The 132,546-nt window shown below is 46.9% G+C and overlaps 3 protein-coding genes across 4 annotated transcripts; 1 reads left to right on the top strand and 2 right to left on the bottom strand.

The window, feature by feature from the left end:
• Window positions 1–28,180: 28,180 nt before the first annotated feature.
• DNAAF6 (dynein axonemal assembly factor 6) lies at window positions 28,181–35,107 on the bottom strand. The gene is made up of 6 exons (XM_077307879.1): window positions 34,905–35,107; window positions 34,664–34,733; window positions 30,512–30,617; window positions 29,591–29,687; window positions 29,224–29,309; window positions 28,181–28,732 (listed from the first exon to the last, which is right to left on the bottom strand). The coding sequence occupies exons 1-6, from the start codon at window positions 35,001–35,003 to the stop codon at window positions 28,603–28,605; spliced, it is 588 nt and encodes a 195-aa protein (XP_077163994.1). The 5' UTR covers window positions 35,004–35,107; the 3' UTR covers window positions 28,181–28,602.
• A 29-nt stretch (window positions 35,108–35,136) lies between these two features.
• NUP62CL (nucleoporin 62 C-terminal like) lies at window positions 35,137–44,766 on the top strand. Its single transcript, XM_077307878.1, has 12 exons — window positions 35,137–35,541; window positions 35,969–36,363; window positions 36,974–37,075; window positions 37,758–37,889; window positions 38,089–38,187; window positions 39,739–39,841; window positions 39,980–40,124; window positions 40,418–40,467; window positions 41,351–41,485; window positions 42,228–42,339; window positions 43,377–43,443; window positions 44,541–44,766. Exons 1-12 carry the CDS (start codon window positions 35,237–35,239, stop codon window positions 44,630–44,632), a joined length of 1,737 nt encoding a protein of 578 aa, XP_077163993.1. The 5' UTR covers window positions 35,137–35,236; the 3' UTR covers window positions 44,633–44,766.
• A 19,751-nt stretch (window positions 44,767–64,517) lies between these two features.
• On the bottom strand, window positions 64,518–131,693 carry LOC143822545 (gamma-aminobutyric acid receptor subunit beta-4). Of its 2 annotated transcripts, XM_077307827.1 has the most exons (9): window positions 130,806–131,693; window positions 126,993–127,081; window positions 108,487–108,554; window positions 82,477–82,697; window positions 71,504–71,586; window positions 70,412–70,549; window positions 67,635–67,787; window positions 66,334–66,578; window positions 64,518–64,983 (listed from the first exon to the last, which is right to left on the bottom strand). In XM_077307827.1, exons 1-9 carry the CDS (start codon window positions 130,898–130,900, stop codon window positions 64,606–64,608), a joined length of 1,470 nt encoding a protein of 489 aa, XP_077163942.1. In that variant the 5' UTR covers window positions 130,901–131,693; the 3' UTR covers window positions 64,518–64,605. The 2 variants fall into 2 exon arrangements, with proteins under 2 accessions (XP_077163942.1, XP_077163943.1); XM_077307828.1 differs by lacking the exons at window positions 108,487–108,554; window positions 126,993–127,081; window positions 130,806–131,693 and adding an exon at window positions 84,549–84,680.
• Window positions 131,694–132,546: the final 853 nt, after the last annotated feature.

Below are 132,546 nucleotides of genomic sequence, written 5' to 3'. Positions count from 1 at the left end.
TAGCACCTTTAAGACCAACAATGAATGTTGTTGGTCTTAAAGGTGCTATTGGACTCAATTTTTGTTGTGCTACTTCAGACCAACAGGGCTACCCACTTGGATCTTTCATTAAGCCAAGGCCCTGTAAAATTAGCCTGGAACAGTGATGGTGGGGGTGGGGGCACATGCAAGAGGGAAGTGGAGGGAGCCAGAGCAGTGTGTTGGAATTTGACATCTCAGATAAGCCCTATTAACAGCTACACTTTGTGCATCTAAGGATGAATTCTAACTCATGGCATCAAATGATGGAACATGACTACCTATCTGGAAGGTGGGATATGAACGGCTCAAGACGCTCCATTTCCTGCCTCTCCCATGGAAGAAGAAGGCAGGCAGGGCGGTGCTGAAGTCCCTGAGCTCTGACCGTGTGCAGGTGAGGAGTGGAGCTACAGTTGCAGAATCCCATGCAGAGGGGCTGCTACAGCCCTTTCACTTGGTTGCGCTCCCCAGTTGGCCAGAAGGATAGGTGGGGAATGGAGTACCTTTCTTAAACAGCACAGTTTGTGCTGGGTCAAGGGGAATTTCCTCAGGGAGCTCCCAGTCTTATTTGAGCTGATTACATCTTGACTCACAAGTGCAAAGGCTACTGGACAGAGCTTCTCCACCAAGGGCTGACAGAACCACAATATAACTTTTCCATCCACCAGAGATTGCCTGTCATTGCCACCTCTGCCAGAAACCCATCCAGTATAACACCTTATCTCCAGCAATCAGCCAGAGCATTCTGCATCAGGGGTAGTCAACCTGTGGTCCTCCAGATGTCCACGGACTACAATTCCCATGAGCCCCTGGCAGCATTTGCTGGCAGGGGCTCATGGGAATTGTAGTCCATGGACATCTGTAGTCCACAGGTTGACTACCAACACCAAGAATGTACCACAGATTTGCTTCTGCTCCTCAGTGACAGGCTTACATCTAAAATGATTTGCATCAAGTATTCTCACTGCTACGGGCCTCACCCACTGAAACAGAAGCAGAAGACTGACACCTCAGGGCACCCTGCCCAAATGGGCTCTAGTGCACAGAAACCAAGCTCAGCCTTTTTCTGCCTTTTGACCATGACGATACCACTGAAATGTTTTTCAGGCTTCAAGGTTTCATGATATCAGCTAGTCAATCCTCTCTTAAAGTGACAGGAACCTCAGGCAGCAAAGGCTTAAATGGCTTGGATGCCCCCCCCCTCCCAACCCCTCCAGGCCCATGATTGGCCGCTTTGGGAGAGGGCAGATCAACTGGCTCAAATCAGCGTAGATTTTTTTAAAAAATTAAAAATTCTTTTCCTTCCTCTTCGCTCAGAGCCAGAAACGGCAGGGATAGGGTAGGAGGGCTCTCCCCATTTTGAAAACCCCATGCCACAGTGCCATTGAGGGGGATTTGCAGCACCATCTGGTACCACAGCACTGTGGTTAGGAAACCCTTCCCTAGTTACATGGTCTCTGTGATGACACAATCGGTCTGTCCCCTTATTTATTTTTTCATTCATTCATTAGTTTTATGCCACCTCTCCAGGGAACTTGCCCAAGGCAGCTTACAAAATGAAATGTAATAAACACATAAAACATTAAAAGCTTTTAATTAAAACCCAGTATTAAAAACCCAGCTAGAGCATAAAAAACATAAATCACTTGGCAGCTTAACGTGAATTTAACAGTTTTCAGGCTAAAAACACACCATCCAAATGGTGTTAAAAGATCAACCCCTTAACATCCCATATGGTTTTATTTATTTAGGCCTTTCTTTGATTTGCAAAGAATAACGAGGACTTTCCAGGCTGGGAAAGCAATAATTAATAAAAAGAACTGCAGAAGGAAACTGCTGCATGAGAAATAGGTGAAGAAATGACTGGAGAGAGGGAGAAAACTGCGCTCAGATGGTCAGTACAATGGGGGGGAAAGCTGCAAAGACACACCAGGGAAGAAATTTCTGTACCTTACAGAGCATATGGGCACACCCCCCCTCACCCCACTCCCTTTCATAAGATGCAGGTGGGCAGTTGGGCATTTGTTAGTTTTTATAAAGGGTTTCTTAGTAATCCCCTCCCCACACACACACACAAATAAGGACCTGGAATGCCTGGTAATGTTTTATTAGCTGAGTTGCTGGGAGATTATATTACAAAATTTCTAACCAGTGTAGCAGCCTGTTCTCAGCCTTCTTCTTTGGCTTCACTTCCAACAAAGTATAGCACCTGATTTACCTCCATCCATTTGGGCATAGGCCTTGCTGCTCACCAGAACCAAAACATTTAGTAGTTCTGTCTTGCTCGGTCACGTCAAGATGTTTGCGGCCAGATATTCTGTTTTGAACCGAGGCGTCCCTTCACTTGGGAAAATGCACCTTCTTACCTTTGGGTGGAGAAACATTTGAGAAGCAATGCAAAATAAAAAAATAAATACATGCCTGGAAATGAGGATTCCTTTGCTGTATGCTTTGTGCCAATCCCTTGTGACTGGACACACAAGGGGAAACTTACACTCAGGGCTCAGTGTCCTTGACATGGACGGCCCAGGCTAGGGATCCCTAAGGAAGTGGACCAGCTGGCCACAACATAGAGCCACTGCCTGCATCTTCCATCTAGTCATGCTTTTGGAGCATCCTTCAGGGAATGGTCAAGGGACTGTAGACTGCATCACCTTCCCTCCTCCCTGTTGTCCTTCTTCCAAATAGCAAAAGGCCCCTATGCCCTCCATTTTATCCTCACAACATCCTTGCATGGTAAACTTGGCCAAGAAAAGATATGGCTGGACCCTGAGGTTACCAACTTCCAGGTGGGGACTGGAGCCCTTGTATTATTCCATTTCAGGGTTAGAGAGTTTTCCTGGAGGAAATGGCAGTTTGGGATGGTGGATTTAGCATCACATCCCTTCTGAGCCCTCTCCCGAGGCACAGGATGTCTCCCAAGGATGTCTGAAACTGGAGTTGACAATCCTAACAGGCCCCCATGAGTCTATGGCTGAATCTCCCCAATCCACATCCAATTTCTGACCTTGCCTTTGGCAACAAAGGAAAGAGGAACAGGGCTGACTAAGCATCTGCCTTCCCTGCCTCATTTCCTGTGCCTTGGAGAAATATTTTTGACCATTCCTTCTGGGCACTTGCTCCCCTGGAAAATCTGCTCAGCTGTTCAGCTTATATGGGCTGGCAGATCACAGTCTCTGAGCAGCAGCTGGTCCCTTTGGCTCCTCAACTTCCCACCTGCTGACCTAGTGAACAAAAACTAGAGATGTGCAAGGGAACTGCCAGATTTCTGCAAGATTTTAACATTTGGTGCCAGTGGCTGCACCCAAGTAATCTCCAGAGCTGGTCTGGCCATGCTGATAATGCAATAGAAGGAAATGACTTTTTCCTTTTCTGTGGCATGCATTTGTCCAGAGACCGTTTCCCTTTTTGCTTGGCACCAGCAAACCTGAGGCTGCAACAAAGCAACTACAGCATGCTTCCAACAAACCTATTGAGCGTAGCTATCACGATGACTGTCCTGCTGTAATAATAATGACTAATCACAGTACTTCCCTATCTGTAGGTGCACTGATGGAAGAAGTCAGAGGGGTAGCTGAGGTTGGCATTTCCAGAAGCCTCCTCTGCCTCTCTGTTCTGCATCTTTCACTTCAAAACAAGGCGCTCATCATTCATAATCCATTGCCAATTTTTAGGCTCGCTCTCCGAATGCTTCATTAGCATGAATGAATTAAGCCAAGTGTGAGAGCGGCCTTTGATCACTTCGCCTTGTGTGGTAGAGGAAACAAAGCGCCAAAGGTGGCAATCCTGGCCAAGGTCATCCCGCTAATGAATAATACAGCTGAAGACCAAATTGGGGATTCTCCCACACTGGTACTTTCATCCATGCAGCCAAAGCTTAATGCCTCCAGGAAGAGAAACCAGGTATGGAATCTCATCATGTTCCATTCACAAAGGCATTCTTGCTCTCTTGAACACCCACTCTTTAAGCTAATGCCATGAAATGCCTTCTGTTGCTGTGGAGCTGCCTACCACAGACTTTGAGAAAAGGATATGGAATTAAGTCTGTTTGCGTAGAGTAAATAGAGTTTTCACAATGGAAGGAAGGAAGCGGCAACGTCCCTCAAGGAACTCCATGGTGCTATTTAACTTTCTTCACAAATGACTTGGGGTGTGCAGTAAAGTAGCCTAGCTTGCAGGTGACAATCTAATGTTACGAATGGCAAAATCCAAAGCGCATTTGTCAAACTGGGTGACTGGGAAACAAGGTAAAAAGTAGACAAGTTCAAGACAGGGCTGGCTTATTTACTGCAGCTTTAGAGACAAGGACTAGGAGCAATGGGAAATATTTCTAAATATTGCCAAAGCATTTTTTGGATGGTGAGAGCTGCTTATAGGTTGAATATGCTGCCTCGGAGGGTGGTGGAGGCTCCTTCACTGGACGTTTTTAGGATGAGCACCTATCAGAAGTGTGTAATTTTCAAGTCCCCAAGAAGTGTGTGTGCGTGTGTGCGTGTGCGTGGAGGGGGTTGGACTGTAAGGCCCTTTGTGGTCTCTTCCAGCTCTGTGTGATTCTGATTCTGAAAGTGGAAAAATGAGATTTGAGTATGAAAAAGTGAAGTGATTCACAATGAGGGCAACACTTCTGTGGCCATTCAGAACAGAGCCGTGGCAAGCAAGACTAGTTCCGTGTGACAGATCATTAGGAAAAGGAGTGGGAGAAAAGTGCCCTTTTGCAGCACACAGTTCCCATTGCCTAGCATCTCTGGGGAAAGTGAGCACTGAAGCAGTGTCTGCCTTAGGAGACTAGAGTGGCTTTGGGCCAAGAGGCCTGCAGTTACTTATCCTGTACAGATTGAGCCAATTGGTAGCAGTGATCCAGACAGGGCGTTCATTCAGTAGGAGCACCTGGGTGAAGCCAATTGCCTTCTTGGTTTTGGGCTCATCTTCCATGCTGGAGTAGCAAGTAGCACAGGGATGCTGCCTTGCACAACACATTTTAGGCTTTCCATGCAATCCCTGCCTTGTCTGTAATGAGGCCCAGGTGGGAGAGGGAGCTTGCTGCTTCCCATCAGAGCACGCTGCCACCTATGGACAACCCAGCTCCAGGTGGCCGTTTGGCTGTTCTTGAGAAGCCCTCGGACAAACCCAGAGCCTGAGACAGCTGCACGGGCAGCGTTAAATCAAAATGAAATGCATGCCTTGGAAGGGGAAATATTGAGTGGATGGCAACCAAGCGCAGCGAAAACACCCAGATCTCCATTTCCTTTCTGCATGGCTCGCTCTCAGCAGCTCCCAGGGCAAAGCGGAGCCATGCTGAGTGGAGACGGATGATCTCAAGGTGGGGTGTCAGGGAAGTAATAACAGCTGTTGGCAGGGAGGGGAGACAGGGCAGGAGCGGGTGCACTGCGGGGTGGTGTAAAATTAATCAGAGAGCAGGCAGGCGCCTGGCTAAGGAGGAGCAAGAGAGGCTATTAGACAGATGCTCCGTTTGGCAGGCGAGTGGAGAGAAATGGCCTCCTCAGACATGTCAGCAGGCAAGGTTTGGGCCAGACTGGAGCCAAGCAAGCTGCCCCTTTTGCAAGGCTCCTGGGCTGCCAAAAGGACAGAGGCATCTGCCAGGGTGGCTTCGCAAGAACAGGGCTCTTCCTTCCAACCCTATCTCAAAGCCTGTCTTAATTGTGACAGCGAGGCTCCTGCATGTAGTCACTCAAGGGCCTTGGATCCCAGGAAGGCTGGGACCTCTGCTGCTCAGCATGGCAGGCTGGGAGCTCAGAGTCCAGGGCAAAGAGGCCCAGTGTTCAGAGGCAAATGCATGGGATGAGACACTCATGTGAAACATGAATCTTCCCATGGAGGATATGGAGTGATCTTTGTGTCTTGTTGCCTGGACAACAGGAGGTTGATGCAAAAGAATCATCGTCTCTCACCCAACAGCAGCTGGAAGGAAAACATTTGGATGGGAGGAGGAGGAGGAGAAGAGTTGGTTTTTATAGCCCGCTTTCTCCATCAGGAGGCTCAAAGGGGCTTCCAATCACCTTCCCTTCCTCTCCCCATAACAGGCACCTTGTGAGGTAGGTGGGGTTGAGAGAGGTCTGACATTACTGCTCTGGGAGAATAGCTCAATCAGGACTGGCACTAGAAGAAGAGTTGGTTCTTATATTGTTTTAGGGGCTTGGTTTTTATGTGACCCGCCTCGAGCCTCCGGGGGGAGGCGGGATATAAATTCAATAATAATAATAATATATGCCACTTTTCTCTACCCGAAGGAGGCTCAAAGCAGCTTCCAACCGCCTTCCCTTTCCTCTCCCCACAACAGACACTCTGTGAGGTGGGTGAGGCTGAGAGATCCCTGATATCACTGCTCGGTCAGAACAGCTTTTATCAGCACTGTGGCGAGCCCAAGGTCAACCAGCTGGCTGCATGGGGAGGAGCAGGGAACAGAACCAGGCTTGGAAGATTAGAAGCTGCCGCTCTTAACCACTAAACCATGCTGAGAGTAGCAACATGGTAGAGGGGCAGACTTCCCAGGTGCCTCCAATTTGCCCTCCACCTTTAGAAGAGATTCTCACCAATGCAACAGTCACTGGAAAGTTTCGGAAAGGAAAGGCAACACAAAGAGGGAGATCATCCCATTGCTTTTCCAGCAGGGAAACTGGTGTTTCTAAGGCACCGGTTCCAACATAGCATCTGCAGCACCAGAGGGCAACTAGCAGTTTTTTGTATTGAGGAAGAGGAGCAGTTGGAGCCCAGTGGGAGATCCGAAGGTCCCAGATCCAGTCCACTTAAAGGAGCCCAAAGGACCCTTCTCTCTGAAACTTCAGAGAGCTGCTGCCAGTTATGTCATTTGGCTAGGTGGTAGTGGCTGATTTGGGGAGTCCATAGCTGACTGCATGCTTTACCTACAAAAGACCCCAGGTTCAATCACTGACATCGCCAGTGAAGGATTATTGGAAGCAAGTTTTGAGAAAGACTTGTTTGTGCCCAAGATCCTGGACAGTTGTTGTCAGTTATAGTAAAGAAGGCTTCATGATGACCAACCTCGGAGAGCAGCTTTTGATTTTTGGTGGGTTCTCCCATGAGTTTGGTGCCTGCCCTGGGTCTTATTTGTTTGGGGGAAAGGCAAGTTTATAAATATTTTAAACAAATATGCTTCTGTGCATAAATTTTATTGCCATTGGCCAAAACCTCCTGGCAAGGGAAGGAACTGAGGTTGAATCTGTCAGGAGCTCGACAAGTTTGCAGGTATGCTCTTTCTCTCTTTGTTTGACTCTTGGAGACCTTTCTGATTTTAATCTAAGGACTATAGACTAGAGTATAAATTGCACTCCCAGTGAGTTCTCTCAGTTTGGTGAGGTGTTTAGGAGTGGCAGCCTGTAATCTGGAGAACTGTGTTTAATTCCCTATTCTTCTACGTGCAGCCAGCTGGGTGACCTTCGGATAGTCACCGTTCTCTCAGAGCTCTCCCAGCATCACCTACCACACAGGGAGTGTCTGTTGGGAGTGGGGAAGAGATCGTAAGCCGCTTTGAGATTCCTTTAGGTAGTAAAAAGTGGGGTACAAAAAACGCAATTCTTCTTCTCAGGCTATGAATATTTTAAATCTGCAAAATCACATTGCACTCAGTGTTACAACTGCCTGCACACTTTTGGATAAAGGAGAGTTGGAGGTAGCCATTCATTCTAGGACTGCATTATTAGTTCTCACAATCCATCTTCAGATTTTTATCCTGCCCTTTGTCTAGAGAATTCTGGCTGGCATATATGTGATTCTGTTCTCACACATTTTATCCTCACAACAGCTTTTCAAGGGCTGGGATAAGGTGACTAGAACAGCAATTGCCTAGTGAACTTGATGGTCTTGTGGGGAGTCTTCCAGACCCTCGTCCATCACTCTGGCTACTAGACCACATTGACTGGCTGGAATGGGGCTTTTCTCAGCCAGGGTTTACTGAAACCTTGGGGTTTCTTGATGGCTCTAGAAGGGTTTCTTCACTGGGTAAGTTAATTTTTTTATTTTAAAATGTTAAACAGTTATCAGGTGACATGGCCATATCTGGTCATGTTGTCCCACCCACCTCCTCCCAAAATGACCAATGATGTGCCTGTAGAGGGTGGAAAGGGGAGGGGCCCAGGTGGGCATGCAAATAGGTATGCTTCCCAACTATATTCAGCATGATGGTGCCACCTCTGGGGTTTCTTGAAGCCTGAAGAATGTTTCCGGGGTTTGTCAATGGTAAAAAAAAAAAGTCGAGAAAGGCTGGAATGGAGTGACTGGGTCAAAATGACCTGGTGAATTTCATGGCATAGCAGAGAGTTGAAACTGGGTCTCCATAACCCTAACCGGGCACTCTAAACTCTTCTCAGTTGCAAGGCCCCAGTCTTCAGCAGGCATTAAGAAGAGGAAAGGAATTGTCCCATATCTCATCTGTCCTGTGATACTGACATCTCCTCTTTCCCCATCTTTGCCCAGAATGAAAGGTTAAGCGCAGCTCTTTTGCTTCCGTTTGTGGCTATTGCTGCAGTGTTCTTCGGCATTATTGATTCTTAGGGAGATGTTACCGAGTCCTCCTGCTGTGCCATTTCAACTGCAGGTGGGTTTAATTAATCATCCTGCCCCTAAAGAGCAAAGCACTGAAGAGCTGGCTCTATTATGGATGCACCGATCTCATAATTAACATTTCATTGACGAATGGCCCCTGTTTGGTCATGTCTTGGTGAGAGCCCTGGGGCCCAAGGCAGCTGTACTTTCCCAGCCCTGTGGAGAGGGATCTCCCACGCTGCAGTTCTGGATGAAGCTGTTGGCCTGTGGAATAAAATCCTCCCTCCCAAGAGAAAAATCCATGTTGTTAGATCCATGGTGGATCCTGAGGGTCAATGACTCACGGATGTTATAATTGTTGTAGCTCTTTATTGGTGTCAGGACATGATACAAGCGGTACCAAGACTGCACTGAGAAAGCCCTCCAGAACCCCCACCATATATACAGACAAGGAACAAAGGGATCTCTGGTGGCCGTGTGCAATTGGCAAGATCCCGGATGATTGATTTAAAAGCATTGGATCTCACAGCGGGGATCCTTGCAGCCCATTGGCTGGGTACTATGCTAGCGTTGATCCTACTTTGGGTCTCAAGTTCAGTCCTTCCTAGGATCGCTAGTATGGCTGCATATACAACACATGTAATATCTTTAATTAAGACCAACCAAAATAATACAGAACAGGGTGCGTTTTCTTCATCAGACTATATGGAACTCTTCATCAGGCTAGAAAAATGAACATCAGAAAAATGAACAAAATGGAAAGGGAGAGGGGAAGTAGGGATCTCAGGCTATCTTGAAACCTGGCCTCCTGTGCTTAATGACAAACAGGCATGCAAATTTTAAATAGTGTTGATACTGAAGATACAAAAGCCAGAAATAATTCACATATTTTTCTAATACCAGACAGAATACCCAGATCCCTTAAAGGCTGAGATCTATTGGTGGTCCCTCTACTGCAGCTACAGAGTTTTTGAGGCTTGTTCACAAACTACAACCCAAGCACCTTGCCTTTTTTTGGAAAACCACAGGGCCATGTGACCCTTCTTGGGTCAAAATACCTTGGGAGTGTGTAATAATATTTTTAAAAAATGATTTATTGATTTCATTGAGAGCCTGGCTTTCTCATTGAGACTGAAGGCAGATTTTTTTAAAAAACTAGATTATCAGATAACATAAAACCTCAGATAAACGATGCAGGACTAGGATTACAAAACTGGAAAAACAATGCAAGCAAAAAAGAAACTGGTCCAAGGCACGACACACTATACCATTATGCAGAGTTGACATGTGGAACAAAAGTTAAAATATGGCTGTAAACAGAAGAACATGCTTTTGGGTGGTAGACTGAACAAATCCTCAGTGTTGGTTATTGTCTGTAGGCAACACCTTCATTTGGCCTGACTTCTGTTTAAAATGCAGAATTCAAGCATTTTCAGCCACACAGAACACTTCCTCTTATTAAGAAATCCCTGCAGGAATGCTGGGACATTAAAATATGCACATATAAATACATTATTACTGGTAAGTGAACAAACAGTTGCAGGGGACACACAACACAGACACTTTAAGATCCAGCTCAGAGGCAACCTTTCTTTGCACCAACACTTGCACAAACTCTGACTGTGACAAAAGCAGGCAAGAAAGCACATGAAACCACACCTAAGCCGAACCACAGCTCAGTACTAAACAGTTTTGGGGGAGACACATACATGGAGGCAGCTATCCAGCCCTTCCCTCCAGAGGAAGCATGCAGTCTCTTGAGGAACTGCAGTACTGTTGCCAATAAATGGGCTTATTTGCCAAGAACAATCTCTGCAAATTCAGGATCCAGAACAATGCAGTGAAATTCTCAGGGTTGCCATAGCAGCACACAACTGCTTCTCTCCTGCCTTTTCACGGATCTTCGCTTGGTTGCAGGGACTGCTTTTAGCACTCTGACCATAGCTTCAAAAATAGGTGCTGCTGCCAGTCTCCGGATGGTTTCCTTGCCGCAAACCCATACCTCTGCAACCACGCAAAACAGCTGGCAGAATATGATGGTATCCGGAATGCAGGGAGGTTAAATCTAGGGTTGCCAACCTCCAGCTGATGCTGGAGATCCCCTGACCTCCAGGTAACGATCAGTTCACATGAGGGAAAGGGCCACCTTGGAAAGTGGACTCTCTGGCATTACCCATTGCAGTCTCTCCCCAAGACCCACCTTCTTCAGGATCCACCCCCAGAATTGCCAGGTATTTTCCAACACAGAGCTGGTAACCTTAGTTAAGTTGCAACGTCATTCTGCCAAAAGAAGTCAGACCTGTGTCCTAAGCTTAAAGAGAGGCATGTCCAGTTGGGGGATGATGCTGAGCAGAATGAATACACATCATATCCTTTCCCAAACTTAGCTGACCTCCTGCCCTTGGTTACCAGCTTCTCCATGGGTTATAAAGGAGACAGACAAAGGCTAAAGGATTGGTTGAGACTGTTTTTTTCAGCAGAGTGGAATCTGTTGAGCCTTCAGGCCATGCACCTTCTCTGATTCTGGTTCCTTCTATAGCAACAACAAGCCTTTCTTGGTTTTTCCCTCTTGCTCATTCCTCAAAACTGCTTCCTGCCTCAGTTTCTTCTAGCTGCAGTGAGTCACCAGGAACGGTCCTAATTAGAAAACAGGATTTCCTTTCCAGAGCCCTCTAAATAATTACCAAAGAAGAGGATCAAGAGGAGTAAAGAGCTTCCATTAAAAAAAAACACACACTAATGAATTAAAATATCTGTTCAAAGAGATGCCTCCAGCCCACTCACCAAAAGGGCCGACTGAAATCCTGGGCCCTTTTCCCTGGCCTGCAAAGAGTTGCTAATGCCCCCCTCGCATGCAATGCAACATAGTGGGAGAATCTTAAATGCTCCCCCTCTGGCCTGCAGGGACCCTGCTGACTGTTCCACATTGCTGCTTGGGATTCTGTGTGCAGCAAATGCTCTCTAGAGTGGGTAAGACACTGCAGGGTACCACTATGACTCCCCCAAAAGCACAGTGCTGGTAGCTAGTCCTTTGGGGAGGGGGGGCTGTTTTGAAAGGGAAAAAGTACAAATGAGTGGGGATGAAAATAGAGCACTTCCCCAGAGGCAGGGATATGAATGGCAGGTCTAGCAACCAGCTGCTTCTAGCATCTTTTGCTGGGGTTAGATCAGGTCTTCATTAAGGAAGCTTGTGTACACTTCTGCAGATCGCAGCACTAGCATTATACACCTTGTTCCAAGTTCCTAATCCCTGAGCATCTTTAAATTCAGGCTGTGTAAACCTAGCAGCCCAATTTGTCCAGCTTGGGCCCAAGTCTGTCAGGGTTTGGGAGCTGAGCAAGGCTGGCCACAGTCTGTGGATCGGAGGCTCTCAAGGAAGACAGGCGCTATTGCATGAAGAAAGGCAATGGCAAACTGTGCCCATCTCATGCCTGGAATGGCCTGGGGAGGGAGCTGCCATGAGTCAGTTGCCACGCGGCAGCAGGTTCTCCCCCTATGAATTTGTGAGCCTGAGCTGTGGTCAAGCTGTGGCTGCTTTGATCTTGGTGTTGCCTGCTTTGGCTGGCAGCAGCTTTCAATCAGCAAGAGGGCATTCCATGCATGCACTCTCCGCCATCCTTTAACTGGAGATGCTTCAGAGTGATGCCGGGAAGCTTCTGTGTACAAAGCGTGTGGTGCTCAGCCATGACCCCTTTCACAAGAACAAATGGCTAGGTGCTACGGGACCGTGCTTTGGATTAAATAGCTGTTTCCTCCCCAAGATAACAGTGACAGCCACAGACACAAAACCTCTTGCCATTCTGTGAAGGGTAAGGAAGCTTACATGCTGGCATTTGGGGTTATTCCCTACCCCAAGCCAAATTCCAGTGCATCTGGGGGTAGTCAAATGTCTCTCGCAGCAGTTAAGAAAAGCTTTTGAAGGCAGAAGTTCATATCGCACAACTCCCAGCCCGCTTTAAATGTTAAAAGCCTAGACACACATCTACATATGATGCAGAACGTTCCTTTTGTTTAAATTGCCCTTGTTGTGGGTCCATATTTAATAACTCACACCTGTTCTGTGGAATGTTGCCACATGGCTGTTCTGGGAGAGAGAAAAGGAGCAGCATTTCCCAGAATGCTTGATAATGCTTCCCTGAATCAGTGATTTTTGAAGGGTGGTCGGAGGGAAGAACCTCATGAAGTATTTTTTTAAAATCCTTATCTGGAGTAACAACAACACCTACACTTGTACAATCAGGTTTGGGGGGGGGGGTAGGTGGCTTTTTTTACCATAGGTGCTTGTTGGTTTACAAAAAGAAAAGATTAAGTGACTTAGCTGTTGTGAGACTGTTTGCTCATGAGCAGATGACAATGCTCCCAAAGGGAAACATTGCAGAGCCCCTTCTGTATGCATTCTGCCCAACAGAATGTGCCTCTGGGTGGAATTTCACCCCCTCAAACTACATTGGAGTGTGTATGTGTGTGTGTAGATAGATAGACAGACAGATGATAGACAGATAGACAGATGACAGAGAGAGAGAGAAATACATTCTTTTTGTGCCATCAATGAAAGCCTGCTTGGAAATGACACAGGCTGACCTTTCAGTCTAGCTTTTGGGGCATTTCCCTCCCCCCCCCACACACACACACAAGCAGTGCTAAAAATTTTATTTGAATGGCTTCAAATTTTCTATCAAATGAAGCAGTTCATATTTCAATTGCAAACCAATTTAAGCCACCTGTGTGAAAGTGCTCCCCGGAGTGACTCCCCGGAGCCTTGGGACGGAAGTGCCCTCAGGGCAGAAGCATGGGGCGCTAGTGGCATGTGGGGACAATGTGATGAGCTGGGAAGGAGCCAGAGAATCCCATTGCACCTGGGCAGCTGATGCATTCATTGTGCAATGTGGGGCGTTTTGCTTCTGTCTGCTTGGAACATGTTTGCACGGCTCTGTGCCTGACCACCCTCACTGCCTCTCGGCACCTGTCTCAGTCTGATTAATGCAGCTACCAGCTCCAGTCCAGACTGTGTGTCTGCATGTGCGGGGCGTATATGTATTTATAGCCTGGACTCTCCAGGTCTGGCTGTCTAAACAACCCCAAGTTCCTGCCCACGGATGCCATGTTGGGACACAATTGCCGAGCAAAGCTCGGCATTTTGACAACTGCCGGCGAACACACAGCCTCAGCTCTGAACAGGAGAAAAGAGGAAGCTAACTTCACCAGCTGCTCATTTTGTTCTCTGAAGCTATGAATTAAACATATTTTAATATCAAAAAATGAAAGATCAAAGGGCAGAAGCAATAAATCCCTTTGTCTCATTTTCCATATTAAGCTGGCGCGTACCCCGGGCAAGAGCAATCATCAGAGCTCAAGCTGAACGGTGATTTATTTGCAGTAGGAAAGAGCTGGCCTCTCACGCTCTCCCTTCCACTCTGCTTTCCTGGCTAACAAGCCGAGGAGCAAGGAAGGGGCTTGACAACAGCTGTGTGCCCCAGTAAGGTGAAATGTGTGCACTGAGACAAGCAGGGAGATGCCAACCACCACCCTAGTGCTGTTAGCCTAGCCAAGGCCAGCCCTCCCTAGATTGCCAGCCTGGAGCCGTTTGCCAAGGATGCACCATGGCTTAAGAAGAACAGGAAGAGCTGGCGGGGTTTTTGTACCTTGCTTTTCAGTATCTGAAGGAGTCCCAAAGTGGCTTACAAACACCTTTCCCTTCCTTTCCACACAACAGACCCACAGTGAGGTAGGTGAGGCTGAGAGAGCTTGAAGAGAACTGCTCTATGAGAACAGCTCTGATAGAAGTGGGACTCGCCCAAGGTCACCTAGCTGGCTGAATGTGGAGGAGGAGTGGGGGATGAAACCTGGTCCTCCAGATCAGAGTCTGCCACTTTTTAACCCAGGGGTAGTCAAACTGCGGCCTGCCAGATGTCCATGGACTACAGTTCCCATGAGCCCCCTGCCAGCGAACACTGGCAGATGCTCATGGGAATTGTAGTCCGTGGACATGTGGAGGGCTGCAGTTTGACTACCCCTGCTTTAACCAATACTACACACTTTTAAAGGGGGCAAACTGGTAGTTAGGAGTCTGCCCATTCCCCTGCTTTTATTCCTTTCCCTTCATGCTGAGGTTCGGTGGTCACTTCCTGATTTTTTATACCAGGCAGGTCTGGCTCCAGAGAGCGTTGCTTTGCAAGGGGTGAAGGACGCCATTCACTCTGACTGAACAGAGAAAATCAGAAAGAGGGTTTCGCCTCTGGGCTGGTCAGCTCATCTGATTCTGGAGAGGGGAGCCAATAAAATGGACTGGCCCATTTCAGCCTGCAAACGAAGGGGTTACATGTTTCAAAAGTTCCTCTCGGTTAATAATTCCATTTTAGTGGAAAACTAGCACAGTGTGCCAAAGGCTAGGGCAGAAACCTTCCTCCTGCCTGTGACACCCCTCCCCATGTGCCACCACTCCTCAGTCTGAAGTGATACAGCTCATTCTGCCACTTAGAGTTATCTCCTCATTCTGCTGTGGGCACAGATTAGGCCTAAGACGCACACACACGGCAGAAATGTCCCATGACCTCCCAAATCAGAAGATCCATCATCATTCAAGGAAGAGAGGTGACCAGGATTCCACCCGTGCACAGCACAGACTCCCCTATAGGCCTCAGGGCTGGTAAAGGCCGGGACAAGTCAACACTTCCCCAGGAGAACTCTAAGCAGCTTGCCCAGAAAGCAGCCTCAGGGAACCCTCCTGGGAATCCAGGAAGGCCTGTTGCTGCATAGCGGGGATCACCCCTAACTCAGGAGCCCCTGAAATCATGCTAGCATGTGCAAGATGGAGACAACCTGTCGGCAGAAGCCTATACCAGAAGGCTAAGGCCTGTAAGTGCTCAGCTGGATAGTGTCCACTGTCCTGCCTTGAGCCTGCCACCTCTTCCCAATTGCCCTGTTCCCTTAGCAGCTCTCCCCTGAACATTGCTTCTTGCCCTGCCTGGTGAGACAGACTTGGAGCCATTGACTCCAATTTCAGTGGAAATCAGGACAGGGAGGAGGGAGAGGGCATTCTCCCCACCACCAGCCTGTTCATGGGACCCTTTGGGCTTCCACAGGCTGCAGCCAACTTTCCATCTTGCAAGAGCTGTTCTCGCTCCGCACCCACAGAGGGTACCTCCTCTCCTGCAGTTCCACCTGGGCTCTTAGCTGTGCCTTCTCCCCAGGCCTGCCTTTAGGGCACGGCCTGCGCCTCAAGATGTGTGGGCTGGCTCGGCCACCTGCTGTCTGTCAGGGAAGTGGAATGTGCAGCGTTCCAAAGATCCCCTGAGAAAGGGACTCTGCTGGCTACCTTCCAGTGCTATAATTGCATTCAGCCCACCTGAACGATTTGACTGCTGTGCCCCCCCCTCCCCGAGATCCACAGTGGGAGGGCACTTTGGAGGAACACTTTTGCTTTTTAATTAATGTTATCAATTCCCCGTATGGGTGCATTCGACAGCAGCATCCTTCTCCATCTTAAGTGGTTGCAGCAGCTTGCTTATGTGGCAGCCCAGCTGCAGGAGACGGGTGTATTTCAATGGCAGGTGGGTGCCCCCATCTCTCTATCACACACATTTGTAAGGTTTCTTCAGTGGAAGTTCTGTGTTGTGTCAATCTCAGCCCAGGAACTGATTCTCTCATTACCAGAACTGCTTCTAAATGCTGCAGAGCCCCACAGAATCAGCGTGGAGCATTGCCAAACATGCTAGAGCAGGGGTAGTCAAACTGCGGCCCTCCAGATGTCCGTGGACTACAATTCCCAGGAGCCCCTGCCAGCGAATGCTGGCAGGGGCTCCTGGGAATTGTAGTCCACGGACATCTGGAGGGCCGCAGTTTGACTACCCCTGTGCAGCTAGAGCAACACAACCACCAGCAGAAGAGAGCAATTACTTGGACTGTGCTTTGGATTCTTTGAAGAGCCACTGGCCAGGAAGACATCCTCCCCTTCCCACAAAGTTAGGGGCCCACCCGTTCACCACAACAAGTCAGGGGGTGTCTTCAGTTGTTCAATGAAACCTGTGCTTGTGTTGGGATAAGTACTGAGGTCTGTGTTCAATCGTGTGTGGTCATTTTATAATGTAAAATTTAAATCCAAAAAGAGATCAGAATCAGTTTGAAGCACGGGGTTTCTGAATGCGACCTCTGCAGAAAGGAGGGATGCAATGCCTGTTTCGTCACCCTGGCAGACAGGAGATCAGATCCTGCTTGGTGCTGCATGACCCAGCACTTGCTAAACCTAACATGATGAGAGTGGTTCCCCATCAGGATACCATGGGCCATGCAACGACAAGCTCAGCTCCAGTGCCGTGCCCCCGAAACTGTCATCCTCTAGTAGAGTTACGTTTCCTCTCAAGCTAGCTCTGTGTGCCGCGGCTCACAACCCACAAATAAAATGCACAGAGGACCCTCTGCAGAATCTTGGCTTTGTGTCTCAAACGGAGAACACCAGAGGCTGCCTCCCAAGGGCTCCAGCTGCCGTTGCGGGCATAATTTGCTTCTGGTTGCAGTGCCACCTGCTGGCCCCTGCTGTACATCTGCATTTCAGTGTGGATTCCCAGGAGGGTCCCTGTTTTGCACCGTGAATGTAAAATGTCCATTAGCCAGAATGCCTATTTGCGTTACAAATGGCTCTTCTTTGACTTTATCTTTTGGATGCAAAATAATTAGATGTCAAAATGGGAGGGGGGGGGAGAGAAGCTGAAAGGGTGTTTCTCAGTCTCAGTGGGAGAATACACCTTTATTCTGGCTTTTGGTGCTCATGCAGTAGGCTCAATTGGTCTGGTCACCACAATGTGCAGTTGGAAGCTTTCTCTTCTATTTTTTGTTCTGCATTACTGTGAGACAGGCTCAAATATGTAGGAAAATACCTAGGTCTGCCTCTCTTTGCAGGAAAGGCAAAGAGGTAGCAGCATTTTGCTGCTGTTGTGGCTTCTCCTCTGGCTCCCTTCAAGCCATCTCCTACTGCCACCCTGCCCCTTCACAGAGATCTAGTTCCCGGAACAAGCAAAGCTTCGGGTGCTGACATTCCCCTGTGTCCCTCTTAAGAAATCAGGAATTCAGCCAATAACAATCATCTTGATTGTCCTTAAAATGAGCAGAATTGCAAAACAAAACCTGACCCAGAGGGCCTAAAATAATCTTGTTGTTCTTTCATTTGTTGCTTTGTTTTGGTCTCTGACACCAGTGTCTTCCTTTCCCCCTTAGGATGGAGGGATGCTCTGGGTAGGGTGAATCAGAGTTTTGAGGAAGATGGATGTTCAGGGAAAGGCCTGTGTGAGTGCTGAGCTTGTTAGCTGGTGCTGACAAGCTGACAGTTCTGAAAGTGAATGGATCCCTTGTGTGTCTGTTACTTGAGAGGGAGCGAGAGAGACCCATGTTAAGAGACAACGTAGATGCTTTCTCAGGTCACATCGATTGCTGCCTTGTTCCTTTTGCTCCCTCAAGAGTATCTTGTTGGACTTATCGGGCAGGATGTCATCTTATCCAAGAGAGCTTTATAAAGAAGAGAATTTGGGAGCACTTTCTTTTCCTCTTTTACGCAGATCGTTCTGCTGCAATTGGATTCACTGTCCAACCAGAAATTTAAAGAGAGATGATTAAAGAGCAAAGAGATGATAAACGAATAAATCCTAATTAGCGTGAGCTGTAAGCCCAGTAGTGCTTAGGCTCCCTGCAGATGAATTCATTCCACTTGATTCACAACGACTGTAAAAGGCAACGTAAATTGGGGTGGGGAGTGGGGTTGTACAATTCCAGCTGTAAAGGTATCTCCTGTGCAAGCACCGGGTCATGTCTGACCCTTGTGGTGACGCCCTCTAGCGTTTTCATGGCAGACTCAATATGGGGTGGCTTGCCAGTGCCTTCCCCAATTCCAGCTGTAGACTCTAGGAAAAACCTGACTCTGGCCTTTGAGGTCAGCCATGCCTGAACCACACCTTGGCCGGTTCTGTTCTTTTGCTGCATTTTTATCCCACCCTTCCTCCGAGAAGCTCAGGATAACATTGCTCTTCCTCATTTTACCTTCACAACAACCTTGTGATGGGAACTGTAGTCCATGGACATCTGGAGGGCCGCAGTTTGACTACCCCTGCAAACTGCTCCACAACACTCTCATCAAGAAGAGAAACGGAGGCATTGGCCCTCCCAAGATGAAGCACCCTCATTTCCAGACTTCAGTGCCGTCTATTTTTATTATTCCTGGATCATCCAGTGCTTTGCATTACATGTAGCTAATTAATATCTATAATCTAGAGAAAATACAAGGGAAGCTAAATGAAAGTGATATTCTTGCCACAGAGCCCAATATTTTGTTTTTTAAAAAAATGCACTAAATCAAGAGAGTCATAGTATTGTCCTAAGCAAGCGAAATCCACTGTGGTTAATAAATAAAGTCAAGGAAGCCATAAAAATAAAGTGCAAATATTGTTCAAATGGGGAAAACAAGAAGGCACACAGGGTATTGTAAAATGAGAATTGAGGACAAGGAAAGCAAAAAGAGAATTTGAGGAGCATATTGTAAAAAATATTCATGGAATTAAGATTTCTTTAAATCCAGTAGACCAGCCAGAAAGGCAGTTGGACTAAAAGACTGCCAAAGGAGGACGGAGAGATTGCAGCGTAGCTGAATGAATTTCTGCCTGTCTTCACTATGGAAAATGCCAAAATGCTTCCTGAGCCTGAACCAATTATTCTTCAGGGAGGGTATCTGAAGTATCGTCAGATAGTGGCAGCGATAGGAGGGGAAGTTACAGGGCTAACAAACAGATAAAGTGCTAATCAGATAAAAATGTGCAACTATATTAGTCTTTATACTGGAGTGTTCAAAAGAGGCAACTATTACAATTAGTTATGCTTCAACATTTGCAAAGTTCTGCTCACCTCCCGCTCATGAGTTGCAGGCAGGGAGCAGATCATTCAGTGAGCTGTTTGGGTGTATCTAAATGAATCTGGGTGCATCTTTTTCCATAACTGCACTGCTTTCTTGCATGATTAGATAGCTTTCTCACAACAGCTGCCCCCCAACGCTCATCTGCTGCCACTGCCCTCAAAAAGGCACACAGTAAAAAGGAGGGGAAAGTTAAATTTTGCTGCTGAAATTTACTGCTTAGTGTCTATATATGTCTTCACTGTAGATGCATGTCACCCTTACACACACACACACACACACACACAGACACACAAATAAAGCCAAGCTTGCAATCTATATCTGTGAACACATCTTGCTAAGGTGCCACTGACTGCATGGACCCAAAATGCAGGTAATGCCATTTAGCTGGCGTTCCTCAATTAAAGGGTCCATTGGATAGCACAGGTGCAAAGAGGAGACAAACAGCAAGCAGTTCCATACTTTATACAAGTCAATCGATTTAATGACCTGAACAACCATGACCCTGGGGAGATACTGCCTCTTCTCCAGTAAATTAGATGATTTAATTCTCAGACTGGGCAAAAGCAGCTGCAGGCTGCAATGGCCAAGCAACTGCTGGGCAGCATAACTGAGGGAGTCTGAACAAGGAATGTACACCTGGCAAGTATGCTTACTGCACAGTTCTGTGCATGCCTAATTCCTGAAAGCCCTGTTTATGTCGGGCAACCATGGGGAAGGACGGTTACTCCCATGGCCTTCTTGAAGGCTCACTAAAAGCCTCTGGCTGGCCGCCGTTGGGATGCAAGGTGAAACAGTCCTTTTTTTCGTCTGATCCAGAAGAGAGGCATTTAACACAACACAATACTGGTCCAGCTATAGGTCCAGCTACCTAAAAATTACCCAGCTACCCTGCAGCTTCCATATCTGCCCTAGACAGAGGTCATAGTGACCTGTCAGGCTGAACTTACACTGCTTTTCTTCTCAAAATCTCTGATTTGTAGAACGAAGTTTGAGTCCAGGGACACCTTTAAGACCAGCACATTTTTACTCAAGGTGCAAGCTTTCGTGTAACCACAAGCTTCCTCAGGTGCAATGAAACGGGATTTTTACCAGTCCACATGTATAGGCAGAGAGTGAGCAATAAATTAGTACATAGCATAATGATGTTTGATAGATTCCAGGTTGATACAGGAATAACAAGCTAAGTTTATAAGGGTATAATTTGTTTGGGTTCAATTCTGGCAGGGGGTGGGAAACAAAGTGAAGGAAATAAATATGTCAAGAATGGAGACTAATGAGCAGATGCATCCCCAGTGATGGAACATCAGGAGCAATTAACTAAGACCAAAGTCCTTAATCTTCTGCTAATCCTGACTCCAGGTTTTGGGGGGCCCTGGACAGAGAATGTTCCTTGCCTGGCCCCCCAGGCCCCCCACTTTTGCCAATGTGTGCACTTTGCACTCCCACTCCCCCTTGCTAGCCATGTCACTTATTTTTCATTTATTTATGATTCAACTTGTATCCCACCACTCCTGCTAAACCAGCTTGTGGCGGCTAACAATGTATAAACCCCACCATAAAACCCTTTACATCTAAAACAGGGGTAGTCAACCTGTGGTCCTCCAGATGTCCATGAACTACACTTCCCATGAGCCCCTGCCAGCGAACGCTGGCAGCGAACGCTGGCAGGGGCTCATGGGAATTGTAGTTCATAGACATCTGGAGGACCACAGGTTGACTACCCCTGAATATAACCAATTCCAGATAGTGGTGGCCGACCCTCCCTCCCTCAGCTGAAAGACGGATGACACTTCCCAAGCTCATTTACCCTATGTGCCTCGTCTCCAAACGTGCTGGACAGTTTGGGTGTCTGAGAGTGTCACAGAGGGCTAATTTTAGTCTGAATGACCGGAAAATAAAGATTGATTGATTGGCACACAGAGCTGCCCGCCTCCAGGTGAAGAACTCCTGCTATTGCAATTTGTCTCCAGGTATAAATTCACCTTGGGAAACGGCACTTCGGAAATTGGACTCTACGGTGCCTCAAACGCCACCCTCAAAATCTCCAGATGTTTCCCTACCGAGAGCCGGAAACCGTGGTATCACAACAGCCGGTGGTGGGCAGCATGTGCAGTCAGATACGCTGGTGGCAAGGCACTCACAAGCAAGCTGGCTAGGGGAGGGCAGGTTGTAGGTCAGCAGCAGTGAGCCCCACCTGGAGCCCTGGCAATTCCCCACCTTGAGGGATGATGATGCCAGCTCTCTCTTGGCGCACAGCTGCTTGACAGGCAATCCATCAGATGAAGGCCCTGAGCATTTTCCACTGTGCCTTGAGCAGAGGTTTTGCGCTCGTGTGGTGCTGGCAGAACCTTCTGTACAATCCAATATGAGGACGTCACGAATATGCCTGCCTCTAATTAGAATTAACTATCTCCCATACTTTTGTTAATATCTTATTGTTTTGTGCTGTCTTCTCTTTTATACTAATCTCTGTCTTCAATTTGCCTGCCTAAGCTTGTCCTCTTGAGCTTCTCTAATTAAACAAAAATCTATTTTTTAAAATAGAAGCAACAAAGACGAGGCTTTCATTTTTTTTTTACTCTAGCGTAGAGGCTGCAGAAATGGATCTCTTGGGCATGCCAGAGCCTTTCCTTTGCAAAGGAGCCTGGGAGTTTTGAGGTCATATCTACCCCAAGAGCAGCCTGATGTGTTCTCAGTCTTCACAGTTGTCACCTTTTGTTCAGCCAGTGTCAAAAAACCTATGGTGCATTAAGGGCTCCTAGCCTGCACACAGCCATGGGTGCTGCTGGGATGCTCAAAGGACAGAGGCCCACATCATGACACCTTCACATCTCACAAGAAACTGGTGCAACTCTGAACTGTCATAGGTTTCAGCTGTTCAGGTCGCACAATTCCAGTGTGCAGATTTCCTCTACTGAGTTGACCAGTTGAAACAGATTCATTAAAATGCACACAGCAGTTCAGATTACACTAACTGATGCCACTGAAACATTCCTATACAAGAGTAATCTTGTCAAATATGAATGTAGCTGCAATGTAAGAAAATATTATTTTCATTTCATTAAAAAGCATAAGTTATTTGCTCTAAGTCGTGAGATTTGAGAAGTGGTTTCTTTTCCACTTGTCTTCTGCTTTTGAGGCTTGTGTGCATCAAGGATACACAACTTTTTAGTGGCATGAGGATGAGGTGGTGGTCTAATGCAGGGGTAGTCAACCTGTGGTCCTCCAGATGTTCATGAACTACAATTCCCATGAGCCCCTGCCAGCATTTGTTGGGAATGTAGTTCATGAACATCTGGAGGACCACAGGTTGACTAGAGTTTAAAGAATGTCGGAACAGGCAGCCAAAGTCCTTCTCACTTGGGAGGCTTTGAAACCGGCAAAGTAACAAACTGGCCAGAGAACAGGCATTGCACATGTTCAGGGTAGTGTCTTCACCGCTTTCTCTGTCCTTTCCTCCTTGCTTTCTCCCACCCATCCCCTTCTCCTTATTCAGCATTAATGTCATCCTCAAAGGCCTGACATCTCAAATTAGCCGTTATTAAAGCCATCCATTTGAGTGGGGCTGCAGCTCAAATGAATTGTATTATTACTCTAGCTCCAGCAATGGATGGCCCAGCATCAAAGCCATTTTAAATTTGCAGCAAGAAGGCGATCAATTATTTTGTTCCGCTACCAGGCTGGTTGGCTGGCTAGCTGGGGGAGCTACTGCTAGGCCCTGCATTGCTCTGCAAGCACAGAGAATTCCTTGAGAGCTCTGGCAGTCCCTAATTCATCCAGCCCAACTTATTGAGGGATTCTTACTGTTCAGCGCACACACTCTGCTCCAGATGCCTGTCCTCAGGGATGACTGCCACATATTGGCAAATCAGTGATGCAGTATACAAAATTGTACCCCAATGTACTCTGTGATAAGGCAAGAGACCCTTGGGTGCACCTCTCATATTAATACAAAAAGCTGAGTCAGATCCATGCCCTAACGCAGTACCAGCAGCAAATCCCAAGGTCCCCAGTTCTGCCATATAAATAATTGGAGATTGAATTTGGGACCTGGTGCATGTAATGTAGGCCCTCTGACACTGAGCTATAGCTTTTCCTTTTTCAGAATACAGAAAGCAACTCTTTTGAGTGGCAAAACATCTGGGGCTGATCCTGTTTTTTTTTAAACACAGAGCCTTTTTTTGTTCCCTGGGATTAATGGGAGAGAAATAGCATTCAATGTTCTTTCCAGAATGTGTCTTGCTGGTCCTTAAAGGTAGGGAGACGAATGGAAAGGGCTGCAGAGGAAGGCCCATCTGATTTTCCATCTCCATCCCTGATACAATGTAAAACTGCGCCTTCTGGCACCATCCACCAAGTCTCCTACTGCAGGGGTAGTCAACCTGCCAGCAAATGCTGGCAGGGGCTCATGGGAATTGTAGTCCATGAACATCTGGAGGACCACAGGTTGACTACCCCTGTCCTACTGGGAAATCAGGGGAGATGCTCAGTTTTGTGATTCCCCCCTTTCCAGGGTACATAGCTACATCTGCGCCAAGCTAGGCATATAGGTACCCTACCTATCCCCAGAACACTTGGCCAAAGTGATCCATACAATGGCCACTTCCAAATTAAACTTCTTTAACTCACTCTACGCAGACCTTCCCTTGTCTCTGACCCAGAAATTGCAGTTGGTGCAGAACGCAGCTGCAAGGGTCCTCACGAGATCATCTTGGAGGGCCCATGCCCAGCCCATGCTGAGGCAGCTGCACTGGTTACCAATTAGCTTCTGGATAAGGTTCAAGGTTTTAGTACTTAACTTTAAGGCCATCTGTGGCCTGGGCCCTGCATATGTGACGCACCGCTTGTCTCCTTATGCCCCCCACAGGGCTCTTCACTCTGCAGGTATGAATCTGCTGGTTATCCCCAGCCCCTGGGAGACACAGCTGGCCTCAACAAGGACCAGGACCAGGGCTTTTTCAGTCCTGATCCCAACCTGGTGGAACGAGCTCCCAGAAGAGCTGAAGGCCCTGACGGAGCTGTCAACATCCCACAGGGAAGACTGGGTCCTTCCTGTAGAGCCCTGTAGAGACATAGCCTCTGGTCAGCTGGGCAGGAGCACCTCTCCCGAGGATGATGGAGGATATTGGGGGCCAGTGTGCCCTGGTGTTACGGGCTGCAGTTAGGGTAGGGTGTGTGTGTTATAGATTATTTTACCCAACATTTAACACTTTTGTTGTTTCTGTTATATGTGGTTTTATTCTTCTATTCTAAACTGCCATGGCTTTGGGAGTGGTGGTGGATAAATCCAATAAATAATAATGATAAAAATAATTATGACTCTTGATGTCAAATTTGTGTTTTATCCTTTGAGGTAGGTTTGACCTGTTTGCCCTATGCAGAGAACAGAAGGCCGATGTTGACATGTGATGGCATATACAATGTTGACATACACCTAGGTATAGATGGCCATGACAACAACATGATTGTGGTGTTTCATGCTTCCATGTTAAGGCTTAATTCTCCTTCATCAGACCCTCCTTCTCCGCTCCATGTTTAAAACACTTTCTTTTGCCTCCAGGGTGAGGATGAAAGCCTTCCCTCCCTTCTGAACACTTATTTGCAGCCTAATCTTCCTCTTAGTCAGCGTTATCGTCTTTTGAAATGGGCTGTGATATTGAAATGATGCAAAGTGAAGAGATTTAGCGGAAGGTGGGAAACCTCTCAGATGAGACTGAAAAGAACCCGCAGAGATGAGAGCAAAGTGAAGGAGCCAGGCCCAGATACAGGAGAAAAAGAGCAAGTGGGTAACTAGGGGCAAGACTCATAGCTTGCTCAGGACTTTGTTTTCATTCAGTAAAACAAAAGCTCAATGTGCTGTTATGCTGATCTCTAAGTCAGGGGTAGTCAACCTGTGGTCCTCCAGATGCCCATGGACTACAATTCCCATGAGCCCCTGGCAGCAAACACTGGCAGGGGCTCATGGGAATTGTAGTCCATGGATATCTGGAGGACCACAGGTTGACTACCCCTGCTCTAAGTGACCTTGCCCTGGTCACTCTCTGAGTCTAACTCCCTTCAAAGGTTGCCCTGAGTACATTGGAGATTGTAGTTGTACAAATGTCCTGAGTACTGATTGGACAGCACTAGTAGCATCACTGATGATGAATGGCATGCCTCCGTTCTGGCGGAAGAGCTTGAAAAGAGCAAACCTTCCCACCCAGCTAGGACCTAATTCAGGTCATGGAGCATAGAGAAGTGAGTTGTGGGAGGAGGCAGAGGCTCGGAGGCAAAGCTGTAAGATGCTGAGATACCACTAGTGACAGAAATCCAATTCCCTGTTAAAGTGGGGAAAGGCAGAGAAGATAGTGCTGATAGCAGAAAAGGTACTGCAGCAGAGAAGTATTAAATTGATGGAGGGATCTGACACAGCATGCTGTCATGGGCCAACTGTGCCCCAAGAGAAGCCAGAGGTTGGCTTGAAATAACCTGAGGCCCAACTTTCCTCCATTGGGATGGGATCCAGGATGGATGCTCTTTTTAAACTTGATTCTTTTTTTGTGGCCTCTCAGACTGTGCTATTTTGAGGGCAGCAGGAGGGGGGAGAAGGACTGGCGACTGAGAGAGGGTGGGGGATGATGCTTCAAAAGGACTAAATATGACCCAGCTGCAGTGAGTGACTTTCCATCCATTAGGCAGCCATGTTATTTCTGCACAAATGCTTGCTGTGCCTGGTGAAGGGATGCTGATTCCAGCTGCTGTTGCTGAGCTTCCTCCTCCTTGGGGCTTTGGAGGAACACACTGAAGTCCTCCCGGATGGCACAGAGTCTCTATAAAGTCCTTTTTGGAGCCTGATGGAAGCCACTTCACCCCTGGAGGCCTGACACTGCTTTGCAAAGGAACCCCAGAGAGAGGGAGTGCTCCCAATAGCATAATTAAACTGAAATGACTGAATTAATATTTTAATTAGTTTGGGAATGTTAAAATTTAATGGGGTGATATTGGTTTGAGCCTGGCAACATGGATTAGCAGCACAGCTTTCCCTCTGTCAATTGGAGACTGATTAAGCTAATAAATAGTGGAGGATCAATCCCAGATTGGTGCATGAAGTACTTCATTCCTTTCTGCCTTCAATGGGATTTTCCCTGTAACTAGACCTGAGAAGGAGGACAGAACAGGCCAGAACAATCACCCAGAGGTGCCTTCACTTGCCCTTCACCTCATAGTGGCTGCTGGAACTGCATGTGTATACCCTTCCCGCTTCCTTATGCCCTGGCCGTCAATTTGCTGCTCGCCCACTCCTTCACTTGTTCAACCCACCCTTTTAAGAGGAAAGTTTCACACTGGTATGGATACAGATGGGGCCTGGCAGTAAATAGTAGGTTGTGAGCCGTGGATTACTGGTTTTGACAGTTTTATTTCTAATACGTCCTTGTGAACTACAAATGGTTTTGAGGGGTTTGATTGGCTGGTTTGGCAGAGTTATCATATGGCTGTGTTTGGATGCTGTGACACAGTTTACTAATGTAACAAGTTTAACTTTTGCTTATATATTCCTACTTTTATGATGCAGTTCTTAGTCTGACTAAGGGTGCTTGCACTCGAAAGCTCACGTCTTGAATAAATCTTTGTTGGTCTTAAAGGTGCTACCGGACTCTGATTTTATTGTGCTACTTCAGACCAACACGGCTACTCATTTGAATCTATCCTTATGGCAAAGTACAGCTAGAGTGCCTCATGAGCTGCCTTTACAGAGGTTATTGAAGAATTCAGGGCCAAGGGCTTCCTTGGCCAAGCTGATGGGCATGGAGAATGCCCCTCTTTTGTGCCAACTATGTCTACGCTGAGCTAAGTGAATATTGGGGCACAGACCCTTTCTGTCATCTCCTCTGCCAGGCTCAGGAGTGACTTGCACAGCTCATTACTCGCTAACAAAGGCACTTAAATAGGCACTCTAAGCTCCATTTTTCCATCAACCTGCTCCAACCTTTACCCCTCATGCTGTGACTCTGGCTACAGCTATCCGCCTTCTCTCCTCCCACGTATTCTGCACGAAGCCTGCCAGTCTCTGCTCATCACCTTCTCTGGTATGCTGCTGAGCCTCCATGATTCAATCAGGATTTTTAAATAGAAAAGATACAAAGTTAGTCAGCCAATTAGCTCCTAAATGGTGCTTCTATCCTGACCTTGAAGGTCCCATGGTGAGTGAATTTCCATCACTTCTTTTGACCAGCATTAATTTTTACGTGCAAAAGCCGCCTACACACATCAGATAAAATGGCCAAAGAAGATATTTAAGGAGTCAGCTTTGTTTCCTAAGCTAGGCTGATTTTGTTCTGAAAAGGGTTTAATGGAAGTGTGGCCTCCAGTCATTTCTCTAGGCAAAACGAACACCTGTGATTCAATTAGCATCCTTTATTCTCCCTGGAGACTGCTCTGGCAATCAGCCTGGACATGGATCTATTTTCTGTGAATCCCTAATGAAGCTCCTGGAGGGCACGAAGGTGCACAGATACTTCTAAACAACTTGCCTAACAGTTAAATGATCTCATTTCAGCACTTCTACACATTCCACCACTGGAGATTTCTCAAAATAATGCTAACACAATTCAGTTATAATAACTAGCAGTTATTTCCCTACATGTAGATGTAGGCACCTACATCTAAACCTGGATTTCTTGCTCCTTGGTTGCTTTTATCACCTACTGCTCATGTTTCAAGGTAGTGTCAAAGGCTGAAATTCAGCAAAAAGATATTGGCTCAAACACATCAAATGCGAAAAACAGTTTAATTATCCATAAAACAGGCACCTAATAATAAGAAATAGAAAAAGTCACTTATTTACCAAGTACACAGATCAGTACTGGGATCCGCATCCAACTGATCCCCCATCCTGCCCAGTGGCACATGCTTCTACCTGCCCCTCCCAGTGAAACTATAGGTCTGAAACCTTACTGAAAGCAGCAACACTCCCCGAAAGATAATGTAAAGCTCACAGAAGGATTTGAAGTCCACAGGCCAGGTTGTTCACAGGAGAAGAAGACAGACACCTGCTTGACTCCCAGAATAAGGCCAGATGGTTTACTGGGCATAGCAGCAGCAAATTCAGGAGGGGGAAAGATTTCTCCTGTTTGATTGCTTTTACAGTCTCTCAATCAATACCCCTTTTATGGTGCTTTCACCCATTCTCCTTAAGCAAAGTTGATGAAATCCAATTCTCGCTTCATGCGCAAGGTGATTTCCAGAGTGCCCTTTTCAGGAAGGAAACGGGCCTTTCCACTGTTGGGGTCCACAGGGTGTGGCAGGTGCAAGAGGAGCTTCCTGGAAAATGTGCAATTGGAAAGTAAGACTCTGAAAGGAGCCTGAGAAAGGCACACAGCCAAGGTTTGGCTGGCTCTCAACCCAAGGGCCCCTTCACTGCTCACAATGATGGAACAGTAAACCTGAGTGGTAGGAAACAAAGCTGGTGATCTTTCATGGACAATGCAAGAGCAAAACACAACAATGGTGAAAGGGGGGAGGATTGAGAGGCGTGGGGAGAAACTCAACTGAGATAAGAAACTGGCCCCCACCACACAATTTCCTTATGTTTGACTCATGGGCAGCTGCTGTTTCCTATTGGCACAGTCGTTACATATAAACATCAGAGCTACAAACCCTTTCATTTAAATCTGAGACTGCCCACAGAATGTTGGGGTGGGAAAACTTTTCCATCTGCAGGAGTTTCTAAACTAACAAGGAACTATTAAATTGGGGTAACTTGCTTAAGAAAATATGCCAGCCCCACCCCTTCCCCAACCCCCTCTACATACTTCTTGGAACTACGAAGATCAAGAACCTTTTCCTTGATATCAAGAGTGATGTCTGAAATCTTTGTATCTGGCAGTTGGATTTTAACCTAAAATGAAACACAAGACATGGGGAAGGGGGAGGGGGGAATGGATGAGTAGGCTTCTCAGTAGAGACAAGAGTCCTTTATGAATCTATTTAGTAAGTACGAGGAAATAAAACTACATGTTGTCTGCTTAGGAAGAGACAGTAGCCAGTACACTTGAAGTTTGTCACCACTGCAAACTGTCCTTTCTTAACTCTGAAGCCTTCTTCAAAAGAGTGTAAGGAGAAAGGCAAGCAACGACACTGGAAACGAAGAAGAAACAAGAGATACATGATCCAGCTTACCAGCATGGCCTCACAACAGGCTGTGGAAGGGTCCTTTCGGCTCATCCCCAGGAAAAGGTCCTCAGTCCCCACCTGCTGTTTGAACAAAATTTCATACCTGAGAAAAGACAACATTAATTCGATTTCAGACAGGTAGCTGAGAGTGAGAGAAAGTGGGTCGGATTAGGACATTTTCGGTCAGGAAATTACAAAACGGCAGATTTGGAGCCATGTTCCCACAGGGAACTCACAGGCAGACTGCCAAGCAATTCTCTGGAAAACCATTACTAGCTGTGTTCCTTTCCACCATTTATAAGACCTTTCAGAAGATGGGTCACAGCACAGCTATTTTTTCTTAACCAATTGTAATTATTTTCTATTTGTCAACCATTGATTTTGCTCCACTTTCAAATCAATTTGTCTAATTCAGAATGCAGCTAATTCAGGAACTGCATGTTCTCTTTCTGATTTTTGAAAAATGAGAAAACATGACTGAAGAGTATACTTTGATGTAATGTGCTTAGTAAAATCCACCGATTCAAACTGACCAAACATCAATGAGTTATTCCCCCAGTGCAGTGTAGAAAGCACAACTTTTGCCTACAGATCTGGTAACTGTGCCTGTTACAGAACTAAACCCCAGACTCTTTGAATATATGAAATCTGCTTCATACCTGTCCTAGAGTTACCTTTGCTGCCATCTATTTTCCTTTGGGGACTCTGAGGTTTGCCCAGAAAGTACCTCTCCTGGCAAATCAAGGTCTTAGAAAATAATGACCATTGATCTAACATGGGTAACATGTTAGAACATTGATCTAACACAGTGTCTGATGATAATGAGCAAATTCACATCTTGGGCTTTAGTTAGTCATCTGGAAAAGGAAGAAAAGCTTTGGGGGAAGGAAAGGGCATTTAGAGCTTATATAGCGTCAATGCACTTACTCAGGTTGTTCTCTGCTATCCCAAGAATCATCATACTCTGATCCCTCTGGCACCTCTTCTGCACTCCAGATCTCTTTGCTATTCCCAGATTTCACATGAGTGGTGGCTGAAACAAGGCAGACAAAACAACCTAGGTGAGCTCCTGATGCCAAGCACAGTTATCTGATCTGAGACTGCCACCGGACAATTACTGTATATTTTTACAGAAAAATGGTCCACAAAGAAGTGATAACAGAATAAGACCTTTGTAGAGCTCTAAACAGCTGACTTCACAACCAAAAAGTATCTGTTTTCAAATGGAGTGTACTGATGTATGGTGAATTTCCCTTTTGCCTTCAATTAGTCCCCAGATTCAACTCAAATTGCTGATTTTAATCTTTAAAGCCCTTAATGGTCTGGTACCCTCATACCTACACCTCCCCCATTACAATCCCCTGTGTTTCCTTTGGTCCACGCCTAAAGATTTCTTGCAGGAAACTTGTCTCAGGATGGCTCAGTTAGTTGTCACTAAAACAAGGGCCTTCTCAATTGTGGCACCTACCCTGTGGAATGCACCCTCAGATGACACCTGTGCCCTGCTGGACTTGTAGATTCAAGGGGAAATATATTGGCCACATCATAATGAGGCTTGAAGAGAGTCCCTTGAGAGGCAAACTATGAAAAGGAATGTTAATGAAATTGTTTATCCTAACAAAAAAGTCCTAACAGAAAATCTGCAGGGATGTTCAGATTAATTAATCCTTCCGAAATAATGCTTTGAATAGCTATCAGAGCTATTTTCAGGAAATTATTCCTTTCTTCAGAAATATTTCAGCTGTGTGAATAAAAAGTAAAAAGTAAGATCTGAACAACATTTAAGTATTTAAAAGAAGAGTTGATTGTTACAAGTTAATTAGATTGTTAACATTTAGGCTGTTTTTTAAAGAAGGGGGAAGGTACACAAAAACTCCATTCGCCCCACGTTCCACTTTTGTTCCCAACTTGGAGAATCCAGCTTTGTTGTTGTTGTTAGGTGTAAAGTCGTATCTGACCCATCGTGACCCCATCCATGGTTCCTCTGTATATTTGTGAAAGCCTGGGGGGTGGAATGTGTCTGGCTGTCCAAGCTGGAATAAAAGCAACCAGGGTGCAGCCAGCAAAGCTGACTGCACCCTGATTGGCCCTGCCCCTGCAGCTCCCGCCCTCTGTCCCTGGACTCTAGCCTCTTTGCTCTCAGACGCACCTCACTGCCTGGAGCCAGCTGCAGGTAAGGGGAGAGGGCCCTGGGCAAAGGGTCATAGTGGAGGGCCTGCTAACAAGGGCCTCCCGGCCTGCTGACTAAGGAGCTTTGTCCCAGGCCTGCTAACAAGCTGGCCAGCCCCAACCGACCCCACTTGATCCCGCTGTGAGCTGCAGCTCAAAGCCACCTTAAGCTGCCTGGCCAGGGGCCAGGGGAGGGGACCCTTTCAAGGAATGGGCTTTGAAGCTAGTACAATTAATATGGTATTTCTCAGGCATTAGAAATAAGACATAATAAAAATTTTGCCAGTCTTTCCAATGATGTTTTCAAAGTGCCTAACAATTTAAAGGAGCAAAAAGATCTCATTATCAAGTAGGCTGACAAAGGGGGAGGGATTGTAATCATGGACCGAACATGGTATGATTTAGATGTCCAGAAACAGTTCAATGATGATAAAGTTTATAGACATATTTTTGGGGGATCCCACATCACATATCCTCCATTATAAAAACTATTGCTCAGGAATTGCTCCCCTTGTTGACCACTGTCTCAGAGAATTATTCAGTTGAAAAATCCAGGTTTATTGTATTAGAAGTTTTTAAATCTAAACTATATGAAAGATAATGACAGACTTTTACTTCAGAAAGAAACAAAATACATTCATAATTTCCAAACCTATCCTCGCCGGTCTAAATAATGAAATTGAACTTTCTTGTTATCTATAAAGCGATTAAAGATTAGGGATTGTTTCAAGTAGGAAGCCCAGCAGTACTGCTTATGCCCTTCACAAGTGTTTTCATCTGTGTATTAGCATTTAACAGGGCAGCACAGCAGGGAGTTAACATCCAGAGGGAGGAGAGGTACTGACCCTGATTCACCTCTTCCGGGAGTTGAATCCCTGGTAAGATTTCCTTTGTGCTTGAATTGCATACTGACGTAGACCTATCGTATTTGTTCAGATTTTACTTTTTATTCACACAGATGAAAGATTTCTGAAGAAAGGAATAATTTCTTGAAAACAGCTCTAACTTTTAGTTTCAACAGGGCATGCAAGGCCGAATTGTTTAGGTTGGCTTTTGGATAAGGTGACCAGATTTTAACATTGGTAAAGTGGGACACCATTGACCAGGGGGGGGGGTGTTTCTTGATTAAAAATTTGGTCTATATGGAGCAACAAAAAGTTTCATAGAACTCAAAAATAGTATTGTAATATATATATTTTAATTTCAACATACGTACAATTTGCCAGGTGCCCCCAGATGTCTCTCCAAAAGTGGGACAATCTGGTCACCTTACTTTTGGAGGATAATCCACATATTTGGGCTGGTTTTATTAGTGGTATAGCTGTAGCTATAGATTTTAATATTTTATAATATTAATATTTTATACTTCTTATTTGTTTTTATGTTGCTTTGACCTTATTTATATGGTCTTAATAAGTCATTGTAAGACCCTTTGGGGGAACAGTGACTAAAAATCTAGTAAATAAAAATAATCATGAACATTAATTAATAATTTTAAATAATTTGGTGCCCTATATCACACATCCAGAAAACTGCAACTTTACACTTGAAAATAATGGGATGAATGTAGGTAATGGAAGTTATTTAAAGATTTGCTAAAAGGAATTTTAAAAAATATGTATTTACTTTTACATTTATACCCTCTCCTTCCCTAGAGGCTCAGCATGGCTTACAAAGTTTTAAATATACAACATTAATAAACAGAGTTTGCAACTCTAAAATTCATAATCAAACCCATCTATTCCACCTTCAGTCTACCTCCTATTTATGGGTTTTAGATGGTCACACAATTGAGGGGAGCATGTAAGTTCTTAAGAGTACTTGTTTGGGGTGGATTTTCAAGCAGGGAGGAACAGTGTGTGGAACAGATTTATTTATTTATTTAATTTATATACCGCCCTCCCTGCTCAGGCTCAGGGCGGTTCCCTAGAGCTAGAGTCAAGGCTGAGGTCTTGGCTCTGGTTGAGGCCAATTTCACCTCTTCGGGGCTGGAGACCTAGAGCAAATTTAGACTGCTAACTCTTAATGCTATTTGATGACTGAGTATAATTTAGCATTTGAATTTTACAATAAGTGCTTTGCAGAGCTTCTGTCAGGAATCCTGCTCTGAAGAAGGAAACAATTATTAACATGCCATGGTAGACACATTAGGCTATGGGTCTCCTATTTGCCTTCAAGCATGCTTAATTCCCAGCATTTGCTTAAGAATCTCTGCTTGACCTCTGTGTTCTGTTCCTTCTCTTTCTGGTTATCTTTCAGCTTCTGAAACAAACGCTCTGTGCCCACCCTCCACCCCCACACTAGATTGCTGGCTTCTCTCTCCACCTGTTCCACTTTGGTTGGGGGTCTATCCAACTTCCGGTGTGGTGCAATGGTACAAATATCAGACTAGGATCTCGGAGATCCATGACTGAATTCCCATTCTGACAAATGCTGTCTGAAGCAGTCTGCCCATGAGGCTGGGAGTTCCATCCCAGCAGCCGGCTCAAGGTTGACTCAGCCTTCCATCCTTCCGAGGTCGGTAAAATGAGTACCCAGCTTGCTGGGGGGTAAAACGGTAATGACTGGGGAAGGCAGTGGTAAACCACCCCGTATTGAGTCTGCCATGAAAATGCTGGAGGGCGTCACCCCAAGGGTCAGACATGACCCGGTGCTTGCACAGGGAATACCTTTACCTTTATACAAAGACAGCTTTATATACCAGCACTTCCAGGGACCATTTCCGTCTCTAGTTCTCTCAAGCAATGTGCAAAAGAGGATCTGATCTCTTGCTGCAGATTGTGCTGATGAATCTCTGGGCCCATCCCGGGAGGCTGGGAGGCTGGGCAACTGGATCCTCTCCCCCCCCCCCCCCGTTATGACTTGGCAACATCCTCCTCCTTCGGAGTCGTCTTCTCCCGGCCGCCTTACCTGCGGGCTCCACGCTCTTCGGAGCTGTTATGTGCCCCGGCCCCAGGGCGCTCGCCGCCGAAGACGGGCCCTGCAAGAGAAGCGCCTGCCGTTCGAACAACCCTTGGTTTTCGGAGCGGCCGTCCTAGCGGGGCTCTGGAGCTGCTTCCAAAGGACCCCGTCGCTTGCAGGCTGCCCCGGGCAAAGCGGGTCCAGCCGCCCGCCCGTCCTCCCTCCCGGAGGGGCCGCCCGCCCCCCTCACCTGTCCCAGGTGGTCGTCGTCGTCGTCGTCCTCATCGCGGGGCCCGGAGAGGAGTTCTGCCAGCGCCAGCAGGGGCGGCAGCGCAGCGTTCCCGGCCATCGCCTCAGGGCCGCGGTCTCCAGCCGCGTCCCCACCGTTGCCCCGGCAACCCTGCGGGGCTCTCTGGCCAATCGCCTTCGAGAGGGCGGTCCCGTGGCGCCTGGGGCCGGGAGGACGGGCTCTCCCCTCCGACGCTTCCGGCGCGCTGATTACGTCACGGAGCGCGCCGCGACGGCTGAAGACTGAGCTGCGTTCGGCCTGAGGGAAAACATTTTTTAATCGGCTCCGGTGCCATGAGCCAATTCAACTTTGGCGGATCCGGCCCGCCCGGCGGTGGGTTCAGCTTCGGGACGCCGAAGACGGCCGCCGCCACCGCCACCGCCCCTGCGGGCTTCTCCTTCACCTCTTCTGCCCCGTCATCGACCAACTCTGCGGGCGGCTTCACCTTCGGGACGCCGGCCGCGGCCCCCGCCAGCACTCAGGCGCCGCCGCCCCTCTTCTCCTTCACCACGCCCACCACCTCGGCGCAGGGCTCCGGGTTCAGCTTCGGCGCGGCCACTCCGGCAACCCCCGCAACCGGCAGCGTCTTTGGGCTCGGGTGAGAAGGGCGCCGCGGGGCCAAGTCATTAGTTCCTCCCTCCCTTCTGCCCTTCCTTCCTTCCTTCCCTCCCTCTCTCAAGGCTCGGAACAATACATCAAACTCAGTAATTATCACGAATGAAAGGCAGCAGTAATAATAACAATAAACCAAGACGAATGTGAGAGTGATGGCAGGCTCTTCCAGTCCTAGGCACTCATGGAAGTCGAGCCTAGCCTTCGGGCGGCCTATAGCTATGCTAGTGGATGAGAAAGCCCCTCAAGAAGAAAGCAATAGAAAGGGAGTGGGGTAGAATCTTGCATGTAGCATGCCTGAGTGAAAGTAGTAAAAAAAAGCAGTGCAGTGAATTCTGCACATTGGAGGTGTGTGTGTTGATGGCTTTATTTCCCCCTTTAATTAAAGCTTCTTGTTCTTGCCCTTTATTTAGGGGAAATGCACCCAAGTTGAATCTGGGCAGCACTGGAACAGGACAACCTACTGGTATTGCAGGAGGCTTTGCACTGGGCAATAGCAGTGGGCTGGGTGGCACAGTAACGACTAGTGTACCAGCTAGCCAGCCAGCAGCTCCTTCAGGCTTTGTGTTTGGCTCCACCGCTGCTGCTACACAGCCCGGCACAGCTGGAGGTTTCAGCTTTGGCAGTGGACCAACAGCCACGTCTGGGACCCCCAATTTCAGCTTCGGTTCAGTTGGGAACTCGACACAGCCAGCAGCATCCACAGGGTTGACCTTTGGAGTTACCCCAGCCACAGTCAGCACTGCTACGACCACAGCAGCTGCATCACAACCTGCTACAGCTTTTAGCCTTGGAGCACTATCTGCAGGTAGGAGACTGTTCCTTGTACAGAATCCCTTTCAGTGGTCATTGGAGAGCAATAACTGCTTAGGATTTTTGTTTTAGGTAACCTAAATTGTGACTGTCTATGTGATATTGTTTACAGTTTATGGAATTCTCTGCCCATGGACATGGTGATGGGCAGTGTTGAAAATAGCTTAAAGGGGGAATTTGCTAAATCCTTCCATGTTTACTAGCCTTGATAACAAAAGGGAACTTCCACATCCAAAGGCAGCAGACCTTTGAATACTAATTCTGGTACACAGCATTGGGGCAAGAGTTGGCCTCTGTGTTTCTTTGTTTACAGTGTGTCTGGATGCTGAATTGGATGTACCACTGGTCTGATCCAGCAAGGCTCTTCTACTTACCTTTGCTTGCTGATGTAGTGACCCTTTTCATGTTATGGGTTTCTACAGGTCTATAATACAGTAACACAGCTGTGTTTATGGCGGCTGCAGCAGATGTTGTCAAATGCTGTCATGCAGAATTCTCTATTACACACATATATCCCATAAAGCCACAACAGCATGTGGATAGGGATTATGAGCCTAAAAATTCCATGAATAATCACCTTTTCTTTAACTTTCTTTTTGTTTCAGGTTCAGGCTTTGGGATATTAGGTGCTGCAGCAGCACCCACCTCAGCCTCCACAGGAGCACCAAGCCAGGGTCCCACCTTATCATTTGGAGCCAAACTTGGAGGTAGAGGGGGAGTGACGTGTATAGGTTGTTGAGAGGTTGTCCATGTGGTCTCCCATCATTCTCAGCTCTGAAATTCCTTCAAAACCCTTTGAATAAACTTATTTTTCTCTTGTTATCCTTGTCTACATTGACGTCAGACCCTTTTTAAAGTTATTACTCTTTGCTCTTTTTCTAGTTTTTCAGTTTTTTCAGTGCAAATAAACCTATTGTGGTTGCTCTTTACACCTTTTTCATGTGCTAGTTCTTTCCTGTTTTTAATTTGCCCCTTCTTGTTACCATTTGTTCTGGAAAGTCCTTTCCTAAACTTTAGTGGCTTCTCTTTTTGCATTTTTACTAATATTTATTCTTCCCCTGTTCCATTACAATTGCTTTATCTAGTATCCCTTTTCTACACCTTTGTGCTTTTCTGTCTGAGGTTTCTGCAAGAACTCTTGCTTCTGTACTCTATACAGAACTTAGTATATAGCAGCCAAAGTAGTGGCAGAAATAGTTATTAGCCTTCAGAAAGAGCTGCTACAGGAATTTTATGCCTTGTTTGAAAGAGCCTGCAAACATGCAGATAACTCAAAAATAGGACTGATTACTAAGGAAGTACATAGAGGTAAAACTTGAAGTGAAAATGCATGCATGTCCAGTTTACTCTAGAGTGGAATGTGAGTTTTGAAATATCTTCTTTCCTCAGGTACAGCTGCAACATCGACAGCAGCTTCCACCACCACAACACCTTCCCTTCTTGGGCTATGTGGACCGACACTCTTTGCATCCATAGCAAACTCCTCAGCCCCAGCTCCGTCTGCTGTTAACAGTCTCTCGCGTAAGTGTGGGTTACATGTAGTGGAAAGAGCCCCATGATGTTCTCCTGGATGCTGGGGCTGACAGATGGGCTGGGAGCTTGGACTGCCTTGACCTCAGAAATATTTGACTGTAAAAATAAATCTGGGTTTGAGAAAATTGAGCAGGAGGCGGAAAAGCTGTGTTATTCAGAAGGTTTGTTACTTGCTTCTTTTTTGCAGTTGGTGCTTCTTCAGCTGGGACAGCCACTGCTGGGACTGTGGGATTTGGCACTAAAATGCCTGGCACAACAGCGGCAGTAGCAGCCACTACAACAGCCAGTAGGTATCACAAAGTGAAATAGGGTTGATAGAAGCGGTTCTGGGGCCAGATAGGATGCTAGTAGCTTTTGCTGGTGGAGATGATAAAATGCCAGTTGAGCTACCTTAGTGATCTGCGCCTTATGATCTAGGACTGATTGATTTCCTCCCTCTCCCGCTTTGAATAAGAGAATGAGAGTTATTTTCCTCCATTGTCTTTTTAAGAGGGGGGGGGGAGTGATCCCTGGGCAGATAATAATATTGAGGGCCATTTCGCACGGCTTCAAAATAGCACAATGGTTGCTAATTGGAAACGCTACTAATTTGCCATAACCCACGACGTCGTAGACAATCTGCAACAATCCTGAAACCAATCAGCAAAAAGCGCTTCGTTGTGGCGCTTTCAGGGGAATCCAGAAAAGTGGATTCACCCTCCGGATAGCGATACACTCCTGCAACCAATCTGCAACAATAGCGATAAAGACCTGTGCGCTACCATTGTTGTGGGTTCTTCAAAGTCCCTCCCCCTGGCTCTCTCCTCCAAACTTCCGGCGAAGCGATCGCCATTTTTTTTTCCCCGAGCGAGTGGAGATCAATGCACCGGCGAGCCTCGGTTTAGCCAGTGAGGCTTCCCAGGCTGCAGTCCCTCCTCAGAGCAGTTTAGTCACTAAGCACAAGAAGCCCGCAGAAGCCCGTTTGCTGATGTATTTTCCCTTTATTTTTCACACTGTTTCGGCTGAAAATCGCGCCCGTGGGGGGGGGGGGGGATTTTTTTTTTCCACTCCATGGCCACGATCAAATGACAGCTCAAACAGAGGCTTCCCCGGCTTCAGTCCCTCCCCTTCAGTCACTAAGTGACCTTCAGTTTCACACATTCCATTCAGCCGAAAATCGGGCCGTGAGAGGGGGGGGGATTTTTTTTTTTTCACTCGGAGCCAGCGTGTTAACGATCCAACAATCAAACGGAGCCAGCGTCTTAACGATCAAACAATCAAACTACAGCTCAAACACCCCAGGCAGCTGGATGGGTCTCTCCATTGCAACGAATCTACTCAGATTCGTTACAATGGGTGTGTTTTTTTTTTTAAAAAAACCTTTCTTAAAGGGAAAGGGGCTGTTTGGGAGCATGCTAATGGCTGCCCATTGGCTGCTTGACGGCCAGGGGCGGGACGAGCTTGGCAATAGCGCTTCCTTTCTAGCGATTTCTGCCGAGACCGGAAGCCTGTGGGAAACGCTAAAAAACGCAACTGATTCCACTACAAAGCCAGGTATGCAAAACGACGAATTCCACTATTTTAAATGGCGATTTTTCATTCAGTGACCAATTTGCAACAAAGATCCCCGTGCGAAATGGCCCTGAGTATTACAAGTATACTGTATTATGGCAGAACGTGGGAGAGTAAGGTTCAGGTCTGCTCATAGCCACGAAGGCTTTACAAATTGTGTTGTTCCCCCCCTCCCCCCAATAACTTCCTTTTCAGTCATAGCAGAGCTTAAAATTAGAGGTAGCCCTCTTTGAGGCCAATTCCCAGGTCACTGTTGCAATTTGATTTCAAGGAACTTTCCTTATAGGTACAACATCTGCCCCCAGTGCTGGATTCACATTAAATCTGAAGCCATCAGCCACAATAGCTACTGTGGCATCCACAGCTGCTGTTGCCACCACAACAGTCACGTAAGTTCACAGTGTTTTTAACATTGCAGGCACACCATGGGTTTTCATTGGTTAGAATATTCTCTCATTCGGGTTCAGTTGAGAGTTGCTTTCGATTTCCCCCCCTCTCCAAGTGCCTTCTTTCCAACTTCCTTGTAGAGCTCCTCCAGTGATGACGTATGCCCAGCTGGAGAGCTTGATTAACAAGTGGAGCCTGGAACTGGAGGACCAGGAGAAACATTTCCTTCAGCAAGCCACGCAGGTCAATGCTTGGGACAGAACCCTGATTGAGAATGGAGAGAAGGTAAGGAGCCATTTTGCTTACAAGCTCCTTCATAAGTGGAATAACGGAATTTTTATCCCTTAACAATAAAGTAAATTTAATTGCATGCTGTCAGAAACTTGTGACACAGCAACACAACCAGCCCATTGTGTCAACTCCCTTTGTTGATGTTTTCTTCAAACAACCTTATTTAATCTCCCTGACACTAAAGCAAATATTGCCATTGCTAGAATGGCTTTTCTCTTTGGCGGTCTCATGCTGCATGTGAGAAATTTCTCTCAACTTGGTCTGTGAATCCTATGTCTCTTTTACAGATCACATCTTTGCACAGAGAAGTGGAGAAGGTGAAGCTGGATCAGAAGAGGTGAGGCTTTAAAATGCTTGTAATGAGCATGTGCTAATTGGTGGTTGAGATCTTGCCAGCCTACCCCTTTTCTGCTTCTTTTGTTTAGTTTCTGAGTAAAAGGAAGTGGTATTTGTAGGAGTAGGGCTATCCATAAAAGAAGTGGTTTTCACTAGACCTGCCTATTTAGAGTGGTCTTCCTGTTATATTAAAAAAGATCGGTTTTCTGTATTTAGCAGTAATTAGCATGGAGCTTAATAGGATGTGGTTCCAGAGCTCTCTGGGTGAAATTATATTCCTCAACAGCAGCTGTACTGAGCAATCCAGTCTTGGCCTGTTTGTAGAGTTGTCATCTTGCTGCTGTGTCAAAGCCACCCTCTCTCAGTGAAATCACTATGGGGAGCAAGAGTTAGGTGTCTCAGTGTTCTGATGGAGCCCAATTCCTCATGGCTCCACTCAAGCACTGCTTTCGATCCCTTGGCAGCTTGTATTCAGTGCGTATGTGTGTGAAAGAGAATAGAAATTTCAGTCAACCAGGCATGTTATGTTTGATTCCAACTGCAACTAGATGCATGCCAATTTCTGCTCTGGAGTTCCCCTCAGGTATACCAGATAATGTTGCAATGGTTTGTGTGTTCCTTTCATAGGTCTTTTTTCTCTGTAGATCTCTCTGGTTCTGTCTCTCACACACACTCAGACCTCCCCCCTCCCCAAATCTGTGGGATTGGTTACAGTACTTTCTGCACTTTTTCCTGAGGCAAATTGCTAAGCAGTCCTAGGCAGCCTTCTACAAAAGCCCCCTCTCCACTCTCTACCAGCACTTCCTAATTGCTAGGTGGAGATGTGGGCATGTCAGTGTTTTTTCCAAGTTTTCCAGATAAGGCATTTTTTTCTTTTTCTACAGGTTGGACCAAGAACTAGACTTTATTTTGTCCCAGCAAAAAGAGCTGGAAGATTTGTTAATTCCCCTTGAAGAATCTGTGAAAGAACAGAGTGGGACCATTTACCTGCAGCATGCAGATGAGGAGCGAGAGAAGACGTAAGCTAATGCCTGATTCAGATGGGTGAAGAGTAGTGATAGGTTGAATTCTTGAAATAAAAATGGCCACGCAATAAGGATCAGGTTGAAAAATGTATCCTGGCAATTACTCTGAGAACATATCTTGTGCTCTTCGGGAATTTCAGTTAGCAAGGCTTCTACAAATCATTCTGGGAGGAGGGCACGCTCATTGGGTGTATCTCTATGCAGAAGTGACCCAAGTTCTATACCAAGCATCTCCAGTACGTGTTGTGAACAACCTGTCTTTGCTTGAGAGCTGTTGCCAATCACACTGCACAATCTCAAACTAAATAAGCTGGTGATCTGACGGAACAGTGACATGTATGTTCATAGAGGCTTTTTGGAATGGTGATAGGGGCTTGACTTTTTTAGAGGTGCCTTTGGACTTTAAAATTCCTTTTGGTTTAACTCTTGGTATTAGAGCTGCTTGATGCATATGTAAAAATTACAGGGGTATTTCAACCACTTTTCATGCCTGTAATTTAAACTAGTACAGGTTGAAAACATGAATGTGAACCTTAATATCTAGAAAGGGCTTTCTTCCAATGCTATCAGCAGTCCCCATGTACTTGCTAGTTCTACCTGGGAGGTTTAAAGATGCTTACATGGTCACCAGTGAAAATACCCTTGATCATGTCACAGTGTCTACCATTGACTTTTAATGCTAGGATCTAGTATTAGCAGGCGTTTTACAATTATGCACCTCTCTCCCATTCTGTAGTTATAAACTGGCTGAGAATATTGATGCTCAGCTGAAGCGCATGGCACAAGATCTGAAGGACATCATTGAGCACTTGAATACCTCTGGGGGCCCTGCTGATACCAGTGACCCAGTAAGTACAAATATCACTAAATTCTGATTTGAGGCTACTAGAGATTACTCCTCTTGCTATCTTAAGTTGATCTGCTCAGAATCCTGCTTTGGTCTTTTCACTGAGTTGTACTCTCAGGAATGTATTTTTTGTTCCAGTTTGAAAGGGTGTGAAAGGTATTAAATTAAGGAATGTATGGTACAAACAGTTTGATAGGCAGGGGTTTGGTGTCTGCATGCACAAATAAGCTGGGAATCTACTTCTTATTATAATTGATTCATGTACAAGACCACCCCCCTCTATGCAGCATCACTGCTTCCTTTGGGCTTACAATAGCATGGCTTGAGGAAGAGTTGATTTGGATTTGGACTTGTGGCAAGAACTTACAGTATTCCCCCATCTCCTGCTCAAAGTCAAACACGCTTGACTGTGTTGACCTCCAGTTGTTTGTGTGTCAAAATTAAGGTGTGTCTTTTGCATCTGCTGGACTCACAGTCCAGGATCTGTGGTTCTCACATTATTGTATGCATTCTTGTTCTGTTTGCCCCAGGCAGTGTGGGTCCTGCAAAGGGCTTATCTGTGGCTGTCTGATGTTTTATTCATACCATGTTTCTTTCATCCAGTTGTTAACCTTGTAACTCTGTAGTGCCTGTTGAACAACCCAGTAAGATGCAGCTTTTGCCAAGCCTTTCCCAGTTTTCTCCTAAAATTAGGAAAGGATCTGCAATAATTGCAAGGGCTACTCCTATTATCTGATTCCCCAAGGTTCTGTGTAAAGCTAGAGTCTATCCACAGGTGGACAGAGGCTTCCTTTTAGGTTGCTGTAGCTTTGTAATTTTCATTCTTGGTTGTATTTTTCATAGGATGAACCTGTCTAGAGCATTCAAACCAACAGTACTTTGGGGAGAAACTGTTAAATGGGCTGTTAGCTTGGGCTATACAGGATGTCAAAGTAACCATGCTAGGTTCCTGCTAGTAGTTGTCCAAGTGATGAACACTTCCATAATAACTGGAACCATGTTACCAGGTCACCTCTAACCTCTCTTTTCACTCTGTAGCTTCAGCAGATCTGTAAAATCCTCAATGCACACATGGACTCCCTCCAATGGATCGATCAGAATTCAGGTATCTCACACTGTTTATAACTTCTAGAAAACTGTGAGTGTGGGATTGGGGTGGATATGTGGGCTTTTAAGCATAACCTTGTGGAGCAGGCTAGGATGGGAGAGAACAACTCTTTGAAGATCATTTCAGGGTCATGCAGAAATTAGGATGCAGTACTAGTAATTTATTGCAGGCTTATTCTTGGACCTTACAGAGGTGAAGATGTAACTTAGATATGAACTCATAAAATAATAACAGTTATAGCAAGTAGGGTGTTTGGAAGCAGTGCCATGTAGCTGTCTATCAGACACTGTACCTGCAGGCACTGAACCTGCAGACACTCCATAAACTTTTTGTTCTTAGCAATTTATTAGGCTTCTGGATGGACTTTGAGTGTTCAGTGCATCCTTCATCTGGCCAGGTTTGCATGCTTTACACAAAGGGGACTGTATTCCTAAACATTCAGCCAGTCTGTCTGGCCCCAAGTGCTGTATATCTCAGTTCCCTGATGTGACGTTAAAATGGGCCCTGAGGTTTAGTGCCAAACCAGACATGATTTTGTAAACAAGTGAACTTGCTTTCCCCACGGCAATGTAGGGACTGCAAGGAAGTCCTTCTTAAAGGCCAGTGCTCAGTTCATCCCAGGCCCATGGCATGGGGAAGAGGCTTCTGCATTTCTCTATGCTGTTTTCTAAAGCCAAAAGCCCCCCCCCCCCTTTCCAGACCATTATTTGGCCCACATTCTGTGTGTGCAGTGTCAGAAATGGACCAGTGGCCCCCTTTGGGGCTATTCCTGCTTGGGAAAATGCTGTAGTGGTGGGGACAGAAGCCCATCCTTCCTTGATGCCACGTATCTGAGCTGAGAATCAGGGTTCCTGCAGTGTTATGAACATAGGCCCCTTCATCTGCTGTGTATGGCTGCAGCTAGGCCTGGGGAGCTTGGATCTGATTCATTAGAAATTATATGTCTGCTTTGGCTGTCAGTTGGATTGCAAGGACAGGTGTGTTTTGGCTCCTGTTAGGATTTTTTCCTTCAAGCTTTTCCTCTCTAGGGTTGCACTTTTGCGTATACTATATGCATTCCCCCATTGATTCTAGTATTTGTATTCTGCATTCAGCCTTGTTGCAGAGGAAGGTTGAGGAAGTTACCAAGGTTTGTGAGAGCCGGCGCAAAGAACAAGAACGCAGTTTTCGGATTACATTTGAATGAAGCTGATTGCATGGCATTCCAGTTGTGCTCCTTGGAATATACATCAGATATAATGTTGAACAAGTTATATATGTGCTTGAATTATGGTGTCCCATTTTGTAAGGTATAATAAAGGTTTTTTTAAAAATCTAAAACTTCTTGAGTTTCTGGTTTTTAGGAATGTTGCAGTGGGGGGGGGAGAGTTCTTGCCCAGTGGCAGCCCTGCTTTCAGTGGGTCACTGACTCAGTTCCCAGCTTCTCCAGTTAAAAAGATCAGGTGGTAGGTTAGGCCTGACTGTATAAAACAGATTTGTATCTGAGTGTGGTTCTGCATCTTACTGAGGCTGTAGAAGCTGAACTGCTTCCTGCACTAAGTCTTTTGGGGCCACTCATTCAGCAGCTCATAGAAAAAGACGTTTCTTGGTCACAGAATAGCAAATAGGCATCTTGGTTTTCTCAAGCATAACATGAACTAAAATGGAATTAAGTTACAAGCTGAAGGATGTACTGGTGCATATCAGCCTCTGTGTTAAGTGATGTGAAACTGGTTCCATGATTTTAAAAAGTGTTCATGGTTGCATTAGAATCATACACTGGAAATGGATGTTTCTAATTAGGAGAAGTTATTTGTATTTAACAGATGTCTTCTGCAGTATTGGACTGTTCTGTTACGAATGACCCTTTCAGCTGAGCCAGGTAGATAAATATTCCTCATTATTTGTTGCAGTGTTCTACCTAAAAGATTAGAAGTACCCTCCACTACCATTTGTTGCATTGTATGGACTAATATCTCACATATGACTGAAAAACGCATACAGGGAGCAGAACATAACCCACGGGGACTCAAAAATCCCCATCATTCCTGCATCTCCAAGTAAAGGTAACCAATGTTAGAAAATATCCTCTGGCTAAGAATTCAGAGAGACACATGCCTGCCCGATGAGAGCTCTTCAGCCTTTAATGCCTGACCCAGTCATGGTCTGACTACAGCCTTGATGGTGTCTTGTGGCCAAGCCATAAGCAACCCTCAAAAGCCTCAGAACTGGGAAGAGGTTTTCAGCACTGCTCCCTTCCACCACTGACAGCCTGGTGCCACCCACACTGGCCACCTCCCATCTTTAAAAACAGCCTGATATGCCTTGCATTCACTCTACTGTTGTGATGACTGTTCTTTAAAGAGTCACGCCTCTGGGATGGACTCCCTGAACAGGTAGCAGCCTTCTTCCTGCCCTGGAGCAGCAGCTCCTTGTTGGATCCAAAATCTTCCTTGCCCACTCTGGATATTGGGAAGTTGGTCGTTTCAATACCTTGCCTTGGCAAGCCTAATTCATTCTCATTCATTTGTAAAATAAGCACAATACTGGGCTTCCTTCTAGGGTGATAGTAAGGCTTAATGTGTTTAGGTGAACAATGTTTCAGGGGTTTCTCAACAGTAGAAAAGTTGAGAGGCTGATTCTGTGAAGGTTCAAGGGGGTGGCAGATTACAGTGGATGAGCGATCGGGTTGTGAGTGTCCTGCATAGTGCAGGGGGTTGGACTAGATGACCCAGGAGATCCCTTCCAACGCTATGATTCTATAATTCTACTAGTAAAAAAGCCCATTGTATCCGAAATACAATGGGCGCTAGCAGGCTGGGGCAGAGTAAAAGGTGGCTTACCAGTGAGCGGGCGGGCTCCCTCGCGGCATCTTCTGGCTGGCGGCCATTTTCTTGATGGAGGCGGCGTGTAGTCCGATGCTGGGGGCTCCCTTGTGCTGCGGCTTGATGCAGCGAGAGGCGCTTCGCATCAAGCCACTGGGCAGGGAGCCCCCGGCAGCCGCGCAGGGCCCTTAGCTCTTCCGGGAGCTCATTCCACCAGGTTGCAGCCAGGACCGAAAAGGCCCTTGCCCAGGTTGAGGCCAGGCGAGCATCCCGAGAGCCCTGGACTACCAGTAAGTTCATATCCACAGAGCGATGAGCACTGCGGGGGGCATAAGCAATCAGTTGGTCCCACAGGTAAACAGGACCCAGACTGCGTCTGGCCTTAAAGGTCAAGACTAAAACCTTGAACTTGATCCGGAAGCAGACTGGTAATCAGTACAGATGTCGAAGCGCTGGCTGAATATGGGCCCTCCATGATGTACCAGTGAGGACCCTAGCAGCCACATTTTGTACCAGCTGCAACTTCCGGGTCAAGGACCAGGGCAGGCCTGCATAGAGCAAGTTACAGTAGTCTAGTCTGGAAGTGACTGTTGCATGGATCTCTGTGGCCAAGTTGTCTGAGGACAGGTAGGGCATTTCCTAGCTTGGCGAAGATGGGAAAATGCCGTCCAGGCAACTGTAGTGACCTGAGCCTCCATAGAAAGAGAGGCATCAAAGGTCAGTCCCAAATTCCTGGCAACTGGTGCAGATTTTTCATTTGTTTGTAGGGTGGTACCTGCAGAAGGTCTTGCTCGGGCTATTCAAACTGCAGGCATGTTTTTTGTTCCAGTTTGTGCTGCTGGATATACTGTGAAAAGAATGTAAACAACCTGCAGATTTTTATACTTTTGTCTGTCAGCACTTCCCAGCAACCTCTGGCAGCAACAAACGAAACAAAACCACCTTCCCTGAATTTTCCACTGAACAAATCTATTTGAATTCCATATAGCTAATTTGAACCAAATCAAATGTAAAGTTCTCAGACCAGTTTAAAATGTTTCTGTTTTCTCTATTTTCTTCCTTTGTCATGCAAATACCTTTCAGAACAGCTCCCTGTAAGTGCTTATCTGAATAGCTGGGCTGATGACAGATTAAAGGGATAGAAAGTATAATGCTAATAAAATGGTCATGCCCATGCCAGATAGCAGAGATGCAAAGGAAAAAAAATAAAAAGGGCTAGTTGTAAGGGGTGTCTTACACTTGCCACAGGAACATAGCTGTGAAATTGCTTCCCATGGCAAAGTGCTTTGCTCTAGGCATAATACATTGTATTCCTAAGTTCAAATATATTCAGAACAGCTATTAATTTTTCAAAAAACTTATTAATATATCTAATTCAGAACAATGGCTCCAGAATGTGGATCAAGAAATAAATTCCTACCAAAATTTCACAATACTATGCTGAGAGCTATCAATGGTAATGTTGGGAGATTGCTTAAGAGGCATATTACAGAAGCAATATTATAGAGGCTTCTATGCTTTGATTATCTTAAGTCAAAGGTGGTGGCAATGGGATTAAAAAATAAAAAAATATTACAGGGAAGGAACCATGAAAAGAGGAGATAGAACTGAAGGGGAGAGAATAGAGAAAGTTATCTGGGTAGAAGAAAGGCAAGGATCCATTGGGGAAAGCAGAAAATTGGGGGAAGCAGATATAGGTAGATTAGTGCAGTGGTCCCCAACCTTTATTTGGCTGGGGACCGGCAGGGCATCGGGCATCACCCGCGGGGACCGCACCCGCGTGGGCCACGCCCACGCTTCGGGCCGCGCCCTCGGGCCGCGCCCGCGCATCGAGCCGCGCCCGGCCGCGCCCGCAAGCCGCGCCCGCGGATCGGGCCGCGCCCGGCCGCGCCCGCAAGCCGCGCCCGCGGATCGGGCCGCGCCCGGCCGCGCCCGCAAGCCGCGCCCGCGGATCAGGCCGCGCCCGCGGATCAGGCCGCAGCCGCAGATCGGGCCGGGCGGGCGGGCGCGGCCTGCACGGGCGCAGCCCGGCCCTGATTCCCTCTCCCCTCCTCCCGCAGTAATACATTGTCGGAAAAAGCTCTCGGAAAAAGCTTCCCACTCTCGGAAAATACACTCTCGGAAAAAGCTTCCCACTCTCGGAAAATACACTCTCGGAAAAAGCTCCCCAAGCACCGGGGAAGGCGATCTGCGGCTCTGTGAGCCGCGGATCGCCTTCCCCGGTGCCTGGGGAGCTTTTTTCCTCCCCCCCCCCCCCCCCGATCTGAGGAAAAGCTCACCAGGCCCCAGGGAAGGCGATCGGGCGGCCTGACGCGTCGGAGGTGCTAGGAACAACTGCGAGCCGCGCTGCACACGGCTCGCAGTTGCATGGGGCTGGGAATCGGAGGGACCAATCGGCAGGCGCTTCGCGCCTGCCGATTGGTCCCTCCGATTGTCTGTGCAGAGGAAGGGTCCAATCTGGACCCTTCCTCATCCCGGACACATCCAGCCTCAGAACGTCTTAGAGCTTTATTTAGTCCGTGGCGCCCGTGGCGCCACGGGCGGTGTTAAGATAGGCTGCTTTAGAGCTTCACTAGATTTGACTCAAGAGACTGTTTAGAAATTGGAGTGGGGAGGCAGATCAGTTTTGGTAACGGCCCTTCCTTTTCACAAGAGGCTGTGCGAGGGATCCAGGCGCCCCCATATAAGCATTGTAGCCGGGGAATATGCACAATCTTGTTCAAAAATTCACTGTAGCCAGACTATGAATAAAAGCTACAATTAACAGGCAGGAGCTGCCACCAAGTGGTCACTCTCCAGTAATGCTACCGGCCTGTTTCCTTTTGTAGCCTAGTTTCCAGAACCCAGCCTCATTCCTCAGGGCACATTAGTGGGGAGTGAGGTCTTCCTGTCAGTTTAGGAAGTGATTAAGAGCTGACCTGTGAACACTCTGTCTTCTTTCTGTAGAGAATGAATGAAAAAGTCAAGGTTGCGGGAGTTTGGTCTGTTTAGCCTGGAGAGAAGACATCTAGGAGTTACTATCCAGTTGTCTTGCTGCCTAACTCTTGTGGAGCAATAGCTGCAGATCTCAAAATAAAACAGCCATTCTCATCCACACTTCCCCAGATCAGTCATGTTCTGGAACATCTTAGCAGATAGGATTTTAAATAAGCAGATGGTACAGGGACTTCAGCAGTAAATAAGGGATGCTATGTCTACCAGTCCTACTGTATTAGACCTATTACTCTCAAATTATTATTTTTATTACTAGGGACAAAGCCTATTGCATGCAGAAAGCCCATTGCACTAGATTGCGGAGGGAGGGGGGAGAAGAACTTTGCGGACGGCCTCCCCCTCCCCCAGGACCTGGAAAGGCTGCAGGCAGCTGTTAGGGAACTCACTGGCAGGGGCAGCTCTCATGTGGCAGGGATCTGCAGCCTCCAAACCTCAGAGGGAAATGGAAGGAGGAGGGGGTGGTCAAGGGTGGGGGATGAAAGGTGATTGGTTGGCTGCTGGACAGACAGGCAAGCTGGTTGGAGGAGGAGGCATTCAGGGGTGGGACAGCTGCCCTGAGTGGGTGTTAAGCGCTGAGTGGCACTTAAGCCATGAGACCAGCTCCTCCTCCTAGCTCTTTCCAGTAATATTAAGTGGAACAGATAGTATCAGATGCCAATGCTGTTCATGATCCCTGTTTCTTTCATGGCAGCAAGTTAATACTCAGATATTCAATTAGGAAGTCAATACACACAGGGTTAGAGGTGGAGGTGGCTTAGAGGTGGAGTATCTGCTTGGCATGCAGGTAAAGGATCCTGGAGCAGGTGATAGATCTCATTCTAACTCATTTACAAAGTCAGCTCTCAGAGTCACTAAAAATCAACATCACACCAACAAATCATTTTTTCCCCTGGGATGATTTCATGTCCATAACCCTTGTTTCAAAAGGTGTTATTTTGCACCAGAATTCCTGGCCAATGAGGCTGGGGGAGGGCTTGTTTCACTTGTGAATTTCAGGCTGTCCTTTGGAGACATTTCCTTTGAAGCTGCCCCTTCCCATTATGTTGTTAATTATTCAAGACAGATTTGGGCAAGGAAAGCACTAATTTTGCTCTCAAGACAAAGCTTGCACACGGTCATTGTGCTCCTGTGGGATGTTCAGCTCAGCCGGTGTGCCGCGTTGCAACAGTGACAAGGACAGATCAATTAAAAGAAAATAAAAGACCCTGTTGCAGAAAATTTTAAAATAGCTGTGAAAATTGGGAGACAGCAGGGAGCCAGCCTGGCTGTCCCTCCTGCCAAGTGCATCAATAGAGCTGTGACTGTCCACACGAGATAAAGTAGTGCAGCAGTTTCATTCAACTGTATTATAAGAATTTGTCATAAAATTGGGGGGGGGGGTTTAAACAAAAAGACAAGAAGGCCATCAAGGAAGAAACTGGACAGCAATAAGCTGCCTGTTTCATAATCTGGACATATAACACACACAAAGCCCTGGTGCATGATTACAGAATTAAACATTCAGAAGAAGACATTCATGAAAGTGTTTTCCATTTTGGGAAATATTGAGATGAGAAAGACAGTCTATGAATTTAGGGCTGGGAACTCAAAAACTCTTCAAGACACTAAGCTAGTTTAGCTACGAGACATATTGTCGAAATAGATGGTCAGTTACCTGCACATGGAGCTTTATTAGGGTTGTCAACTGGCCTTGGGGGGGGGGAATGTCCTGTCCCATTTACAGAGGCTAAATGGGATATTATTTACCCCCATGCTAGGAAAAGGTTCAGTTGACCAGACATTTTCTCCATGCCAGTTTGGTGTAGTGGTTAGGAGTGTGAACTTCTAATCTGGCAGGCTGGGTTTGATTCTGCACTCCCGCACATGCAGCCAGCTGGGTGACCTTGTGCTCGCCACGGCACTGATAAAAGTGTTCTGACTGAGCAGTGATATCAGGGCTCTCTCAGCCTCACCCACCTCACAGGGTGGCTGTTGTGGGGAGAGGAAAGGGAGGGGTAAACCCCTTTGAGCCTCCTTCGAGTAGACAGCATATAAGAACCAACTCTTCGCTGGGAATTGTAGTCCATGGACATCTGGAGGACCACAGGTCGACTACCCCTGCCTTATGAGATGCTCTTGCCGGAAGGGAAGGATTTGTGCTGATGGTGGCGGTGGTCTTCCCATTCCCATTTTTAGTAGAAATACCTTGTTCTGATATCCTCAGTGTCAGTCCAATGGGAAATTTTGCTCCAGAAAAGGAAAAGTTTATGCAGTTAGGGGGACGGGACTTTAATGCTGAAAAATGTACTAGCATTGCACATCACCTAGAGACAAATATCAAGGGATTTCTCAGTATAGATGCTGCTTTGGCATTTAAGAGAACAAGGTCATCGGGTGGAGGAGAAGAGGGACATATGCTCAGCGTCCCGCACTCTTAGTCTGATGTGCCTTTTCCTCTTGGTTTGGAATGGAATTTTCTGCTGTTTTGTCTCTTCCCCGTCCCCTTTCCTCAATGTAATTTTCAGCACAGAACTCTGCTGTGGTCATTAAAAAAAGGAAATCTGTACATTACTTCCTGACGCGAATAGCGTGGCACAGTTTAGCCTCTGGGGAAGGCTGAAGGAGCTTTCAAGGTGGAAAAGGCAACTCCTGCTAGGCAGCCAGCATCTCAGTGTCAGCATTCCACCCAGATCCTGTGCTTCAGCCAGGGCTGGTTTATCCTTGTAGCACATATACCATGTGCTATGGGGCTTGTGCTTCCTTGCAGAGCCTTCCTTCCCCTGGATCAAGCTGTAGCCTCTCCCCCTTTCCCTGCTTTAGGGACATTTGGAGTGATGCTCCTTGCCACTGTGGGGGCCCTTCCACCCCCAGGCTGGCTGCTGCTTCTGCAATTGGACTCTGCCAAGCCCCCGCAAATCCTTATAATGGGACTGGTGCTACAGGCCCTATGAATCCTTAAACCACTCCTGGCTTTATCACATCACAACTGCGTCCTTCTCTGAGAATGGTGTGAACAATGGCTGGAAGGGAAAAAGAGGCTTCCCATGGTAGGGTGTGTGTCTCTGCTGAATGATGCCCCATATGGGGTGATGCTAATCACCTCTAGACCCCTAAGATGAGGCAAACCAGTCAGGTAAAGACAAGGCTTCCCATTATCTTGGACAGTATCTGATACTCAGTACAGCCAGGATGGACTCCAAAACTCAAGACAAAGTTGAGTTGACTCCAAAACTCAGCTTAATATGAACTGTGTTTGGCGAAAGGAACAGGGAAGTGCTAAGGCCATAAATCTCTGTGTCATAATTTGGGGAAAGGCACAGGGTGGGGATAGAGCCCAGATTAATAGGTGGTAGCTAGCAGTGCCACCTTCCCAGAAGTGGTAACTAGCAGTGTTCCTTCCTGTTGAACTGTATTTGAAAATGTTGTATTGCATCCTGGTCTTACGTGGAGTTCCCAGTGTTCTCCTATACAGATGGTCGACTGTGCTGTTACCTGCTGAGCATCAATAAAATGACATCATTTGCAATTCTCCGATAGTCCATCAGATGCCCCTTGCCACAAAGTCTTGCCCTTATGGGCGAGGTCTTCCTTCCATTGCAGCTACAGGATGGAGGAGTAGCATCTTTTCAATGTCGTGACATCAGAGGATGACAAGCAGGTGCAGAGCAGAGTCAATGCAGCAGTTTCTTCTCCCCGGAGCAGAGAAATTGCTGTGGAACTCAGCATATTCTAGACAGCCTTCTTTGTGTATTTTGGGAGGAAGTGGCCCTGACCATATGTCCAGCGGGCACTTATTTGGACAGTCAGCAAACAGGGAACTGGTCACGCTCTCTTGTTCTCCAGGCTCCTCGGATACGCAGAGGGCAGGGCTTGATGCTGCAAGTGAGAATGTCCCCATAGGAACCAAACTTTCTGAAGGATTTGGCAGAGGGGAGGCTACATGTGGCTGTGTGTTCATTGATGTGGTAAACCTTGTGCCTTCATGCTGGCAGGCAGCTTGCACAACTGGCTTTGCATGACCGAATGCCCTCCCTCCAAAACAAGCTGAGCCACCTCCCAACCGCAGCCTGGGCAGAGTGATGTTTAGAAACTCACCTGTTGATCAGAGAGACCATGGAAACAATTCTTGCTCCTTTAATGACAGATTTCCCTCCATGTGTTTGCCCTAAAACCAAAAAGTCCAGATATTAGGGAAGAACTTTCCAAAGAGGGCAAGAATAAATCTTTTGCAGAATACAGAGGGCTTCTTGCCACATGTTTTTCAGGATTACGCTTCAGATGTTTCCCAACACCCAAGAGATCAATATAAACATGTTCACAGAGGTGTGCATGACACACAAACAAGTGTCCACTGGGAGGCAGTCTTGTGTAGGTGGTGCTGTCTCTCAACTGTTCTTCCCCTGGATATTAAACTGATGCAGCAATTTGAGTGCTGACCCTTCCAATAAGCCACCTCTGCAGGTGGAGCTGCATCAAGGCCAAGGCCCAGGTGTGAGGGAGTCACGACCTCCTTATTTATTTAAACGATGCATATGTCTACCTTTCTCCTGAGCTTCTCAGACTGCCAAGAAAGCTTATGTTTGCTGGCAGGGGCTCATGGGAATTGTAGTCCATGGACATCTGGAGGACCACAGGTTGACTACCCCTGCTTTAGACCACTCTTTGCTGATTCTCAGTTGACAGAACGCTGCTGGAAGCAGAGCTCTTTGCTGATATTCAGGCTGAGACAGTCAGTGTTGTTGGAATCAGAGCTCTGGCCCGTAAGACAAACTCTTCTTTTCACGTTTACCTGGTTCAGCAAAAGACCTGCAATGTTGTGCAAATGCAATAAATGCTGGAAAATTTGCACACCCGGCTGCTTCCCAATCCAATATGCTAAGGGCCTAAGTATGTACAATGCACAACCTGTGGGTTCTGTGTGGGTCCAGTTTAGGGATGCCAGCCTAAACCTGGGGATCCCCTGGAATTACAGCTCATCTTCAGATTGCAGAAATCAGTTCCCCTGGAGAAAAGAGGTGCTTTGTGGAGGATGGACTCTATGGCATTGTACCCCACTGAGGTACCTGCACATCTCAGGAGTTTTCCAGCTTGGATCTGGGCCCCCTCCCTCCTCCCAGCCTCCTTCTGGCAAATGAGGCCAGAGTAAGATGTGCCTGGATGCTATCAGAAGACGAACCAGAACTTTCCCCTTCTTCTTGGCCATTTGGGCAGTGCAGATATAAGGACCATGGTATATAAGGATCATGGTGACTTTTTTGCACCAGCATGTTGCACAGGACTCTCATTCTAATGGGTCTAATTCACCCACCTTTCTGCTGGTTGTGCAAGAAGGCTATGTTGGGAGTCATGGGGTCTGCACTGAAGGAAGGAAGGAAGGAAGGAAGGAAGGAAGGAAGGAAGGAAGGAAGGAAGGAAGGAAGGAAGGAAGGAAGGAAGGAAGGAAGGAAGGAAGGAAGGAAGGAAGGAAGGGTGATGAAGTCTGAAGTAAGGAGCAGAACTGGATGTCTGAGTGAAAAAGCTGCCTGGAATCCAACCCATTATGTCAATTTTCTGTGTGCTGCCAAACTTGAAAAGACGTTTACAAGAGGCAAGCAAACGTTTCAGCGGGCAAGGGAAAGAAATAAACACATCTGCTTTCAAGGCTGTATTTTGAAAGTGTAATTTCTCTTTTGGGTTAGAAAAAAACCAAGAAAGATTCCTGACCAATTAATGTTTAACAATTTTAAAATACATTTGAGTCCATTTACATTGCCATTTGCTTAAGAAAAAGAAGTGTGTGTGTGTTTGTGTGTATGTCTGAATAGTTTTTTTTTTTCCAAAATAAAAAAAGAAAGAAAGACATGAATGTACACATTACATTGGTTTGGCACTCATATGATCATTTGTTAAAAAAACTTTTTTTGTTCATATCGATCATGTTTTGTACAAAACTGTAAACTATTTTCAAGTTTGTTCTTTAAACATTAGTCCGTTGTCATCTTCCAAAAACTGTCACTGTGAAATTAACAGGAGCACTAAAAAGAAGGAAAAAAGCAAACAAATATCTTCAAGGAGACAGTTTTTGAAAGGACGTGGGGTGGTGCAATTGGTGAAGACGCGCTTCCTGCAACAGCGGCTTCCCTTCTGCAGAACGTGGTTTTCAATGGCTGTCCAATCACAGGAAGTGGCTGCTTGGAAACAGGAAGTGTTTGGTCACCAATCACATATTCACACCTGTAGAGTAGACAAAGATGGCTCTTTAGGTAATTTTATTTTATTTTTTTCTTGTTTTTTTTTCTTGCCTTTTTTACAAAAAGTCTACATCTAAATCACTTTGCTAGAAACATTTTTTTTCCTTTTCTGTTTTGTACATTTTTAAAGCAGAGTTCTGCTTTAGTGGGAAAAAAAGAGAGACAAAGATCAAGGTTTTGTTTCATGCAGGGGGAAAAATGCAAATTAAAGAAAGATCATAAAAAACAGGTGGTGTTTCCCCCCCTCCCCCTTTTGTCATTTTGGAAACACTGTACAGGATGCAAAGCAGCCACTCAGAGGAGGTTAAAGATGGTTCACAGCAGTTCCATCCACAACATACACTCCAGTGCTGTGACACTGGTGTGGGTTTCCTCCCCTAAATTTCCCACTGAATTTTTCTGGCCTCCCATTTTCAGTTGTCGCCTTTTCACCAGCTGTCAGATTTAGGCGGAGGCTTCTAAATCCACAGCTTGCCTGCTTCATCATCTAAAGGTGCAGTTAGGTGTCCTCCATGCCCTTGCCGTTTCACGTCATGGTGTGAAGCTGTGTATACCACCTCAACCTTGCCATTGATGGATGTGTAGCCTGTCTTGCTGAATGTTTGACTTTTGTTTTTGCTGAATAGCCATGCTGAATGTTAACCTAGTTGGCCTGCTGGAGAGGACTCACCGTGGAGAAATTCCCGAGTGCTCTAATATGCCAAGTATTATCGTATGTGACCTGCAGCACAAGATCTTACCAGAATCCTGGCATCCATGTACGCCTACTAACAGCTAAATACAGTCCTGAAAATGTCCTGAGCTTGCCATCCTCCAAGTCCCTCGGCCTTAGTTTGTTGATGCATTTCCTGCGGTTTTCTCCCTGTTTTGACTGCAGTTGGCTTCTTGCTGTCTTGAAGGAGAGAGACAAATGCTGCCATGTCAGACTTAAGAGAATAGGCATTAAAGCAGACAATGCAACAGGTTCTAGTAGACTAACGTCCACCTTTGTAAGAGTATGAAGCACTTCAAATTCCACAACCTGATTCATTGGGCAGAATGAAGTAGTTTGTGTAATGCAGAAGCTTGTATATTCTTACACTTGGCCCATGAAAGGTAACACATTGTCAGGTTAAAAAAAATTCAAAGACACACATTCAGTCTCCTGCCTCTCCCCCTCCACAAACACATCACTGACTTGCCTTCAAAACTGTTAAGGTCTGAATGTTTTGGCTTGCTTAAGCCTTGATCTGGAAGGAGCTGGCCCTTCTGACTCCAACAAAACATGGGGACGAAGAGCATTTGTGTGGGAAACCCAACTTCTTGGGGGTAACAACATCAGGAGTGAATTTGCCCTCATCCTTGCAAGAGGAGTTGCACTAGCCCAAGGCCTTCCTGAGTGTCTTTTGACTAGCGGGTCCTGATTTCACCATCCAACCACTGCAGATCCATTCAGATAGTGCTTCAACCACATTGAAGGAGAATCTCATTTCCATAAACATCACACAAGCCCTATGACCGTTTTGACAAGTGTTTTAAGAAAAGCAGATAGTTATGGGCTGGAGAGAGTAAGAGAAGGCACGCTTTTCAATTTGGATCAGGATATAGACACTGTGCCTCTCAATGATCCAAAGCCTAAGTGGATAGAATTGTCCACTCCAGGTTGGAGGTTTATGGTGCAGTCCAAGGAGGGTGGAATTTAGAAAACGGAGGAAGCCAATAATAGATGTGATGGTCTAGAGTCCACCTTCTGGAGCTGCCAATTTCTCCAGGGAAACTGATCTCTGTGGTCTGGAGATCAGGTGTAATTTTGGGCAAACTTCAGGCCCCACTTGGAGGTTAGCAAGCTTATTGGTGAAGCATGTGGAGGGAGAGATGGAGGAGGCTGTTCCATCCCACGGTGAAGAAAAGCTGTGAGAAAGGCCTACATGAGGCATGGCTGTGCGCCAAATCCCTTCCCTTTCCCCTAACCATCCAGCCCTCCTCCTTCTTGCAACACAGCCTATTCTTCCCCTTAGAGGAAGAATTACCCTCTCAGTAATACAACAAAATTTGAGTCCAACAGCAGCTTGAACCTGCACCCATGTGACTACGAGACCCTTTGCTTACGTTCTCTACTAACCTCCTGAAGAAGTGTGCGTGCACAAGAAAGCTCATACCTGGAATAGAATTGTTGTCTTCCTTTAAGAAGACAACTCAAGTGCTGTTCTTCCCTTCTACTCTGACTTCTTACTGATGTGGCTAAAGCATGGCGGTAGGAGCAGTGGTGCCCTGGCATTACTGGCAGGGGCATCTTTGCAGGCGGGGATCCTGTGACCCAATGTCTTTGGCCCCAAGTCTGAAGCACAGTCTGCTTGCCCCCTCTCTTGCCCATAACATTTGCGCTTCAGAGGATGGGAAACTTACTAGACTCATGCCTAGACTCTCATACCATTTCTGCTTGCAAACTGCTCCTGCCGTCATGGCTGCATTACACTCTACCATAACCGGTTGAATAAAACAAGAGATCATGGAAATTCCATCATCCTTGTGGCAGAAGAGTCACTGGGTGCCCCACAAGTAACAATGCCCAAGGAACAGGCCTAAGGATCCAGGAGCTGCCTCCAGGCTATTGTCTGAGTGTTTCACAGGGGTCATGAGTGAGGAAAGGAGTGCAAAATTTATCCTTGGTGTTGGGGTGCCAAATACATACTGGCAAGCATAGTGAAAAGAAAGGTGTTCAGCAACAGTCCTCTCCCAAAGCAGGGATGGAACAGTCCTCTCTTTGAAAGTACCTTGTCTGTCCCTTGCCCCATCCCTGATTCTAGGGTTCTCAGGTCCCCCCTGGCCACCAATAGACAATGGGGATAGATCCAAGCTGGGAAACTCTTGGAGATTTGGGGATGCAGCCTGGGGAGGACAAAAGGAAGCGGGTCTCTAAGATGAGCTATAATTCCAGGGAATCCCCAGGCCCAACCTGGAGGCTGGCATCCCTACCTGAGTCACTGTATGATTTCCCTCAAATTCATATCCTCACTGAAATCCCTAGGATCTCAGTCACCTAGTTAGACCTTGAGCAGCTAGGCCACTACTGACAAGTCAGGTGGGAAATTTAGCAATATAGATTTAGTCTAAATCAGACATGAGAGGACAGCCAGCTTGGGTTGAGCACCCTCACCTCACGGATACCACCACTGTCACAAAAGCATGACCTCCAGATTGAAAAAGAAGCACTGACCATCACGTCTGAATGTCTCTTAAAGGTTTCATCACTGATTTTATGACTGAAACAGACCATAAACCTCTACATGACAGGAAGCCCAGCTCACCTTTGAGGAAGCTCAAAGGACCTCTGACATCTCAGCCTTTCCACCAGTTAGGCCATCATGAGCATGGAATGGCTTAAGAGCTCAATCCATGGGAGGCCAACTGTGTTAGACTCATCGGGCTACAAGACAGAGTCTATTAAGAGATCCTTTCCTAGGGCAGGAAAGATTCTATTAATTCTCACTCTCTCTGTGTATGTGTGTGGTCAGATTTAGAGATTGTCAAACCTTTCCATTTTTAAACAAATACATGTGCATGGGGTTGGTTTTTATATAAGAAGTATAGGAAGGAGCTTCTGGCTTTCCCAGACACTGGACTTGGTCAAACCAGTGAGATGTTCCAAGGGGAAGTTTGGGAAAAGTTGAATTTCAGAAGGCAAATTCAAGGCCATGTTCCCTCCGCAATCTGACAGACTTCTTGCACATAGACATGCATAAGTTCATCACCTTGCAATCCACGGCCCATCTTGGCTTAATCCCAGTTTTTGGGTTTTCTCACTAAAAAAAATGTGGTCAAAAGCCAAGGCTTCCATGCAACAGTCCCCTCTCCCAGGTTCTGCGCTGCCCCTCCACTCAAGCCCAATCCTCTTAGAGGGCAGGTGCTTCTGAAAACTTTTCAGTGACAAATTTGCTCCCATGTGACTCCGAGACCCTCTGCTTGCGTTGCTTCCTAATACCCTTTTCAGCCACTTCACAATCCCATTCAAGCCTCTCCCCCCACAAAGCGGAGGGTGGTGGTGGTTGTGTTTTGGCACATTGCATATCAGATATGAGAAGGACACAACTGCATTGTTTCAACTTAGATAATCAACTTAAAAAAATCCTACAACCACGGGAGGAGCCATGTGCATGCCCAGGACACACCCACACCCACAGAACAGAGCCAAGTTACCCAACTGTAGGCAAAGGGATGAGATGAAATATGATATTGCTGGTGTGAGGACAGCCTTGGCCTGAGACTTGTGCCTCCCATGCTCCCTGCACACAAGACAAAGGCTCCCTTGCAGCATGATGTCTCCGACAAAAAGAGCCTGAATGAATTGCTCCTGAGTTGAAAGGGAGGAAAGGATCCAGAGGGACTTTCCTCTAAGCAGGGTCTTTGGAGGCTCCTCAGGATTACAAAAGGGACCTAGGTCAAGGGCACACCAATGACCACCCAACACACACATGCACACACATTGCCAGTAACCTTTGCCAGCCTCTCTTCCTGCTAGGCACCTTAAGATTTGTCCTCTCTGCAACTAGAGTCAGAAACCAGCCTTGTCTCTCCCCACCACCACCCCTTGTTCTATTGAGTCCTGGGAAGGAGCGGGCCCAATCTCCCTCCTCCTCCACATGCAGTGCTGTCATACATAGCTGCAGAATCTGTCCTGTTTGCTGCAGCAGCAGCAGGACTGGACATCTCTGTGCCCAAGAGACCCACTGCTGTGGAAGATCACTATTTCCCCCTCTGAACCTCCCAGTCCTTCTGTCTGTCACAAGGGAGGGGGAGAGAGAATGGGCCAGTTAAGAACTAGCATATCTAACCAAGCTTCAGGGCAGAGCTTGTTCTTTGCCCACCATATTCTTCTCCAGGCTGACTGGGGAGAAGTTGCAACTACAGAGAGGAGGGGTATTGCAGACTGCTCCCCTCATGGAGAACCCATGCAAGCAAATTCTCGTTCTGCAATATGACAGTTGGACTTTGCCAGCTGTTAATTCCACCTTTCTCATGAATGTATAGAATCACACTTATTTGGTTTAAAATAAGACGCTGTTGAACTGAAAAAATAAAACCCAAGCAAATGCTATATACAGCCCCTTATGCCCACCCTCCTTTGCCCACCCCATAGCCTCCCATTCTTTGTCCCCACAAACTGGCTCCCTACGCCTTTAACCATTGCCTACCCTTTGTCTGGGTGACATGGACCTTCGGTGCAGAGTGTGACCGCCTGCTTTTGGGCTCTTACTGGCAATTGAGATGTATCTTGTTATCCCTTTCTGAGCTACCACAGAGCCCTGATCACTTCCCTCCCCCACCCACCTACAATCGGAATACTTCTGGCATCTATACAAGCCAAGACTTGAAGACTCCCCAGTCAAGACCCTCCCTCAATCCCATCATTCCCCACCCTTTTAAATGGCATCCCAGACTGCTCGCTCTCCCCTCCAGTCCAAGAGTCTGGTTTCAAATAGTCTATCCCCTCCCCTGGCTAGCTGGGACTTGAGGTTCCCCGAACTTCTCTGCTCAACTGGCCAAAGCTCAAAATCTATCACCTCTCTTGCCAGAGTACCAACCCATATCCCAAACAGTTCAATTTTGGGGATCTTGGGGATTATCATGGCAGGGCAGGAAAATGCTGAGCCATGGTCCCACTTAAATGTGCCTGATCTGCCAATAGTAGGAGCCCACAAGATGGACATTCATTAAGACCCTCCTCTTAGTTCCAAGGATTGTGAATTTCGCCTGTATCAGGGACAGGCAAACTTTGAATCAAAAGCATAGAATGTCTTTCATCTCCATTTCTCCATTCGCATTGCATTTGATCAGCATGGTCATTTCCCTTTGTTCTTCCTCCATAGAGGAAGGAGTGGAGGGTGGAGGGGGAAGGGGGTCGGTAGGTTGACAGTCCCCAGTTCAGAAAAGTCCCTGAGTGACGGCCCTATGCCAGCAGCAGGAAATGGAGCACACGGGTTGGTTGCGCTGTCCTGAGATTGTCCTCCTTCCCTCCCATCTCACAAAAATGAATTTTGATGACTATGAAACTTCACATTGCTCCTCCAACTAGTCCACGGTGACCCAAATGAGCAGCTGTTTGAGTGATCCCGGTGGTCACCGAATGTTCACGGCCACAAAGTTACTCTCTTCTTCCTTGTGGCTGCCCCAGCATCACGTGCGTAAGCAACCGATGCTTGTTGCACAAGCTGCAGAGCAGGGGGTCGACCCAAATGGCCGTGATATCCTGACGTTCAGGGTGGCCAGGAACAAGGCTGAGCAGCCATGGCACCTCATTAGCCTCCAGCCAAAGGAGAAGATGACGGTCAAAGCCTCTTGTTGAGGAGACAAAGCCTCTCGTGGGAAGCCCTGACTGCTTCTGAAGTGTCAGGATGATTTCTGAGCAAGTCCTTGACGGAAGGATAGAATTGTGGAAACAGGGCTATTTTGGGTACAGGAGGTGACTAGGTGGAACCACAGTCAATGAAAGACGTTAATGATGGTGACAGATGCGCAGAAAGCAGGAGTTGCATGGGACAGCCCCGGTCCTGTTGCCAAACCCTTTGACCCAACAGTGAGAAATTTGTGCCTACTGTGGGGAAGCTACTAAATGACAATAGCCTCTCTCTCCCCCCCCCCCACTTGGCTGGTGTCCTCCTTCCCTTGGTCAAATATACAAAGCCTCCTGATTTGCAGCTGCTGAGACGTGAACAGAGCAAAAAGAGGTGGAGTTGCTGGATTTGCAGGAGATGCGCATGTGGGAGTGATAGAGTGACTCTCACATACTATTGCTCACCCAAAATGGGCTTGGCTATCATGGATCAATTTAGGATTTCCAGATCCAGCAGCCCACCCCAATATGCAGAGAACTGTTCAGTTTTTATCCACGAGACACTCTCACGAAAAAACACTAGTTTTTCATGTGCTCAAATTCAGCTGAAGACACACATGTGCAACACATCCTTAAAGCTGGAGGTGATCGGCTAACACTGGCCAGAGCATGGGAAGCTGACTCTGGAGAGAGGAGCAGTTTTCATTGGCCGAGGTGGAGTAGCATCGGAAGTGTCTAAACAGGACCTAAGAGACCCAGGTTAAAATTCCCACCCTGCCAGGAAGTGCACCGAGTGACCTTGAACTAGTCTTTCTCTCTCAGCCTGGCCTACTTCACGGGGATATTGTGAGGGTACAATCAGGAAGGGAGGACTACACGTGCCATCCTGAGAAGAAGGGTAGAATAGAAAAAACGCACTCAGTCGATAGTGCACATCAAGTTGGAGGGTCCTTCAAAACCTTGTAACCCAGTATAAACACAGGGGGATTTGACAAAGAAAAAGGAAAGGTTGCATTTCTCTTGAGCATGGCATTTGCATCTGTTGAGGTGAAATGTCCCTTGGCTTTTTGAGATGCTCCCAGTTCGAGTCATCTGGCACCAAGAATGGAACAAGGGATGAGGAAGATGCTGGAGACGGAAAAGAGCCATTCTGGATCAAGGCAAAGTGTGCAAGGAGGGAGTGGTAGAGAATACCGACAGGAGTCCTCAGTGATGCCTACAAAAGAGCAGGCGAACCAGGTGCATGTCTGAGTTCGTTCCTCACATGGCACTGGCGATCAGGGGAAACACTGAAGCAAACATTTTCAAAGTGCTTAATCAAGTTCCTTCCTTGTCACAGGAGCTTTAAATTCTGAGGCTTGGGGCAACCAGGTGAGGATTCTCCCAAGCAGTGACAATTGGGGAAGGGGGGGGTGCTTCTGCTTCCTTGCAGACCTGTGCAGTTTCTGGCATGCTTCACCCAACGTCAGGTGTTCCCTGGTTTTCCCAAGGAATGTTGAGGTGGTGAGGGACAGTGCTTTGGGAATGCCTCTTCTGCAGTATTTTGGTTCGGGACATGATGGGAAATGACTTGCAGGACTGGGCATTATAGCTTCCCCTTCCCCCAAACCCCTGTTTCTTGCCACAGAGAAGTCGGAAGGAGCTCCCATACCTTTCTCTGGCTAGAAACCAAGTGAGCCAGTTCCAGAACTTTGTGAGCAGAAAGATGAAGTGGAAAGAGCTCCCCTTCACTCCCCTCCCTTGATGCTGCCCCAACCATGATCTTCATGGCTGCCACCATTTCCCTCCCATCTGGAGACACCACATTATGAAGAAAGTAAGTGTCACCCCTTCTGCTGCATTTGGCTGTCTGAACTGAATTGAGGCTAGGATTCACCCCAATATTCCTGGGACTTGCAACTCACCCGAGAGACTTCCCACGTTCTGGTTAGACCTCACCAACACCGTCTAATTACAAAAGTCATTGCAGCCTCCCCCTCCCCAGGCCAGAAAATATGTTTGCATGTGAGTGTGCATGCACACACACAGAGACGCTTGCACGTTTGCCCCAGAAACAAAACACCAGCTCCCAAACTTCTGACCAAGGGGAAAGGTAGCTCAGAAACGTTCCATTGATTGTGATGTTGGCCTTCCCCCCCCCTTCTTCCCCTTCCCTTAGGTCATTCCTTGTTCTTCCCCAAATGGGGCTGCAATGTAAATATTTCCTTTTTGAGAAAGATTCTTGCAGGCTTCAGAGACAGAGAAAGAAGAAGAAAGGCGGTTCATGCAGTTTCTTCTTCAAATGAAATGAAATGAGAGAGAGAGAGAGAGAGAGAGAGAGAGAGAGAGAGAGAGAGAAGAAAAAGAGGGAAATGACCCCCCCCCCAAAAAAAAACAAGAAAGCAAGAATCTGGCAAGCCAGAGGAGCTGAATGGCTGCACATCTGTCGGCCCTTCCAGCATTAACACACTCAAGGCCACCCAATTGACTGAGTCAGCTGCAAGTGGGGGGGGGGTTGCTTTGCTTTTCAGGAGAAAGATGCTTCCCTCTCCAAAGTGGTGAGCTTGATCAGGCAAGAAACTCAAAACCAACTGGGGGAAAGATGACCCTGTTCGTCCCTGAAACCATCCCCTTCCCCCCTCCACATGCCCCTGTTTCCACCACATGTAGCCTGTATGTGGAATGTGCTGAAAAAGAGAAGCTATATCTAGGAGAAACGTAAACCGAAGTCGGGGAGGGGAGGGCGAAGGATTAAGCATTGGTCATAAGTAAGAGAAAAACCCAAACCCCAAAGACTGCAGCACTCCTGTGGTGTTGTCATAGTTTGAGTGTCTTTCCCTATCTCGTGCGGAGTCTGCAGGCATCAATTGACATAGTACAACCAGTAAACCAGGTTGAAGAATCCAAAGGTGATGGGGAAAATGATCCGCGACCACTTGTCAATGGTGCTGACGTCTGCCAGGTCCGGGATTTTGAGCTTCAGCTTCGAAGATCTCCGGCGGAGTCGGCAGTTAGCACGACTGCGGGCGGCAGTATGGTGGGACAGCGGGACGTGGCGGTCTAAGGTGGGGTGATGTCCAAAGCCGTCTCGGGAGGCCAGCTGCTTGCGAAACTGGATCCCTGATCCTTCGTAGGACATGACAGAGTTTCGAGAGTCTCCCACAGTGCTCATCATGTCCGTCGCCAGTAGCTCATTGTTCATTTCTAGAGTGCTGAGAAGGATGTTGCCGTACGGATCAACCTGGAAAGGTGAGAGACGTTGGGCAGAGTGAATATGCAACCTGCTGCTGGAAACCAGGACGCTACTGCAGGATTTAGGATGCTTAGGGCTGATCCTGCGTAGAGCAGGGGGTTGGACTAGATGGCCTGTATGGCCCCTTCCAACTCTATGATTCTATGATTTACCCCACTACATCTTTGACTGCTTACTTTACGCTCAACCCAGGGCCAAATCCCTCAATGAGATCTTACGGAGTTCTAACTTCTAACCTTCCCTCTGTTATATTTTGATTATATTTTGATTTATTTCCCACCTCTTCCGGAAGGCTCGAGGCAGCTGGCAATGATCTTAACCCTATTAAAACCCATTAAAACCCCCTTTAAAATATTAATACCAACATGGCGGCAAAGGGTAAAATACCCCATCCTTCCCCATACTAATATCAGAGATAGTGGAGGAGTGCAATGTATACTTCCTAACTCCTGGGTGAGCAACTCTGTTGCTGAAAAGACAATCTATCTTTTATCTGACCAGGTGGATAATGTAACACATAAAACCGCTGTATTTGCTTTGGCTGCAAGGAAAATAAGGGCCAACGCTACAACCACCAAGGCAGCTTCTTCACACTCTTGCACTCTGTAGGCATGTATGCTGTTTCAGTTCTTTGGTCTTAAATTTTATATTTTTTATACAGTTCCTTTTAGGCTATTTTACTGTTTGTAAATCTGTATTTTATATTGTGTATAGGCCTATGGCTCTATACAAATAAATGTACTACTGCAGTTGAGGCCTTGTTTTGGTAGCTTCTGCTCAACAGTTTGCGGGTAGACAGGGAAAAAGTAGTTTTCGAGCTGGCGACGGCAAAAACTTTATTCAAACAATATAAACGGTTATAAGCAGAACGAGTTCTTAGGTAGAACAGCCTCGTTTTTGTTTTAACTTCATCCGTGAACTTTTTCGATATAGTGCAGTATTTCTTTAAATTGTTTTTTTACAAGGATACTAACAAAGTTAGTCTTCAGCAACCTTATATTTTAAGACATATATCTTGGGTCTAATAATGTCAAAGGTCCAACAAGGTAACAATCCTCTAGGGCAGGGGTAGTCAACCTGTGGTCCTCCAGATGTCCATGGACTACAATTCCCATGAGCCCCTGCCAGCAAACGCAAATGCTCATGGGAATTGTAGTCCATGGACATCTGGAGGACCACAGGTTGACTACCCCTGTTCTAGGGAATCTTGTATTCAAATTGTGAAGAAACTTGGAACATGCTGGAACTTCTTTTCACGTCCTGTGTGTGGCTTGACACAAACACCTCAGCCCGCTGCTGCAGCGAGACTGTAAGAGGGAGACAAGCCTGATCTCTCACCCGCTTCTCCTCGTATCGGTGCCTCTCGTTATTTGCTTTGTTGATGCGCTCGCTCTGTTTCTTTTGTTGCTGAGGGCCTCGCCCAAAGAAAATGTAGTTGACGAAGGCGTACTCGAGGAGGGCCAGGAACACGAACACAAAGCAGCCCATGAGATAGACATCGATGGCTTTGACGTAGGGGATCTTGGGGAGGGTCTCTCGCAAGTGGGTGTTGATGGTGGTCATGGTCAGCACCGTGGTGACCCCTAAAAAGAGAGAAGCACATGGGCCATTCCTCAGCAAGGGCTCTGCTCCAAGACCGTTTATGCACTGGGAACTTCACTGCCCCACCCTCCTGTCAGGAGCACAGATTGGGGGCTGATGAGGTGCGCCAGGCCAAATGCTTCCCCATGTGGGTGCAGGAAGAGGTGGGGCAACCTGCCATGACTAAAACTCCAGCCTGCAGCCTGGCATGAAACCTCCAGTGCATAAACAGTCCAAGGGATAACTCCATGCATTTGGCTGCTAAGCAAAGGGTGCTTGCGGTCCCTTTGTACGTGCCATCAACAGTGGCCCATGCCTACCACCTGTCTTTACAGTGGATGTGGAGAAACAGTGAAAGTGAATTGGCCTGGCTTATAGCCAGGGTCCCATTATGACTTTTGTGAGGCCCTCCCACCCTTTTATTGACCTGTTTTCAAATTTGTATGTTGCCCTCCCTGAAGGCCTTAATGATATCAATATTAATTATATCAATATTAAAAACTATCATTGACATAACTTTCAGTACAATATTTTTTTTCTGTTTTAGGCAAAATGTAATTGATTTTCAAAGGTGCTGAAACATCATTTTTTTTAAAGATGTGAGAATAAAAGTAAACTGCTTTCTTTAACCCTTCAGTTTTCCTTCTTATTGTAAAAGAAATTAAAGTATTGTCATGGTCCCTAAAAGTATTCTGGGCCTTAGGCACTGTGCCTCCTGAGCTAGCTTGGTATAGTGGTTAGGAGAACAGACTTCTAATCTGGCAAGCCAGGTTTGACTCCCCGCTCCTCCCTCACATGCAGAGAGCTGGGTGACCCTGGCCTCGCCACAGCACTGAGAAAGCCGTTCTGACTGAGCAGTGATATCAGGGTTCTCTCAGCCTCATCTCCCTCACAGGGTGTCTGTTGAGGGGAGAGGAAGGGGAAGGCGAATGTAAGCCTCTTTGAGACTCCTTCAGGTAGAACTGCTCTGAGTAGTGATATTAGGCTCTCTCAGTCTCACCTCCCTCACAGGGTATCTGTTGTGGGGAGAGGAAGGGGAAGGCGAATGTAAGACCTACCAAGGGCAACCCGGGCAGCGGAGGCGTCGTAGTTGATCCAAAAGGAGACCCAGGAGAGGATGGTGATCAGAATAGAAGGCATGTAAGTCTGCAGGATGAAGTAGCCGATGTTTCTTTTGATCCGGAAACTCAGGGATAATCGAAGGTAGGAGCCTGGCAGAGAGATGATAGGACACTTTTAGGAAATGGGAACAATGGATTTTTCTCTCTGTGGTGGGAAGAATTGCTTACTTTTAGTTTCGGATTGCTCAAAGCTCAGCGTCAGGGGGAACAGCTATCCATCTTAGGGAATAAGTGCATCCTCCCCCCCAAAACCCAGCAGCCTCTGGAGGAACTTAGAACAATCTAGGACTCTCTTGCACTTTTGGAGGGGTTTGTTGAAGGGAACCCCTTTAGAAGAACCTTGGTTCCTTGAGATGTTTGCTCTGCGGGTCTTTTGAAAGACAGTGATCTCAGTTGGATTTTGTTCTGAAGGCCTTTTCTGTTTGAATCATGTTGTTGCTGGGTAGGGGAGAGACTTACCCATCACATGAACGATGTAGATATACACACTTGTATTTGGTTAAGGTCGCAGCTTTTATTAACATAACACACACGAGCGAAGGCAAACAGACCCCTGGGACGGATCCAATAGCCCACTCCCCACCCAACTCGCAGCCTGGTGGTTACATAATATGGGAGGGGGAAAAGCCCTCTGGTAGGCCTGCCTGCAGGGTCTGAGTGACATGCCTGTTGAGCTCATCCTCTCTATCAGGCCTGCAGGACCGCCGGAAAGGTGAACCATAGGGGAAGCCCATGAGCATCCACCTCAATTGGGGTCCTTCGCGTTACCTTGTCACCTGCGGCAGCCCCCTTCCCACCCCCGGAAGATGCTGCTGCTCTGGCACATCCACAGTCTCGTAAGGAGACTCTCGTGACTAGGCAAAGCCTTGCCTACCAGCATGGGCTCAACCCCAAAGGATCCAGCCCTAAAGTGTTAAAACTCACAGCTACGACTAGACATAAAACATGATTTTTTGTAGGGGGGGGGAGGGAGCAACTAATCTGGCAGTGGGCAGGAGCAGGAGCAACCCAGCAGCTGGGGCACCTTTTAAACCTGCCACGCCGCTGGCCCCACCCACAGCTGCCGCACTGACTCACACCCCAGTGGCTGCTACGTGCTTCTCCCCATGCGTGCCAGGGCTGCCTGGGGAAAGCATGTGCAATCACTCCCTCTCTTGCTCCAGGGCTCTCGCCCACCCAAGCAATGGTCCTCGTGCACTTAGGTGTGTGTGGAGGGGGGGGCGCAATGTCACTTTTTGAAATTGTGTTTTGAGTTACTGTTTTTATTGTTGCTATCCTCTTGGTCCCAGTTATCTGGGAGAAAAGAGGCCTTATAGTTTTCAGTAAAACCGATACAAGAATTATTCACTAAACTGAATTCTAATATGAAAACACCAGTCTGAAAGTTCTTCATTTTTCAAAATGAAGCAGTTAGAAAAAGGCAAGAGCAAACTGGGGGGAAACTCAGAGTTCTGATTGCTAATCCTAGTATTCCCAGTGCCTTATAACCATATTTAGAGGACATCTGAATGCCTGTACAGTTCTTTTCTTTGCCACTGCTCCTATTCTCTTCTTTGTCTCTTTCTCCACAGAGGGCTTACCATGTTAGTTTGCTGTAGCAAAAGCGAACAGGAGTTCTGTTGCACCATAAAGAGTAAGATTTTGTTCTGGCATAAATTTACATGATTGCAAAAGCTTCTGTTGAAATAAAACTCTGTTCATTTTTTAGGTGCTCCCCAGCCCTACCCCTGTCTACTCCTGAAGAATTAGAAGGTAACAAAGTCTATGGTTCACACACAAAAGAGCGCACAAACCACAGCGTGACACTGATAAATTAAGATCCATACCAATGGGGTATGTCGCCGTGTAGAACTTCCTGAAGTTAGACAGGACAAGGGATTGGAGGAGGGCAAATGTTGCCCCCATCTTCAAGAAAGGGAAAAAGGAGGATCTGGGTAATTATCGACCCGTCAGCTTGACATCTATAGCTGGCAACATTTTGGAACAAATAATCAAACACTCGATCCTTGAGCAGCTGGAACTGAGAGCTGTGATTTCTAAGACTCAGCATGGGTTTCACAAGAACAAGTCATGTCAGACCAACCTTATTTCTTTTTTCGAGAAAGTGACTACCTTGCTGGATCAGGGGAATGCTGTGGACATAATTTATCTGGTTTTCAGTAAATCTTTTGATAAGGTCCCACATGATATTCTTGTTGACAAGTTGGTAAAATGCGGTATGGATCCTAATTCTGTCAGGTGGATCAATAACTGGTTGACAAATCGTACCCAGAGGGTACTTGTTAATGCTCCAGCATCTTCTTGGAAAAGAGTGACAAGTCGAGTACCCCAGGGATCTGTCCTGGGGCCTGTGTTGCTCAACATATTTATAAATGATTTGGATGAGGGATTAGAGGGGATACATTAGATTTGCAGACGATACTAAACTGGGAAGGGTAGCAAACACAACTGAAGACAGCAACAGAATACAGGATGATCTTGGTAGGCTCGAGAAGTGGGCTAAACTGAATAAAATGAAGTTCAATAGGAATAAATGTAAAGTCCCCAAGAACAGTACTGCCCCCCCTCCTAGTGCTGTATATTTTAACTGAATTTTATAATTTCAACCGTATTATCGATTGGCATCAAAATGTTTTAAATAAATAATCTTAAGGCAGCCACTCGGTTCCTGCCAGCCAAGAGAAACTCGTGATGCATCTAAGAAGAGAGCCCACCTGTAGTGAAGACAACCTCTCTTGTGACCAGCCTCTGCTCAATGATGGTGAACTGGGGCAGCTCCAGGGTGTTCATCCCAGTCACAGCGGAGTTGTTTCCTTGCCAAAAGAAGACAATATCGTCGATTGTGTAGCCATCTGGATGGAGAGAGAGGAAGAGGAACCCAGTAAGACAAAGGGCTGCAGTGACTGGAGACAACTGACAAAGACTGCAGCCAGCAGTGACCAGGTATGACCAAAATGCCTGCCCAGACCAGATAACTTGGGTTTCCTGACAGGGGCAGGGCCAGAGTCGGAAGCTGTTGCATCTGCAGGGTCTGGGTGCAGACACCTTCTGGGTACAGCAACACTCCACACCTGATCCAAGAGGCTTGCACTGGTTGTGTGGATTAACAATGACTTCCTTCCTACGAGGGCAGATGCACCTCTTGTCTAGACACCATCATGAAGTGGATCCATTGCAAGCCTCTTTGGAGTGTGACCACTCTCCATGGGCGAATGGAGAGGGAGAGCTGGGGACCATGTTTAGGGTTGCCAACTCCAGCCTGGGAAGTTCCTGGAGATTTGAGGGTGGAATCTGGGGGGCAGATTTTGGGGAGGGGAGGAAGCTCCACAGGAAGTGACACCGTAATGTCTACCCTCCAAAGCTGTAGTTTCCACCAGGGGGGCCTGATCTCTGAAATTATAGGAGATCTTCAGGCACCTCCTGGAGGTTGGCAACCCAACTTGTTTTGCTACGTCTCTGGGTTGGGGACCTATGGCCAGTCATCGGAAGTCAAAGATCTGAATTCTTGGATTCTGAGTCCCTGGAAGGTTGGCTTTTTAAAAAAGACGTCAAGGTAGCATTGCATTTGGCAGCTGGTGCTTCACATGATTACCTAGAGCAGCTCTAGTCTGTAACGACCGAGAAAAATAGATGTGGACATTGCCGCATTCTGCCTGGGGCTGAGCATCAAGAGGAAGAGGCTCAGGAGTGTTCCAGAAGAGGCAGAATGCAGGAGGAAAGCAGAGGGAGCCCTTTTGGCCTTTCCTCCAGGGTCACACCCCCGCTGTTGCCAAGGAGACCTTGGGCCCAGGTATAGAGATACGCACAGCTCTCGATTTCCAGCGTGCAGTTTTGCTGGTCCAGAGGGTACCTCCTCAGGTCCATCATACAAGCAGCTGTGGTGGTGATTCTGAAAAAGAGAAGGAAGGCGAGTCAGCATGAGGAGCTGCTGTTGCTATGACAACTGGAGAACGAGGCTGTGGGGAAGGAGGAGTGTGTGTAGGGAGTGCAGCGCATCTCAACCTCAACTGCATGGTTTAAATCATTCGTGACTCACTGCAGCCGGCCTGTATCTCTATTAAAAGAGGGGAGGAGAAAGAGAGAGACCATGCGAAAGAGTAGGAAGTGCGACGGCGTTTGTGTTTGTGATGGTGCAGGGGGAGGTCTGGAAGAAAACAGATCTGCCAAAGAGCATATGCACATGACTCGGATCTTGTAGGCTTGTTAGGAAAGAGGTGGGTCAGACGGTGTGGTAAAAAAATGAGCCATTTTGAATCTGAATTGGAAACTGCACATTGCTGAGCATTCACAGACTCTCGCGAAGCAATCCTTTTGTACGTTCGGTGCAGCCTCGGCTCCTTCCCCACATGCGACGGTGGTACATGCGACCCACAAATCACCAGCCATAAGTTACATAAACAAGTTACATAATCCCCAATTCACCAACAGAGAAGAGTGAATTACGAATTCATGAATACCAAATAACGAACTCATGAATGCCAAGATGGCAAACGCCACCGTGATCGTCAAATGAAGAATTCACAGGCTGAAAGAGGCCTTCCGTTTCGGTCCACAGAATCGGTCAGGTCCAGACCCTCGGGACCGGCTGACCCAGCCTAAAGGCAGCATCTTGGCTATCTATTTCAACCTCAGAATGCCCCTGCATGCAGAATAGGTCTGCTGCACTTGGATGGCTGCAGATTAGAAGGCATCTTGGTAGGGAGAGCTCTTTCTACATATGATTGTGAGAGAAGTGGCACTTGCCAAATTATCTCATGGTAAAGTGAAAGCCGTTAATCACTAACATAGGCAGTTTTATTTCTCCTATGTTTGCGTGAACTACAACTGAATTCGAGAGGACTGATTGGCAGTTTTAGCAAAGAATTATCATATGGCTGCATTTGGATGTTGTGACACAGTTCGCTAATTCAACAGCATTAACTTTTGCTTTATATTCCCACTGTCATGATGGTAGTTCACATTCTGAGGAAGAGTGCTTGCACTCGAAAGCTCACGCCTTGAATAAATCTTTGTTGGCCTTAAAGGTGCCACCGGACTCTGATTGTGTTGTGCTACTTCAGACCAACTCGCCTGTCCACTTGAATCTATCTCACCAATGTAATGCTTAGAGCTCTCCAGACCTGGATTTACCTGGAAGGTACACGTTGCTAAATCCTCACACTCCCAGTTAGACACAATTGCACTTTACAAGAGCTGACATGCATGGTTTCCCAGCACACAGCTTATTCACTGAATAAGTTGGTGTGTGAGACTTAATACATAGCTTAGCAACAGCAACTGTCTGACAACATTTTACTATGCAAATGGAGGTTAAGAGAGTGCTGTGGGCACCTGTCGAATAGTGCCAGGGATACAACAGCCCAGAGCAGCATGGGATCCTCCTTGTCTTTTTCCATTTTTAAATGACCACAATTTGCAAAAATGTGTTTTCCACCCGCCCTTTAGTTATTTTTGTGACTCCCCCCCCATTGTAGAAATCTCCGATAAATCCTGCTGTCATACACAAACTATAAACAGATTAACATCATCGCTTTAGAAAAATAGCAGAAGTCATCACCTAACAGCAATTCTCAGTTAGAAAGTACAAGGAAGATGAAAAATACAATCCTTGTTCCCCAGGCCCATTTGGATGCCACATATTCATCTATTCCAGCAAGTACGTGCAAATCTTTTTTAAGGAAAAAGAAATCCCCTTTCTCCCTAGCAGAGAGGCTAGCTCCATGACACAGCAGCAGGGTCCTTGCTTGCAGATGGCAAGAAGTAGCCCAGAGCCAGCTGGCTGATCATAGAATCATACAATCATAGAAACATAGAGTTGGAAGGGGCCATACAGGCCATCTAGTCCAACCCCCTGCTCAACGCAGGATCAGCCCTAAGCATCCTAAAGCATCCAAGAAAAGTGTGTATCCAACCTTTGCTTGAAGACTGCCAGTGAGGGGGAGCTCACCACCTCCTTAGGCAGCCTATTCCACTGCTGAACTACTCTGACTGTGAAAATTGTTTTCCTGATATCTAGCCTATATCGTTGTCCTTGTAGTTTAAACCCATTACTGCTCGTCCTTTCCTCTGCAGCCAACAGAAACAGCATCCTGCCCTCCTCCAAGTGACAACCTTTCAAATACCTAAAGAGGACTATCATGTCTCCTCTCAACCCCTTTGATGTATGGCTGCACAGAAAGAAGACCTCAAGTTGGAAACACCTTTGGACTCAATCTGAGGATTACAGTAGCAGGCATGAAGGTAACAGGTATGCATGTGTTTGCCTCTATGCAAGTGAAGCTGGGGAGAAATCTCTATTTATTACTAAAAGGAACTGAGAGGAACTGATCCTTCTCCTGCCGATTTATCCCACTTTGCAAACATATATTTATTGATATGGGTACTGGTGTACAGACTGGCCACTGCTTTTATGTCCAACATCTCTTTTGTGGAGTCTAACTGGGACTGTGGCTATGTGCAATTGCTATGCAAGTACACACCCATGTTGAAATTGTTCCTGCTGCCATTCTGTGAACAGGAATCTGCTCTTCCAGTCAGAAGATTGCTGAAAACCCAGCTTGATTAGAGTTCTCAGTGGGAACAGGAACTCTGGGCAGCATTGGTGCTACCTGACTGCCTCCCACTCCTCTGAAAAGCTTACATCTGTACACTGTCTTATAGTTGGGACTCTGTGGGCTGATGGGTGAGGATCTCATAACATGCAACAGTGTCATGCATGAACAGAGAGCCTTCCTCCTGCACTCTGTCTCACCCCCACCTCACCAGGATACCCTGAGCCCAGCCAAAGTACAACCATTTAAAAATAAAAGTTGGCAGCTTTGTAATGTCTGCCGTGTGTCACAGGCTGCTTCCACAGATTTGCCCCACCTTAGCTCCCAAACCGCAGCAGGATTCTTGATGTGGAACATCTACTGGCGCGGTCCCTATAACGGAAATGATAACGGGTGTGCCATCCATCGTCCCACCGTAGGAAATGCGCCAGTAGATGGCCTACTGCATTGGCGCCAGAGCAGTGAGGCCCAGCATTGAGGTGCACTTGTTGCCATGGCAGTGGTGTCGGCGCCAGTCTTCTGAGGCCACTCCTGCCTCAGGAAAGCAGGGGTGGCCTCAGAAGACACTCGGCAATGGATGCAGCGTCAAAGCAACAAGTGGGCCCCAGTCCTGGGGCTCACTGCTCAGGCGCTGTGGCTGCCAGTCTTCAGAGGCCAGCTCCGCCCTCAGGAGAGCAGGAGCAGCCTCAGAAGGTGCTCAGTGGTGGAGGTGGCACCGGTGCCCAAGAGATGAGTAGGCCTCAGTGTTGGGGCTTGCTGCTCAGGTGCTGCAGCTGCCAGTCTTCAGAAGTGCAAAGGTAAGGAGGGGAAGGGAGTAGATAGGGAGGGAGGGAGTCTAAGTGGTGTGCCTGACGGCGGTGGCTGGGCAGGGGATAAGGATACTTGCCCCTTATGTAGATGTTCGACAAAAGGGTCAAGAATCCTTGTCGGAAGATTTTTTTTTGACCATTTACAAAACAGCTACAAATGGATGGAAGTTACGTTATCATTACACTATAACAATGATTTGCAATTGTCATATTCAGGGAGTGGAGATATGCCCTCCCTCCAGAATTCACACCAGTATTTCAATTAGTGCCATGTCCAGGAGCACAGCTGCAGACCAGTCGCTGACGCAGAGGAGGGGGCTGAGGAAGGAAGCCGTCAAGCCCCCTGCATTGAGCACTCAAGGTCTTAGTCCTGCCAGTGGGCCTGGATGAGGCTGGACAACGACTCACTACAAAGACTCACCCTGCAAGTAGGCCACAGACAGAGCCCTAAGGCTGGGAAGACTCAAGTGATAGAAGGAAAAATCTTCCTTTGTGCCAGGAAAGGGTGGGAAGATCATCCAATGAGGGAAGGGAAGAAAGACAAAGGTTACTGAAACTCAAGACATGAATTGCAATACCTCCTCTGACTCACTTACTCTTGACATGGGAGCACAAGCCATGATGTTCTAAGCTTATATCTAGAGAGTCCATCTTGTTAGGATTACCAACTCTGGGTTGGAAGACACCTGGAGATTTGTGGGGGCAGGGAAGCCTGAGGAGGGTGGGGTTTGCGGAAGGAAAGGACCTCAGTGGGTTACAATGCCATAGAGTTCACCTTCCAAAGCAGCCATTTTCTCCAGGGGAATTGATCTCTGTGACTGGGAGATCAGTTGTAATCTCAGATCTCCTGGAGGCTGGCAACCCTGTATCTTGTCAACATGGCAAGGGACAATGGAGAGACGTCCCAACCAGAAAATCTAAGGCAATGGTTGGCTTTAAACTACTGTCAAGTGACCAGAATTAAGGGAACCTAAGGTGGGATGCGCTGCCGCTGGGCCCCCCTCCCCCTCCCCCTACTGAGCTCAAGAAGGTGCTAGGAGTGCTCTGAAGTGCCGGTGGTGTCGGGGATCGGGGGCATGGGGCCCCCACTGCACGATGGTGGGGAGCAGCATGCTGCTCTCCCACCATGGTGGGGGTGAGAGGATGCCCCTGTTGGTTCCACAGAGCTGCAGGGCCAGCAGGGGCAAGAGGCGTTCCTGCAGGGATGCCATAGGTCAGGGGAGGAGCCAGGCTCAAAGGCTCCTACGATTATGCACAGGGCTAGCCTGACCTAGCCCTTGCCTGCATCCTCAGGAGACCCAGGCCTCCAGAAGAATCCACGTTTCATTAAGATGCATAATTGGGGGGTTTCCCTGAAGAATTCCAGCCCGTGCATAATGGGTCCTCCTGCGGCTTCTGTTCCTTGATTCAGTGTTTCCAGAGACATTGAAATCAAAGTGGGTTAGCCACCATGTGGATGGGAAGGCATGGATTTCTGATGTTCCTGCCTGCATCCAGCTCCATCCCCCCCCCCATTCTCCCAGGCTCACCTCCCCTGTCTCCCCCAACCCTGGCTCATGACAGGACTTTTGCTGACTTTCAGGAAAGTAGGCAGCAGGTATATTGCGGTGCTATGCTTATTCCTTTGTTTTTTTAGCCAGCAAATAAAGAAGTTGAAGGAGGGGGGTGTATAGTGAGTGCCAGGTAATGGGGAGGGAAACCCGATAATGGCTTAATATGGATGTTCCACAGCTGCTAAGAAAGCAGCAACGAGATCATACCAGGGAATTGTCTCAGTGTGGACTCAACCAAAATGCCACTGAGCTTAAAAATGACCCTGACTGAAAGGGGGAGGTGAGAGGTCTGCTGTCAAATGTGTAGGATTGCCAATTCCAGCTGAGGAAATCCCTGGAGATTTGGGTGCAGCATCTGAGGAAATTTTGCAAGGGGAGAGAGCTCGGCAGAGAGGAGATGCCACAGAGCCTGCCCTCGGGAGACACCGCTGCCTCCCCATGACCTGAGCTCTGTAACCTGGACAGCAATTGTAACTCCAGGAGAAATGGTCTAGGCCCCACCTGGAGGTTGGTAACCCTAACCATTTCAATATCAAGCGGGGCTAGGAAGGATCCACTTCCTTCTGGCCAAAGAAACTCTATAACCACAAACCTCTGTGTTCAGTCCCCTAAAGGGCCCAGGTCACACAGGCAGGAGGGTTAAGATGTGGGTGCAGAACGGCCATTCTGAATGGCCAGTGCCTGATTCTGGAGCACAGGGCCAGTGTGTGAATAACACCCTTCCTGTTTTCCACAGCTGCCCGCCCAGCAACGGCAGTGGGAGAAAGGCTGTGGAGCCCTTTGGTGAGAAGTCAGCCTCCTTAAAAGCCACACATGTGTGGGCACGGATGGCCGTGGCTAGTGATGAGCCCCACGTCCACTCTCTGCAATTAAACATCCATGAGGCATGAATCAAGCCGCACATTTAATGATGCCGGCATAAGCAGTCAACTGTTAAAGGGGGACGTTTTGTTATCCCCTGAACCCTGGGGGCAGGGAGAGGGAATGTGGGTGGGAGGGGGAGGCAGGGAAGGGGAGGAAAGAGGGAGGTGAGGACAGGATGGGCGGGAGCCAAAAAGAGCCCCCCTCCCAGTGAGAGAGTCGGGCAGGGAATGGCCTGTTCGGGCTGCTGTCTCCTTAAGAACTCTCGCATGCTAAATATATCTCTCTGCTGTCTGTGACGAGGGTTGTAGGAAGCCTTGAGGAGTGCCTCTGCCGCTGCCTGTCATGCTATAAATAGATCCGAAAAGAGGGAGAGGGAATATATATATGTATAGGGTGGAGATACTACACTGCAAATGAGTGGTGGGTCACCGCTTTTCTGGAAGGAAGCCACCATCTGCACAGGACTTGCAAGGATCTATGGGGTTTGTGTATGTGTGTGTTACATCGCCTTGTTCCAAACGTCTCCTTAAGGCAAATGAAAGGTCCCTTTCCCTTTCTTCTCCTCCTCCTCCTCCTCCTCCCAAATCCTGTTCCTAGAGACCAGAGAGAATGAAGGCATCCTCCCAGGGCATTCCCAGCCCTCTGAGAGAGATGCAGCAGTGGAAGGCAGAGGGACCGCAAAGGCCTGTGACTCATTCCGCATGCTGCACACGGCTTGTGCTGTATATATTATCCGGCACCCGTGGGAAACAGCATCCACAACTGCATCCTCCTCTTTATTTTCCCCTAAAGTGTGAGATGCAAAAATGTATTAAATGACATTTTTCCAGCTCATTTGTGGGACCCCGTAGGCTAAACCTCCCTGCGGTTAGCAGCCCAAGATCAGTGTCGAGTAAAGGCTGGCAAAAGGAAAGCCCTGGTTCTTCACTGACCCTCTGGCTTTCTGGACAGGGCTGAGCTCTGTGCCACCTGCACTTTGGATACTCCCCAGGCCGCGTTTGCAGGTGCTCTGTTGAATGTCCTGGATTTCCTTTATGTTTATACTCAAAGATGCAAATCACTGCCTATTTTGTAGCAAGTGCCATCTTGCTTATTTGCCAAGGATGCTTCTGCCTAGGGCAAAGACGCCCTTGGCGTCCTTAAGAGTAAGATCGTGATTGTGGCAAGGGCTTCTGGACGTAGTGGCCTTCTTCGTGACAGGGCTGAAGTAGCTAAGATTTTGGTGGAGGTTAATTACAGCCTTTCCAAACAAAAGGCATTTTCCTGCAACTCATGCAGATCTGTTGGGGTTTTGTTACGGGGATTCTAATGTCTTTGCAAAGCAGCTAGCGATGCAGTCAGCAGAACGGCTGTTGCAGGGAAAGCTTGTTTTGCTGGAGCTCGGAGTTCAGTTTCTAGTTGCTAGCAAAATTAAAATCTCTCTTCACCCACACATCTGTCTTTGTTGAGGAGCTCTAAGGAATGTAGCCTCCTAGGCATCATAGCCACCTATTGGCTATCGCAGCTGTGACATCACCGAGGATCACCTTAGACTTCTTCTTTTAAGAGGTAATGACTGGGATGCTGCTTTGCTGTATCACCAGTTATATCAGGAGTAGCCAGACTGTGGCTTTCCAGATGTTCATGGACTACAATTCCCAGGAGCGCCTGCCAGCTGGCTCCCAGGGGCTCCGGGGAGTTGTAGTCCATGAACATCTGGAAAGCCTCAGTCTGGCTACCCCTGATAAAATCAAATGGTGGTGAGGCAGGTGTGTGTGTTGGGCTGAGATCCTTGGAGGCAGACTGCATATTTCTTCTGCACTTGCATCGAGTTGCAGAACACGCTCAGTCCTGGATGGAATTGCCCTCAAGACATAAGGAAGCTATGCTAATTCTGAGGGAAGTCTCTGTGAGGGATGGCAAATTCCCCTCCACTTCCTTCCTAACATCACTGGGGAAAGAAGCTGCACGGATTCAGCCTCAAGCCACCAAATGTTTCAGAATTCATCAGTCCTGCTGCTCTGGAGAGCTTTTGTGAGGGAGGCTGTAGAAGCATTTAAATTAGTGCTTCCTTCCAAAACCACATCCTTCTCCCTGCCTCTCGGAAATGTGCTAGGAGTTATTTATCTTTGCAACACTCTTTCTGCAGTTACTGGCACTGCCAGCAGAGTTGTCTTAAAAAAAAGACTTTAAGGGTCCCAAATCAAACCAGAGCTCAAGACGTCAATACAGCCTGACTTCAGATTAAAAGGGGGATGCCACTTAAATAGATTTGCAGTGTTATGGAAATTGCATAGGCAGAAGGTACATAAAACAGAGGCATACTGGTAAAGAAAGCTGGTACACATCCCATACAGAAAAAATATTAGACTACTGGACAGATACATTGAAACTGAACACAGGTTTGTCCATTAGCGCAAATAAGAAACAATAACAACTTGGACAGACTGAAACTCTAGCAAACTCTCATACTGTTCTTATGTGAGTTATTATTTATATACTAGTAAAAAAGCCCGCTGTAGTAAATATACAGCGAGCTCCAGCAGCCCACTATTCGGGGGGGGGGGGCAGAGCAGAGAGGGTGCAGGCGGCCGCAGGTCTCAAGGGAAAGTGGTGATGACTTCCCTGGGCAAGGGGGAAGGGAAGACAACCCCCTCCCCCCTGTGGATCTCGTTGCCCCAGGAAGCCCTCACATTGCCCCTGTGAGGTGGCATGATTGTTTCCCTGGGCAAGGGGGAAGGGAAGCCACCCAACTCCTTCCAGTGACTCCTGTAGCCCTGGATTGGACCCGGACGGTGCCATTCTCCCTCCCCTCCTCCAACTTCCCTACCTAACTAAAAATGTGGAGTGGCCTGGAGCGGCTTGAGCGGCCGGCACCAGCCAGGTGAGGCGCCCACCTACCCCTTAGTGTTTAATTTTAACAGTGCAAGCTGATACAGATTTTTCATTTATATCCTGGTCTTCCTCCAGGACCTAACAGTTTGCAAACCACCCAATCTGAAACATGCTTTGCTCTAGCAACGAAGCAGCACCAGGTACCCAAAGATTGTTCTCTGCTCCACCCTCCCCTTTTTTGACAGTGCACCCCGTTGTGTTATCTTTCACAACAACAAAGACAGAGTTCTAGTAATGATAATCAAAAGCATATACATGCTGTGGGATAAGCCAGCTGTGACAAGTATCTGAACATCTGGGTACTGTAGATTTCAAAGGAAACAGTATCCTGCCCCACACAGATGCCAGACTTTCCACTCTAATGACCTTTGGATGTGTAAATTAGATGAGCTAAACAGTCATAATGCAGGATACACAAAAGAGCAAAGATTATGAACTAGCTTGCTCCATAACAGCATAATTCTTACTAGGTAAAGGTCTCCCCTGTGCAAGCACCGAGTCATGTCTGACCCTTGGGGTGACGCCCTCTAGCGTTTTCATGGCAGACTCAATACGGGGTGGTTTGCCAGTGCCTTCCCCAGTCATTACCGTTTCAATTCTTACTAGAGTGTATTTTAAAAGGAGGAGCAAATTCATATATCCTATATAATTAACCAAGCATCACACAACCCTACAGGGACACAAGATATCCTATATTCTAATAGGGGATCAAGTCATGAAGCCATTTGCAAAATACATGGAAACCTGACAAACAAGAAGAAACTAAACTGTACAGGCTTGGCCTAATTCAGAAATCCCTGTCATTGCAATAGTCCAGGTAATTGCATGCTCAGCATGCAGACCGTGCAAAATTTGTTGTGAAATCCATTAATCAATATCACAGTCCCTCTGCACACATACTACCGAACTGGCTGGCAGAGGAGTCAGCAACCTTTTATAATTAAAGAGCCAAACGACACCACAGCTCAGAGCAAGTGATCAACAAAGAGCTAGTATAAGAGAGCATATTTGCATAATTGAAAATATACCACTTTATATTACTTATAATCAACATGATCCATCAAGTTTCTGCAGCCCAAACACTGGTTGCTGGTTCACAGGTTCTTTATTGGGAAGGTGGCACATACAAGGCCTCCCAATAAGTAATAAATACTTACAGGAGCACTTTGGACAGATGTTTTGGTGGATTGGGATTAATCTGCACTTGATGCAGTGGGATTCCTGGCAACTGTTTGTATCTACCATTTCCCTTTCTGGAAAGCATCTTGAAGAAGCCCTTAGTGCCTGCCATTTCCTTTACAAACCAGTTTATGCAGCATCCCAACTACCACTCTGATACACCTTTCACTTAAAGATTTCTCTCTTTTTTGTAAAGAACCATACTTGGTTCCAAACGGAGCCACATGAGGCTCTAGTGTCAGAGGTTACAGACCCAAGTTAGAAGCTTTATTTTTGCCACTGCCAAAGCATGAACATTGCATTTTGAAATGGCAGGGATCTTTGAGTTTTGATACAACTTTATAACACCTCTAAGAATTTGGGCAGAAGAACCTCAAACCCAGATCAAATGTATCTCAATGGTAAACAGCAAGCAAAACAGATGCAGTGAGACAATGTTTTTGTGGGAGTGGTGAAATTGATACAAGAGAGCATGTATTGTTCCACTGCCCTGTTTATGTAGACATTGGTAGCAACTTGATTGAACCACTCCTTAAAAAGTTGCCAGAACATCACGTTGTAGAGCAAAGAGGCTGCTAAGTGATGAGTTCCCCAGGTGACAACTCAGCTGGCTATGTTTTGTGCCGCTGCCATAAAAATCCGATGCTCTAAAGGAGCATAATTTTAAGTTCTATTTTATGATCTGTTTTAAATTGCATTATATCAAATGACCATATTCTTTTGGTCTTTTATGTATTAACTTCATACGACTTGATCTGAACGACTGTAATCAAGTTTGAACTGAATTGAAAACAGATGCAGCCCCATTTGGCATGCAACATGACATCAAATCACATATCCGTGACCAGTGCTGAGCTGCTCTCCCACCTCCCCAGTTTTATTTTCACTTTCCCTGAAACATTCAATTAAGACCTGGATGACAAACGTGTACCGTTCCGTGGGGACTCACCTCAAGCCATACAGGACTGTTCCATCTGGGTGCAGCCGGATCATCCGGTTCTTCACTGTCACTCCATGCAGGAAAGACTTCTTGTCATTCAGGAAGTAAGTGTCAGGGAGCCAGAGCTGATCAGCCACCCGGTTGTCCAGAGTGAGGTTCAGAGGCAGGTCACTGTATGCTAACCGCTTGTCTCGCCAGCTTTGCTGGAAATACATGGTGATGGTGTAGTCCTGGAAGCAGAAAAATTGCAAGGGTGAAATCTCAGGAGAAAGGCCCTTGATCAGTAGAGTGTCCAGTCTCCCAGTGGTGGTTGGAGAACTCCTCGAATTACAACTGGTCTCCAGGTAAAGGAAATCAATTCCCCTAGAGAAGACAGCTAGTTTGGAAGGTAGATTTTATGGCACTATATCCCCCTGAGGTCTGTCCTTGCCTCGTCCCCTCCCCTCCACAGCCTCCACCTCCAAAATACGGAATTTCCCAGTTGGGAGCTGGTAGTCCTAGGTGGCAAGGGCTTTGGTGGGAAATTCATTCATTTGTTCATTCACTCATCCATCCATTCATTCTATTTATACTATGCCTTTTTCTCCAATGAGAGTCCAAAGCAGCTTACATTTTTCTCCTCTCCTCCATTTTATCCTCAGAACAACCCTGTGAGGCAGGCCATACTGAGTGGCCCAAGGTCACCTACCAAGCTTTCAAGGCAGAGTGGGGATTTGAAACCAGGTCTCTTCATATCCTCATCTGGCACTCTAACCACTATGCCAGGCAGGCTGACCAAAAGTGCTACAGCACTGGGCCATCTGATGTATGAGGAAGCAGTAGCAAGTGGCCCTTTGTCAAGACTAGCACTAACCAATGTACCCACAGGTGAAGGCAGTGGGGGCAACCTTTGAGGTGAGCTGCCAGGGTTGGTTTCCTCATGGGCAGACTAGCCAAGGATTCAATTTTTTTGGGGGGGGCATCATCTAGGCATGGAATTGGGATCACTGTGGGTGGGCTGGTAGTTGTGAATTTCCTGCATTCTGCAAGGGGTTGGACTAGTTGACCCTGGAGGTCTCTTCCAACTCTACGAATCTATGATTCTATATTCATTTTTTGCCCCAGTGTCAGAAACCATCTGTGCATTCAAGAGGGAGCTGCTAGGTTTTTCTGCACAGGGGAAACCAGGCCATGTGGCAAATAGGTAATTCCTCTCTGTGTTAGGCCTCGGGCACTTGCAGCGAAACTGGTCAGTATTTTAATTACTTATCAGTGGAGTAGATTTATATTTCACCTTTCTGTTTTAAAACACCCAAGGGGGGCTCAGCAATAATGCAGAAATACAAGTCAGTACAATCAAATGCAGCATCATTAAAAACAAGTAACATTAGAAACCCGAGGCAGCAAAACAGAAGGTACTCTGAAAGGTCTTCCAGAGCAAATAAGTTTTCAAATTATGCCAAAAAGCCTATAAAGATAGTGACAGTTGTACCCTGGGAAGGGAAGCAGTTCTATTAAATTGCTGGTGGCAGCTGAAAACATCCCTTCCAACTGAATTTTAACCAGTGCAAGTTCAGCGACTCATAATTAAGGATGCTCAAACACCTGCCTATTCAGCTCATGCTCTGCTTGCCGGAGGCAAACAGGGAGCCGATTATTTTTTTGCCAATGATTCCTCCCTTTGGCAACCAGTTTGTAGCTAGTCATGTTCTGATCTCCCTCTTTTCTGCTGATCCTCTGCTCCACTTGCCCAGCAGGTACTGAAATGGACAATTCAATAGGTGACAACTGCCTTAAAAAAAATCCTACTGTTCAGTGTTATACCCAGGATTATTTGTATTTTACATAGAAGTCACGAGAGTGGCAGCACTTGTACATAAGAGCTAGTGTCGGCTAGCAGATGAATATGCATGTATTTACTTATATTGCGTGTATTCTGCCTGGAAGCATTGTTCTTGGGGGACGTGAACCTGGAGTGAATACTTACATTCGGTTACAGAATCTGGGAGTTTAAAGGTGGAAAAAAAATCTCTATCAAAAGCAATCCTCCCCCAAGAAGGTTAAAAGAAAAAAGGTGAGGTCTGGGATGATTCTGCACTTACTTGGTTTTTTCTGTTGTCAATCCTGCTGAATGCAAATTGATTTAAACCTGGGTCTTCCTCCTTCTGCCCCCCCAATTGAAAGTGAAAGTATTCTGCCCTTGATTAGGGAAGCTCAGAGCAGGGAGGGGAGCCAAAAGCAGTAGGAGGCTCTTTCTTTTCCTGAAGGGGGGGGGCACAGAGGATTGGAGACAGCAGCCTCACAATGAACGAGGAGGGGGAAATAAATCCAAGAGGCAAATCTCCGCTGAGAGAAGTGTGGGCTTCTGGAGCACCGTCCCTTTAAAACAGGACAAAAATATATCTTGGGAGGGAAGCATTGCAATCGGGAACCAGGAAGTCTTTGGAAGTCTTTGGATGCCCTGGCCAATCAGAGAAGACTGTTTTGCTACGTCAGCATTGGAAGCACGAAGCAGGAAGTTAGTTCGCATAAAGCAGATATCTACAGTTATACTGGTGGCTTTAAAAGCTGTTTTTTAAAAAAATATTGTGACTTATATCCGCTCCTGGATATTGTGGGGGAGAGGCAGGGTCACCACGGATCAATCATGCATGTTGCAGAAGGAAAATTTAAAGCACCACAAATCAAGATAGAAATTGAATTCAATGCAAAGGGGAGGGGTTTATTTGGGCTGGGAGTGGATAAAAAGCAAAGTGCAGACTCGACCCTGAATTCTCCCAGAATTACAACTGGACTAATGTTCCCCTGGAGAAAATGGCCACTTTGGAAGATGGGCACTATGGCATTATACCCTGATGAGGTCCCTTTCCTTTCCAAGCCACACCAACCCTAGTCTCCACTCACAAATCTCCAGGAATTTCCCAATCCGGAGCTGGCAACCCTCCCTCTTCTCCAGCTCCCCACAGAGGAAGTGGGTTTTGTCATCCCTGTCAGGGAGTTCTGTGGCAACCCAGGAGAAAGTGTGGGAAAGAAGCAACAACAGGTGACAAGACAGTGTGAGCCACACTGCCGAGCAAAGTTAAACAGGGCTAGTGCATCCATCGTCAAGAGCCACAGAACCATCCAATACGCTTAGAGGGAAATCAAAACTGGGGCATGCGTCTCAGAAGCAGGAGCGCTGGCTCTAAGGTAAGAATCAGCCATTCACTAAGCGAGGCTGTTGCTGACTGGCTTTGAACAGGGTCCTGATTTGGACTTTAGAGCATTGCCCAACTCTGCAATGTAATCATGGTGGGGCAGTCTTGGATTTAAAGATTCCCATAAAAGCCCTCTGGTGCAAAGTGTCTGGGGTCCAGACATGCCAGGAGGCAAGACACAAGATTAATTGTGCATCTGTGGCTGGTCCGTATCACCAGAGGAATGCTGATATGGAATTGAAAATCTGATCGCCTCCTTGTGCACAGAGAAATAAAGAAATCACTCTCCTTTCAAGACGACTAAGCTAGCGCAAAGCTAGACAACAGCCTTCCCCGTGACATGCTCATTTCGTATGCATGCGGAAAGATTTGTTTTAGGGGGAGCACTGAAACAGACAACCCTCCCCTCGTTGAGGTGTCAAATGATTCTGCCCAGAAACACATCATGCATCAATGCAAGCTTGCTGTCCGTCATTCTGCTTGGAGGCTGGAATAAAGTTTTCGAAGAGGATTCCCCTGGTCCCTGGGCTCAGGGTCTCATTTCCCCATCCCCTTCTGGGCACAAGGAGAGCTGTCTTCCAAGGCTCCCTGCCAAACTGCTGCTCCCAGGCTCTCAAGGGACCTGGAAACATCTGGATGCCTGGGGACTTGTTTTCTTGGAGTTCTCCATCCATCGTCTTGCTGTTGCGGCAGGTTTATTTTAATTCACGGGTTTTAATTGCTATACACGAGCCTTCAGTCTCGGTCGGATAAATCATTCAATCCCTCATGGGGGACTTTGAATGTGAAAACCGCCACCTTGTTTGGGCTGCCTGCCATCTAACAGCCACGGATAAACGGGCATGAGGAGCACTGATTAAGTATATGATGCGGTATTTTATTCATTTAATTAATATTTTCATCATATTGGGTTATTGCAGGTTATTGCAGAACTCAGCCCTTGCCAACTGCTGCATTACCTTCAGCACAAATGAGATCGCATTTTGGGCTCAGTGGACACCAGACACCAGCAAGCATTCTTCAACAGGAGCACAGGAAAGCCGTGCATGTTGGATGCTGCGCAGGGAAGGGACCCTGCCGCATGGAGGAACTGGGAAGAAATCCAGAGGGCAAGCCAGGTTTGGAAAGGGTAGAGAGAATTCCAGGGACCATTCTTTGTGAGATGGTTAACGGAAGTGAAAACAGGAGTTTCAGGGCTTGGAGACAGCCTTGTTCTAGCAAACCTTCCTTTTCCTAGGAACCAGCAGTGGAGTTGGGAGTCACCATGAACCTTTATGTAAGATGACCAGATTTTAACATTGGTAAAGTGGGACACCATTGACCGGGGGGGTTCTTGATTTAAAATTTGGTCTATATGGAGCAACAAAATTTTTCATAGAACGCATAGAACAAAAAAATAGTATTGTAATATATATATATATATATATATATATATATATATATATATATATATATATATATATATATATATATATATATATATATATATATATATATATATATTTAATTTCAACATAAGTACAATTTGCCAGGTACCCCCAGATGTCCCTCCAAAAGTGGGACAATCTGGTCACCTTACTTTATGAGCACCTCTAATTTCTCACTACTCGAAAAGTTCTACTGGCCAGCGTTGCAACAGCCCCCCAGTTTCCTCTCCTTTCACACCCACAGAAGCCTCAGTGACTGGATATGCCTTATTACACTGGGCTGCAGGCACAAGGCCCACAAGAAGGCTACAAAGGGGCCATGTTGTCTGGCAGGTTTCCCAAAACAAACCTCTAGCAGGGGGATGGTGCATAGTTCAATAATAGCTCCAGACCTATGCTACATGCCTGTGTTCCATCTCTGTCCAGGCAAAACCACAAGGCAGGGGTTCCTACATGCTCAACCTAGCATCACTGCCATGACAGAGGGAAGCACTCCATGAAATGACCCCCAGTCCTCTGCTACCAAAGAAATAGTTGGCAGAAACATTCTTCAGGCTTCAAGAAACCTCGGAAGTGGTGCAATCGTGCAGAATATGGTTGGGAAGCAGAGCTGCGTACAAGCCCACCTAGGACCCCTCCCTTCCCCATCCCTTCCAGGCCCATCACTGACCATTGGGAGGGCAGGTCAACATGACCATATATCAGTGGTTCTCAACCTTCCTAATGCTGCGACCCTTTAATACAGTTCCTCCTGTTGTGGTGACCCCCAACCATAAAATTATGCAAGTGTTCTTTCACAGAAATTAAACCGAAACTGACCAATGGCATGAAGATCCACTGTTCATGATTGCATATAAATTGTTTTTTCCCGGGGTTTCTCAGTTCAGTTCTGCCTCTTGTCCCACCATGCCGATCTCGCTCTTTTCTGCTGCTCCAGGCAGACTAACGCTCTATCTCAATCTACCCTGCAAGGCTGTTGTGTGGATGGTGCCCTACCCAGGCCAAGCTGCTTGCCCTGCCGCGGCCCCAGTGAAAGGGTCGTTCAACCCCCAAATGGGTCCCAAACCCCAGGTTGAGAACCACTGCCATATATGGTCATATCTCCCAATAAGCATTTAACAAATTTTAAAAATATATTTACAATTAATTAAGTCCCATCCATTCAGGAAACCTTCCCAGGGTTTCATGAAACTTGGGTTGAGAACCTGGGGCACACCCTCACATCTGCCCCACATGGTTCCTTCTGGGTTTCCACTTTACTGCAACATCAGAGGGGATGGGGGGGGAGAGAGGTTGCCCAATCCAAGCTGAGAAACACCTGGAGATTTGGGGATGGAGCCTGAGGAGGACAGGGAGCTCAGTGGAGTACAATGCCAGAGAGTCCACATCCCCACCCCCAAGCATCCATTCTCTCTAAGGCAGGGGTAGTCAAACTGCGGCCCTCCAGATGTCCATGGACTACAATTCCCAGCAGCCCCCTGCTAGCGAACGCTGGCAGGGGGCTCCTGGGAATTGTAGTCCATGGACATCTGGAGGGCCGCGGTTTGACTACCCCTGCTCTAAGGTAACTGACCTCTGTAGTCTGAAGATGTGGTAGAATTCTGGCGACCCTAGTGGGACATGAGTTCACACCACACAGAAAGAGCTCTGCTGAAACTGTAAATCTAGCAGGCCTAAAACTGTGGCCTTTCCACAAGGTGTGCCTATGACTTCCAAAAGGTACAGTCAGAACAAGTCTAGTGGTGTGTTCACTTCAAGAGAGAGTCTGCTGCCTCACAAAATCTCATGGTGTTCATATTTGAAGTGCCACTGAACGTGTGTTTAATTTGGCTGCAGCCGGCTAACATGGCTGCCCATCTGGAGATCTTCCCCTAAATTAATTACTGGATGCACAGAGCCATACATCATGTTCTCTGAGCCTCAATGTGCTGCCAGTAAGTTCAGTGCGATGACCCCAGAGCAAGTGAAAAGGACTGACAGATAGAATAGTGTCTCCCACTTTCTCAACACTACACCAAGTTCTGTGTTTCTCTATCATGTTCCCTCTGAAGTCATCCTTTCCCCCTCTTCCCTGTAAACTAAACTCCGCCAACCCTTTTAGCTTTTCTTCACTAGGAAGGTGTCCCAGCCCTTGGATGAGTCTCCTTTCTTCTTTCTGATCCTTTTCTAGCTGTGCCATGTCCTTCTTGAGCCAGGACAACTGAAGCTGCAAGTAGCATTCTAGATAAGGCCACCCCACAGAATTATAGAAGCCTGTGACTGTATTTGTTCCTGTGACACCTTCCCTAACATTTTAGGACATGTTTTCTACGGATGCCAGTTCCCAGGTGGGACCTGGTGATCTTCCAGTTTTACAACTCCTCTCCAGTGACAAAGATCAGTTCGCCTGGAGAAAATGGCTGCTTTGGAGGGTGGGCGCCATAGTATGATATTCCATTGGGGACCCTCCCCTCAAATCCCTCCCACTTCCAGCTCCACCCCCAAAGTCTTCAGATATTTCCCAACCCAGAGCCGGCAACCCTGCTTTTAACTGCAGCAAAGCACAGAGCTCGTCATTGATGTGGACTGAATCAGCCACAGTGGATTTTGACCTGCTGGGAGCTGCCGATCAGATGGCGAGTCTGCAAGCAGGATCCATCTCTCTGATTCCACTTCTGGAGAATTTAGCTGCAGGCAGTTATAAGGGAGATGATGACAGTCCTGAGCAAGAGGGGAATCCTCAGCATATCCCTCTGGGCACGGTCCAAGCTAGGAGAGCCTCTAGCCTTGCAGCCGCCTTCTTCTCCTGGGGAAGCTGCTCGCAAGGGACAGGCACAGCTCCCAAGGTGCACGTGCAGCTTTCCCAGTCTACTTTTATCCCTGCTGTCCCGTGCTGCATTGTGCTGCCGCCCCCTTTTTGGCTGACCAAAGGGCCGATATGCTCCGGCCCTCCATGATCTCATTAGCTGGTTTGCCTTTCCAGTTGCTTAGCAACTCTGCATCTTGCAGAATACTAAGTGCTCTGCCTGCCTCCCCTTCCATGCATTGCTTCTCCAGGGCCCTGGAAATGTGAAAATAGGGGGCGGGAGGGGAGGGGGAGAAAGGGGAATTCCAATACAGCCATTCAGTTATTTTGGATCTGGTCTTCTATCTGCCACAGAGAAGCAAGCGTGTGTATGTGTGTGGCTGCATCGCTACGCATGCTGGCAAGTATTGTGATAGTGGCTTCCACACACAGCCGCTCCTGCAAATGGAGCTATTCTGGTTCGCCTGGAAAGCAGAAGACAGCAGCTTCCCCCAGAGTGCTTATCTGTTTTGTTAAATGTGCTCAGTTTTTAGGTGACGGATATTCCCTCCCACCTGCTGATCCCAGTGTACGTGAAAGACATGGCAAGGAGAGCATCTGGACTCAAATTCATGTCCCATTCAGGATTATCACCATTGGAAAACATCATCATTTGAACTTTCGCCCCCACTGCCTTTGGAAAGTAACTTCATCTGGAATGAAAAAAAAGATCTTACACAATTTCAAAACAGATTTTCAGAAATATGAAATCATGGTGTGTGTATGTGTGATATCTCCCCCCACTGAATATGTGTGGACAAATACAAAATCCATAAAATTCACTGAGGAAGACCTAGTAAGGTCAAAACATGTTTGGTCTATATAGTTATTTAATATACTCTTTGTTTTTAACCTAATATTGGTGCACTTTAATAAGTCATTGTTAAAATTTTATATTGTTTTAGTGCTCAACTTTTGAGTTCCTGACTTTGTTAAGGTTGGGTTTTCTTTCCCTTTTTGGTTTTGCATAGCTAGAGCTGATGCCGGGAGTCTCTAACAGACCCCAGTAGTGTGTAAGTCTGGTTAAGGACCCCCCTTGACCACACAGGAGTTAATTGAGCATCCTTTTCCCCCTCCCTGTTTGCCCAGATATGAACCTTGGCTCATCACCCCCACTTCTCTGTGAGCCCTGTCCCCTTGGCCCAAACAGACTGTATCTGTCGCTATACACTGTCTAACACGAGTCCACTCTACCGGTGTGGCTCTTCTTCCTGGTACTTATTCCCTTTTTGCTTTCCAGCACTGTCAGTCTTCTTGTATTTGCTTTCTTCGAGATATTCTACGTCCAGATCAAAAAATTACTTGTGGGTCACCAAGACAAAGCTGGGGTGGTTGGGACGTTCCCAGATATCATGGCAGCAGAAGTCTTCATTAAACATCTGGTTAAGGCCACTAAAGTAGTTCTGGCAAGCCATCCTGGTCTTCCTAAACAGCCCCATCTGGAGTATAAAATACCCTCCCCTTTTGCCCACTGTTAAGCTGAGAAGCTGGTACAAATCATGGCAGCTATAACAAACAGGCATGCTGAGATCACCAGAGTTTCTTTCTTCTGACCACACACTTATCTATATTTCATTCCAATAGCTCTAGAAGGGCATTCACTTTAGCCAGAAGTAAGGCATTGCCTTCCTCAGTCTTGGAAGAGAAATACAAGAAAATCCCTTATAAACAGAGGCTTTGTAACTGCTCACAAGAGGAGATTAAATCAATCAAACCTATTTTTCAACTGTCCATTTTGCAATAAAATGCACAAGGAAATTATTAGCCCTTTGTTCGATGGATTTCCTGAGCAGTCAAACACAATCAAGCTAAATTATCTCCTCCGTGACAGGAACCATCAGATGACATGCCAGGTTCCGTGCTCAGGTTTGCAAGATCAGAATCTCTATACATGGCAACTGGGGGTGGGATAGATTAAAGATTTTATAATCTGGATTTTTTCCCCTTTTATATACATTTTTATTAATTTAAAAATGCTTTATACACATGTTTTGATATTTGGACTATTTTTTATACTTTGAATCACAATTGACATTGTGTATTATTTTGGTATTGGTTGAGCACTGTAGTAAATGGCTGACTGATCATAGGCATATCTGAAATTGTTAATGGCCCTTCCCTCAGTTTTCACCACACCCGCAACTAAATCTAATCTAGTTTTCCTTATATGCTCTGCATACAGATTGAATAGTGAGGGAGATAAAATACAACCTTGTGTTACAAGTTTGCAAATTGGAAACCATCCTGATTCTCCATATTCTGCCTTAACAGTAGTCTCTTGTCCAGAGTATAGGTTGCATGCCAAAACAATCAGGTGTCATGGCACACTCATTTCTTTTAAGACTAACCATAGCTTTCCATGATCAGCACAGTCAAAAGCTTTGCTGTAATCTAAGAAACACAAGCTGTCCCCCCCCCCTGAAATTCTCTCATGAGCTCCTGTAATCAACATGCATCTCTGGTGCCTCTTCCTTTTCTGAATCCAACTTGACTTCTGGTATGTTTCATTTCATATATGGTAACAGACTTAGTTATAAGAATTTGAGCATCACTTTACTTGTATGAGAAATTAACGTGATGGCCTGAGATAGCTGCTGCAGTCTTTGGCATCTCTTTTTTCAGAATTTGAATGTAAGTTGAATGTTTCCAGTCTATGAACTATTGTTTTGTTTCCTATTTGTTGGTGTATTCTTGTTAAGATGCTGATGGATTCTGTTTCTTCGGCTTGCAATAGTTCTATTGATATCCCATCTCCTCCTGGTGATTGCAAGGTTTGCTCTGAATATAGCCCAAAAATGGAGTGCAATCCCATTCCTCCATCCACCATAAATTTCATCTGTAAAGGCTGTAAAGAGTTTTAGGATTCCCAATCCCACCTAATTGTCCATTGCTGGTACGAAGCAACAACAAAAACTTGCAATGTCTTGGATTCAGACAGACAGGATATCAAGCACAAGACTGTATTTCTTCATGCAAAATATAATTTTGTGTAATGTGCTGCAATAGCCTGGATACACATGCTGCCTTATACTAAATCAGATCTTTGATCCATCAACATCAGTATGTCTACTCAGACTGACAGAGGTCTTTCACATTACCTCCTACCTGATCCTTTTACCTGGAGATTTGAATTTGAGACCTTCTGCATTCAAAGGAGATGCTCTACCACTGAGCCACTTCTTCTCCCCATATTGTGACCATATGGTCATGATTCCAGGTTGCTGAGGGGAAGACAAAGCAAGAAACTTGGGGAACATCAAGTCATTCCCCAAGAAGCTTTCCTCCCATAAGGAGTGTTCCTCCAACTTCAGCAGCTGTTCAACCACTTGCGCTGGAGAAAAGCTCCTTCAATGGGAGGAAGGCTTCAGACTTGAACCAAAAGGGGATGTAGGGTGTAAATATTGAAATAGATGGAGTGGTAGGATCCATCCCCTTCATATTGTCACATCCTGGTTCTAGATTTCCCAGAAGTATCTGGTTGGTCATGCGAGAAGTCCAGCTGGCTCTTATGCAATGATGTTGGAGAAACAAAAAAGACTCCCAGTTGAGGACCACAGATTCTGGTACCTTTGACCCACCATCCTCAAATCCTTTCACTACATCTTTTCTCTTTGTGCCACATCTGAAGGCTGAGGGCTTTCTTGGGCCTTTTAAAGACTGACAATACAATATCATCTCCTGACATGTTCAAAAGAAGTTCTGAGCCATCACCAAGAAAAAGAAGAAGGTGAAAATTAGGAAGGCCAGCATTTTCACCCAAGGAAGGGATGAGGAAAGTGGAAGAAGAAGCATGGAGTTGGAAACTAGGGAAGATCATGTAGGCTTACAGGATGGGGCAGTTAGCCTGTCAGATGAGAGGATGGACTGGAAGGCATGTAGTGGCAGACAGAAAAAGAGCCTGGAGAGCAGATGAATAGGAATTGCACTAGACATAGGTTCTCAGTTTTGGGATGGAAAGTACCTGAAGATTTTGGGCACAGAGACTGAGGAAGGTGGAGTTTGGGGAGGGAGGAGACTTCACTGGAATATAATGCCATAGGGTTCCTCTTCCAAACTGGCCTTTTTCTCCAGCTGAACAGATTTCTGTTGCCTGGAGATCAGCTATAATAGCAGGAGATCTCCAACCATCACCTGGAGGTTGGCAACCCTAATTAGAGAGCTAATGATGATGGCTTGTTCAAGTGGGTAACCATGTTCGCCTGAAGTAGCACAACAAAATTGGAGTCTAATAGAACCTTTAAGAGCAACAAAGATTTATTCAAGGCATGAGCTTTCATGTGCAGGCACACTGAGGGTTTGTAGCAGAGTTATTCAGCAGTGAAACAAATTTATTTTTCTGTCTACATACTGTCATTTTTGTGTTCTGGCTTTCCCTCAGAAAATTACCACAAGGTCAATTGGACCTAGTCTAGACACTGTGATGATAGAACTGAGATGCAACTCCCCACATTGTATCTATTGTGTATCTATCTATTATATATATTGTGCATTTATTGTATCTATTGTGGATATATTACACACACACATATATATATGCATACACACATACATAAGACACATTGTATATATTGTACATAATATATTTTTATCATTGTAGTCAGGATTATAATGTTCAAGAATGTTTAATCAACTACAAACCTTTTGATCATCATAAAAGACACTCTTAATTCATTGAGTCACACTACTTTTTAAAAAAATGTTGTTTCTAGTTTTCCATATAAAAAGTACAGATATAGGAAGTTTCATTTCAGAAACATCATTTCCCCTTCACAGAAGACGATATGCTTCTTAGGTGATTTTAAGAAATACATGTACAAACCATCTATAAACAAAGAAAACATTTTTTCTCTTATTGTTCTATTCATATGTAAATTTTATATAGATTTAATTCATCATTTCAAAATTGCTTGATTAATCATTTGACTTGTTTCTTTAATTGTGTGACAGCCCTTAATTTGCCAGTCTTCAGGAACAATTTCTAAAAGATGATTCACTGATTATGTATCTACTTCTTTATTTATAATACTTTTAAACTGTCATTTTCCCAATAGGGATTCAGGGTGGCTTAGAAAAAGACAACTCCTCAACCATATTACAGCAAAAAGCATGCAACACCAGTCTGCGTAGCATCAGCTAACGTTTCAATGGTAGCACAGCAGCACCAGTTAGCTAAAACAATTGAAACATATTGACAGCATTCAGTGCCCTCAAAGGCTCTCTTAAAAAATACGGCCTTGGTAGTTTTTAAGCCCTGAGTGTTGGAGCTTCTTTAACTTGGTCTGAGAAACGGTTCCTGAAAGATGGGGTATTCATAAAAAATACCCTCCACCAGCTGGTTAACAATTCTCTCATCCTGGCTGAGAAGAATGAAGGGACCCACAAAGAAAATACTAGTTGCCAACTCCATCTTGAGAAATTTCTGGTGATCTGGGGGTGTTGCCTGGGAAAGGTGGAATTTGAGGAGGGAGTTCAGCAGGGAAGTCATACCATTGAGTCTGCCCCCAAAGTTGCCATTTCTTCAGGGGGGGGATGAGTTTCAATATAATTTTGGGAGAACTCCAGGCCCCACCGTGAATATAGTAACGCTGGAAGTGTGTTTGATGAAAGTTCGGCTGAATTTGACCTTTTTTGGTGAAAAATTGTCTGTGAGCATCTTGAGGACATGGATAACACCCCCCCTCTGGTCCAGTTTGCTCTTGAACACTGGTTTGAGCCCTTCAAAACTTTTGATTCTTTGATTCTTACTAGCTCTGGATGGACCTAAATAGTAATTCCTTCAGCTAGAACAATTCATATTGCAATTGAAAACATCTAAAATTATATTCTCTGATAATTATTACTCATATTCTCTAGCTCATAACTGAAGCCATTATTCTAAACAGTAAAAACATGAACTACTATACCTGATACAAATGACTAATGGCAACAATCCTAAATCATGGGTTTTATATTGGAAAAAATATATAGTTGATATCCTGAAGAAAAATGTCAACTTAAACTGCTTTGTACCTATTATGCCACTGACTGACTGATTGAAGTGCTTTGTACCATTCAAGTTGAATAAAATCAAAAATTTGTATTGTGGCTTTTTTGCTCTTCCTTCTTGATATCACTCCGAAGGCCACACACCATTCTGAGTGATCTAAACAAACAAAATAATAATAAAACCACCACCACCACCACCACTACCCAAATCTAGGATATTAGACACTTGAGGGGGGAAAGGCTCTTTTAACAGAGCAAGCAATGGAATCATAGAATTGGAAGGTACCTCCTGGGTCATCTAGTCCAACCCCCTGCACTATGCAGGACACTCACAACCCTATCGCTCAACCACTGTACCTGCCACCCTCTTGAACCTTCACTGAATCAGCCTCTCTGTCAGATGGCTATCCAGCCTCTGTTTAACCATTTCCAAAGATGGAGAACCTACCACCTCCCGAGGAAGCCTGTTCCACTGAGAAACCATTCTGACTGTCAAGAATGTCTTCCGGATGTTTAGTCAGAATTTCTTTTGCATTTATTTCATCCTATTGGTTCTGGTCTGTCCCCCTGGGGCAAGAAAGAACAACTCTGCTCCATCATCCATATGGCAGCCTTTCAAATACTTGAAGATGGTTATCAAATCCCCTCTCAGTCGTCTCCTCTCTAGGCTAAACAGACCAAGCTCCCCCAACCTTTCCTCATACATCTTGGTCTCTAAACCCCTCACCATCTTTGTTGCCCTCCTCTGGACATGCTTCAGTTTGTCTACATCCCTCTTCAACAGTGGTGCCCACAGTACTCCAAGTGAGGCCGAACCAGAGCAGAGTAAAGCGGTACCATCACCTCCCGTGATCTGGACATGATACTCCATTCGCCTTTTTAGCCACCGAGTCACACTGCTGAATCATGTTCAACGTATGATCTACTAAGACTCCTAGATCCTTTTTGCACATACTACTGCCAAGACAAGTCTCCTCCATCCTATATTGGTGTCTATGGGTTTTCCTACCTAAATGCAGAACTTTACATTTGTCCCTACTGAAATTCATTTTATTTAGTTTAGCCCAGATCTCGAGCCTATCAAGATCATCCTGTATTCTGTTGCTGTCTTCAGTTGTGTTTGCTACCCCTCCCAGTTTAGTATCGTCTGCAAAGTATCCCCTCTAATCCCTCCTCCAATCCAAATCATTTATAAACATGTTGAACAACACAGGCCCCAGGACAGATCCCTTGTCACTCTTCTCCAAGAGGATGCTGAACCATTAACAAGTACCCTCTGGGTATGATCAGTCAACCAGTTAACGATCCACCTGACAGAATTAGGATCCATACCGCATTTTACCAACTTGTCTACAAGAATATCATATGGAACCTTATCAAAAGCTTTACTGAAATCCAGATAAACTATGTCCACAACAGTCCCCTGATCCAGCAAAGGCTCTTACTTCATTTTACTTCATTTTTTCCCCTTATACCGTGTTTTTCTTCCCAGTGGGGACCCACAGCAGTGTACAGCATTCTCCTCTTCTCACAACAATCCTGCGAGGTGGACTAGGCTGAGTGTGTGTGATTGGCCCTCGGTCTCCCTTCAAGCTCCCTTGGGTAGGATGGGGGTTTGAACTTGAGTCCCCCTGCTCCAAGTCTCTTAATGCTGTGTGAGTGGACCTGCACTGTGTAAATGGTAACTTTCCTGCCACTGTCATCTGTGGCCCTCAAGGTTATTCTTCTTGGGTCAGTGGGTCCCCTGCCAGAAATGTGTGTGTGTGTGTGGGGGGGGGGCTGCATTGAGTGGGAAGATTGGCCAACAGTGCAGTTGCTGTCTTCTCTGAGTGGGAGTGCTCACCACAGGTGGAAAAATACCTCAGGGTTCATCTGATGTTGTCATCCATCTTATCTGTAGAACCATAGAGAATTTGGTGGTGATAGCTACTACTGCATTTCTGTCTCTGTTAAAATAGAGACTGACTCAGACAATAGCAGAAAAACTCTTAATGTAAGGCAGCCACTGGACAGGAGTGAACCAACCCCAGGAATCATAGACTCCCCCTTGCCCTTCTGTTGGTCTTCTCTTGCCATTTGTCTGGCAGCACTCAAAAGCTGAGTGAAAGGGGCCAATGGGCCTGACCCAGCCTGGCAGTCTTGAGACTGACTGATGGATGGGCTGCCACTTGCAAGGAAGCGGCAGCTGCAAACCCCTCCCGCCTCCCCAGCCCTCACTGCACTCTGCTCGGAAAGGCAGGTTGCATTTTGTGTGCTCAGCTGACTTGAGGAGCAACTTTGTTTACTCTTCCCCATTGCCCAGGTACATTCTGTTGCCTGCAAGGGGAAATGCTACTGTACCTCACTGGACATAATTTGTTTTCTTCCCCCCCCCCCCCAAATATGGTTCTAGGGGTTTCAGAATAGCAGGCACAATATGCTACATTCCTTAATTCAGGCAGACGTGTCAAAGGGAGTCTGCTTGCTGCTCTCCCCCGTCTTCCTTAAGCAAGCTCACGCAAACAGCTGGGCTTTTGCTACCCAAGAAAAAAATACTGGAAGGTAGAGAAGGTGACTTCAAGCAAAGAGATCTGGCTTGCTCTTGTCCCTGCATTTCAGTCTGCGGGCATCCCAGGCGCAGAGGCGTTCAGGACAGCTCCCTGCTTCTCCCTAACTCAGGGGTAGTCAAACTGCGGCCCTCCAGATGTCCATGGACTACAATTCCCAGGAGCCCCCTGCCAGCATTCGCTGGCAGGGGCTCCTGGGAATTGTAGTCCATGGACATCTGGAGGGCCGCAGTTTGACTACCCCTGCCCTAACTCTTAAGCCGGTCTCCTACTCCAAGCCTTACAAGGTTTTAAAGATGACGGCCCTCAAGTTATTTGAAAATGCTCATGAAAGCATCAGTACAGAAGAAGATGCAAGGGCTGCACCCACAAAAATCACATGAAAACAGGGTGCACATTTTCCTGTCTACAGCATCTTTCTGGGGACTGGGGAACATGAGCGGTCCACAGGGCAGAGAAGTGCGGCAGAGGATTATTCTCTCTCTCTTGGTGCAGTAAAAAAACAGTAGAAGCTGGAGCTTTGCTGGAAGAATATGCCAATAATTCTTTTTCAAATTCATAGCTTCAACTTTGTTTCATAATTCTCAGGGCCAAGCAACACTCCCCCCCCCCCCCCCCGGTTCATCCCTAGACCAGGTTGGATGGTGTGGTCTGGGAGTTCTGTGTTTCCCTGTGCTGTTTTCCCTACTGAAGCAATCTAATGTTGGGTCCATGAGTACACACTACAGTGCCCCATGAGGCAATCAGTGGTTGCTTGTGGCTGCTTCAGGTCAGGAAAATGGAAGTGGGGAGACTTAAGCTCTCTGTCATTGCAGGCCAAGTTTTTCATTCAAATTGGGAGCTGGGAAACACAGCCCACATCTGTTGAACCAACCTGGGGACAGGCCCAGGAAAACGGACCATGTCGCTAGACACTCACCTTTCTGGCAGTCAGTCAGGTAAGAAAGCCAAAACACTCACCCCCAAGAAAGGGACCACGAATGCCCGTTCTTTTCAGTCCCACAAAGACAAAATATTCTAAAGAATAACACACATGACAGAGCTCATGTTGTTGTTTTGGAAAAGGCATATATGTAAAAGCAGTGTTTAATTGTTTAGCCAGCTTATTATGTCTAGATGACATTTATTCATTTATTTAGATTTTTATACCGCCCTTCCATACGGCTCGGGTTCACAAACTGAGCAGAGTTCTGCAGGCAAACTGATTACAGGTTTTCATGGATGACATCAAAGCTCTACTACCATCAGCCGGGTTGAGCGGAAATGGGCTTAAGATTGGCATGGACATCCACACGACTCCCCTTGCCATGTTTGCAGAGGGCAGGAGAGTGCATTCCCAGTGCCAAATGCAACAAAATTAGGCAGCATTCTCCTTGCTAGGCAACTGGGCTGATGCTCCTGTCTTGTTTTGCTTCACTGCAGCTGTTTCATCACTCCACTGGAAAAAGAGGAACATCAGACCAGTTACCTTGGCAATGGAGACACAAGTAAGACCAATGTTTGCCTGCAATAATATTCAGATCTGATTGGCCACATCCAGGGCTGCAGGCACTTCTGGAGTTCTGAGGAAAGGTTAGAGGGCACAACTATAAAATGGCTGCCACGGGGGACCTAAACCCTAACCCTCTTCCATGCATACATGTAAAATAAAGTTTCAATGAAAGTACATTTTCAGGGTGGAAATGAAATATTTCAATTTTTGTTGAGGGCCACCCCACCATGCAAACTTGGAGGCAGCCTTACTAATATTGACTCAGCTGAAATATGCCATGGATGACCAGCTGCAAGAGTTTGTGTGGTAGGGACTGAGTGAGGCATCCAGCTGAAGACAGGCCTGAGGACTCCGTGAGCATGTGTACAATGGATGTTGCAGAGGTGGTTTATCCCAATATCACATGCTATGGCTCCTGCAGTTCCAGGGATCCTGCAGTGCTGTTTGGTTAAGGGGGCTTCACACTGTGATTGTTAGGAGGTCTTCATACTTATGCAGTTTGTGGACTAAAAGAATGGGGGGGGGGAAAGATGTCAGCTGCTTCCAAAGTTCCAACTATCCCTGGTAAGGATGACCTGCTGTTACAGGACAAGTAACAGAGCTGTTGGTGGGGGAGCTGTCATTGTGGCCAAATTGTTTCAAGCCAACACGCCTCCTTTACCAAACAGAAGGTAAGCTGATTGCCCATTTGGACACCCACTGGCCTTGTAGCTTCAGCTATTGCCTGGACTTGGTGAGAAAGAGTTGTCCTCTCCTGTGAGGCCTGTTGCCACTGTCATGAGCCAGCCTCAGACCCGTGGGGATTCCCTGGAGGATGGACTGAACTGTGGGGAGATGAGACTCACAGAGCCCCAACAGCCTAGCAGCCTGTCCTGTCTGCCCAGTTCAAACTCAGCCGAGGAGCAGGCTGCTCAGGACCCTGAGCTGGGTGTCCCTGCAGAAGTTCCTCAGACCAGTTGCCAGCCCTGCTCAAGTCCAGCTGCATCTCATCAGGCTGACAGCTCCCCCCCATCTCCAGACAGCTGGAAGTTATCACAAGTAGTGTCCTTGTCCTCAGAGGGAGTTGACAGCTAAGAGATGCAGCATGCGACTTTTGGCCCAACATGGGTTGCTTCAAGGAGATACATCTTCTCAGGATGAGCCTTGAGCCAGCAGAAAATACCTATTTAAGAGCAGCTGAGAGCCCAAACTGGCATGGAAGAAACCCTGCATCTAGCCACAATACTGATGCCCACCATGCCTGATTCCAGTTTGTCTCATGCTTTGCAAGTCTCCCTGAAACTCTAGACCCTGGATCGGAATTTTGGACCATGCCTCTGGATTTGCTTGATTGGAACTTTTTGGCTCTGACTCGGCTCCTGTGACCACACTCTCATTTTGCCCAGCTCAGTTTGGATTCCAGCTGACTGCTGCAACTTGTTCTCACCCTGCCAGAAGGGGGAGACAGCTCACCCACCACCATAATCTCTCCATTCCCACATCATCTGTGGAGAAGTGTTGTATGGTAAGGGGTAAGGGCAAAAAGATTCAAAAGTAAGGTGACCAGATTGTCCCACTTTTGGAGGGACATCTGGGGGCACCCGGCAAATTGTACTTATGTCGAAATTATATATATTTATATTTATATTTATATTTATATTTATATTTATATTTATATTTATATTTATATTTATATTTATATTTATATTTATATTTATATTTATATTTATATTTATATTTATATTTATATTTATACTTATACTTATAATTATACTTATATATTTATATATTTATATATTTATAGAGATAGAGATAGAGATAGAGATAGAGATAGAGATAGAGATAGAGATAGAGATAGAGATAGATAGATATAGATACAGATATATAGATATAGATATAGATATAGATATAGATATAGATATATAACAATACTATGCATTGATAGCGCTGGTGGAAGACTAGCAGTCCTGTCTGTCGGCGGCCATAGACAAGTTCGCCCTAGATGTCCCTTCCACCCTCGTCATAAACAGGCTCCTTGATATATGAGGGGATATGAGATGGCAGTGAACGTGGCAAAAAGGATTTTTTTTGCTGCGGAAACTGCATCCACAAGCTCTCCCTCGGCACAATTGTTTAAGGTAGTTCAGTCTCTTACTGTCCTCAAGGAACAGCGCCAAAATATTAGTAAATTGGATGTTAGTTGTTAGGCATTATCTGAAGGACCGCCTGTTGCCCTATGCCCCCCCCCCCTGTAGGGCTTTATGCTCTGCAGGTAGTAACTTGTTGATGGTCCCTGGTCATGAGAAGTTCTCCTGGCCTCGACTAGGGCCATGGCTTTTTCGGTCCTGGCCCCAACCTGGTGGAATGTGCTCCCAGAAGAGCTGAGGGCCTATGGAAGCTTTCAGCATTCCGGAGGGTTTGCAAGATGGAGCTCCTCCACTAGGTTTACGGTTGAGGCCAGAGCATGGAAGATCAGATGGGCTCCCTAGAAGAGATCACCACCTGGCCAGACCATCGCCGCTGGTGCACCACGAGGCAGCCTGTAATGATTGTGGGGGTGGGATAGTTTTGCTGCCGGGGTATATTTTTGGGGATATGAAATTGTGTTTTATGTGGAGTTTTATTGTGTAATCCGCTGCAAGACAGCTTGCCAAGAGCGGCGGGAAATAAATTGAATAACAATAACAATAATAATACACTCACTGAGATGAAAATTGTTATGGAGTGTCAAAGCACCAATCCCTTGTCTCTGTTTTGAGACATGCAAAGATTAAAGTGCAACCTCTAACGTTTGCTTATCTATCTCCTTCCCAAAGCATCACTGTTTGGAGATTTTTTTTTGAGCCAGTTTGCGTGTTACATAATTCCTCTGTCCACCATGAGGATTCTGTATCACAGGTGCATTGGCCATGCTTCCTGCATATGCCTGCGGTGCACAAGGAGAAGAGTCTTCAGCTTTCCCTCCAATACTATTTTCACATTCTAAGATCCTCCCAGGGACCTGCAATGTGCTCCACTAAGAAACTTAGGTGTGATACAGGAACTTGCTAATGGGTGAACTGATATACATTTGTAGAGCACTAAGGCTGCAGCCCTTGGAGAACCAGCTTGGTGTAGTGTTTAGGAGCAGAGACTTCTCATTTGGCAAGCTGGGTTTGTTTCCCCACTCCTCCCTCACACGCAGCCAGCTGGGTGGCCTTGGGCTCGCCACAGCACTGATAAAGCTGTTCTGACCAAGCAGTGATATCAGGGCTCTCTCAGCCTCACCTTCCTCCCAGGGTGTCTGTTGTGAGGAGAGGAAAGGGAAGGCGATTGGGAGCCGCTTTGAGACTCCTTCGGGTAGAGCTGTTCTGATTGAGCAGGAATATCAGGGCTCTCTCAGCCTCACTTCGCTCACAGGGCGTCTGTTGAGGGGAGAGGAAAGGGAAGGGAACTGGACGCCGCCTTGAGACTCCTTCTGGTAGAGAAAAGCGGCATATAAGAACCAACTCTTCTTCTTTGCTCAGAAGTGAGCTTCACTGAGTTCAGCTAGGCATATCCTAGACTAAACATGCATAATACAGGGATTCCCCCATCCACACTGAAACAGCCTGGTTCCAGCAAAGCCATGCTGCAAACCGATGTACAAACCACTAGCAAACTACACCTGCCTCAGCCAACAAAGGGAAAAGCAGAAGGAGCCAGCTGTCATTTTGGGCAAGGAATGGACGAGGACAAGGGCTCTGCTTCAGAAAGTGTTTGCCATATCAGAGCATAGGTAAGGTCTGATCAGGCAGCTCTGGTTTTAACTGGAGCAATGTTCCATCCCCTCTTGCCTTGGATTTTATAGATTCAAATGGGCAGCCGTGTTGGTCTGAAGGAGCACAATAAAATCAGAGTCCAGTAGCACCTTTAAGACCAACAAAGATTTATTCAAGGCGTGCTTGCACTTGAAAGCTCACGCCTTGAATAAATCTTTGCTGGTCTTGGATTTTACATTTCTTGTATGTTTTATAAAGTGAGCCTAGCCTCTCTGTTGTTGCTTTATGGCTTTAACGGTCAACTGTGTTAAGAACATTGTAAAAAGCAGCCTATAAATCTAAGAGGCAAATGACAAAAGAAAGTGGCAACTCTGCCCAGGCACAGCAGAAGGATTCAAAAGGACAAGATTTGTTTTTATTGAGCTCTTTTGCAGCAGGAACATTTGCTCTGCTTCAGCCCTCTCCAGGGATACCTGTTGGCAGCACAAGTTGTTGCGGCTTCTCCCAGGGCAGCCGGTGCAGCTATTGCATCCTAAATGCTCCCTAAATCTGTTTCATCCCAGTATAGCCTGTACCCACTTCCCTGCAAGAGCTCTCGTCAATATCCTAACAGGTAAAATAAAAATATATTACTCTGTGATAAATGTGGTGCAGCTGGTCCTGTCTAGGTATAAGCTGGGACTAACATATACCCTTGTAGATTCCAGGAGCCTTGAAATCAACATGAGTTTGTGTCATCTTAAATCTGCAGTCTAAATGGCAGACAAGAAACCCTGGGGTTTCTTGAAGGCCCTGGGTGGGTTTCCCAAATGGGTGGGAGTTAATTAATTAATGTGTGTGTGTTAAACTTTAATCAGGTGATATGACCATATAGGTGAGCCTCTTGTGGCACAGGGTGGTAAGGCAGCCGACATGCTGTCTGAAGCTCTGCCCATGAGGCTGGGCATTCGATCCCAGCAGCCGGCTCAAAGTTGACTCAGCCTTCCATCCTTCCGAGGGCGGTAAAATGAGTACCCAGCTTGCTGGGGGTAAAACGGTAATGACTGGGGAAGGCACTGGCAAACCACCCCGTATTGAGTCTGCCATGAAAACGCTAGAGGGCGTCACCCCAAGGGTCAGACATGACTCAGTGCTTGCACAGGGGATTTCTTAATGGTAAAAAAGTTGAGAAAGGCTGGCATAGAGGGTAGAGTAGGGGTGGCCAACTATGGCTCTCCAGATGTCCATGGACTGAGCTCCAGCATCGCAGGGGCTCATGGTAATTGTAGTCCATGGACAACTGGGGAGCTGGTTTGGCCGCCTCTGGTTTAGAGAATCTGACTATGCCTGGGAGATGCAGGTTCATATCCATGCTTAGCCGTGGATGTCTGCTGGTTGACTTTGGAACAGTCACTCTCTTTCAGCCTACCCTGCCTCACAGGGTTGTTGGTGTTAGGATTCAATAGAAGAGGTGTTTTGGGTCGCCACTGGGGAGAAAAGCAGAGTATAAATAGCCAAATACATAATAAGCATCTGGTTTAGATACAGCTGCTGACCTTATAGCAGTTTTGTCATTCTAAGCATGTTCTTCTTAAAGGACAACTGGGAATGAGAAGGTAGGATGAGATTTCTAGGAGACTGTGTAATGGATGCCAGGGACAAACTGTATGCTCAGCAACTGGGCAAAACGGATCGGGTTAGAGGGTTATTAAAGAGGAAGTTCAAACGATCTCTGAAATGTAGAGTCTTCATCTCCATGATGCTCAGAGACCCGATCTTTGGGTAAATGGAAGAGCAGACATTCAGCAATCTGAACTGTGACCCAAATTCAGACAACTGTCTTGGTCCTTTTGTTGCAGATACTGAGATATTAATATTAACAATTTAAAAATATTTATCCTTTATAAGACACCTATGATGACATCTTTTTCTAGGCAAATGGTTTTAAACCAGGGGTAGTCAAACTGCGGCCCTCCAGATGTCCATGGACTACAATTCCCAGAAGCCCCTGCCAGCGAATGCTGGCAGGGGCTTCTGGGAATTGTAGTTCATGGACATCTGGAGGGCCGCAGTTTGACTACCCCTGGTTTAAACAAACAGGTCCTCTTCTGCTGACCCCTTGTTTTGAGGGAGCTAAACAGTGCACTGCCTGGTACCCCATTAGGCCTGAGAGGGGACGGTAGCTGTTTGGTAGCTGATGTATTTGTTGTTGTAGGTTGCCAACTTCAGGTACTGTTGTTCTGCTCTGGCTTGCTGGCCTGGGGGGCACTGTTTGGTTCTCTTGCAGTTCTGTCAGAGCTCTCTTAGGGTGTCTGGCATCAAGAGAGGAAGGGAAGGCAATTGTAAGCCACTTTGAGACTCCTTTGGTTAGTGAAAAGCGGGGTACAAAAACCAGCAGCTATTCATCCTCTTGACTTTTCTGTATTTGTGTGTGTGTGGGGGGGGGGGGGAGACTGGATGGGAGAGCCTGTGATGAGGCAGCATTTCCCACCCTTGGTTTATATACAAGTCAATAAATTCACCCAGATTTTTGTGGTAAAATGAGGTGCCTCGGCTTGCATGTGGGTCAGCTTATATGCGAGTATATACAAGAATTTAATCGAGCTGCACTTTTTAGCTCTGTTAAACACTAATAGACTGTGCTAAACTGATCTGTGAACCTCATCTTCTCAATGAAGAACTGAAGCACCTAGACTGGCTTCTACAAGCCAATGACTGCTCCATGGCTGAAATCAAAAGAGCCATAAAACAAAAAGAGAAATGCACAATCAAAGAAAAACAGCTCCCCACTGGAACGATATTTGTACCCTATGTCAAAGGAAAAACTGATGGTGAAACTGATGGAAAAACACAACCCACAAGCTGTCTACATACCTGCCAGAAAACTACTACAAATGCTATGGTCAGCAAAAGACAAAGGAAACACGCTTATCTGCAGGAGCCTATTGCCTACCATGTAGCTGCAGACAGGTATACAAAGGGATTGCAAAGCACAGCATTCTTATAAGAATAAAAGAACATGAGAGATGCTGCAGATGACACAACCTGAGAAATCAGCAGTAGCTGAACATACCCTAACCCAAACCAGACACAAGATCTTATTCAAATACATATAAAAACTTGACAACAAATTAGTTATTCTTTGTTGGATCATACAGGGAAGCCATGTATATTCACCAACACAGACACTGTTTCAACAAAAAGGAAGTTTGAAAATTAACAAAATCTGGCTACCTGTAGTAAAATAAAACTGCAAATCAGAAGACTCTCCAGCCACACACCTCCAATAGTTAACAGGCCACCATCCTGAACCTTTCACACATGCTGGTTGCCACTGAGTAAAGGCATACCACGGAAGATGCCAGCCAGAGATCCAAATGAAACCTTAGGAATACAAAACAAGGCAACAAATCCCAAAAATATCAGAACAAACATCTCTTCTGAGTCATTTTAATTGGGCCTGCACATTTAATGTGCTCAGGAACTGCTGTGCTCCGGTCCATTTTGATGGGCTGGAGCTTGTGAAGCTGGAGTTTGTGGAGATGGAGCACCAGACCCAAAGAAACATCAGACTAGAATCCTAGGAACTGCTTTTGGTAGACTAACACTAACTGCTACCTTTTCCAACCAGGTCAAGACTAAAAAAAAAAAACCTCTCAGTTCACATTTAAGTCTGCAAAAACCTCTCTTTCGGCCTCCTTCTGGGAGGGCAGACGGGGTATGACTCAGGTTCTAGAGGTTTAGAGTGACAACCGGCAACTAAAGTTTATTATTCAGGAACCCACTACATAAGTCAGAAGTATGTTTGGCAACTTATACCCCTCAAACCCAGGAGCGAAGCCTGTAAGGATCAGAAAGGTGCCACCTCAACATTCCCCATGTAGCAGAAAAAGTAAGCCAGAGAGATCACAAAGAACATGCCAAGTTTTATCTAGCTTTGTGCAGATATCCAGGCTGAGGAAAGGTGATCAATACAATGTCAAACACACAAATCCAAGAGGATTAATTCCAGTCCCTCAGTGATTTAACACTTAATAGCAGAAAATCCCCAAACCAAAATGAAGTGAGCCTCTGGCCTTCATTCTGCTTTCTCCAAACCAGCTCTTCCTCCCTTCCCTCCCTATGACAACATTTTCCAGGCTGGAGATATGCCAGGTTTGGCCAGAAGGTGAGGAACACCTGGGCCTTGGGGCACATTCTAGGGCAGGGGTAGTCAACCTGTGGTCCTCCAGATGTCCATGGACTACAATTCCCAGCAAATTCTGGCAGGGGGTCATGGGAATTGTAGTCCATGGACATCTGGAGGACCACAGGTTGTCTACCCCTGTTCTAGGGAACCCACTCCCAACATAGCATCCGCCTCCAATTGAAGGAGGAAACATTTTACATTGAAAACACACAGAAATATCCATATGGTTATTGCAAACCGAGTGAGTACGAATCCCGTATCAGAATAAGAAAGTCTTGGATGCGGAATAAAATAAACTTTAAAAATGAAGCCTCAGACATATCCAAGGTAAGTGAAGTCATGGGAGGGGAGTCGTGGAAACATTCTTGACAGACATACAACCAAGTGAATCTCTGTAAAGCCAAGACACCCACTAACCAAGACACCCACTATTAGATGCAGTAAGGACACTCTCTCTCTCTCTCTCTCTCTCTCTCTCTCTCTCTCTCTCTCTCTCTCTCTCTCTCTCTCTCTCTCTCTCTCTCTCTCTGCAGTCAGGAATCTTGGAAAACCAGAGAGTTTCTGATCATAGGAAGAGGAAGTTCTAGGAAGAGAAAATTCTGTGCACATCCAGCTGTATGCCCGTAATGATCACTCAAACCCCAGCAATATATGCATATTTCATTGCTTTTTATGTACTTACCATATTGACTTCTGAAATCTGATCAATGCTTGAAATACGAATGCTCATTCCCACCGTAACAGGGTTACCTGAAGCACACAAGACACAGGGTTAGTCCCTGCATATGGTTGGCCTAATTGGCAATCTGAGTTCTAGTACCTGTCCAAATATTCACAATAAACCAAGTATCAGTAATGTGATCTATTCATGCCTCTGCTGTAAGCATAAAGGAAGAAATAAGCAAAAGTGGACCTGTTATTTTATATAGCAATGGCACTATTATTAGTTCTTTTCTAATGCCAAAGAGGGATCTTCGACGGAGCTCTTTACATGGTCAGTGGGCTCAGTAATGTCCTTGGCACCCCCAGCACGATCTTCTTCACAATTTGATTGGATCCATTAAATATATTAAATATTTCAGTTCATATTTTCACGTTTTGAGTGCACATGACATTCTTATTAGTGTTGTGTGTTTGCAGCACAGACAAATACTGAATTATTGTGTGTTACTCATACTGAGTATACAAACATTAATCGTCAGCTTGTCTGCCTGGGTGTGTGTCACTCATTGAGGCGCACACACATTTAACATGATTTCTACCAGGCACTACTATTTCAGTGAGCATTTCCCACCCGGCACTCATGCTCAATGTCCAGACAGGGATGGAAAGTCCTGCCAGACACCAAGAAAGGATTACAGATCCATCCTAAGTAAGCCTGTTTACCTTGCCATATTTTGCACCACTGCCATTAAGATACACAGCCCCCTTTAAGGATAAATACCTATTTTATACAGGGTTTAGACCAGGGGTAGTCAAACTGCGGCCCCCCAGATGTCCATGGACTACAATACCCAGGAGCCCCCTGCCAGCGTTCGCTGGCAGGGGGCTCCTGGGAATTGTAGTCCATGGACATCTGGAGGGCCGCAGTTTGACTACCCCTGGTTTAAACTGTCTAGCAGCATTTTGAACCTGATGGAATTTTAAATCTTTTTAAAAAAATCATTTAACATTTTAAAAAAATTCAAAATGTCTTAATTTTTAAACTGGTATGCTTTTAAGATACTTTTCAGCTGTATACTTGCGCTATATATGTTTTATATTGCTGAACTGAAATGTGTTGCATTTTTGAATTCTGGTGCCAATGGTTATACTGGTCTAGTGGTTATACTGGTGCCAGTCGTATTCTGGATCAAGTTTAAGGTTTTGGTTTTGACTTTGAGGCCATACATGGTCTGGCCCCAGCATACTTAAGGGACCATCTGACTCCCTATGTGCTCTGCTAGGTTAAACAGGCTGGGGGTTCCCAGCCCATGAGAGGCATGCCTGGCCTCGATCTCGGTTGGGGCCTTTTCGGTCATGACCCTGACCTGGTGGAATGAGTTCCCAGAAGAGCTAAGGGCCCTGTTGGGGCTCTCACAGTTCCACAGGGCCTGTAAAATGGAGCTCTTCCACCAGGCACTTGGTTGAGGCCAGGTGGTAGAACATCTATTGCAGGGGTAGTCAAACTGCAGCCCTCCAGATGTCCATGGACTACAATTCCCAGGAGCCCCTGCCAGCAAATGCTGGCAGGGGCTCCTGGGAATTGTAGTCCATGGACATCTGGAGGGCCGCAGTTTGACTACCCCTGATCTATTGAGTCCCTACTCCAAACCCCCCACCATATGGCAGGAGGGGTAGTGGGTGCTATCCCATGAGTTGCAGGAAGGGGAAGGGGAGGATGGGGTGAGTGAGGGTTATACTGTGATTATTTTATGTTAAGGTTTTTATCTTGATGTAAACCGCCTTGAGCCGGCTGGCCGGCAATGACGATAAATAAATTCAATTATAAATAAAAATGAATAAAACTTTAAAATAAACAACCACAAATAACTGTCTTAAGTCCATCTTAAGCAAGTCAACTTAGGACCTTGCTCAGTTCTATTCAAGGGGCTTACTCTCGGGATTTAGGGTTATACTGCTGGTACTCTGCTATGCCACCTGTCTTTTGGGGTGGCAGATCACTCTCTCTCCCCCCCATCGATGCCTCTGACTTCCTTTTCTGGGTTGCCAAATGTCTCCCTCTGCCCACTATCAAGGCTGCCTGCCTCCTGGAGGTTCCCAAATAGCTGCTTTGCTCCCACACTACAAGCAATACACACAACTGATACTCCTTCGTCTGTATGTCAGAGTCTTGGCGAGCCTGATTGCCTGCATGAGGGTTGCCATCGTGTTTTTATCAGAACTGGACCGAAAACAAGGAAGATACAGTCAGAAATGTGTTTCCTACTGAAACCAATGAAGAAGGAATTAATGAAAAAGAAATCAACAAGGGGGCATAGTTCTACAAATGTCATTGTTATGACAATCACCACCAGGAGGAAGAGGGATTCTCCTTTCCCAAGCTGGTAGCTCGTGGACAGAAAGAGCCCCAGATTTACCCAGACATGAAATCTCAGTCAATGGTCTTAGTTTAGTGAGCCGGTTTGGTGTAGTGGTTAGGAGTGCGGACTTCTAATCAGGCATGCCAGGTTCGATGCTACGCTCTGCCACATGCAGCCAGCTGGGTGACCTTGGGCTCGCCACGGCACTGATAAAACTGTTCTGACCGGGCAGTGATATCAGGGCTCTCTCAGCCTCACCCACCCCACAGGGTGTCTGTTGTGGGGAGAGGAATGGGAAGGCGACTGTAAGCCGCTTTGAGCCTCCTTCGGGTAGAGAAAAGCGGCATATAAGAACCAACTCTTCTTCTTCTTCTTCTTAGGCAAGCAATGAACGGATTATAATACTGGACAACTTTGCAGGACAGTAGTAAGAATTACTGAGATAATGAGTGTGAAGGACTCTAGCAATCCTTAACACTATTTCGCTCCCTTATATATTTGGGGAAAAGCCTTCTGGGTGGAGACTGTCCAGGGCCCAGTCCATCCAGGTCCACCCTGATTGGCCCTTCCCCTCCAGTTCCCACCCTCCCTCCTTGCCTGCTAGAAGCCTTGTGGCTGCGACCTCCATTGTCTCCCATGAGGAAAGAGGCAGCGACAGGGCTTTGCGGCCCGCAGGGCTTTGCGGCCCTGCTGGAAGGGAGATTACAGCCTCCCTGCGGGCTGCAAAGCCCTGTCGCCGCCTTTCCACTCCCTTTAGCCCGCTTTGTGGGCCAAAGGGAGCCGCAGCCACCCTCTCACATCCTCCTGCCTGCTGCCCCTTTCAAAGCCCATTTTTTAAAATGGGCTTTGATCCCAGTAGATATAATAAACTTTAACAGACTGGGCAAGCAGAAGAATGTGTGTGTTTGGGTTTTTTTTTAAGGAGACATATTCTCATTAAGAGAAAGCAAACCTTGTCATTGTGGAGATCCTGACAGCTCAGAGATTGGCGGGGGGGGGGGGGGGGAGGGCAGGGAAAGTGTAGCCAAGAGCTACCATACTGGCAAACTTCCTTGACTACTCTCATGAACTCTTGTCACAAGTAATGTATTTATTCATGCAAGCACTGTCATCCCATCTTAAAACATTGCATAATTTTAATCAATTTACTGACTGGATCTGGGGAGGAAAAAACGGCACCACCAAATATTCAATTTAGGATTCTATCATTTCATCAGAATGCAAGTCATGAGTCTTCTACCCTCCTGCTAGTATACCTCCTAACAACCTAGTGAGAGACCATCTAGTTATGCCTAGAGATACGTACAGCCTCCAGGTGAGACCTGAGAATCCCTTGGAATTGCTGCAACAACAATCCATCTCCCATTGTCCAATATATACCCTGTTGCATTATGTAAATGCATTATGTAAACTGTATTCATTTATTGATTTATGCGCAGATCGCTTTTATACTGAGCAAATACGCAAAGCAACAACATTTTTTTAAAAAATCATATTTAATTTCATCCATATAAAGAAATCACAGAAATAGTCCAAATGAATGTAATCAAAAGCAAACCATCTGCAGCAACCCTCCAAACCACATTAGATTAAGACATGTCAAGAAAAGTCATTCAGTCTATGATACGCCATTAAATGCTAATATTCATTCTTAGCATTTGTATAGCGCTTTCCCACACTCAAAGTGCTGCACACACATTGTGACTCTGGAATGTCTGTGGGTGCGCATGTAAAGTGCTGTCAAGCTGCATCTAATTTATAGTAACTTCAACAAAGGGTTTTCAAGGCAAGCTGAGGTAGTTCTCTTGCTCTTCAGAGGTCCTCCTTGGTGGTCTCGCTTCCAGGTACTAATCCTGCTTTGCTTCTGAAATCTGAGAGGATTTGGCTGGACCATGTCACCTCCCCTCCCTGTTCTTGAAGATAGGCGTATATTATTACCCTCCATATTGTAATGGTTGAGAGCAAGACCATCCAGTGACTTGTTGACAGGGAATCTTAGGCTGAATTTTTAGGTTGATCCTGCACTGAGCAGGGGTTGGGCTAGATGGCCTGTATGGCCCCTTCCAACTCTGAGAGCCAGTTTGGTGTAGTGGTTAGGAGTGCGGACTTCTAATCTGGCATGCCAGGTTCGATTCTGCGCTCCCCCACATGCAACCAGCTGGGTGACCTTGGGCTCGCCACGGCACTGATAAAACTGTTCTGACCGAGCAGTGATATCAGGGCTCTCTCAGCCTCACCCACCCCACAGGGTGTCTGTTGTGGGGAGAGGAATGGGAAGGCGACTGTAAGCCACTTTGAGCCTCCTTCGGGTAGGGAAAAGCGGCATATAAGAACCAACTCTTCTTCTTCTTCTTCTTCTATGATTTGTATGTGGTTTGTGGTGCCATGACCATCTCTGACCCTTGAGTTGGCCTGGAGGAATAAACCTGGCTGAGCAAGCAGATGTCCCCTTCTTCCTGACAAACCACAATCCAAGTAGGTGGATCTGGGGTCCTTAACAGTAAACTGATCAGCCTTGATGTCACTTGCCTGACTGTCTTGAGAGCAGAGTCAAATTATTACAAATGTCAGCAGCATTCCTGCTTCATGTTCATTAGCATTTTTTAAAGAACGCTCTCCAGTTCAGTTTTGGTTCAGACATTAACTTTGAAATAAGAGTCTGGTCGCTGATTCAACAGCTTTGAATGGATTCAGATGCATTTTATATGGAATTATTAATAATATGAAACTCATTACAGCTGCACCGCAGCTCCTATAAAATGAATATTTAAGACTTAAAAAAAAACATGCCATTTGAATGCACTCATGCCACATCATCCAGAATGATGTCAATCATATCTGACAACTGAGTGGACGGAGATAATGTGCAGGGACAGAAATTCATTCTACATCAACTGGCATTGCAGGAATAGAAAATATAATTTTAGCTCATTTCAGGTATTTTTCTTTTTCATCTCTCCTAGCATGTGGGGGGGGGGGACACACCCAGAATGATTGCCATTATAGAAATACAGCCAATTCTGGGTATCCCATTTACAGAAAGCTATACTGCAGCTCGAAAATGACAGAAGGGCATCACATAGATGGATTCTAACTGTATTTACTCAGAAGTAAGTCCCATGCTGTTTAATGGGATCAAAGTCTTACAGCACTTTCCTACAAGAAAAATCTAACATGCTTCAGATTTTTTAGTTTAGAAGAAAAGATAGCTGGGAGGGTAGAGGGGAAATATAAATTTTTAAAAACTATGCATATCTGCAACAGTCTCAGACATTCCTTTCTCCCAGTACTAAGAACTGAGATTCCCCCAAAGCTCCATTCTGATAAAAATACAATACTCCTTCATACATTTGCTTATAGAACCCTCAGCTATGGGGTGATGGCCATTACCAGAGATGGGTTTTAAGAGGATTAGACAAGTTCATGGAGTACAATTCTAACAATAGTTATTTGAGATGACAGTTCGCTGGTGCCTCCATGATCAGAGGCAGTGTGTCTCAGAGTGGGAGATGTTGGGGGGTTAGGCAAGGGGGAAGAGCTATGTTGACTTGCCCTACTTATGCAAATGCCTCCGGTCTTGGTTTGCAGTTGTTGGTGGAGACAGAAGGCTGACCATCATACACTTGGGTTTACTCTAGTGAGACAAGTCTTCACCATGGCCCATTATGCACGGCCGCCGAAACGGCGATTTCGGGTCACATGGAAAAGGCGGAGGGGGAAGACGCGACGCATACCGGTTATACAAGGGGCGGGGCGCGACGGCGGCAAAACCCAGAGTAACCGATTATGCACGCGCCGATCCGGGCGCCGCTTCTGGTTGCGCCCCGCTCACCCGGAAGCTGCGCTTTCTTCCACGTTTCACTGACGCGGCTTTTTCGGCGGCATGCATCGAAGCTGCAGCCGGTTGCAGCCGGCTCCGTGCGTTATCCGTGATTTTAGTCGCCGCCATTCCACCCCGAATGTGCGCTAAAACCCCCGTGCATAATGGGTCCATGAGAACCAACTTGGTGTAGTGATTACAAGTGGCACACTCAAATCTGGAGAACTGGGTTCAATGCTCCATTCCTTCACATGCAGCCAGCTGGGTGTCCTAGGGACAGTCACAGTTCTCTCAGATCTCTCTGAGCTTCACCTCCCTCACAGGGTGTCTTTTGTGGGCAGAGGAAAAGTGTTTGTGAGTTGCATTGGGACTCCTTTGGGTAGTGAAAATCAGGGTATACAAAATCAGCTCTTCTACTTTTGTTCTTCTTTTCATATTCAAGAAGAACCTCATTTGATCAAATAATTCAGTTAGGGCCTATACCTTTTGCAGAACATTTCCTCGAACTCAGAATACTCAAAGAATATTTGGAGCACAACCTGCACTAGTCATACAGTTCTGGCTGAAAAATATTCCAGACATCATTTGAAACACAAGTTTATAGAAATCTACTACTAGTCTATAGCTTAATAAAATTAGATTTTATTTTGTCTTTAGCTGAGAAAAGCAAGTTTGCACTTGAGGTGGAAAAAAAAGAGACAAGATAATTTACCAGTCCAAGAATCCATCCCCCCTTCTGAATTGTCTCTTCTCCTCCTCTGGAAAACATTATATTTTTCACCTGCCTTTGTATGGTTGAAAAGAGGGGGGCTGTTTTATAACCCTCAAAAGATCCTCATGAAGTTCTTATTTTGTACAAAGTATTGGTGTGGATTTGTGTTTAAGAATTCAGTTTGGTTCTGCGTAATTCAGAGGAGGGGGTAACAGCCTGATTTGAAGCTTCACTAGGGTATAGTCTACATGGGGCTTTTTACCCAGTCCTAGTTTGAATGAATCCCTGCCATCTACACTGAATTTGATTTGAATTTTGATTTTGGGTGCTTTAGATTTCCCCTCTGCAACATGTATGATTGAGTCATGGTGATCCTACTTTTTCCCCGTGATATCCTGGAGCGGATATAAGCCTCGATATTTAAACAACCACCATGAGTAAATGTGCAGATCTCTGCTTTTTACAAATTAACTTGCTGTCACGAGGCTGTAGCAAAGAAGTCTTCAATGATTGGCCACGGTGTCAGTTCAAAGTCTTCCTGGTTCCCGGTTGCAAGGCTTTCTTTAAAGTGACTGCACTCCAGAAGCCTTAAATTCTCTCAGCAGAGATTTGCCTCTTGGTTTCCCTCCCCCCGCCTCTGCTGTCTCCAATTCTCTTCTTCCCCCCTTGTTCAAGAAAAGAAAGAGGCTCCTGCTGCATTTGGCTTGGCTCCCCCCCCCTTCTGAGCTTCCCCAATCACGTGCAGAACACTTTTGTTTCAATGGGGGGGGGGGATAGAGGAAGACCCGAGTTCAAATCGATCTGAATTCAGCAGGATCCACAATGGAATAAACAAAGTAAGTGCAGAACCAGCATACTTCAGAACTTGGACAGAGCCATATGTATAGTAGTTTCATTGTTAAACTAGGTCTGGGTGACCCGGTTCCAAAATCCTGCTGTGTCATAGAAGTCTTGGTCCAATCACATTCTCAGCCTAACCTCCCGCACATAGAGGATACAATGTATGAGAGAAGAGTGATGCCAACTACTTTGGGTCCCCATTGAGGAGAAGCATGGGGTATAAATGAAGAATGCATTCTGCAGGGGGTTGGACTAGATGACCTTGGAGGCCCCTCCCAGCTCTATGATTCTAAGAAAATAAAAATAGATAATAAATAACCATTGTAGTGTGTTGAACGCTGGGTGTGGCAGAGGGAATCGTTGTTTGCTTCTCTTAATCACATCTCTTAATCTACTGTGTCATGGGAGATACCAATGTGATATGATGTAACAGAATGTTCCAAAGGTTGTGATAACTATACCCCTTCTTTCCATATTGTCATCTCAGTACCCTGTGGTATGTTTACAGTACATCCGATGGAATCAATTCTGGGACCCAGGCCCTATCTTAGGCAGCCAATGTGTTATGCCAGCAAGGCAGAGGCATCCTTGGCCCAGGACTTTCCCCTCCAGATCTGTGATTTCCGAAATCACCTTGTCTAGCTCAACAGAGCATACTGAGCCCAGTTCATCGAATGGGTTAACGTGCTTGCCTTCTTTGCATATCCAGTGCAAGACAGCATAAAAAAAATCACTGAAGTATTTGTAACCACATCAACCAAAAATAAAACAAGCAAAAAAATCGTTGACACAACTTATTTATCAAAGGAACCCCATGGAGGTATTTCCTCTCCTTTTTGAAATTTTAATGAAGAAATCGCACGTTGCAGTCGACATTTGTTTATAGTTCCGCATTAGCACGTGTTGTCATGGCTGGGTTTCAGATTTGTTTTCAGTCAGAGGAGACCTGCCATTAAGCCGGGAATCTGGAGAGGCTTCATGATGCACTGTTCTTTGTAAATTCAGACTTGGCAGGCTTCTCTCATTGACCCACAGCTACAGAATACTATCCTATCAAGCCCCACTCTATAAAATGGCACAGGAGGGTCTCAGAGTCCCCTCCCCTTCTACCACTTAAACCAGGGGTAGTCAAACTGCGGCCCTCCAGATGTCCATGGACTACAATTCCCAGGAGCCCCTGCCAGCAAATGCTGGCAGGGGCTCCTGGGAATTGTAGTCCATGGACATCTGGAGGGCCGCAGTTTGACTACCCCTGACTTAAACAGACACCACCAGAACCATACCCCTCTCCACCGCAGGATGTGAAATTGCGAAGGAGGAAAAGTAGTAAATAAAGGAGCTAATGGCTACCAGTCCAGACTGAGGAGGATCCTGGCAAATTACCACACCCCTCATTTTACTTCCAAGTAAAAAAAAAAAAAAAAGTAAAATCTAGAATATCAGCCATCCAGCTAAATTTCTGCTAGAAGGCAGGATCAAGTCATGCATCTATATATGAGCACTTCACATCCAAAGAGCAATCTCTCCTTGCTGACAGAATTGCAGGGCTGTTATCCAAAGCTCGCAGCCTACGGAGCCGCCATGAAATTCTTAATCCTGAGTGGTTTAAGGATGCACAGTAGCCTAAGGAGCTGCATGTTTTAAAGGGTGGAGTACCGGATGAATCTGACTAACTCCGGGACAGCAATGTATTCTCAGGTTGCCCAGAAGCTGGAGGATTCTGTGAGAGAAAAGCTCTCTGATTCAAATTGTTCTCTGCAGCTCCTGTTGTGTTTCTGCCCCTTAACTGTATTGCTAGTTTATTTAAAGGGCTGGAATTCTAAGCAGGGATGGAAATGTCTGAGGCAACGAATGCCAGGTTCAGTCTGGTGGCTGAGGAAATCTTTCTCTGTCTCTCTGCACCTCTCCCCGCTCCAGTCTTTAGCTCACACCAAAAGGCCTCAAGATTTCCCCAGTATTTGTTGATGAGTGTGATAGCTGGGAGACTTAATGGTTAGCATCAGGTCTCCACACCCACCCTGTGGCTGTGGGATCGGCCAGTTTCTGTTTCAGTCATGATTCCCTTACTTCCCACAAGAAAGATAATGGACTCAAGTCACTGTCACAGAGGTCCAAGGACTATCGAGAACTCTCAGAATTACAACTAATCTCCAGAGATCATTTCCTTTGGACCACCGTGTAGGGTGGCATCATACCCTTCTCCCAGATCTCTCCTCTTCCCACATTCAACCCCAGAATTTTCAGGATGCTTCCAGCTTGGAATAAGCAATCCTAGGAGTGGGGGCCAAACTCCCCCTGCCATGAGGGAACAGTATTTTTTCTTCGGACACGCCTGGCTGAATTCTGTGTTTTTTTTCTTTTTCTCAGCAGCCTATGAGGAAGAGACTCCACAGCCTCCCTGGGCTATTTGCTCTTTTGTGGGTCTGTATCGATGTTCCTAAAACAGCTTCTGAGCAGTTCAAACCCTAAATTTCTGGTCCTGCCTTTGCGCCCAGCAAAAATTGTTGTGCTTCTTCTTTCTAACATTCTTTTCAAAGACATTGTGTCTCACGTTGCCTTGCCTGAAAGTTAAGATCTTCCTCCCGCCAGTAGAAACGAGACTACCAGATCCAGGACTGTCAGTGATGGCTCCTTGCTTGTGGACTGCCCTCCTCCTAGACGTTTGCTTGCACACATACCTCCCCCCCCCCCACGTACACAGTCTCTCTTTTAGGTGCCAGGCCAAAGCCCTTCTTTGCACCCAGGCTTTTAATGAAGGTGTTGACTTTTTAAAATTGTTTTGATTATCTGCTTCTAGCCTAAATTCTATTTTACAAGAACCATTTCAGATTGCTAAATGTTTTATGGTGGTTTTATGCTCTGATTAGGACTTTTAATGGCTAAGGTTTGAATTGTTTGTTAATTTTAATGAATTTTATGCAGTTTTATCATTTTATCATGTCAGCTGCCTCAAGCAGGTTCTCCGGAGAGGCAGCGTATACACTTGCTAAATGAATATGTAAATAAATATGAGAATAGCAAGTTCCCCTCGGACAGGTATGATCGCTCAGCGTTGCAAATGCAATCACTGCTCTTCTGTGCATTCTTCTGTTCTGTTCATATATGTAGATATCTTCTCCATTCTTTACACGGTGTGTGTGAGTGTGTGTGTGTGTATGTATGGTGGGGAAGGGCTAAATTACCCTAGTTCTCCTACAAGGTTTGCCAGTCCCCATACCCCTGATTATCAGGTGAATAGAGGAGTTGGGCTGCCAGATTCAGATTAGAAAACACATGGACATTTGGAAATGGAGACCTTAGTGGGGTACAATGTCGCAGAGTTCACCCTCCAAAGTGTCCATTTTATCCTGAGGAAGTGGTCTCTTTAATCTGGAGATGAGTTGTAATTCCAGGGGATCCCTAGATCTCACTCGGAGGCTGGCATTCCTATTTTATACAAAGTCCAGAGCTTGAGTATATGCCTGTCTTTCTGCCCTGATACCTCTCCAGGGGTTTGGGCTTCTCTGTCACTTCCTCTAGAAACCAACCTGTCTAGTTAATCAAGGAAAAACCGAAGCTGTTGAGCAGCAAAACTTCAGGCTAAGCATACCTGTCTGGTTCCCTTCTTGGGTCAGAGCCTGGCTCACCTCTAGATTCTCCCCCAGGAGGGCTTGTGCAGGTGCTACAGAGAGTGAGTTGGCCCAGAAACACCTGCTGTCGGTTTGAGAATGACAAGAAAGGCAAAATTGGCCTTGTCTCCCGTGTGCAGTGTCGTCTTTTGCTTAGACTCTGCCCTCCTAATTAGTACTGGGTAAATGAAGAGCTGTGCTTGGAAAAGCACTATGGTAATGTTTGAGAACTAGGATTGCTAACTTCCAGGTGAGGCTTGAATTACAACTGATTTTCAGAGGAAATCAGGATGGATCAGGAAGAGTCGCCTGAAACTCAACACCTCCAAGACAGAGGTCCTTTGGCTGGGTCGAAGGGGGCGGGAGCAGGAAGCGCATCTTCCCTGCTTGGATGAGGTACAATTGTCACCTGTGCCCCAAGCCAGGAATCTGGGAGTGATCCTGGATGCCCAGGTCACCAAGGTAACCCAGACGGTGTTTTTCCATCTGGGCCAAGCACAGCTACTAGCGCCCTACCTGCCTCCGGAATAACTGGCCATTGTGATCCATGCAACAATCACTTCTAGGCTAGACTTCTCTCTAGACTCTACACGGACCTACCTTTGTCCTTGATCTGGAAGTTACAGCTGGTACAGAATGCCCAACTACTCATTTGCCCATTTTGCACCACCCAGCGGGCCTGTGTGGGATACATCTTTTTTACCAAATTATATATCGCCATAAATTGTGAATGAGTTTTAGAAAATATTGGGTAATTGGGGGTTTAATGGAGATGGGTTAATGTTTATTATATTATGGATCTGTATTGTGAAAATGTAAATCACCGCAAACCAGTTCTTTGAGAGCAGCGGTCATATAAGTCCAATAACAAACAAACAAACAAACAAACAAAAGTTCCCCAAATCTTTTTACTCTACAGAGCAGGTGCCCATTGTCCCAATTCAGACAGGGCTCATAGCTCGAGGAGACCATGAGTTTAAGACTCCCTGTCCCATTCCATTTTCTTAAACTGAAATAGCCTTAGGACAGACTTAAAGCTACCTTCATCAGTACCTGTATCATACCTCACTTAATATCTTTATACCCCACTTTTCATCCCAGCGGAAACTCAAAGGGGCTTACAACATTGTTCACCCTTCCTCTACTTTTTGCTCACAACAACAATCCGTTTCCTATTTATCTCTGGAATCTGTTAACCATTTTCATCATGCTGTGTGTTAATTTACACTCACACTTTGCCTATAAGTATAAGCTGATTACTTCCATTCCATGACATTGTATCTGAGGATGTGTGCGTGCACTCAAATGCTCGTACCTTGAATAAAACTTTGCTGGTCTCAAAGGTGACACTGAACGCAAAACCATCTTGTTAGGAAAATGATGCTGAGAAAGAGTGACTGACCCAAGGTCACCCAGCGGGCATCCATGGTGGAGAGGGGGAATGTAAACTGGCTCTCCCACCACTATACCCCACTGGCAAACAGGGCAAATAGCAGGCAACTTCAGAACCCACCATTCTTTTCAAATCCTGCAATTCCTCCTCTACTTCCTGAGGACATGCTCTAAATCATTTGGAAAGCCCTGTGAGAGTTACATTGACATGGGGATGCTAACTCTGTATTGGGCAATTCCTGGAGATTTGGGGGGGTGGGGTTTGGAGAGAGGTGGGACCTCAGTGGGGTATAAAACCACAGGGTCCACCCTCCATAGCAGCCATTTTCTCTGCAGCAACCTCTCTCTGTCATCTGGACATTAGTTGTAATACCAGGAGATCCTAGCCCCACCTGGAGGTTTGAAAGCCTACACTGAAAGCCTGATGTGTTGCAGCATAAAGTGGGGAACTCCCTCCCACAGAATACAGCAGGGGAACTTCCTTCCTCACTCCTTGTCTTCCCCACCAATCCATGTGACAAACACCTCCGCTTTCTGTTCATAATTTGCTTTGGAGACCCCTTCCTTACCTCATTGTTTTCCCTTTCTTATTTAAAAACAAAGGGGGGGGTCATGCCAAGAGACAGAAGTAAGGTGACCAGATTGTCCCACTTTTGGCAAATTGTAAGGTAAAGGTAAAGGTATCCCCTGTGCAAGCACCGAGTCATGTCTGACCCTTGGGGTGACGCCCTCTAGCGTTTTCATGGCAGACTCAATATGGGGTGGTTTGCCAGTGCCTTCCCCAGTCATTACCGTTTACCCCCCAGCAAGCTGGGTACTACCTTGGAAGGATGGAAGGCTGAGTCAACATTGAGCCAGCTGCTGGGATTGAACTTCCAGCCTCATGGGCAGAGATTCAGACTGCATTTCTCTGCGCCACAAGAGGCTCTTGGCAAATTGTACTTATGTTGAAATTTTAAAAAATATATTACAATACCAATTTTTGTGTTCTATGCATTCTATGAAAATATTTGTTGCTCCATATAGACCAAATTTTTAATCAAGAACCCCCCCCCCCCCTGGTCAATGGTGTCCCGCTTTACCAATGTTAGAATCTGGTCACCTTAGACAGAAGGGGAAAGGAGGGAAAGAATTAATAGAGCTTTTAAATCCTGGACAAAATGTGGGTGGGGAAGATGCTAGTTGGGGTGTGCCAGGTGTCCCTGGGATCCAGCCCACTCATCAGCTTAAGGGCTTCCAGGGAAATGGCTGGTGCTTCTCAGCCACTCAGCTATGCCCGAAGCTAACAAAGCATCTCCAAATTAAAAAGTGAACTGCAATCCCCAACAGGCCTGCCCTCCTTTTGGAATTAGTTGGAGCTCTCTTTCCTCTTTTCCTCCCTCCCCCCACCCCAAGCCTGGATGGGCAGGTTAGCCAATTCAGGGAGCCTAAAGGGGAAGGAGATGTGTTGGAAGAGGAAGGATGTGAGGCTACTGAAGCCTGTCAAATACCTTGAGCACGGAAGCCTTGCTTTCCTTAAGGCTGGAATGCTGTGCAGTCCTTGGGGAACCCATTTGCTGATCTGCTACAGATGCCCTTCCTTTGCCCGATCCACTCCAGGCTCTACAGACATCCCATGCTTTATACTCCCATGCATTATATTGCTCCTTTCCTTTGGGCAACGCACAAGTCGTGTCCTGAGCTGCCTACAACATCCTTGGAGCCTCACACAGTCTTGTAAAGGGGACAGACCAGCTCTCTGCAGTCTTCTTTAGCCTGCGGCCTCACTTACCAAAAAGAAAAGGCACCGGAGAGGCTTTGCAACTGCTGTCAGAGCAAGAACTTGTTAAAGGCTATTGGTCCCTGGGACAGCAGGCATCACCATGGAATGCTCCCAAGGCTCTTTGGTGTGTTGAGCTCTGCTGCTTTGCTCTCACCTCTGCAGTTCTGCATTAGGAAACTGGGACTGGATCCATGCATGTGGCTTCAGACAGTCTGTTGGCTCAGTTCAAAGAAGTCTATATAGAAGACACCACCCGAAGGAGTCTCAGAGTGGCTTACACTCACCTGCCCTTCCTTTCCCCACTTATGGACACCCAGTGAGGGAGATGAAGTTGAGAAAGACCTAAGAAAACTGTGACTGGCCCAAAGTCACCCAACTGGCCGCACATGGAAGAGTGGGGAATCGAACCTGGTTCTCCAGATGAGAGCTGCCACTCTTCACCTCTACCCCAAACTGGCTGTCACACATAGCAGTCTGACAGTCATTTTAAACTTTGGCTGGCAAGCAGCCGACATGCTGTGCAAGCTGCAGCATTTTTAGCCTCTCCAATGCAACCCCTCTTGCATTTAAACACCAATGCCTAGGACTCCACTTCACCCACAGGGCTTCCCATTACAGCTTCACCTGCAAAGTTGAGGGGGAGGGGGTCAATGACTCATTAGGTATGGGCCACATGTGCAGATTGTGCATTCCCAGCATTTGGACTCTTCAGTACCATTAATTGTTTTCTCCTCCTTTCTTGACTAGAGGTGAGAGGTGCTGTACTCTGGTGGTCCTCCCATCCCTAGCGGAGAAGCTCCAGTAGGAAGACTGGGGACTTTTGCTCTCTTCTTTGGAACTGATGCTTTTGAATAATGATGGCCAATTGCCCATCCCCCCCCCCCCATCGGCTATCAGAATGCTGGTGGAAAATTTATCCTTTGGAGCTGATGTCTGGAATCAGTATTGTGCTGGCTGAAGGTTCATGAAATAAACCTCAGCTCAGACCAACACCCCCCCCCCTGCCAGCCAACCAGAATTATAGTGGTCAATTTATTTTGGGTGTGGTTGCATTTCCCCCCATCCAAGGATCTGGGGGATGCTATTAGGTCAGGACCTTATATTCAATATGCAGAAGATACCTGGCATTGAGCACTTTCCAGGGGAGGCTGATATAACAGATGACACCCCCCCTCCCATAACAGACAGTTATCCATGGTCTAATAAAATCCAGGCTAGATTACTTCCGTGCAATCTATATGGATATGCTTTCGAAGACAAGAAAATTTCAGTTGTTTCAGAACACAGCCACTAGATTGGCAAATCTGGATTGATAATCTGATTCTATCTCCCTGGCGTTAAAATATCTTCAGTGGGTAGCATTTTAGACACAATTGAAAGCTCTGGTTTTGACTTTCTAGGCATTCAATGGTCTGGGAGACAAGGTACTAGAAAACAAAAATTGAGTCCAATAGCACCTTTAAGATAAACACATTTTTATTAAAGGTGTGAGCTTTCCTCAGGCAAAATGGAACAAGGATCATGAAAAGTACAGATATATAGAAAAGGTAAATCAGTGGCAAACTAGTAAACTGTGTCATAATATCCAAATTATGCCATATTAAGGCATATGATAATTTGTTGCTAAAACAGCTAATCAGTCCTTTTGAGTTCAATTGTAGTACACAAAAACATTGGAGAAATTAATAGCTGACACTTTCCCAGTTAGGAAAACTGAGAAACTACTTTAACTACTTTTAACTACTGGGAAACTACCTAAAGAAAGAAATTTCTTTTCACAACTGGAAAAGTGCCTGCTATTATTACTAATATATGGACAGTTTTATTTCCCCAATGTTTTTGTGAAATACAACTGACCTCAAGAGGACTGATTAGCTGTTTTAGCAAAGAATTATCCTGTGGCATAATCCGGCATAATTTGGATACTATGACACAGTTTACTAATTTGCCAAGGATTTACCTTTTCTATATATCTGTACTCTCATGATCCTTGTTCCATTTTGTCTGAGGAAGTGTGCCTGCGCACGAAAGCTCAGACCTCGAATAAATCTTTGTGGGTCTTAAAGGTGCCCCTGGACTCAATTTTTGTTGTGCTACTTCAGACCAACAGGACTACCCACTTGAAGGCACTGGAAAGACTTCCTTGTCCCTTATAATTGTGTTTAAGATTGCCCTGCCTTCAGTGGCCAAGTAAACAGCAATCATGGATTGGGCCCGTTTACAGAACAGCTTCCTTAGTGGCAGGTCTGGCACCAGTGCACGGCAGGGGGAAAACTGCAGGATGAATATCTGTCCAGATTCTCATTTTACTGCTACTGGTTTTTTTTTTTAACTGGTTTCTTTTGATATGCTATGATTTAATCTGTTGTATTTTATTTAATGATGGTCAGATGCCCTGGGGGTTACAATGGAAAGGCAGGATATAAATATTTAAATCAATTTAAATCAAGCCCTGGCAACATTGTGCTCGAAGAAGCTTTATCACTGGCTCCTGCTGGATTTCATTCAAAAAATGCACCACTCTGAATAGCCTGTCTTGACTTTCCCCCCACACCCCCCCACACACACACACATTATGCAGCCTTCTCACAACCCCAGAGTTGTCTACTCTACTTCAACTTCCCAAAGCACTGCCAATGAGGGCGCACAGGGCAGGAGCGAGGTGTTAAACGGCAGAACTTCCAATTACTGCCATGCTGTTGACCTCTGACTTTTTGAGCTCTTGAGGTCTTGACAAAGGAGGGCTCTGCCAAAGTCTTCCGGAGGGCTTGTAATGCTTTGCCACTCCAGAAGTGCACATGCCAAAGTGTGCTCAAAGGCAGGAAATGGCAGCCAGGAACCCCCTGATTGTCGGCGAGAAGGCGCCCTTCCAAAAGGTGGGGCATTGTGGGTATCACACAAAGCAAAAATCCAAAGAGGAAGCACAAGATACATGCAATACAAATTTATGAAAATACTAGTATCAAAGCCCATTTGAAAAATGGGCTCCCTCAGAGCAGGAGTGTACCTGCGGGCCGCAAAGCCCTGTCGCTGCCTCTCTCTTCATGGGCGACAATATAGGCCGCAGCCACAAGGCTTCTAGCAAGCAAGGAGGGAGGGAGGGAGCTGGAGGGGGAGGGCCAATCAGGGTGGACCTGGATGGACAGGGCCCCAGGCAGTCTCCTCCCAGGAGGCTGTTTCCCAAATATATAAGGGAGCGAAACAGTGTTAAGGATGATCACCATCAGAACGGGTGAGCCAAAGGGCAGCATTATCAAGCAGCAAAAAAAATCCCAGTTCTGCCATCAAAGTCCGAAACTGGCATTAACCAACATCCTATGGGGGGGGGGGATGTTTCCTGGTGTTCATGGGTTTCCCCGTTTTTGAGCTGAGCAGACTCCACCATCTCAGGCCAGCACTCAGCTACTCCTGAATGAATATTTCATCCTGTATTAGTAGCACCAGAGAGCAACAACGCAAGCAAGAGCTCCATGGATACTCGTTGCTCAGCCAGAGGAGACATGGATGGATGGATGGCCCAACACATTGCCAGGCAAGCTGGCATGCCAAACACCACAGGGGGGAGATGCTTGTGGGCCAGGACAGGTCCAGTGTTTTGCAAGGAGGACAGCAGAGCTCAGATGTATCTTCAAGGAACGAGGCCATTGCAGCAGCTGCAGAAATGCCAGCTACAGACAGACAATGGCTGCTCCCCCTCCCCAACATCTCAGCCCTTAGTAGACTAGCAAGGATGCTGAATTTGATCTGGCATCGTTCATCTGGCTGCTGGATTGCATGCCAGAGCCAAGCACAGAAAACAGGGAGTGTGGGGGGGGAGTATGGGGAAAGACAAGGCAAGGTTTACCAACCAGAAGGCGCAGCGAGGGAGAGAAAGAAGGACAAAAGAAAGGATGGAGCAAAGAAAACCAGGGAAGCAAATGGAGAGTTGCAAAAGATGTCTCACGAGCTTCTTTGAGGAATGACAAGCAAACAGTCCTCAGTGTTCCCCCTGCCACGTCCCCCAGCCCATGAGAAATAAGGAACAAGCCTACCTCCAAAGTCAGGCCGAAGGCGGACATCGTACCCCTTCAGCAGTTTGTCCACAATCCCTTTCACCACTGAAATGTTCCCAGTGGATGGGCTGAAAGACAAGAAGAGTCACAAGGTCTTGTTACCATTGCTGCCCCCATCAGAAGCAGCATGTGGCACAGTGCCCATCATCCCACTGCAGACACATTCCCTGCCTGGCATCTCAGAAAGGGTAGAATCTGGTGCAGAATAACAAGACAAAGTGCTTCACTCTCCATTGGATTTGGCCCAGCGGGTGGTGGCACCAGGGGCCCGACCTGCTGTGATAAATAGGGCACAGTGCATGTGGAGCCAGGGTGCTCTAGTGATCTGAGTTGGTCCAGGATCCAGGAGACACGGGTTCAGATCCCTACTCTGCCATGGAAGCTTGCTGGGTGATCTTGGGCCAATTGTGGCCTCTCAGCCTGACCTACCCCACAAGATTCTTGTCATGAGGATAACATGTTCTAAGGATAAAAATGATATTGTAAAGTGCCCTGGGTCCTTATCAGGATGCAAAGTAGGGATGCATCTATCCATGTAAGCCAGTAAGGAAGAATTTGGGGCTGTTGCAAGGAGGCCGGGAGCAACCTCAGATCCACACCCACTCCTGCCATCTCTCCTACATACACATGCCTTTCCTCCTACGGCGAGCTTGTTCATGCATACGTTATTTTGGCAATTCAGTGGTTCTCTCCTAATAGTCTTTCAACTCGGAGACATACATGAGCAGCACAGGAAGAGCTGGAACACAGCTGGAAGGAACGACTCCTGGAAGTCTTCCGTGGCCCATGGTTTTAATTATCTCCCGCACCCAGTTTCTCTAGCCCAGAGAGCTTCCGTAAACCTTATCCTGCTCCTGCATATTGTCAGTGGTCCCCAGTACGCCTTCCTACACACACTCCATGCCCAATGTTGTGTGTGTGCGCGCGCGCGTGTCTTCTAGCAATGCCAACCCTCATCACTATCCTTCCTCCTCCTGCACACACCCGCCACCCTGTTAACAGCCTCTGCCTGATCTATCACACACACAGCGTCTGCATTCGGTTCGCAAGTCTCCTTCCTCCGCCAGTCCACACCCCCTCCCTTTTACACCCAAAACATCCCCAGGTTGCTAGCACCTCGCTGCAAACAGACACGTTTTCCATCTCTCCCCCTCCCACTTCAAGGCAGGGCTCTTAAGCCCCTGAATGTTCTTGGCTCCCGAAAGCAAATTGCCCTTGCAGACTACTAGGAGAGGCAAGCCTCCATCTTTGTATCCATGTGGCAGTGGAGGATACCGTCTCTGCCTAAGCCTGTTCATTTCCACCTAGAAGAGGATGATTTCGCTTTCTACCCCAAGGTGTGTGTGCGTGTGTATGACTGTATACATCAGGGGTTGTCAAACAGTGGCCCTCCAGATGTCCATGGACTACAATTTCCAGCTGGTGGGCCGCTGTTTGACTACCCCTGGTATACATGCTCCAGGGTGGGGGAGGGAGGGAAGGCAGGCAAGCAAAACACTGTAGTGAATGAGGAGGAGGGAGCTCAGAAACCTGACTGGACTGTCCATAGCTTCTTGAGCCTTGCTCTGTGCAAGGTTGCCTAGGGATGCCGTGCCACTGAGCGAAGTGCTTTCTTAGCCAAAGGCGAAGACATCTTGGGCGGCCCACAGGTGTTTGCTTTTTGTCTGGGCATCTTCTGGCACTGCTTGATCTTTGTCCATCCAGGCAGCCTTGGGGCCTATGCTGATCTTTAGGTGGATCAAGAAAAGACTATTCAGTCCCCTCACCTAACTGTGTGTGACTCATACCAAGCCGGAGCTAATTCTGTGGGAATGGCACCCGGCGCCTCTGTGACTGGGGGCAAATAAGCTAGGTGTGATTCAGAGGAGGCCTGGCTTGGCATGCATAGTACTCAGCCTGAACTTTTGGGGGAGGCAGTAGGATTGGGGGCCAGCCGAGTGCCTGACCTCTCAGCCAACGGGCCCTGGAATTCTGTCTCCCCACCAGGACTAGCCAATCCTTGGCTTCAGAGGCCACAATACCCTGGCTAAGATCTGGTGACTGCAGAGCAGTCCCGCTTGTGGGAAGCTCAAACCAAGCATCCTGTGCAGCACCAGTGGGAGCTGGGGGTTGCTACTCTCTCAGCAGAGTCTCTGTGCTGCAGGTGTGCAAGGATGCAAACTGGGGAACAAGGATTAGGATCTCAGAGAAGATGCACCCAAATTGCTAATGCAGGCATTGGGGAGAGTTGTTGGTAGCTGTTCTAGGTACATATAAAAACATCTCAAAGTGTCCGCTGCTGCTGAGTCTCCATGGAGTAGGGCACCTTCCTTCCTTCCTTCCTTCCTTCCTTCCTTCCTTCCTTCCTTCCTTCCTTCCTTCCTTCCTTCCTTACTTCCTTCCACGTCCAATCCTTGCTTGTATAAGCACTCTGGTTAAAAAGAGCTTACAGATGTGCAGGTAGATGTATACCCTTCTTTATCCAATGCCAATACAACTAATTCTTGCATGAAGGCACAGATGGTTCTCCGAGAGACAGCTACCTGTATAGCAGGCTTCCATGTCGCAGAGATCTCTTTTTCATATAGGTAGGCATGTTGTTGTATCCTAAAACCACAGTAGGTAGATTTGGACGATTACCCTCCCCCTTCCCAAATCTTGCCTTCAGTTAATCTGGATGAGATTAATTTCCAGATATCAGCTGGATACGCAGAAAAGTAAGCCGGGTCGAGACCAGGCCCCAGGTCCAGCTACGAAATGAGGGCATTAGCACACACCTGATTCGTATTGGAGAGACAGACTGAGTGGTCTCAAGTCTGGCCTGAAGTGATCTAATGAATACTCCCCCCTCCAATGGCAAAATGCCTACATTTTGAAGAGTTCACCTGGGATCTTATATAGAGCAATAACTCTTTGCAATAACTCTGCTTTATGGGTTTCAGGATGGCCTGGAGGGAGGACTATCTTCACTTTGTAGGAGGGAGTCACATAACTGCTAAGCAAGAGGTCACAAATAGGATCTGTTTGTACAACAAAACTACCTTTGGCTCACCACACCCTGCCTGGAGCAGAAGAACGACCTCCCTCCTTGGCAAGACCAAGGTGCCTGAAGGCTTTAGGTCGCTTCAGGATACAGAAATGATCTGTGCCTGGAACCTGACTGTCTCCCTTGCCCCTGGATATCCTCCTGTCTATCGATCTCTGCCAAGCACCTCTGTGCATGTGACCAGGGGCACACAGGTAGGAATAACACGTCCTCAGCAAATGTCTGGATCACAGGAAGATGCAAACCTGCTCGGGCCATTGAGCTACAGGAGCTCAAGGGGGCTTGGGCCAAGGCCGCTCTGCACACTGTCCACAACAATGTGTGCCATCGATAGACGGATGCTGAGACAGAGGTGCTGCACCTCTTCCTTGGCATGCGCAGGTCAAACCGAGTACGGAGACACTATCCATGTCTGGCTATGCAAATGTCCCGGGTGCCACCATGATGCCATTTGCATGCACATATCAACTGCCCCAACCCCGAAACATGGATCGTGTGGCGTTTGCGATGTGGCCGCACACGCACCGCCTGGCTGGATGTGCAGTGATGTGTGGTGGGCTCCATGTGGCCGCTTGGGGAGGCAGACTCCTGTCCCCAGCACCAAACGGCACGAGCGGACCCCACCGGCGACTGAATCCACGGCAGAGGCACTGAGATGAGCCCTCCCCTCCCCGGCTACCTAGCCCCACTCCCCAGAGGACAACAGCAGGGAAGCCAAGCCTGGGCACCCGCCACCCCGAGAGCACCCGGGAAAGGAGCGGGCTTACCTTTGGGCACAGCAGGCGAGGCAAAGGGCTGCCCAAGCAGAGATGAATCCACTCAGCCTGTCTGCCTGAAATCTCCACATTTCCACCAACACCATGGAGGGGGAAAGGAAGGTCTGGTGGGGAGGGGAGGAGGGGAGGACGCCGCGGCTGCTGGGAATCACCCACAGGAGCAGCCAGCAATGTCCTTGGTTGGCTGGGTGGTTAAAAAAAAATAAAAATAAAAATCACATGAAAGGCTTTTAAAAAAATGGGGGGGGGGGCGTCCCGTCGCTGCTCAGTGCTCCTGGGAGGCTCGGCTTCTTCTGGCGCCCAGCATCTCCTCCTCCACCAGGCGCCCGCTGCCAGCGGAGAAAATCCCGACGGGGGGGGGGGGGGGGGAGGACCAAGCGCCCGCAAATGGACTCAGCAAAACGTGCGAGCCGCTCTTCTGGCGGGGGGAGAGGCGGGGGGAGGGCAGGAGAAAAGAAAGGGAAAGGAGGGCCCCCGATGTCCCCCCGGAGCCCCCGCGCGGCTCCTTGGCGCTGCCCCCGGCTAGTCTGCCATCCAGCCCTGCAGATGTTGCCTCGCTCCTGCGAGCCACCTTCAGAGAGGAGGCGGCGGCGGCGGAGGAGGAGGGAGAGGAGGAGGCGGGGGGACAGGCGAGGCGAGGCGAGGCGAGGCGGAGAGGCGCTGTGTGTGGCGGAGGAGGGGGCGAGGGCGAGGGCGAGGGGGGCCGGGCTTGGAGCGCTCCGGCGGAACGATTTGGACTCCCGGCGCCGAGCCGCCCGGCTCTGCCCGCTTGGCTCCCCCGGCCCTATTTTTAGCTCGGGGCTCGCTTGCCTTCGGAAGGGGACCGGGGCAGGGCCGCTGAGGGCGCTGGGGGCGCTGGGGGAACGAGCGCCCGAAAGCCAGCGGCGGAGAGCCTCCAGCCACGGAGGAGCGGCGAGGGCGCGAGGGCGCGAGGGAGAGCCAGCCCCCCCCCCCCCGGCCGCGCTTCTTCGGGCCAGGAAAGGAAACTCGGCGCAAGAGCGGGGGGGGGGAGGAGTTGGAGGGGAGGGGAGACAAACGGTCCCCCCCACTCCCCCCAAATCTATCCCCGGGCAAATCCCCGGCATTCTGACGTCACACCTGAGCACATTAACCCTTGCCGGGGTGCCCCGGGGTCTGACGTGGGAGTCGCGAAGGCGGTGCCAGGTTTGCAGGGTGCGGAAGCGGAGCCGCCTCGGTCAGCGTTTTGGACCACTGAGACACCCCCCCCCCCTCCCGCCAAGGGAGCGGGAAAGAGGCAGCACCTGGTGGGCGTGGGTGGGGGTCAGCTTGGGCCTCCCTGCCTGGGGAAGCAGAACCCCCAGAGGAGGGGCCATCCGGGAGCGCAGGGCTGGGCTGCTTGGGGGCTTGTCATGAGGTCCCAGGAATGGCGCTTTCTTGCCGGCGCTGAGCCATCAGCTGGCCCGAAGCCCTCAAACAGCCTATGGCTTCTTCTCAGCTGGCCTGGAGATGGAGACAGTCCCAAGCAGGGAAGACGGTTTGGGACTGGAGGACCTGGGTTCAAATCCTCAAGCTCACTTGGTGACTTTGGGCTAGTCACGCCTGACCTACCTTAGAGATCTGTCTGGAGGGGGTGGGGAAGGAAGGCTGTTTCCATTTTGGGAAATGGGTAGGCAAAAACCCAACAGAATCATCCCGTGGCTATCTTTACATTTGTCACAAAGCCCACAAAGCTGAAAGGACTGGAGGGGTGGGGAGTTTTTTGTGCATCCCT

Source organism: Paroedura picta, chromosome 13 (genome assembly GCF_049243985.1).
Source record: "Paroedura picta isolate Pp20150507F chromosome 13, Ppicta_v3.0, whole genome shotgun sequence".
NCBI classification, from domain to species: domain Eukaryota; kingdom Metazoa; phylum Chordata; class Lepidosauria; order Squamata; family Gekkonidae; genus Paroedura; species Paroedura picta.
This window is presented reverse-complemented; position numbering and strand designations above follow the sequence as displayed.

What these genes read in the sequence shown, in the direction of transcription:
- DNAAF6 (XM_077307879.1), bottom strand. Translation starts at nt 35,003, where the DNA reads ATGGCCGGGAACGCTGCGCTGCCGCCCCTGCTGGCGCTGGCAGAACTC. An exon ending in ACGACGACCACCTGGGACAG is followed by an intron (nt 34,734 to 34,904) that starts GTGAGGGGGGCG and finishes CTTCTCTTGCAG; the next exon opens with GGCCCGTCTTCGGCGGCGAG. An exon ending in GAAGAGCGTGGAGCCCGCAG is followed by an intron (nt 30,618 to 34,663) that starts GTAAGGCGGCCG and finishes GCCTTGTTTCAG; the next exon opens with CCACCACTCATGTGAAATCT.
- NUP62CL (XM_077307878.1), top strand. Translation starts at nt 35,237, where the DNA reads ATGAGCCAATTCAACTTTGGCGGATCCGGCCCGCCCGGCGGTGGGTTC. An exon ending in GTGAAGCTGGATCAGAAGAG is followed by an intron (nt 40,468 to 41,350) that starts GTGAGGCTTTAA and finishes CTTTTTCTACAG; the next exon opens with GTTGGACCAAGAACTAGACT. An exon ending in GATGAGGAGCGAGAGAAGAC is followed by an intron (nt 41,486 to 42,227) that starts GTAAGCTAATGC and finishes CCCATTCTGTAG; the next exon opens with TTATAAACTGGCTGAGAATA.
- LOC143822545 (XM_077307827.1), bottom strand. Translation starts at nt 130,900, where the DNA reads ATGGTGTTGGTGGAAATGTGGAGATTTCAGGCAGACAGGCTGAGTGGA. An exon ending in CTCGCCTGCTGTGCCCAAAG is followed by an intron (nt 127,082 to 130,805) that starts GTAAGCCCGCTC and finishes CTTGTCTTTCAG; the next exon opens with CCCATCCACTGGGAACATTT. An exon ending in AGAGGTTGTCTTCACTACAG is followed by an intron (nt 67,788 to 70,411) that starts GTGGGCTCTCTT and finishes TCTCTCTGCCAG; the next exon opens with GCTCCTACCTTCGATTATCC.